Below are 129231 nucleotides of genomic sequence, written 5' to 3'. Positions count from 1 at the left end.
CAGAGATGCGAGTCGCCACCTGGTCATCAGAAGGGGGAAAGGAGAAGATTAATTGTGTGTCGTCTGCATAGCAATGATAGGAGAGACCATGTGAGGTTATGACAGAGCCAAGTGACTTGGTGTATAGCGAGAATAGGAGAGGGCCTAGAACAGAGCCCTGGGGGACACCAGTGGTGAGAGCGCGTGGTGAGGAGACAGATTCTCGCCACGCCACCTGGTAGGAGCGACCTGTCAGGTAGGACGCAATCCAAGCGTGGGCCGCGCCGGAGATGCCCAACTCGGAGAGGGTGGAGAGGAGGATCTGATGGTTCACAGTATCGAAGGCAGCCGATAGATCTAGAAGGATGAGAGCAGAGGAGAGAGAGTTAGCTTTAGCAGTGCGGAGCGCCTCCGTGATACAGAGGAGAGCAGTCTCAGTTGAATGACTAGTCTTGAAATCTGACTGATTTGGATCAAGAAGGTCATTCAGAGAGAGATAGCGGGAGAGCTGGCCAAGGACGGCACGTTCAAGAGTTTTGGAGAGAAAAAAAAGAAGGGATACTGGTCTGTAATTGTCCTCCTGGTTGTGACAGTCATGGAGCACACCAACGAAGACGAGTTCCGACCCGGTTTGATGCCGCAGTGCGAGTGATTCAGAGTTTACCTGCAAATTGTGGGCTAATTATCCATTAATAACTATACTAGACTATACATTAAATCAGGAAATTAATTGTGGGCTATGTGCTATAACTGAGTAGCCTATTTAGCAGCAACGTTAGCTTGTTTAGCCTATGTCTGCTCACTCTGTTGTATTTAGTCATTTAAAGCTCAGACACACCGTTAAGATTGTCAAACGTTTGCCTGCCGACAGCACTTAGCACCTCTGAAAAGTGTCGGCAGTCATTCTCTTTTGTGTTCACACCACAAAGACCTTGGAAGTCGTCAGCCACTCAGCCTTGTTAAAACACTCCAAACCAGAAGGAGGCAGTAGCATTGTTTTGGAATGCCAATCCGTGCGTGGTCCTTATGGTCTAGATTCCAAGCTATCTGCACAAATTGAACAATGAGACAGCTATTTCAACAGATGTATAAATGTGAAGCATCCGGTTGGCGTTTCCACTCACTACCAAATATGGTGATGAGAGGAAGACCAGTGGCCTGCAGTGGAGAAGATGGGTTGAGATTTTGGCTGACATTTTGTTATCTATGAAGTATTTGATCTCCATACAGTTTTCTGATTCCAAACCTAGAATCTGTAACAAACAGTGGACAGCATTTTGTAGATGTTACACTTTTTCAAAGTTTCAAAAAATGGCATTGTTTAGGTGTGCAAGGGCGAATTGCATTATTGCACGATAGGGGGATAGCTGCATCGCAATATGGTGACTGGAGTATGGGCTAGTGAGTGTGTTGAAAGGAAAGCTGTAGGTACACAGTATGTCGAAAGCGCTCTGCTATAGGTTAGACTGTTTACATTGAGCTGCATTTTTTTTCTTCTGTTCCTTTCATGCAACTACCATACTTTGAGCTACCGTACTGCGAGAGTTTGGACTTCCGTTTTTAAGCCAGAGGATGAGTCGTATTTCACAGTTTTTTTTTGTTGTTGTTATAAAACTGTTGATTGTTTGTAATTTTTTTAATCAAAAATATTGAAGATGACTGTACTGTTGCTTAATGCATATGCTTACTGTGACTGTCACCCTGATCAATCAATCAATTAAGCAAATTTATTTTAAAAGCCCTTTTTACATCAGCCAATGTCACAAAGTGTTGTACAGAAATCCAGCCTGAAACCCAGCCTAAAACCGCAAGCAAATGCAGATGTAGAAGCACGGTGGCTAGGAAAAACTCCCTAGAAAGGCCGGAACCTAGGAAGAAACCTAAAGAGGAACCAGGCTCTGAGGGGTGGCCAGTCCTCTTCTGGCTGTGCCGGGTGGAGATTATAACTGTAAGGGATTTCTTCCATTGACGGAGAGGCGGACCAAAGCGCAGCGTGGTTATTTAGATTCATGTTTTAATAAATCACTTCACATGAACAAACTAACAAAAACAAGAAACGTGCAAACCCAAACCAGCCCTATCTGGTGCAAAACACAGAGACAGGAACAATCACCCACAAACACACAGTGAAACCCAGGTTACCTAACTATGATTCTCAATCAGAGACAACTAATGACACCTGCCTCTGATTGAGAAACATACTAGGCCGAAACATAGAAATACCCAAATCATAGAAAAACAAACAGACTGCCCACCCCAACTCATGCCCTGACCATACTAAATAATGACAACACAAAGGAAATAAAGGTCAGAACGTGACAGTACCCCCCCCCCCCCCAAAGGTGCGGACTCCGGACGCAAAATCTTAACCTATAGGGGAGGGTCTGGGTGGGCGTCTGTCCGCGTTGGCAGCTGTGGCGCGGGACGCGGACCCCACTTCACCATTGTCTTAGTCCGCCTTATTGTCCGCCTCCGTGGCTTTCTAACCATGGCCACCTTTCTCAATGACCCCACTGGACAGAGGGGCAGCTCGGGACAGAGGGGCGGAAGCTCTGGACAGAGGGGCAGAAGCTCTGGACAGAGGGGCAGAAGCTCTGGACAGAGGGGCAGAAGCTCTGGACAGAGGGGCAGAAGCTCTGGACAGAGGGGCAGAAGCTCGGGACAGAGGGGCAGGGGCTCCGGCGCCTCTGGGCTGAAGGGCTCCGGCGCCTCTGGGCTGAGGGGCTCTGGCGCCTCTGGGCTGAGGGGCTCCGGCAGCAGCGTGCCTCTGGGCTGAGGGGCTCCGGCAGCAGCGCCGGACAGGCGGGAGACTCCGGCAGCAGCGCCGGACAGGCGGGAGACTCCGGCGGCAGCGCCGGACAGGCGGGACCACCTGCAGGGAGGAGACAGAGAGACAGCCTGGTGCGTGGGGCTTCCACAGGAACCACCAGGCTGGGGAGACCTTCAGGAGGCTTGGTGTTATGAGGCACCTGAAGGACCGGGCTGTGGGGGAGCACTGGAGCTCTGGTGCGCAACCTTGGCACCACTTCCCCAGGCTGGACAACTACTCAAGCCCGGACCCTCCAGAGTGCAGGCACAGGTTGAACCGGGCTGTGGGTAAGCACGGGAGATCTAGTGCTTACTACATGCACCTCTCCCTTAGGCTCCACTCCCACATTTGCCCGGCACGAGTGGAGCGCAGGCAGAGAACGCACTGCACCCTCCCAGCGCCCCGGAGACACAGCACGCAGAGCCGGCGCAGGATACCCTGGACCAAAACTGCGTACCGGCGACCAGACCCGCTGAGCAGGCACCATACGCCCTGGCTCGATGCACACACTCGCATGGCACTTTCGGGGGGCTGCCCTATTGCGCACCGGGCTATGGGCATGTACTGACGACACCGTGTGCTTAACCGCATAACACGGTGCCTGACCAGTAATGCGCTGCTTATAATAAGCACGAGGAGTGAGCTCAGGTCTGCTACCTGGCTTAGTACCACACCTCGTCTGCCCCCCTTCCCCCAAAAATTGGGGCTGCCTCTCGTACCTGTCGCACTGCCGTGCTGGCTTCGCCAACCTCATTCTCCTTTAACCTTCCTTGCACTGCTCCATCGAATCCCAGGCGGGCTCCGGCACTCTCCCTGGGTCGACCGCCCACCTGTCTATCTCCTCCCAAGTTGTGTAGTCCAGATTCTGCTCCCATGTCCCAAAATCCTGACGTTGCTGTTCCTTCTCCTGCTGCTGCTTTTGCTGCAGCTGCTGTTTACCACGCCGCTTGGTCCTGTTGTGGTGGGTGATTATGTAAGGGATTTCTTCCATTGACGGAGAGGCGGACCAAAGCGCAGCGTGGTTATTTAGATTCATGTTTTAATAAATCACTTCACATGAACAAACTAACAAAAACAAGAAACGTGCAAACCCAAACCAGCCCTATCTAGTGCAAAACACAGAGACAGGAACAATCACCCACAAACACACAGTGAAACCCAGGCTACCTAAGTATGATTCTCAATCAGAGACAACTAATGACACCTGCCTCTGATTTACTAGGCCGAAACATAGAAATACCCAAATCATAGAAAAACAAACAGACTGCCCACCCCAACTCATGCCCTGACCATACTAAATAATGACAAAACAAAGGAAATAAAGGTCAGAACGTGACAATAACAGAACATGGCCAAGATGTTCAAACGTTCATAGATGACCAGCAGGGTCAGATAATAATAATCTCAGTGGTTGTAGAGGGTGCAACAGGTCAGCACCTCGGGAGTAAATGTCAGTTGGCGTTTCATAGCCGATCATTCAGAATTAGAGAGAGAGTCCATAACAGCAGGTCCGGGACAAGGTAGCATGTCCAGTGAACAGGTCAGGGTTCCATAGCCACAGGCAGAACAGTTGAAACTGGAGCAGCAGCATGACAAGGTGGACTGGGGACTGCAACGAGTCATCAGGCCAGCTAGTCCTGAGGCATGGTCCTAGGGCTCAGAGAAGAGAGAGAGAGAGGGAGAAAGAGAGACAAAGAGAGAGAATTAGAAGTAGCATACTTAAATTCACACAGGACACCAGATAAGACAGAAGAAATACTACACATATAACAGACTGACCCTAGCCCCCCGACACACAAACTGTTGCAGCATCAATACTGGAGGCTGAGACAGGTGTCGGGAGACACTATGGCCCTGCCCGACGACAGGGCCAAATAGGCAGGATATAACCCCACCCACTTTGCCAAAGCACAGCCGCTACACCAGAGGGATATCTTCAACCACCAACCTACTACCCTGAGACAAGGCCGAGTATAGCCCACGAAGATCTCCCCCACAGCACGAACCCGAGGGGGGCGCCAACCCGGACAAGAAGATCTCAACCCACTCAAGTGAAGCAGCCCTCCCAGGGACGGCATGGAAGAGCACCAGTAAGCCAATGACTCAGCCCCCGTAATAGGGTTTGAGGCAGAGAATCCCAGTGGAGAGTGGGGAACCAGACAGGCAGAAACAGCAACAGCGGTTTGTCGCTCCAGTGCCTTTCCGTTCACCTTCACACCACTGGGTCAGACTACACTCAATCATAGGACCTACTGAAGAGACGGGTCTTCAATATAGACTTAAAGGTCGAAACTAAGTCTGCGTCTCACATATGGATAGGCAGACCATTCCATAAAACTGAGCTCTGTAGGAGAAAGCCCTGCCTCCAGCTGTTTGTTTAGAAATTCTAGCGACAGTAAGGTCTGCGTCTTGTGACCGTAGAGTACGTGTAGGTATGTACGGCAGGACCAAATTAGAAAGATGGGTAGGAGCAGGCCCATGTAATGCTTTGAATGTTAGCAATAAAACCTTGAAATCAGCCCTAGCCTTAACAGGAAGCCAGTCTAGAGAGGCTAGCACTGGAGTAATATGATCAAATTCTTTGGTTCTAGCCAAGACAGATAAGATCTAAACCAGACCAGAACTTGTCCGTGTAGACCAATTTGGGTTTCCACTCACTCCAAAAGAATGTGGTGATTGATGGTATCAAAAGCAGCACTAAGGTCTAGGAGCATGAGGACACATGCAGAGCCTTGGTCTGACGCCATTAAAAGGTCATTTTCCACCTTCACGAGTGCAGTCTCAGTGCTATGGTGGGGTGTAAAACCAGACTGAAGTGTTTCGTATACATTGTTTGTTGCCTTTCTGTTCCAATTTTCAGGATGCTTGCTTCAGGGTTTGGGTATTTTCTGTATACCAGGGAGCTAGTTTCTTATGACAAATGTTTTTTGTTTTTAGGAGTGTGACTGCATCTAGGGTATTACGCAATGTTAAATTTAGTTCCTCAGTTAGGTGGTTAACTGATTTTTGTATTCTGACTTCCTTGGGTTGGTGGAGTGAGTCTGAAAGGACATCTAGGAATCTTTGGGTTGTCTGAGAATTTATAGCATGGCTTTTGATGATCCTTGGTTGGGGTCTGAGCAGATTATTTGTTACGATTGCAAACATAATAAAATGGTGGTCCGAAAGTCCAGGATTATGAGAAAAACATTAAGATCCACAATATTTATTCCTCGGGACAAAATTAGGTCCAAAGTATGACTGTGGCAGTGAGTAGGTCTCGATACCAATTATTGGAGGACCAAAAAAAGCCGATACCGATTAATTGGCTGACAATACTTGAACTTAATATAATACGTAAATAAAAATCCATTTAGTCTCAAATAAATAATGAAACATGTTCAATTTGGTTTAAATAATGCAAAAACAAGGTGTTGGAGAAGAAAGTAAAAGTGCAATATGTGCCATGTAAAAAAGCTAATGTTTAAGTTCCTTGCTCAGAACACGAGAACATATGAAAGCTGGTGGTTCCTTTTAATATTCCCAGTTAAAAAGTTTTAGGTTGTAGTTATTATCGGACTATTTCTCTCCATACCATTTGTATTTCATATACCTTTGACTATTGGATATTCTTATAGACACTATAGTATTGCCAGCCTAATCTCGGGAGTTGATAGGCTTGAAGTCATAAACCGTGCTGTGTTTCAAGCATTGCGAAGAGCTGCTGGCAAACACAGGAAAGTGCTGTTTGAATGAATGCTTACGAGCCTGCTGCTGCCTATCAAATATCAAATCATAGACTTAATTATAATATAATAGACAGAAATACGAGCCTTGGGTCATTTAATGGCATATAAAATGGCATATAATAATTTAATATGGTCAAATCCGGAAACTATAATCTAGAAAACAAAACGTTTATTCTTTCAGTGAAATACGGAACCATTCCGTATTTTATAAAATGGGTGGCATCCAAAAGTCTAAATATTGCGGTTACATTGCACAACCTTCAATGTTATGTCATAATTATGCAAAATTCGGGCAAATTAATTACGGTCTTTGTTAGGAAGAAATGGTCTTCACACAGTTCGCAATGAGCCAGGTGGCCCAAACTGCTGCATATACCCTGACTCTGCTTGCACAGAAAGCAAGAGAAGTGACACAATTTCCCTAGTTAATATTGCCTGCTAACATGAATTTCTTTTAACTAAATATGCAGGTTTAAAAAATATATACTTGTGTATTGATTTTAAGAAAGGCATTGATGTTTATGGTTAGGTACATTGGTGACACGACGGTGCTTTTTTCGCGAATGCGCTTGTTAAATCATCACCCATTTGGCAAAGTAGGCTGTGATTCTATGATAAATTAACAAGCACCGCATTGATTATTTGAAACGCAGGACAAGCTAGTTAAACTAGTAACATCATCAACCATGAGTAGTTAACTAGTGATTATGTTAAGATTGATTGTTTTTTTATAAGAAAGGTTTAATGCTAGCTAGCAACTTACCTTGGCTCTTTGCTGCACTCGCGTAATAGGTGGTCAACCTGCCACGCAGTCTCCTTGTGGAGTGCAATGTAATCGGCCATAATCGGCATCCAAAAATGATGATTACGAAAACTTGAAATCGGCCCTAATTAATCGGCCATGCCAATTAATCGGTCGACCTCTAGACAAAACCCAGAGTCGATGATGGCTCCGAAAGCCTTTTGGAGTGGGTCTGTGGACATTTCCATGTGAATATTAAAGTCACCAAAAATGTGAATATTATCTGCCATGACTACAAGGTCCGATAGGAATTCAGGGAACTCCGTGAGGACCGCTGTATACGACCTGGGAGGCCTGTAAACAGTACCTATAAAAAGTGATTGAGAAGGCTGCATAGATTTCATGACTAGAAGCTCAAAAGAGGAAAACGCAGTCTCTTTCTTGGGGGGTAAATTGACATTTGCTATCGTAAATGTTAGCAACACCTCTGCCTTTGCGGGATGCGCGGGGGTTTTGGTCACTGGTGTAACCAGGAGGAGAGGCATCATTTAACACAGTAAATTCATCAGGCTTAACTTCTTATGGCTTGGGGGCAGTATTGCGTAGCTTGGATGAATATGGTGCCCAGAGTAAATTGCCTGCTACTCAGGCCCAGAAGTTAAGACATTTTTAGTAGATTTGGATAGAAAACACCCTGACGTTTCTAAAACTGTTTGAATGATGTCTGTGACTATAACAGAACTCATATGGCAGGCAAAAACCTGAGAAAAAATCCAACCAGAAAGGGGGAAATCTGAGGCTTGTCGGTTTTCACCTTTGCCTATCCAAGATACAGTGTAGATTTGGTCCGATTGCACTTCCTAAGGCTTCCACTAGATGCCATAGGTCTGTAGAACCTTGTTTGAGGCTTCTACTGTGAAGTGGGGGCGAATGAGAGCTGTTTCAACCAGAGGTCTGACTGAAGGCCATGAGCTGATCACACGCACGCCCGTGAGAGCGACCTGCGTTCCATTGCATTTCTAAAGACAAAGGAATTCTCCGGTTGGAACATTATTGAAGATTTATGTTTAAAACATCCTAAAGATTGATTCAAAACATCGTTTGACATGTTTCTACGGACTGTAGTGGAACTTTTTGACTTTTCGTCTGGACCTAGTGATCGCAACTCAAGAATTTGGATTTGTGAACTAAATGCGCGAACAAAAAGGAGGTATTTGGACATAAATGATGGACTTTATCAAACAAAACAAACATATCTGAGCGCTGTACTCAGGTTATTGCATGGGGTGCTTTTTCCGTAAAGTTTTTTTGAAATCTGACACAGCGGTTGCATTATTGAGAAGTGGATCTATAATTACATGTATAACCTTGTATTGTTATCCATGTTTCTTATGAGTATTTCTGTAAATTGATGTGGCTCTCTGCAAAATCACCGGATATTTTGGAAGCAAAACATTACTGAACATAACGCGCCAATGTAAACTGAGATTTGTGGATATAAATATTAACTTTATCGAACAAAACATACATGTATGTGTAACATGAAGTCCTATTTGTGTCATCTGATGAAGATCATCAAAGGTTAGTGATTAATTTTATCTCTATTTTTGATTCCTCTCTTTGGCTGTGTTTTTCTGGGACTAGGTGCTGACCTAACATAATCGTTTGGTGTGCTTTCGCTGTAAAGCCTTTTTGAAATCAGACACTGTGGTGGGATTAAAAACAAGTTTAAAATGGTGTAAAATACTTGTATGTTTGAGGAATTTTAATTATGAGATTTATGTTTGAATTTGGTACCATGCACTTTCACTGGCTGTTGTCATCGATCCCGTTAGCAGGATTTCAGCCGTACGAATTTCAGTCATGTTTCAGTCAGGCCAATCACATCAAGATTATGATCAGTGATTAGTTCATTAACTATAACTGCCTTGGAAGTGAGGGATCTAACATTAAGTAGCCCTATTTTGAGATGTGAGATATCACAATCTCTTTCAATAATGACAGGAATGGAGGAGGTCTTTATTCCAGTGTGATTGCTAAAATGAACACCGCCATGTTTAGTTTTGCCCAACCTAGATTGAGACAGACACTGTCTCAGTGGAGACAGCTGTGCTGACTACACTGACTCTGCTAGTGGCAGACTCCACTAAGCTGGCAGGGTGGCTAACAGCATGCTACCTGGCCTGCACCCAATCTCATTGTGGAGCTAGAGGAGTTAGAGCCCTGTCTATGTTCATAGATAAGATGAGAGCATCCCTCCAGCTAGGATGGAGTCCATCACTCCTCAGCAGGTCAGGCTTGGTCCTGTTTGTGGGTGAGTCCCAGAAAGAGGGCCAATTATCTACAAATGCTATCTTTTGGGAGGGGCAGAAAACAGTTTTCAACCAGCGATTGAGTTGTGAGACTCTGCTGTAGAGCTCATCACTCCCCCTAACTGGGAGGGGGCCAGAGACAATTACTCTATGCCGACGTCTTTCTAGCTGATTTACACGCTGAAGCTATGTTGCGCTTGGTGACCTCTGACTGTTTCAACCTAACATTGTTGGTGCCGACGTGGATAGCAATATCCCTATACAATCTACACTCGGCAGTTTTAGCCTTAGCCAGCACCATCTTCAGATTAGCCTTAACGTCGGTAGCCCTGCCCCCTGGTAAACAGTGTATGATTGCTGGATGATTATTTTTAAGTCTAACACTACGGGCAATGGAGTCGCCAATGACTAGGGTGTTCAATTTGTCTGAACTAATGGTGTGAGGCTTCGGCATCTCAGACCCCGTAACGGGTGGAGGAGAGACCAGAGAAGACTCAGACTCTGACTCGTTGCTTAATGAGGTTGAAAGTTTATGTCGGCTGAATGAGCGACACAGGTTGAACATTCCGTCAGCATTTCCTTCCAAAAGCCATGAGAAAATTGTCCGGCTGTGGGGACTGTGCGAGGGGATTTATACTACTATCTGTACTTATTGGTGGCACAGACGCTGTTTCGTCCTTTCCTACACTTAAATTACACTTGCCTAACAATTACTTCTGAAGTTAGGTTTGCAGCACGGCTATCCTCGCCATAAGGCGATCAATTTCTTCTGTAAATTACAGTACAGTGACTGCAATTAGAAGGCATAATGTTAATGTTACTACTTAGCTTCGGCTGGTGAAGGTCGTGTAGAACCATGTCCAGATAAAGCATCCGAGGTGAAAAAGTTGAATGAAAAAAGTTGAGCGGGGGAAAAATAAAAAATGGTAATTAAAAAGTAAAAACCGTAAAGTTGGCAGGAAGCAAAGAAACATTAGCAACAAACTGCACAGCAGCACGTAAACAAGTCGACAAGTTTTTGATATTGGCCGCTAGGTAGCTACGTCCCACGCTGTTGCCGGACAGTACTGCTTGTCAAGCGGGAGTAAAGGGATTAAATTATGTATGACATGGATCCCCAGATCTTCAAATAGTTCTACAGCTGGCCTCCCGGGTGGTGCAATGGTTAAGGGTGCTGTACTGCAGCGCCAGCTGTGCCACCAGAGACTCTGGGTTCGCACAATTGGCATAGCGTTGTCTGGGTTAGGGAGGGCTTGGCCGGTAGGGATATCCTTGTCTCATCGCGCACCAGCGACTCCTGTGGCGGGCCGGACGCAGTGCGCGCTAACCAAGGTTGCCAGGTGCACGGTGTTTCCTCTGACACATTGGTGCGGCTGGCTTCCGGGTTGGATGCACACTGTGTTAAGAAGCAGCGGCTTGGTTGGGTTGTGTATCCGCGGTCGCATGACTTTCAACCTTCGTCTCTCCCGAGCCCGTACGGGAGTTGTAGCGATGAGACAAGATAGTAGCTACCAACAATTGGATACCACGAAATTGGGGAGAAAAAGGGGGTAAAATAAAAAAAATAAAAAAATAGTTACACAGCTGCACCATCGAGAGCATCCTGACCGGTTGCATCACCACCTGGTGCCTCACCTGCTCGGTATCTGACTGTAAAGGCACTAGAGAGGGTAATGCGTACGGCCTAGTGCATCACTGGGACCAAGCTTCCTGACTTCCTGACATATACTTTGCGGTAGCAGAGGAAGGCCCAGAAAATTTGTCAGAGACTCCAGTCACCCAAGTCATACTGTTCTCTCTGCTACCACACGGCAAGCGGTACCGGAGCGCCAAGTCTCGGACCAAAAGGCTCCTTAACTTTGGGAAAGGTGGGGCGCTAGCACCATCTCGACAACATCCGGTGAAATGGCAGCGCGAAATTCAAAATACAAAAATCGTAATATTAAACTTTCATGAAAATACAAAAAAAAGCTAATCCAGTCGCTTTGTCAGATTTCAAAAAGGCTTTACGGCGAAAGCATACCATGCGATTATATGAGGACAGCTCCCCGCGTACAAAAGCATTAAAAACATTTTCCAAACCAGCACAGAGGCGTCAGAAAAGTGAGAAATAGCGATAAAATAAATCCCATACCTTTGAAGATCTTCCTCTGTTTGCAATCCCAAGGGTCCCAGCTACATGACAAATGTTTTTTTTTTTTTTTGATAAAGTCCTTCTTTATATCCCAAAAAAGTCACTTTAGTTGATGCGCTTGATTTAGTAATCCACCTGTTCCACTCATTCAAAATGCATACAAAGGAATCCCAAAAGTTACCAATAAACTTCATCCAAACAAGTCAAACAACGTTTCTAATCAATCCTTCGGTACCCTAATATGTAAATAAATTATTACATTTAAGAAGGAGAATAGTGTGTTCAATACCGGAGATAAAAACGAAGTGCACACCTTCGTCCACGTGCGCCACAAGACTACAGTCCAAATGAGAGCCACCTTGAAAAACTACTAATTCTAACTCATTTTTAAAAAACAAGCTTGAAACCCTTTCTAAAAACTGTTTACATCTAGTGGAAGCCAGAACTGCAATCTGGGAGGATTTCCTTTGAATTTCCCATAGACAAACATTTCAATGGGTGGTCACCTCAACCCAAAATAATTCAGGATGGATTCGGGTTTTTGCCTGCTATATCAGTTCTGTTATACTCACATACATCATTGTAACAGTTCTAGAAACCTCAGCGTGTTTCCTATCCAACACTACCAATTATATGCATATCCTAGCTTCTGGGCCTGAGTAACAGGCAGTTTACTTTGGGCACGTCCGAATACTGCCCCCTATCTGTTTTTAACAGCTTCTACCCCCAAGCCATAAGAAGTCTGAACAATTAATCAAATGGCCACCCAGACTATTTACATTGACCCCCCCCCCCCTTTGTTTTTACACTGCTGCTACTCGCTGTTTATTATCTATGCATAGTCACTTTACAAATTGCCTCGACTAACCTGTACCCCCAAACATTGACTCGGTACCGGTGTCCCCTGTATATAGCCTAGTTATTGTTATGTCGTTTTCTTGTGATACTTTTAGATTTTCTTGTATTTCTTAACTCTATTTCTTTAACTGCATTGTTAGTTAATGGCTTGTAAGCAAGCATAACATTTGATTTGATTTGACCATGCTTCAAAGCAAATCAAATCAAAGTTTATTTGTCACGTGCGCCAAACACAACAGGTGTAAACCTTACAGTGAAATACTTACTAACAGGCTCTATCCAATAGTGCAAAAAAGGTTATAGGGGAACAATAGGTAAGTAAAGAAATAAAAACAACAGTAAAAAGACAGTGAAAAATAACAGTAGTGAGGCTATAAAAGCAGCAAGGCTACATACAGGCACCGGTTAGTCGGGCTGATTGAGGTAGTATGTAGATGTACTGTAGATATGGTTAAAGTGACTATGCATATATGATGAACAGAGAGTAGCAGTAGCGTAAAAGAGGGGGTTGGCGGGTGGTGGGTGGCGGGTTGCGGGACACAATGCACAAACTTGACATTCAGGCCAAAACAAGCCTGAAATGTTGGTTTCATCAGACCAGAGAATCGTGTTTCTCAAGGTTTGAGAGTCTTTAGGTGTCTTTTGGCAAACTCCAAGCGTGCTGTCGTGCGCCTTTTACTGAGGAGTGGCTTCTGTCTGGCCACTCTACCATAAAGGCCTGATTGGTGGAGTGCTGCAGAGATGATTGTCCTTCTGGAAGGTTCTCCCATCTCCACGGAGGGAAGTCTATCAGAGTGACCGTCGGGTTCTTGGTCACTTCCCTGACCAAGGCCCTTCTCCCCCGATTGCTCAGTTTGGCCGGGAGGCCAGATCTAGGAAGAGTCTTGGTGGTTCAAAACTTCTTCTATTTAAGAATTACATTTTTTGGTACCCTTCCCCAGATCTGTGACTCCACACAATCCTGTCTCGGAGATGTACAAATTATTTCAATCTCATCGCTTGGTTTTTGCTGTGGGACCTTATAAACTCAGCAAAAAAAAGAACGAGCAGTATGGCTGGTGGCATTGTCAGGATGAGCCTGCAGAAAGGGTACCACATGAGGGAGGAGGATGTCTTCCCTGTAACGCACAGCATTGAGATTGCCTGCAATGACAACAAGCTCAGTCCGATGATGCTGTGACACACCGCCCCAGACCATGACGGACTCTCCACCTCCAAATCTATTCCTCTCCAGAGTACAGGCCTCGGTGTCACCCTCATTCCTTCGATTATAAACGCAAATCTGACCATCCCTGGTGAAACAAAACCGCGACTCATCAGTGAAGAGCACTTTTTGCAAAAAAAGTATTTCTGTCTGGTCCAGCGACGGTGGGTTTGTGCCCATAGGCGATGTTGTTGCCGGTGATGTCTGGTGAGGCCCTGCCTTACAACAGCCTACAGGCCCTCAGTCCACCCTCTCTCAGAGTATTGCGGACAGTCTGAGCGCTGATGGAGGGATCCTGGTGTAACTTGGGCAGTTGTTGTTGCCATTCTGTACCCGCAGGTGTGATGTTCGGATGTACCGATCATGTGCAGGTGTTGTTACACGTGGTCTGTCACTGCAATCTGCAGTCCTCATGCCTCCTTGCAGCATGCCTAAGCCACGTTCACGCAGATGAGCAGAGACCTTGGGCATCTTTATTTTGGTGTTTTTCAGAGTCAGTCAAAATATTATATTTATAATATTTTATACATTTGTATAAAATCAGCCACGCAAAACTGTCTTGAGTGACACCTTTCGACACACCCACTCGCCCATACTCCAGTTGCCATAGTGGGCTGCAGCTACCCATATTTGTATTGCACACACGCACCTCACTAAGTAAGTGTCCCCTAATGAAATATGCTAATAAATGCTAGAATGCACCAATAGGTTCTCACTAGCTCTTGCTTGGCTCTGCCCACCTCTGTCCACTATGATCCAAATGCTCCCATTGGGAACGACAGGCTCTGGTCTATCTAGTTATACAATTCTTTGCTATCTGCGATAATATTGCTATTTTATAGAAAGCCCTTGTTGATACTAATCACATTGCCACAGCTAGATAACTACCTATCAAGATGATGAAGAAACTATTTAACTCATAATCCCATACTGCCATGCCAGCCCATAGCCAAATGTTTAGCTATCTAGCTAACATTAGCATATTCGCTATCTAGCACAACATAGCTAGCTAGCGAAGGACAGAGCACGAACACAGGCAGCTGTTTAATTAATGGTCATCTAATTGTGATTTAATTCTATTGTCAATACTAGCTACAGTGGTTAGCTAGCTTGGAGGGAGTATTTAGTATTGTTTGTGCAATATATCCAATATAGCCTACATTGCATATGAAGCGTGACTATCTCATCCGTGGATTTAAGGTGAAAATGCCCTCTTGTCCTTTAAATAAGTATTCCTTTAAATATAAGTCATCTGACTTATTTGTTTCTGAATTGTTTTAATTAAAAAAATTGCCACCAGCTCCTGATATCAGGGCATAAAAACTACAATATGTCTCCTGAACTAGCCTAGTATGCTAGGCCCGAGCTGGTACATTCAATTGATTGGACATGATTTTGAAACGCACACACCTGTCTATATAAGGACACACAGTTGACAGTGCGTCTGAGCAAAAACCAAGCCATGAGGTCGAAGGAATTGTTCGTAGAGCTCTGAGACAGGATTGTTTCGAGGCACAGATCTGGGGAAGGTTACCAAAAATGTTCTGCAGCATTGAAGGTTCCCCAAGAACACAGTGGCCTCCATCATTCTTAAATGGAAGAAATTTGGAACCACCAAACTGAGCAATCCGGTGAGCAATCAGGGGAGAAGGGCCTTGGTCAAGGAGGTGACCAAAAACCTGATGGTAATTCTGACAGATATCCAGAGTTCATCTCCGTTGTTGGCTCTTATGTCACACTCAGTTGGATGTCATGCTGTTCTTGAAGAACCTTATCAATTATTACAACTGTTTTACCCTGTCTTAACCCCAAATACAGTTACAGTTGTATTAGGCTTCTCCATTGTTTATGTTTTTGTCGTCATATGAGTCTTTATAAACAGTGATTCAAAATATGTTTAAAACTATCATGTCAATCTCATGAACAGCCAGTCCTTGTATAGCTCTGTAGGCAGGCTATAGAAATGACAGGTTGTGTCTTTAGAGCTGAAGATCGGCAGATTAACACATTAAAGCATTGCATTTAAAAGTGAAGTCTATTTATATCTTCTGATGACATACATTTTTAATGTCAGTTGCAGCGAGCCTATAGTAATCGCTGCAAGTTGAGGGACTATCGGCTACAATGTAACAATAATTCTACGTATCATGTCAATCATCAAACTTCCTTACTCATCCTATTTTTTCCCTCCTATCCTTATTTGCTCTCCTATAGGTCCATATCAGCCGGCAGATGACATGCTGCTCATGTTTTATAGTTACTACAAGCAGGCTATGTTAGGGCCTTGTAACATTCCAAGACCCACAGGATACTGGAACACCGCAGGCAAAGCCAAATGGTAAATTATGTTTCTGGACTGGGTCGTGTTCATTAGCACTCACCGTAGCAAAGCATTTTTGCAACAGAAAACAAACATTTGTGTTTCTCATTGGACATGTTCGGATAGAGTAGAACCTCCCAGTTTCACTCCGCTTTGGACCTCTTCGGTTCTGTGGCTACTGAACATGACCCTGTTGAATGATGTTGTTGCAGCAATAGGTTATCAAATCAGCTGACAGTCAATTTGCCCCATGTTAGAAAAAAATATTGCATTTTTTAACATATAAAAGAAAAACAAGTAATTGCGAACGTTGTTGACTCATACGTATTTGACTACTAAGACAGGGGATATGCCAGCCTACAGCAAGAGCACTTCTGAAAGTACTGCTTGGCAAAGCAACCGCTTGAAAATGTGATTAAACAGCAGAAGAATGGCATAGCGAGGCAAAGACGAATGAAAAGTAAAAACATTGGTTGAGTTTTTGCCTCAAGGTAGTGGGCTGCATTCCTGCTGGACCTGACAGAGATCATAGCGACGCAGTCAGCATTTATTATGCTGCGGGCTGGAATGGGTGGTCAGACAGACAACTTTGGGATGAAAATGTGTTTTTGTCTCGCAGATCATTTGGAAATGGTCGTCTTTCTGCTTCGTATGCGTTAGCCTACCTATTGTATGAAAGTAAACTCTTTGTCGCATTTTTCACACACTATCAGCATTCCGCTGCTTCATTCAGTAGACTACAGATGTTGGATTTTAATTTGACCTCTTTTGTCTCAGGAGAAAAATAATCCTGTATCAGGAGGATTTGAAGAAATATTTAGATTCTCCAGGGGGGCAGCTGGAAGCAGTGTTTGTATACGATGCACACCGCAGTGGTGTAGGCAGTGCGGCCCGACTCCGAGCCTCATGAGTTCGTACCCCATTGCTGGGCAATATAGTGAGCCCAAAAGTTAGTTGCATTTATTTCAATGTTTTCAAGAAGTAAAATGAACAGTCTGATAATTTACACATCAAAGAAAAGTGTGTCCACTCAACTAAATAGTTTTTGGATGGGCTCAAATGCATAAACATTTTGACAGCTTTACAAAATGAAATATTGAAGCCACACAATACAGGCTTTCGATATGAACCTATGTGTTGTGATAATTGCGCTGTTTGCTCCATAATCTGCCACTATCATATATAAGCCTAAGGCCAAGACAATAAGAAGACAAAGTGGCAGAATACATTTAACCACACCTTTGTTTCATCACAAAACCAGAGAGCAACATCTGTCCTGTGAAATCCACAAAGCATATTGTATGTAACAAACAGTTACATGATCTATAGCATGGTCAAGCAAGTTAATGTTTCCGACATTTTTGGGTTACTCAACAACTATTGATTTAGAAATACCATTTCAACTTCAACATTTCAACATCATCAAATCACCTATGCTTAGTCTAATACAGTGATAACTAAAAGATACCAAAAACAATTTAGCCCAATCAACCTAAACTCTATATTATGTAGCTGTCCATTGTACTGATTTATATGTGTGTGTGTGTGTGTGTGTGTGTGTGTGTGTGTGTGTGTGTGTGTGTGTGTGTGTGTGTGTGTGTGTGTGTGTGTGTGTGTGTGTGTGTGTGTGTGTGTGTGTGTGTGTGTGTGTGTGTGTGTGTGTGTGTGTGTGTGTGTGTGTGTGTGTGTGTGTGTGTGTGTGTGTGTGTGTGTGTGTGTGTGTGTGTGTGTGTGTGTGTGTGTGTGTGTGTGTGTGTGTGTGTGTGTGTGTGTGTGCAAGTAGACAACGTTAACATTGGACACTTGGACAGGGGAATGTTCAGGATCATTGGACAGTGACAGTGATTTTGAGCACTTGAACAGTTGACTTTGAGTCTTGAACAATCCATTTAAGAAGGTCAACAAAGCAAGTGTGAATAGCGATAACAAAAACCATGGCTAAATATTGTACGTATCCATTTGATCCTGAACCTAATGGGAAACGGTCTATGACTCTGTCATACAGTACATGCTTTTTGTTTTTGATGTCATAGGCTACCTGCCTAAAACGCTTGCTCGCTAGCCTAACTTTCTTTAATGGATAACGATGAGTTGACTGTGCCATTAAACAGCTTGAAAATTCCAGAAAATTATGTCATGGCTTTAGAAGCTTCTGATAGGCTAATTGACATAATTTGAGTCAATTGTAGGTGTACCTGTGGATGTATTTCAAGGCCTACCTTCAAATTCAGTGCCTCTTTGCTTGACCGCATGGGAAAATCAAAAGAAATCAGCCAAAACCTCAGAAAAAAATTGTAGACCTCCACAAGTCTGGTTCATCATTGGGAGCAATTTCCAAACGCCTTAAGGTACCACATTCATCTGTACAAACAATAGTACGCAAGTATAAACACCATGGGACCACGCAGCCGTCATACCGCTCAGGAAGGAGACACTTTCTGTCTCCTAGAGATGAACGTAGTTTGGTGCGAAAAGTGCAAATCAATCCCAGAACAACAGCAAGGGACCTTGTGAAGATGCTGGAGGAAACGGGTACCAAAGTGTCTATATCTACAGTAAAACGAGTCCTATATCGACATAACCTGACAGGGCGCTCAGCAAGGAAGAAGCCACTGCTCCAGAACCGCCATAGAAAAGCCAGACTATGGTTTGCAGCTGCACATGGGGCTAAAGATCGTACTTTTTGGAGAAATGTCCTCTAGTCTGATGAAACAAAAATAGAACTGTTTGGCCATAAGGACCATCTTTATTTTTGGTGGGAAAAGGGAGAGGCTTTCATGTTGAAGAAGACCATCCCAACCGTGAAGCACGTGGGTGGCAGCATCATGTTGTCGGGGTGCTTTGCTGCAGGAGGGACTGGTGCACTTCACAAAATAGATGGCATCATGAGGAAAGAAAATTATGTGGATATATTGAAGCAACATCTCAAGACGTCAGGAAGTTAAAGCTTGGTCGCAAATGGGTCTTCCAAATGGACCTCAAGCATACTGCCAAAGATGTGGAAAAATGGCTTAAGGACAACAAAGTCAAGGTATTGGAGTGGCCATAACAAAGCCCTGACCTCAATCCTATAGAGAATCTGTGGGCAGAATTGAAAAAGTGTGTGCGAGCAAGGAGGCCTACAGACTTGACTCAGTTACACCAGCTCTGTCAGGAGGAATGGGACAAAATTCACCCAACTTATTGTGGGAAGCTTGTGGAAGGCTATCCCAAAAGTTTGACACAAGTTAAACAATTTAAAGGCAATACTACCAAATACTAATTGAGTGTATGTCAACTTCTGACCCACTGAGAATATGATGAAAGAAATAAAAGCTGCAATAAATAATTCTCTGTACTATTATTCTGACATTTAACATTCTGAAAATAAAGTGGTGATCCTAACTGACCTAAAACAGGGAATTTTTACTAGGATTAAATGTCAGGAATTGTGAAAAATTGAGTTTAAATGTATTTGGCTAAGTTTTATGTAAACTTCTGACTTCAACTGTACATATTGAACTTCAGCCCTCTCAGGCCAGGGGCACAATGTATTAATTTATGGTTGTATCAGAATCACCACTATAATCATTGGCCAGTACGGAGAATTAAGTAAAACCACAAGGTTAAATCCCTATCTCCATCCATGGCTAATTTAGAAGGGACGATTTTAGCTAGCTTTTTTATTTTTCCTTAGTTTGCCAGGTAAGTTGACTGGGAACACATTCTAATTTACAGCAACGACCTGGGGAATAGTTACAGGGGAGAGGAGGGAAAATGAATAAGCTTATTGGAAAGTGGGGATGATTTGGTTGGCCGTGATGGTATGAGGGCCAGATTGGGAATTTAGTCAGGACACCAGGGTTAACACCCTACTCTTATGATAAATGTCATGATATCTTTATGCTACATCTTTATGGACCACAGAGTGCCAGGATACCCTACACAGGGAAATGTCCACAATCACTGCCCTGGGGCATTTTGATATTTTTATTTGTAAAACTAGCTAGCCAGCGGAGGACAACGACACAAGAATTTTGTTCTGTTTGTTTGTTCTGACATTTAGCTTTTGATGTAACTGGTGTGAAGCCAAATCCAGACATACTTTTTTTTGGTGTACCAGGACCATTCACAGTTGAGCTCTCTCAGTTTAGCTCAGATTGGTGTAATTTTATTGTATTTTTTATCAAGGGGAGGCCACATGCTCGCTGGCTTCCCTTACATTCAATGCTACGGGTGGCAACAACGTTATACTCTGTTTGACCAGACAGCATCAGATAGATGGGCAACACATACTGAGACAGAGGGGCGCTGTTTTGCTCGTTTGGATGCTTTCTTGCGAACATTGCGAATTGAAGGAAAATGATTTGTTTTTTTTCTTGTTACATTTTTTGGGGGAAGCCTGGCTTCCCTTTGGTATTAAAGACCTTATACCTTTTAAAGGGTTAATAAATGATGTTATGATAAGGTCTCCTCTTCAGGGGACCACGGTGTGTGTGTGTTAACCTGTTTTGAGTGTTGTGACCTTCAGATACTATCACAAGGCATCTACATTCAGACTCCTCCTATCTGGATCCCACTGTGGTTATCTGGTTTTCTGAGAACACAAGGCTGCCACAGACCTGATGAAACTAGCCCCCTGTCAGAAGATGCTTACACTCGTTCACCTTGTTATGACCCTATACTTGTGATGAAAGGTCAGGTTTCGGTCAAACCCACTTCTGAGTTTTTACTTGCTGATAAGATGGTTGCTGCTGTTAGGGTGAGGTTAGATTTATTAAAATGTTGTTGCCAGGGAAAGTTACATAAGGGGAATTGGGGAGGCTATATGAGTTACAGGATGTCTTAGTTTCTCCCCAAGTTCTGCAAAATGTCTTTCATATACTGTTATATTGTACTCTGTACCAATTTCTGCCTACAAATTATATTACTAAATTAGTATTTTTCAATACTTAAACAAAGAGTCTGTGTTTCCTTTCCATTACTAAAGTATGTTTGATAATTATATAGACCTGATCATATGTTGAAGAAATTGACCAACAGTACTCATGAATCCACGCCACTGCTGATGTCATTAAACCATCAATACGAGTTAAAGTCACCCGCACAGCTGATCTCAATCGCAACCATTATTGGTCACCTCATTACTGCTCCCTAAAAGATGTCGGTGTTATCCTTAGACCTGCTTTCAAGATATGTTCACCCTCTGGTTGGTATTGTATAATCGAAACAACTTAGTCTTTTTTTTAAAGTGTAAGGGTGATTTATTTATTTGAGAAGCATTCCGGAACAATATAAATAGAGCTTTTAATTGTTTACCACGGCAAATCTACCGTGGTAATTTACCTGACACTTTGTATGAATGGGAACTAATGTTGGTGTAGGCTGCTGACTGTTATTACTTTATTTGTTTCCTATTGATGTTATCCAAAAGTGTCTGGTATGGTCATCTCTTATCAAGATCGGGTGTAAATATAAATGGACTGTCCTTATTTGAAAGGTGTAACTAAATCAAGTCCATCTGGAGGATTTAGTTATTTGTGCCAGAAGGGCGCAGGCCAGAATAAAACCGACACCGATATGGTAGGCCTATATCTGAAGGCAGCAGCCCTAACCGCTAGACCAACCCAGGTTACAATATATATATTTTTTTATATTATGTATTATATTATATTTTTTTACACTATGTCGTAGCCTAGTGGAGACCAATATCTATCTTGTGTTATGTAAAATGATGGTTGCATTTTTGAATGTTGCAGTAATAAGATCTAGGCCTAGGTTTAAGTGAGCGAGAGAGGAAATGATTTTGTTAGCATGCCCTGATCCCAATGACTCGACTGCCCCCGCATTTGAGAGAAAGAGAACTGCTCTTTTTAAGGGACTCACAAGGCTCATTTGATTTTCCTGGTGCAGCAGGAAAACTATCAATGACAAAAGAGTGATCAGATTAAGATTCAACATCTGTAGCACTCTTGAGTTGGGCGTGTGCAATCAAGTGCACCTACAGTATATCTGTGGTCTCATTTCAATAGAGTAGGCTATAGCCTGTGTGTAGGCCGGAGAAGCACAGTCGTTATATTTCCAAGGAAAATAACTTCTTAAATAAGATTAGGTTGTAGATAACTATATTGCCTATAAATAAATATTTTCTACACTGTAGAATAATTAGTGAGGACATTAAAACTATAAAATAACACATATGTAATCATGTAGTAACCAAAAACTGTTCAACAAATCAAAATATATTTTATATCTGAGATTCTTCAATCTAGCATAACATTTGCCTTGATGACAGCTTTGCACACTCTTGGCATTCTCTCAAATATCAAACCAACTTTGTTCTAAAACGCCTTAAGACGTCACGTCTCATCTTATGTGTCTGAACTGTGCTTTAGAAAGTAGCTCGATTTATCTTTCTTCATATAGGAATTGCATCTATTTCCCAATTGCCTGAAAAGCTGGCAATCAGCTACAGTCAGGCCTGATTTCTCATCATAATGAGATCTAAAAGTTCTATGGAGAGCCAATGATTTTTTTAAATGTTAATTGCAAGGTAGTTCGATTCGGCCAAAGATGGTGATAAATACTGACTTTGGTGCGGCCCAAAACGCATACCGTAAATTCTGGGCCCAAACTGTTGCTTCTCTCAGTCCGTGCCTCTCGCCTCCATAGCTAGCCTCGTTGAGAGTGAAGTAACGGTTTTACACAACTGCACATGTAGATGCAGCAGGTCAACATCTATCTTATACTGCCACCTATTGGTCGAGCGAAATAGTGCCATTTGTGTTTGTAGAATTTTAAACCTCGGAAACTATTTGGGATTGTGCTGTATTTGGTAGTCTGTACAAGTACAAAATTATCACGAATGCGTTTGATGGGGGCGTGTTTGTCTTTCAGTGAGATAAAAATAGATTAGAAAAGTTTTAGAGCAGATTCAGGGTCAGGCGTTTATTGGTATGAATCTTGTCTGAAGACAGAGCTGAGCGATTTCCACTAGATGGGCCTGCTGCAAAAGCAAGATACGCAAATATATCGTAAAAATGAATGAAAACAAAAATGTGGTTTTTGGTCTTAATTCAAGGTTAGGGTTAGCAGTGCGGTTAAGGTTGGGGTCAGGTTTAAAATCAGATTTTATGACTTTGTGGCTGTGCCAGCTAGTGACTATCCTGCAGAGCCTCCAGTACATGTGTCATTCCAATAAATGCCAAATTGCAACCTTTTTATCAGGGCTAGTGTCATGCCCCCAATAAGACCAAGTGAGACCACCATGGTCTACATTTTGTGTTAATTTTACGACTAGATCGTCTTCTCAGGCTAGACAAGAGGATGCCTCATCCCTAGCAAGAAATGTATGTGCTTGTGTCTAACTATTAATATAGTTCAAATATATATTTTTAAATCTAATATCTTAAAACATGTGCACATTTAACAGGAGGGGTTTAAAATGTGTAATTATAAACAAGAGAAGTGCATTGCCTTCTGTTGGCCTCCTTTGAATTCCATGCTGTCACAGTTACCAGCCCTTTCAAGCTTAACATCCTTATCATTTATCGCCCTCCAGGTTCCCTCGGAGAGTTCATCAATGAGCTTGATGCCTTGATAAGCTCCTTTCCTGAGGACGGCTCACCTCTCACAGTTCTGGGCGACTTTAACCTCCCCACGTCTACCTTTGACTCATTCCTCTCTGCCTCCTTCTTTCCACTCCTCTCCTCTTTTGACCTCACCCTCTCACCTTCCCCCCCTACTCACAAGGCAGGCAATACGCTCGACCTCATCTTTACTAGATGCTGTTCTTCCACTAACCTCATTGCAACTCCCCTCCAAGTCTCCGACCACTACCTTGTATCCTTTTCCCTCTCGCTCTCATCCAACACTTCCCACACTGCCCCTACTCGGATGGTATCGCGCCGTCCCAACCTTCGCTCTCTCTCCCCCGCTACTCTCTCCTCTTCCATCCTATCATCTCTTCCCTCTGCTCAAACCTTCTCCAACCTATCTCCTGATTCTGCCTCCTCCTCAACCCTCCTCTCCTCCCTTTCTGCATCCTTTGACTCTCTATGCCCCCTATCCTCCAGGCCGGCTCGGTCCTCCCCTCCCGCTCCGTGGCTCGACGACTCATTGCGAGCTCACAGAACAGGGCTCCGGGCAGCCGAGCGGAAATGGAGGAAAACTCGCCTCCCTGCGGACCTGGCATCCTTTCGCTCCCTCCTCTCTACATTTTCCTCTTCTGTCTCTGCTGCTAAAGCCACTTTCTACCACTCTAAATTCCAAGCTTCTGCCTCTAACCCTAGGAAGCTCTTTGCCACCTTCTCCTCCCTCCTGAATCCCCCCTCCTCCCTCTCTACAGATGACTTCGTCAACCATTTTGAAAAGAAGGTCGACGACATCCGATCCTCGTTTGCTAAGTCAAACGACACCGCTGGTTCTGCTCTCACTGCCCTACCCTGTGCTCTGACCTCTTTCTCCCTCTCTCTCCAGATGAAATCTCGCGTCTTGTGACGGCCGGCCGCCCAACAACCTGCCCGCTTGACCCTATCCCCTCCTCTCTTCTCCAGACCATTTCCGGAGACCTTCTCCCTTACCTCACCTCGCTCATCAACTCATCCCTGACCGCTGGCTACGTCCCTTCCGTCTTCAAGAGAGTGAGAGTTGCACCCCTTCTGAAAAAACCTACACTCGATCCCTCCGATGTCAACAACTACAGACCAGTATCCCTTCTTTCTTTTCTCTCCAAAACTCTTGAACGTGCCGTCCTTGGCCAGCTCTCCCGCTATCTCTCTCAGAATGACCTTCTTGATCCAAATCAGTCAGGTTTCAAGACTAGTCATTCAACTGAGACTGCTCTTCTCTGTATCACGGAGGCGCTCCGCACCGCTAAAGCTAACTCTCTCTCCTCTGCTCTCATAATTCTAGACCTATTGGCTGCCTTCGATACTGTGAACCATCAGATCCTCCTCTCCACCCTCTCCGAGTTGGGCATCTCCGGCGCGGCCCACGCTTGGATTGCGTCCTACCTGACAGGTCGCTCCTACCAGGTGGCGTGGCGAGAATCTGTCTCCTCACCACGCGCTCTCACCACTGGTGTCCCCCAGGGCTCTGTTCTAGGCCCTCTCCTATTCTCGCTATACACCAAGTCACTTGGCTCTGTCATAACCTCACATGGTCTCTCCTATCATTGCTATGCAGACGACACACAATTAATCTTCTCCTTTCCCCCTTCTGATGACCAGGTGGCGAATCGCATCTCTGCATGTCTGGCAGACATATCAGTGTGGATGACGGATCACCACCTCAAGCTGAACCTCGGCAAGACGGAGCTGCTCTTCCTCCCGGGGAAGGACTGCCCGTTCCATGATCTCGCCATCACGGTTGACAACTCCATTGTGTCCTCCTCCCAGAGCGCTAAGAACCTTGGCGTGATCCTGGACAACACCCTGTCGTTCTCAACTAACATCAAGGCGGTGGCCCGTTCCTGTAGGTTCATGCTCTACAACATCCGCAGAGTACGACCCTGCCTCACACAGGAAGCGGCGCAGGTCCTAATCCAGGCACTTGTCATCTCCCGTCTGGATTACTGCAACTCGCTGTTGGCTGGGCTCCCTGCCTGTGCCATTAAACCCCTACAACTCATCCAGAACGCCGCAGCCCGTCTGGTGTTCAACCTTCCCAAGTTCTCTCACGTCACCCCGCTCCTCCACTCTCTCCACTGGCTTCCAGTTGAAGCTCGCATCCGCTACAAGACCATGGTGCTTGCCTACGGAGCTGTGAGGGGAACGGCACCTCAGTACCTCCAGGCTCTGATCAGGCCCTACACCCAAACAAGGGCACTGCGTTCATCCACCTCTGGCCTGCTCGCCTCCCTACCACTGAGGAAGTACAGTTCCCGCTCAGCCCAGTCAAAACTGTTCGCTGCTCTGGCCCCCCAATGGTGGAACAAACTCCCTCACGACGCCAGGACAGCGGAGTCAATCACCACCTTCCGGAGACACCTGAAACCCCACCTCTTTAAGGAATACCTAGGATAGGATAAGTAATCCTTCTCATCCCCCCCCTTTAAGATTTAGATGCACTATTGTAAAGTAACTGTTCCACTGGATGTCATAAGGTGATTGCACCAATATGTAAGTCGCTCTGGATAAGAGCGTCTGCTAAATGACTTAAATGTAAATGTAAATATGTTTAATGTCAACACAGATGAGAGAAATGATAAGTTGTCTATTTGGTTTTCCAGAGTCCTTTTCACCTGTCCCCTATCACTGTGGTGTTTGCTACTGGCTGGCCTTTGTTCGCTCATTGGCTGGTTCAGATTTACCTACAACAAAAGAGGAGGTGAGTGTCCTATACTGTATGCCATCTGTGCCCTGTGAATTTTTTATATTTTTATTTAATCTTTATTTAACTAGGCAAGTCAATTAAGAACAAAATCTTATTTACAATGATGGCCTACACCCGGACGACGCTGGGCCAATTGTGCGCCGCCCTATGGGACTCCCAATCACAGCCAGTTGTGATACAGCTTGGAATCGAACCAGGGTGTCTGTAGCCACGTCTCAAGCACTGAGCTGCAGTGCCTTAGACCGCTGCGCCACTCGGCAGTCAGTGAATCAGTCATATGTAAATACAGTACCATCAAAAGTTTGGACACACCTAATAATTCAAGGGTTCTTCTTTATTTTTTACTATTTTCTACATTGTAGAATAATAATAATAGTGAAGACACCAAAACTATGAAATGACACATGGAATCATGTAGTAACCAACTTTTTTCTAAAACAAATCAAAACATATTTTATGTTTTAGATTTTTCAAAGTAGGCACCCTTTGCCTTGATGACAGCTTTGCACACTCTTGGCATTCTCTCAACCAACTTCATGAGGTTGTCACCTGAAATGCATTTCAATGAACAGGTGTGCTGTGTGTTGTGACAAGGTAGGGGTGGTATATAGAAGATAGCCATATTTGGTAAAAGACCAAGTACACATTATGGCAAGAACAGTTCAAATAAGCAAAAACAAACAACAGTCCATCATTACTTTAAGACATGAAGGTCTTTCAAGAAATTTCAAGAAGTTTCTTCAAGCGCAGTCACAAAAATCATTAAGCTCTATGATGAAACTGGATCTCATGAGGCCCGCCACAGGAAAGGAAGACCCAGAGTTACCTCTGCTGCAGAGGATAAGTTCATTAGAGTTACCAGCCTCAGAAATTGCAGCCCAAATAAATGCTTCACTGAGTTCAAGTAACAGACACATCTCAACATCAACTGAGGAGATTGTGTCGACCGGTGGAAATCTGTCCTTTGGTCTGATGAATCCAAATCTGATTTGGTTCCAACCGCCGTGTCTTTGTGAGTCGCAGAGTAGGTGAACGGATGATCGCTGCATGTGTGGTTCCCACTGTGAAGCGTGAAGGAGGTGTGATGGTGCTTTTCTCGTGACACTGTCAGTGATTTATTTGCTAAATGGCATATAATGGCATATATTATATTATTATATTATATTATATATTATTATTATATTATATATTATTTAGAATTCAAGGCACACTTAACCAGCATGGCTACCACAGCATTCGGCAAGCGATACGCCATCCCATCTGGTTTCCGCTAAGAAGGAGAGTGATGGAGTGCTGCATCAGATGACCTGGCCTCCACAATCACCCTACCTCTACCCAATTGAGATGGTTTGGGATGAGTTGGACCGTAGAGTAAAGGAAAAGCAGTCAACAAGTGCTCAGCATATGCTAGAACTCCTTCAAGACTGTTGGAAAAGCATTCCAGGTGAAGCTGGTTGAGAGAATGCCAAGAGTGTGCAAAGCTGTCATCAAGGCAAAGGGTGGCTACTTTGAAGATTCTGTAATATAATATATATTTTGATTTGTTTAACACTTTTTTTGGTTACTACATGATTTCATAGTTTGATGTCTTCACTATTATTCTACAATGTAGAAAATAGTAAAAAATAAAGAAAAACCCTTGAATGAGTACAGTAGCAGTGTCCAAATTTTTGACTGGTACTGTATACTGTAGCTAAGAAAGTAATACTAAGTGTATGTTGTGCAGTAAGTTTTTAGTAGCCCATGTGCCTTACCCTAATAATTTGGTCCCTTTCCCCCTCAGAACTTAGTCTACTGTTCTGACTTTGTGGTGCACATGTAGCCTATAGCCTGTTTTAGAGTAATGTAATTTAATATTGCAAGAGCTTTCTTTTGTCTGCTTATATTATATACCCCCATTATTTATCCTACGGTTCTGACTTGGGGTACAGGGAGAATACTGTAGAAACGACCTGTGTTCGGAATTCTGTCTGTACATTTCAAAAGTGCTGAACAAATAGTTATATTGACTACGTCCATCTTTGCTCGCTCATTAATGTATTAATAGAAATTACGGATTGCCTCTTATCCGCTCATCATTCCATAGTTTATACTTCTAAATGTTTATAGGCTTATTGCTTATATAGGTCTATCTCATTAGTATATTATTCATCATTTTAGGCTATGTTGGAATGATTTGATTGTTTTGCTTACTTTGTGTATTATAATTAGCTCATGTGCTTTTCTTGACAAGGAGGAGATACTACTATATAATGTTGTATTTAATTGAAATACTTTAGAATTTAATTCATTCGTATGGAGGTTCTGCCTCTCAATGGCCAATACATAGCATCAGCAATCCAGGGTTTATATGTTTTTACAGTCTGGTATACGTCATTGGTCATGACCCACACTTTATGATAAGATGCCTTAATTTGGGTGAACTATTCCTGAAGGGTTGTTTCTTTAAGCCTTGAGCCAGCGAATTTACTCCGGTTGTCAAAAAGAAAAATATCCGGTTGACCTTTAAAATGAGCAGCTTTCCTCTTGCGAACTTCACAAGCTAAATGGGTGGATCGCACATTGAACAGGAGTTTCAGTAACATTAGCTAAAGGAACACAGACAGAGAAACAAGGAGAATTCGGAAAGGAACGTTGAAACATATTTGTTGGCCTGTCTAAGAGCGACATTGGAAATGTTTTCCTTGTCAACAACAGTCCAACCACAGGTAAGAAAGTAGCTAGCGTTAATGTAATAGAGTAACTAGCTAGCCATTGACATTGAGTGTTGAATGTTTACCAGTTAACGTTAGCTAGCCATAGTTGTGCAAAGCTAACCTTATCTCTGTCAGTCGTTTCTTCTCATGAGATAGTTATTGAGCAGTTTGGAAGGGATATGTTGTCAATTTCACCAGGGCTTTAAAATATACTTTCACCGGCAAACGTTAACTAGCCTAGGCTAATGTGTCTGCCGCTGCAGCAAAGCAGAAATGCTAGAAACTCAGCACTGCTCTCTTCCTGGGTAATATCAACAATCTAGCTAGCACAGCTAGAAGTCAAAGTTGTATATACAAGCCAAGAGTTGCATACTTCTGCAGACCCAGAAACATAATCAACTTTTCAATTGTAGCTAGTTTATGCTATTATTGTAATACCAGGTGGATAGCTTGTTACATTGAGGTCAGTGGTCTGCAGAACAGTATCACGAGTTGTTATTTTGGTGCTGCTATTAATCTCTGGTGGACATATGAAACGGCGAGAATCTGTCAACGCTCACGACGTGTAATTATGAGCAGTAGTAGTTTGTGGTTTTTTTTTTCATTATTTGGACGAATCAGGATTTGGCAAAGGCGGTGCTTAAACTAGTGCGGTGGTTTCCAAGCCCTTGTGCAGACGATAGACGGATTCTTCAGCCCAAGGAGTTGACATATGACGCCTCCTTGCGGCCATGTTGTAAAACCACACAATCAATTATTTCGACCACATCTGAGAGGCTACCCCAAGGCTGCGTGCTAACGGTTCCTAAAACTAGTTGATTCATCACCACAGTCCATTTATGTGCTGTATTTGGTTGCTCTAACAAGGTAGAAAAGACAACGGGAAAATACGAGATAAGACTCAAGAACTGTCAGAAAAGCGAAGAAACCTTTTTGCCCGTCAAGACCTGAACCAACTGGTAAGTCCAATTTCGAGTTTCGCTGCTAACAAGGTGTTCACAACAAGACTATTAAAGTCAGCCAACATTAGCTAGCTAGATAGCTTGTATTCTCTCTTACATAGGCAGCGCGTGAGTTTCAAGTTTTTGGGACCCCCACCCCCCCATTTGTGACAAAGGCTTGATTGCATGCATTTATCATTGCATTTGCAGTCTGATGTAAGCCTACTATTCCTAATGTGATGAGTAGATTGGATAGTCATAATTTAGGCTATTAATGAGCGCGTAGGCCTATAGGCTATATCAGAGGAGTTTCTTTCCATTGCAAAAAATGTGTGTTTTGTTAAACTTTTCATGCAATTCCACTACACTGACTGGAAACATTAGCAGAATCAGAATAGGCGCTGTAAACGGATAAATAAAAACGACCTTGTCTTGAATGCAACCATGTAATCTTGGTATTTGAAAAGGGGTCATGGCTAGAAGGGAACCAGCAAATTAACTTTAAAACATATTTTTTTATGGCATTTTAGCTTACCCTTTTCCTAACCTTAACATACTATGACAAGTTAAATTTGACATTCATTTTACAAAAGCTGGATCCCTTCTAGCCATGACCATGAAAAAGGGGAGACACAAATTGTACAATATGACTACCATATAGAGTCGTGGCCAAAAGTTTTGAGAATGACACAAATATACATTTCCACAAAGTTTGCTGCTTCAGTGTCTTTAGATATTTTTGTCAGATGTTACTATGGAATACTGAGGTATAATTACAAGCATTTCATAAATGTCAAAGGCTTTTATTGACAATTACATGAAGTTGATGCAAAAAGTCAATATTTGCAGTGTTGACCATTCTTTTCAAGACCTCTGCAATCTGCTCTGGCATGCTGTCAATTAACTTCTGGGCCACATCCTGACTGATGGCAGCCCATTCTTGCATAATCAATGTTTGGAGTTTGTCAGAATTTGTGGGTTTTTGTTTGTCCACCCTCCTCTTGAGGATTAACCACAAGTTCCCAATGGGATTAAGGTCTGGGGAGTTTCCTGGCCATTGACCCAAAATAGTGTTGTTTTGTTCCCAGAGCCTCTTAGTTATCACTTTTGCCTTATGGCAATGTACTCCATCATGCTGGAAAATGAATTGTTCATCACCAAACTCAGAGGATGTGTTACCATTCTTTATTCATGGCAAAATTGTAAGTGAGCCCACTCCCTTGGCTGAGAAGCAACCCCACACATGAATGGTCTCAGGATGCTTTACTGTTGGAATGATACAGGACTGATGGTAGCGCTCACCTTGTCTTCTCCGGACATGGTTTTTTTCTGGATGCCCCAAACAATCGGAAAGGGGATTCAGAGAAAATTACTTTACCCCAGTCCTCAGCAGTCCAATCCTTTTGTACCTTTTGCAGAATATCAGTCTGTCCCTGATGCTTTTCCTGGAGAGAAGTGGCTTCTTTGCTGCCCTTCTTGACACCAGGCCATCCTCCAAAAGTCTTCGCCTCACTGCGTGCAGATGCACTCACACCTGCCTGCTGCCATTCCTGAGCAAGCTCTGTACTGGTGATGCCCGGATCCCGCAGCTGAATCAACTTTAGGAGACGGTCCTGGCGCTTGCTGGACTTTCTTGGGTGCCCTGAAGCCGCCTTCACAACAATTGAACCGCTCTCCTTGAAGTACGCGATGATGACTGCACTTATTTCCTTCCAGGTAACCATGGTTGACAGAGGAAGAACAATGATTCCAAGCACCATGCTCCTTTTGAAGCTTTCAGTCTGTTATTCGAACTCAATCAGCATGACAGAGTGATCTCCAGCCTTGTCCTCGTCAACACTCACACCTGTGTTAACGAGAGAATCACTGACATGATGTTAGCTGGTCCTTTTGTGGCAGGGCTGAAATGCAGTAGAAATGTTTTTGGGGGATTCAGTTCATTTGCATGGCAAATACAAACTGAGGTAGCAGACTTTGAATTAATATTTGTTTCATTCTCAAAACATTCAAAAAAAAAAGTGATAGTCTAACATCAGGTATGCTTTTTATTTGTTTTACTGTAGGTTCACCAGCTGATCTCTATCAAGACACCCATGTTGACTGGATTCAACTACGAAGATGAGCAATGCTGCAGCATCAGTTTCTCCTTTACTAATTTGTCCTTTTCCAGATATGAAAGGAGACATCCCTCAGTTACAGTGCATTTGGAAAGTATTCAGACCCCATTACTTTTTCCACATTTTGTTACATTACAGCCTTATTCTAACATGGATTTAAAAACATAAATCCTCATCAATACCCCATAATGACAAAGTGAAACAGGTTTGTTACAGGTTACAAATTGTATAAAAAATATCATTATTCAGAGCCTTTGCTATGAGACTTGAAATTGAGCTCAGGTGCATCCTGTTGCCATTGATCATCCTTGAGTTATTTCTGCAACTTGATTTGAGTCGACCTGTTGCATTATTTGGAAAGGCGCACACCTGTCTATATAAGGTCTCACAGTTGACAGTGCATGTCAGAGCAAAAACCAAGCCATGAGGTCGAAGGAATTGTCTGTAGAGCTCCGAGACAGGATTGTGTAGAGGCACAGGTCTGGTGAAAGATACCAAAAATTGTATGCAGCATTGAACAGTGGCCTCCATTATTCTTTAATGGAAGAGCTGGGCCCCCGGCCAAACTGGGCAATCGGGGAAGAAGGGCCTTGGTCAGGGAGGTGACCCAAGAACCCGATGGTCACTCTGACAGAGCTCCAGAATCCTCAGTGGAGATGGGAGAATCTTCTAGTAGGACAATCATCTTTGCAGCACTCCACCAATCAGGCCTTTATGGTAGAGTGGCCAGACTGAATCCACTCCTGAGTAAAAGGCACATGATAGCCTGCTTGGTTTTGCCATAAAAGCACTTAAAGGATTGACCATGAGAAACAAAATGCTCTTGTCTGATCAAACCAAGAATGAACTCTTTGGCCTGAATGCCAAGCGTCACGTCTGGAGTAAACATGACACCATCTCTACGGTGAGGCATGGTGGTGACAGCATCATGCTGTGGGGCTGTTTTTCAGCGACAGGGACTGGGAGAGGGAAAGATGAATGGAGCAAAGTACAGAGAGATCCTTGATGAGAACCTGCTCCAGAGCACTCAGGACCTCAGGCTGGGGTGATTGTTCACCTTCCAACAGGACAACGACCCTAAGCACACAGCCAGAAAAACGACCCTAAGCACACAGCCAGGACAATGACCCTAAGCACACAGCCAGGACAACGCAGTAGTGTCTTCGGGACAAGTCTCTGATTGTCTTTGTGGCCCAGCCAGAGCTCAGACTTGAACCCAATCTCAGGGAAGCACAAATACATGCTCGTCATCCTCACCAGGGTCTTGACCTGACTGCAGTTTGGCGTCATAACTGACTTCATTGGGCAAATGCTCACCTTCGATGGCCACTGGCACACTGGAGAAGTGTGCTCTTCATGAATGAATCCCGGTTTCAACCATAACGGGCAGACTGCATGTATGGCGTTGTGTGGGCTAGCGGTTTTCTGATGTCACCATGATGCCCTATGGTGGGGTTATGGCATAAACTACAGACAATGAACACACTTGCATTTTATCAATGGGAATTTGAAGGCACAGAGATACCTTTACGAGATCCTGAGGCCCATTGTCGTGCCATCTGCTGCCATCACCTCATGTTTCAGCATGATAATGCATGGCCCCATGTCGCAAGGATCTGTACACAATTCCTGGAAGCTGAAAATGTCCCAGTTCTTCCATGACCTGCATACTCACCAGACATGTCACCCATTAAGCAAGTGTGGGATGCTCTGGATCGACATGTACGACAACGTGTTCCAGTTCCCGCCAATATCCAGCATCTTCGCACAGCAATTGAAGAGTGGGACAACATTCCACAATCAACAGCTTGATCAACTCTATGCGAGGCAAATGGTCACACCAGATACTGACTGGTTTTCTTGTCCACACCCATACATAACTTTTGTTTTTAAGGTATCTGTGACCAACAGCTGCATATCTGTATTCCCAGTCATGTGAAATCCATAGATTAGGGCCTAATGAATTTATTTAAATTGACTGATTTCCTTATATGAACTGTAACTCATTAAATCTTTGAAATTGTTGCATTCATTTTTGTAAAGTGTAAATGCAATTGTGTTTTTAAAAGTTTTTGCCACGATTAAAAAAAGCTTTTTATAAAGAAGACCGGCTTCATCAGCACGACACACCACTTAGCAATGAGCTGGAGGCAGTATGTATTTTGAAAACATATAGCTACTTAACTAATTTTTTGAAACCTGAACGTTTTACTACATGTTTTACCTTGCTTTTAAAGTAGCCTAGGCAAAATCCGACCATATCAGGGAATGCAATTATTTTATAAAGATTCCCATATGCCATTGAAACCACTAGGCTATTTCTCTCATGTTCTATTGGTTTTCAACGTTCATTGTCCTGTAGCCAAATGCACACTTGCATGTTCCATACTGCCTAAATAGTGGTTTATCAACATTTTAAGCTTAAACGTTCTGAGCTGTTACGTCAGATTATGGGTAGCCTAGTGGTTAGAGCGTTGGACTAGTAATCGAAAGGTTGCAAGTTCGAATCCCCGAGCTAACAAGGTACAAATCTGTCGTTTTGCCCCTGGACAGGCAGTTAACCCACTGTTCCTCGGCCGTAATTGAAAATAAGAATTTGTTCTTAACTGACTTGCCTAGTAAAATAAAAATGATGTACCTTGGCCTACTGGTTGTATGAATTTGGGATCTATCGTCTCACAGCTGTCCCCAGAGTGTTTGGGCTGTCTCTCACGACAAGCTGACCGATTGACATAGGGAAAGCTTCCCCTAGCTTATGGACGCGGCGCCTAAGTAAATTGCCAAACTGATATAGCCTAATTTAACCTACAGTACTCCTGTCTATACATAAATAAAATAGGCTACTAAAGCATGATTTGGGCACAGGGGTTCTAATGATGGAAGCTAATGCTTCCCCTAGCCTTAAACAAAAATAAGCTGTGGATTGTTTTAAATCACATGGCCTACAGTCCGGAAGGAAAGGCAGCGCGCGCAGCAAATACTTAATAGATAATTGTTGAGTTGCGACTGTCCGTGAAAAGTAGAGGACCCGCCAGCCAGGCATATCGCAATATAATAAAATAAAATAAATTGTGGGAAATACGAAGCCAAAAACTTAAATACGAAGCTAACTCAACTTAATTGAGTGAACAGTAGGCCTATCTTATTGGCACCAGCGAGTGCGCACTGCGCATGTTCACTCTATCATTGTTAGGTCAGTGCCACTTAAGTTTGTTTTTAGACAATATTTTCCTTCTTTTAGGCCTATTATATGATATGTTTGTCAGTGTCAGCAGATTATGCTACCCTGTCATATTAAAAAAAGATTCTGCTCATGTCTACCAGTCATAAAGTGTAGTAGAATAGCTTGAAATGTATTTTTCCTGTGCGAAGAAAGAAGAAACGTATGTTATAGCCCAGGGCTATACGCGCTCAGTCATTCATTGAACAGACTTTTTTTTGCAAACAGTGAATGAGTTCTATTTTTAGCCTGGCTAAATGCAGTGGTTAAGTGCGCTGGTTAGCCGCGGGAAGTGCGCTGGAGGAGCGGATTTAATTTAAATACATTTTCCAAAGTTATAGAATTACTACGCTGTTCAGAAACAAATGAAATCATTCAGAATAGTCTACCAGGAGTATGCCTATAATTTATCCAGAGGACCAATGGCAACTTAAAATTAAAATTTAAAAAAAAAAGCCTAGCAGGCCTCCGGAGTGGTGCAGTGCTTGAGGCTTCGCTACAGACCCAGGTTCAATCCCAGGGAGTGTCACACCTGACCGGGAGACCCATGAAACGAAGTGCACAATTGGCCCAGCATTGTCTGGGTTAGGGGAGGGTTTGGCCGGAAGGGATTTCCTTGTCCTCGGTGCAGCTGCATTTCGGGTTAAGCAAGCAGTGTCAAGAAGCAGTGCAGCTGGTAGGGTCATATTTCGGGGGACTCATGGCTCTCGACCTTCCCCTCTCCCGAGTCTGTAGGGGAGTTGCAGCGATGGGACAAGATTGTAACTACTAATTTGATATCCTGAAATTGGGGAAAAAAGGGGGTAAAAGTACCAAAAAATTGCCCCACTGTGGATTGTGATTGTAGCCCAATCACAAGGCATATAGCCCGGGAAAGCTCGGCAAATCTGTCAGTGAACAGTATGCAGCCAGAACAAGCTTTTCGCAATATTTCAAATACAATTGCGGGAAAACACAGGTTGGAAAGCAATTGGCTCCTTATGAGAGATTACTCAAATCTGACTGTAGGCTACCGAAATATTTGATCACACCTAGGCTGATTCTCAGTGCCATTCTGAGGTATTAAGAAAATCTCCAGTCATAAAATGACTGAACACATTTCATGCAATTCTAAAAGGCCAAATTCTTCCCGGACCCAATAATAAAATAAACAAATAATCCCCAATGTGTGCAACTTCTAAGTGCCTCTAGGCCTACTTTTTGTTTCAGCATCTCCTGATTTACAATTTAAGCATTGCCTAAATTATGACGGTCCAATCTACTCAGCACATTACAAATAGTAAGCTATTTTGCATAAGTCTGCAAATGCAATGATGCATGGAATGCTTCATTATAAAAGTGAAATTTTATGGTGAAAAATGCTTCCCCAAACTTAACTCATGCACCGCCAACTATGCATAGACTAGTGATTTTGCTGTTCGTTACTCGTCTTGTTGGCTTAGGAAAAGTAAATGTGGACAGTTGGGTTGTGTCTACACTTGATACTTACATGCGACTTCTGCTACCAGAATCGAAGATTGCATTGAAAAGACCGGTCTAGACGCACAAAAGTCACTTTATGGTCTGATTGTGTTCAGATCTGGCTGACCACTTCAGGAGGTGGAACCTTTTGCAAGCCCTTTTGACATTACTGTATCTAGCTAGCATCAAAGCAGTAAGCTACTGCCATCAGTTATGTTTACAATATGTTATCTATTCCACTATAGAATGCATACTGGCATTTGAATATAGCACGGGAAAAGCCAATCCGGACAGTGTTAACATGGTAGACACATTTAAATGTAGGTGTAGAGGCATGACGCCTTCGGAATTCCATGATCAGAATATTAAAGCTGCATGAACTGTCAAGTCTAGACAAGGCCTTATTCTAACATCTTCACAGTGCGCAATAAGGACACGCATTAAAGCATTGTTGACTTGATGTTCGGTTAAGAATAATTACCATAATCTAAATGCGTTCATCCACCTCTGGCCTGCTCGCCTCCCTACCACTGAGGAAGTACAGCTCCCGCTCAGCCCAGTCAAAACTGTTCGCTGCTCTGGCCCCTCAATGGTGGAACAAACTCCCTCACGATGCCAGGACAGCGGAGTCAATCACCACCTTCCGGAGACACCTGAAACCCCACCTCTTTAAGGAATACCTAGGATAGGATAAGTAATCCCTCTCACCCCCCCTTTAAGATTTAGATGCACTATTGTAAAGTGACTGTTCCACTGGATGTCATAAGGTGAATGCACCAATTTGTAAGTCGCTCTGGATAAGAGCGTCTGCTAAATGACTTAAATGTAAATTTAATGTAAATGTGATTTGTCATTATGAGCACCATGGGTGTACGTTATGTTCTTATTTTTCAGAGTAAATAACTCGGACACTAGTTTAATTCTTCCCAAAGGGTCGTTACAACTGTAATTTAGACGATTTCACACAAGCACTGATATTTAACCCTTTCTCCTAGGCCGAGTCTCCTCCTCCAGTCTCGATCACTCCTTAGTGATATTTATTTAACATGTAATTCGATACACTCGAAAGCCAGAGATAGATACTAAATAAGCCTTTATTGACATTTAAAAACCACTTGTAATAAAGTTTAACATTTTATTGCAGTAAACTTACAATTTACACACTCTGAAAACAACTCATTCGTGTTACCTTCAGTGGTTTCACAGACCTTGTTCTGGATTAATCAGAAATTCCCCTCAACCTAGACAATCACAGACCTACCAGAACTGCTGACATGGATCATTTAGGATTTGAAAGATGGGCTCAAGCTACAAAGCTGTATGAGAAAAGACCAAATTAAAAACAAATGCATTGCTCTACTAACTCAGTGACAATTAGCCCGATTCAGAACATGGCAGATTGCACGACCCAAATGTCACTTTTGGTACAGTATTATTGCAATATGAAGGGAACTCACTCCAACCAAGGTGCATGAATTGAGGAGCAAACTAAAGTAAATTAATACAGCTATAAGCAAAAACATAGTAAAAAGGATGAATAAACAAATGTGAAATGTACAGTGGGATTGATGTACAATATGGGAAGATACAGTATCTCAATAGATATCCTCTAGGCTATACAGTGGCAAGAAAAAGTATGTGAACCCTTTGGAATTACCTGTATTTCTGCATACATTTGATCTATTAATTTAAGTCAAGACAAACACGGTGCTTAAACTAACACAAAATATTGCATTCAATATAGACGAGTATTGCATTCAACATTCAGTGTAGGTTGGAAAAAGTATGTGAACCCGTAGGCTAAAGACTTCAAAAGCTAACTGGAGTCCAATCAATGAGACGAGATTGGAGATGTTGGTTAGAGCTGCCCTATTAAAAATTAACCTCACAATTGGAGTTTTGCTATTCACAAGAATTGACTGATGTTAACCATAGCTTGAACAATAGAGCTCTCAAAAGATTAAGAATCATTGACTTGCATAAAGCTGGAATGGGTTACAAAAGTATCTCAGAGCCTTGATCATCAGTCCAAGGTAAGACAAATAGTCTATAAATGGAGAAAGTTCAGCACTTACTACTCTCCCTAGGAGTGTCAGTCCTGCAAAGATGACTGCAAGAGCACAGTGCAGAATACTCAATGAGGTTAAGAAGAATACTAGTGTCAGCTAAATACTTAGAAATCCCTGGAACATGCCAACAACTCTGCCGAGTCTACAATCCGTGAAACACTAAACTAAAATAGTGTTCATGGGTGGATACTATGGAAGAAGCCACTGCTGTCCAAAAAAAAACATTGCAACATGTCTGAAGTTAGCAAAAGAGCACTTGGATGTTCCACAGCGCTACTGGCTAAATATTCGGTTAACAGATTAAACCAAAGTTGAGTTGTTTGGACGGACGGAACATAACACTATGTGGAGAAAAAGGCACAACATACCAACATCAAACCTCATCCCAACTGTAAAGTAATGGTGGAGGGAGCATCATGGTTTGGGGCTGCTTTCCTGCCTCAGGGCCTGGACAGCTTGCGATCATTGATGGAAAAATGTATTCCCAAGTTGGACATTTTGACAGAGAATGTAAAGGCTATCTGTCTGCCAACAGAAGTTGGGTAATGCAAAAGGACAATGACCCAAAACAAGTAAATCAACAGAATTGTTTTAACAGAAAAAAATACACCCTGAACTCAAGAGCGGTTCACACCCAAGAATATTGCTGAACTAAACAGTTTTTTAAAGAGGAATGATCCATAATTCCTCCTGACCGTTGTGCAGGTCTGATCCACAACTACAGAAACCGTTTGGTCGAGGTTATTGCTGCCAAAGGAGTCAACCAGTTATTAAATCCAAGGGTTCACACTTTTCCCACCCTGCACTGTGAATGTTTACATGGTGTGTGAAAATAAAGTCATGATAAATTGTGTTTTAAGCAGTCTATTGTTGGATGAAGATCAGATCACATTTATGACCAATTTATGCAGAAATCCAGGTAATTCCAAAGGGTTCACATACTTTCTTGCCACTGTATAATGCAGTCGGTCAGTGGCAGAGTTTAAATTGACAGGTGGATACATAAAGGAATGCATTTATACTCGAATTTCAAATGGTCAAGAGTTCATGATATATAGCCCAATACATGTAGCCTACATAAACGTGTATAACATTTGTCCAGGGTCTGTGAAACCAAGTCATCCACAACTATAACATTTTTGTAATCAACCAGATTTTATGACAATGAACACATTAAATGTCAAAAGAAAATAATGATTAAAAACAGACTAAAATCTAAAAATATCTCACAAGCTGTCCTGTTTTAAATGTTACTCCACTGGTTATGTCAAAGTAGGCCTAGTGATCAGGACTCACAGTCAACAAAAAAAAAACTACTTAAGTCTAAACCATAAAATGATCTGAGGAGTAACATTGATAAGCAAACTACAAGGATTCAATTGGTGAACAAACCCCTCAAGTTGTGAAACTGTACATTTTAATGTAGAAATTTGAGAGATGTTGGGTTCAAATCAAATGCATTTGTCACACGCTTCATAAACAGGCGTAGACTAACAGTGAAATGCTTACTTGTGGGCCCTTCCCAACAATGCAGAGAAAGAATTGGAAGTTGCATGGTCCAGGTCAACAATAAGGCTAACCATTTTAACCCCATAAAGGTGAAGAATGCAATCAGACAAGCAAAAGTACATTATCTATATTCATAACTGAGATCACCCCAATATAAAACTGCATTATCAGATGAGCTCATATCAGCAATTATACTGGACCCCCCCCCCCCCCCCCCCAAAAAAAGGAAAAGAAAAAAACAGGGCAGCTATGAAGTGGGGAGTACTTGCTCTGGTCGGGCTGTCGCCAAACATCCTGCTTATGGCCCCAAGAAAGCTACTGCAGTCACTGGGGATAACTGGCTTCTTGGTGTCTTCTGTATATTCATCCGCTTTCCTCCATTCCCCTTTCTGGTTTCACTTTCCTCAGTTCACCTTTCCCGTTTCACTGTCCTCTTCGACTGGAGGAAATCCTTCCTCGCTTTTTTCGTTGGAGTTGCAGGATCGTTTGACTGGAGGTTCACTGTTGGCCTCATCTTGCTCTGCCTCGATCTTATCTTTGTTTGCTGCACTAGGGGGACGGCCCCTTTTCCGTGGGGGACCATCATAGATGGGGGGGTTGGGATTGGGGGGTTTCCGCAAGTGAGCACCCCTTTTGTCCTCAGACTTGCATGGGCGGCCTCTTCCTCTAGGCTCAGTGACTGGTGGGTCATTGCGGGGATGGATGCGTGGCCTTCCAAGTGGCTTCAACACTCTTGGCTGACTTTCCAGTTTCTTTCTCTCCTCTTCTTCCTCGGGTGTTAGGATCTTCTTTGGCCTACCCCTTTTTGATTTAACTTTAAAGGGCCGGCCACACTTCTTAGGGGTGGGGTCAACCACTTCACTGGGTTGGCCTGGCGACGGCTTGCCTATAACCTTCAGCATCTTGGGTTTTGTGAACACGGATCCTTTGGCCCTTCCCCTCTTAGGTGTTATGCAGCTAGCACCTAACCTGGAGGTTGATCCTTTTGGCTGATCTTTTTTAGGTGTTGTGGTGCTACTATTAGACAAGGCTCCACTTGGCCTACCTCTTCCCTTCTCGGTGACTGATCTTTTGGGCCTACCCCGTTCCCTCTTAGATGTTCTGGAGCTACCGTTGGATAAGGCTTGATCTGATTCAGAGACGAGTCGGTTTTTGGGGGGCCTACCCCTGCCTCTCTTAGGGGTTGTGTGGCTACCATTAGACAAAGCTTCATCTGACTTCTCTTCGCTGCCAGCCACATCCACCTGCACTTCTTCAGACTTGGTTGCCTCTTCCACCTGCACTTCTTCAGACTTGGTTGCCTCTTCCACCTCCATTTTAATCTCCTTTCCCTCTATTCTCTCAACCTGGCTCTTTTCAGATGGACCTGTGATCTTCAGGGGCGCAAAATACAGTCACATGGTTACTTAAAACAAATATTCTTCATGGCTCCCTCCATTGCTTTGAAAACCTAAATTCAACAGGTTGTATAATTAAGAGAAACAAAATGGTCAAGAATTGATAAAGCGAGCAGAAATTTACCCTAAATGTGTGATTTTGTTTAGGCCTATATTGTGTCAGTTAATTCCTGTTCCACCGCCGGACATAATTACTCCGTTTTATCGAGGGGAGCTAGTCAGGCATGTACACGTAATGCTGAATTTAGTGGCATGCAAATGGAAATTTATTGCAATATCACGTTTCCAGCCCAGAACCACGTTACCCTGATGAGACATGGGCCGAATTGACTTCAATAAAAACCGTAAGCGAAAAGAAAAGCCTACTTATTGCAACCACCGAACGAAAATAAATTGTTGAGATCAATGTAAAAGACACCAGTCATGAAATGGGCTAGGACTGCAGTGACGCTGATACAAACAATTGATATTAGTTATGACAATGTACATTTTTAAATGGCCACAAATACGTTTGCATGGCACGCGTGTTGGTATTTGTCCACTTTGTGTAATCCCACCCCACACAAGGACACTTTTTCCACAAGCAACAGCATGATGAGAAAATGATTATGGCAGAAGACGGGTTCTTCTAACGCACGTTTATCTTCAGTTAGCTAACGTTATCTAGCGCTACTGATATTAGCTAGCTACCAAGAAGTTAGTCTAATAACGATATTTGAACCCACATTACACAGCAAGCTCGTTCATAACGTCACTAACTAGCCACAACAGTGCCAACAACATTTTAGGCTAAACAAAGAAAAGCATACACGGCAATGATGATATGATATTCTAGCTAGCCAACTAGCTAGAGACGCATGCTGTTAGCCTTATTGCTAGTTGACGTCTAGTTGAATAAAAATACACGGTATTCATGCATTACCTTGGGGAGAAAACCTTATTATCACCACGATGGTTTCTATGTCGTTGTTTGTAGCTACTCCGTCTGAGAATAATAAGTAACAAATCTTTATCAGCGTCTCGTCAGCAACAATAATAAAACATTTCCGGTCACAGAATTTCGAAAATTTTCTAAATAAAGGTCCCCCACGTAATAGTACACTAGTGTCAATAACCTGTATTTGTTCATGATGTATTAATAATAATTGTCTAAACATTAATAATGATTCATGTGTCAATATTTAAGTTACATTTGCATAAATGTGGGTTTTTAAAACATGTTCCAAGGCCAAATAAATGCCCCCAATGGAAATCGCTGTATGAAATACATATTGGCGAATAGAGCAAATGTTATTCTATGTGCAGCAGTAAAAATGTTGTAGGGAATACTCAGTGGGATCTGTAGAATGTATATAAGGGGTCATTTCATAGTGCATTGAATAATACCGTGCTGCTGGCCTTTTAGTCCAACCATTGTACTTGTGCATGTGACAATAAAACTTGAAACCTAATTTGAAACCTAAGATGATCAATTTGATTAATTAACTTCATTGTGATATTTGTTATCAATAAAATGTGCTTTCTTGGGCCAACTTTACTTGCATCTCTCTTGACTTTTTGAATAAAAATATTGTGTGTTGTATTTTCTTCCAAAGTGTCCACCAGATGGAAGATTCTAAGATATGTCTTTTTAAATTCTAAAGTATTTTGGTATGACAATATATGTGTCCTATGACACAGTGCTATACTTGAACCGTATAGGGACCTTGTTACCCCATTTTAAGCTGTTTGACCACAGTAAAAGACCAGCGTTCTTCGCTTTTTGTTCAAACTCACCCTACTGAGCCTTTTTCACCCCACTTTAGCTGAGACCGGTAGTGGAGTCCAATACAGTGTATTGCATTGGGGACTATGGAGGCGGTGGAGTAAAAATCCAGCAACAGTCCGTACGACACCATCCCCTAAACATATTTGGTTGGTGGAGACCCTATTGAGTCTTGCACCTCACTTTAGCTGAGAGGTGTAGTAAACATTTTCCTCTACAGTCCAATATGTATTCCTTATACAGTGAACTGCATTGGCAGCTATGTCCTGTTGCATGGGTAAATAGTCACAAACTCTGAATGACCAAATGATTTGTATTTATTAGCAAGAGATGGCAAGACAACTTCTGGGCACAGCACATAGTGTTATGGTTTCACAGAGCTAGGATAAAACGCATGAGGCTTTAAGACACTAGTGACTAGGCCATATTATCATCCAGGAATACAACTCAAGCAAACTGGAAATAAATTATAACCGTGATAGGATCTGTAAGAACCAAGACACACATTTAAGCATAGCACCAGTCATACACATATCATAAAATTACATATTAAAAACAGCCATTTCTCATTGTGCTCCATTTTTTATAATATTATTTATCTTCTATAAAGTAGTCATTCTCTTTAGTTTAGTAGTTATCATTTTGTAACAATTTGAACATTATGCACCATGACTATGCAAAGCAGCAAAAAAATATCAATTTCGTATCATGCACATAGCGTTTTAACGCAGACCTTTATTTTGAAGGCACAACCGAAAGTCTTATTGTTGCTGCCAATAAATTAATCAAATCTTTGCAGCTGTATTTAAATGTGCAACTGCTTCCGGTCAACCAAGGTTCATTTAACTAAGGGTTCTGCTTTTGCAAAATTCTACTTTGTTCTTATTTTTCTTCTGTGGGCTATGATGGCGGTTGGCATAATTTTTTCTGCTCATCGTATTTACTATAGTATAGAATATACTGGCCATTGTTCAATTATATAATTTTACTCCATAATAATAACAAAAAACACCCAGAATGTATATTCACTCATAAATGCTTTCTGCTTCTCGTTCCTTGTTTACTTCCATCTTTCCTTGTTTCTTTACTTCCTTTTTATATAGTAAGATACAATACTTATGGAACAGCCTCACTTTGTTCATGACAGTGTTCGTGTTGTGTGGACAAAGGTTTAAATTGGTCTTGCCCATTTTGTAGTTTTATACTCAACAGGAATTAGTGTCTTTGAACGGATGTCATCCTGTTCTGTGTTTCCTGGCAGGTCACTGTCCCCCTGAGTCACCTGATCAACGCCCTCCACTACCTGAAGAGCTCAGTGGGAAGCAGCAGCAGTGCCACTGCTAAACCTCCGCAGAAACAGCATGCCTCAGAACAGGACTTGCATAGTAACGAGGTAAACACACACGTGACCTACAGATTATAGGCTTGCCAAGAACCAAGGCAAAGCAGCTTGCAAATACTGCTCTGTGTCAGTGGTCATGGGCAGCTTAGTATATATGGTGAAGGTGCTTTCTGTATCTACAAGTGTCCATGTATCTGTAACCTTATAAATGTGTGAATCTTTTTGATATGTAATATGATTTGTGGATTCAAATAAAGCATTTAATGTGTGTGTGTGTGTGTGTGTGTGTGTGTGTGTGTGTGTGTGTGTGTGTGTGTGTGTGTGTGTGTGTGTGTGTGTGTGTGTGTGTGTGTGTGTGTGTGTGTGTGTGTGTGTGTGTGTGTGTGTGTGTGTGTGTGTCCATCCCTGTTTGTGCTCGTATGCGTAGCCCACATGGAGCCTGAGGGACCTGGGCCTGTCTGACCTGGGCGTGCGGCAGCTGGACGAGATAGTGAGCGGTGTGTTACCTCGTCTGAGTCAACAGGGTGTGCCGACCTCATCCAGCCCCAGCCAAAAGGCCTGGAGGACCTCCCACCTGTCCTCACAGTCATTCTTTCACAACAAGCATGGTGAGGCTAAGGACATGCCTATTGATAATGAAGTCTATTGGAACTTTACTGCTGGTTGGTGATTATTACAAAAACATAAAGGTTATGTTTAGCACGAAGATAATCTTAGATGAATGCTGACCTTAATGTTACCCGTAGGGATGTGCATATTTTCCTTTCAAGACGATTCAATAAGTATCTAGATGCATGGGCTCAAATACGATACAGGAATGATATGTTTTAGAGAACGAATCAATGCATTTTCAGTTTGATAGGATGCACTAACATTTGTTGCATAAACACATTCATTTTCCATTCTAAATTAAAATCTGCGGCTGATTGAGCCTCTGAGCTGGGCCTCTGAGCTGGACCTGTGTGTGTGTGTGTGTGTGTGTGTGTGTGTGTGTGTGTGTGTGTGTGTGTGTGTGTGTGTGTGTGTGTGTGTGTGTGTGTGTGTGTGTGTGTGTGTGTGTGTGTGTGTGTGTGTGTGTGTGTGTGTGTGTGTGTGTGTGTGTGTGTGTAAATTATGTACCGTATGTCTACGATGTATGTAATATGTTGGCACCTGAGCTGAGCCATAAGGAAGATTAGGCATCTACCACCCCACTACCACTATCAGATTATGGGGGACAATGTAGCCTGTTTGGTTCTGACATCCCCATCACCCACTAATTCACTTATTTTGGGTGATTTAAGTGTTTCCACTAGTAATGTATCAATATTTATCGTTGACAAATTAGCTATGACATGAATATACAGTGGGGGGCAAAAGAGTATTTAGTCAGCCACCAATTGTGAAAGTTCTCCCACTTAAAAATATGAGAGAGGCCTGTAATTTTCATCATAGGTACAGACAAAATGAGAAAAAAAATCCAGAAAATCACAATGTGGGATTTTTTATGAATTTATTTGCAAATTATGGTGGATAATAAGTATTTGGTCACCTACAAACAAGCAAGATTTCTGGCTCACACAGACCTGTAACTTATTCTTTAAGAGGTTCCTCTGTCCTCCACTCATTACCTGTATTAATGGCACCTGTTTGAACTTGTTATCAATATAAAAGACACCTGTCCACAACCTCAAACAGTCACACTCCAAACTCCACTATGGCCAAGACCAAAGAGCTGTCAAAGAACACCAGAAACAAAATTGTAGACCTGCACCAGGCTGGGAAGACTGAATCTGCAATAGGTAAGCAGCTTGGTTTGAAGAAATCAACTGTGGGAGTAATTAATAGGAAATGGAAGACATACTTACAGACCACTGATAATCTCCCTCGATCTGGGGCTCCACGAAAGATCTCACCCCGTGGGGTCAAAATGATCACAAGAACGGTGAGCAAAAATCCCAGAACCACACGGGGGGGCCTAGTGAATGAACTGCAGAGAGTTGGGACCAAAGTAACAAAGTCTACCATCAGTAACACACTACGCCGCCAGGGACTCAAATCCTGCAGTGCCAGACGTGTCCCCCTGCTTAAGCCAGTACATGTCCAGGCCGGTCTGAAGTTTGATAGAGAGCATTTGGATGTTATCCAGAAGAAGATTGGGAGAATGTCTTATGGTCAGATGAAATATAACTTTTTGGCAAAAACTCAACTCGTCGTGTTTGGAGGACAAAGAATTCTGAGTTGCATCCAAAGAACACCATACCTACTGTGAAGCATGGGGGTGGAAACATCATGCTTTGGGGCTGTTTTTCTGCAAAGGGACCAGGTCGACTGATCCATGTAAAGGAAAGAATGAATGGGGCCATGTATCGTGAGATTTTGAGTGAAAACCTCCTTCCATCAGCAAGGGCATTGAAGATGAAACGTGGCTGGGTCTTTCAGCATGACAATGATCCCAAACACACTGCCCGGGCAACAAAGGAGTGGCTTCGTAAGAAGCATTTCAAGGTCCTGGAGTGGCCTAGCCAGTCTCCAGATCTCAACCCCATAGAAAATCTTTGGAGGGAGTTGAAAGTCCGTGTTGCCCAGCAACAGCCCCAAAGCATCACTGCTCTAGAGGAAATCTGCATGGAGGAATGGGCCAAAATACCAGCAACAGTGTGTGAAAACCTTGTGAAGACTTACAGAAAACGTTTGACCTCTGTCATTGCCAACAAAGGGTATATAACAAAGTATTGAGATAAACTTTTGTTATTGACCAAATACTTATTTTCCACCATAATTTGCAAATAAATTCATTAAAAATCATACAATGTGATTTTCTGAAATTTTTTTCCTCATTTTGTCTGTCATAGTTGAAGTTTAAGTATGATGAAAATTACAGGCCTCTCACATCTTTTTAAGTGGGAGAACTTGCACAATTGGTGGCTGACTAAATACTTTTTTGCCCCACTGTACACTTAGAGGCCAAGTTATTAGATACAACACTCCGTTCAAGATAATGGTTAGCTCGTACAGACAATGAGTCACGTGGCTGTGGCTTGCTATATAAAGCAGGCAGACAGGCATAGAGGCATTGAGTTACTGTTTGATTGCGAACGTTAGAATGGGCAAATTGAGTGACCCAAGAGACTGAACGTGGTATGATCGTCGGTCCCATGCTCGCCGGTTCCAGTATCACAGAAATGGCCGGCCTCCTGGGCTTTTCACGCATGAGAGTGTGTAGCGTTTCCCGAGAATGGAGCGACAAACAAAAAAACATCCAGTCAGCAGCAGTCTAGTGGGCGAAAAAAAAAGCTTGTTGATGAGAGATCGCAGGAGAATAGCAAGAATCGTGCAAGCTAACAGGTGGGCCACAAACGGGAATGTATAAAGAATGTAATTTGAGAAAAACATTTGAGTTAACCTCCAATTTGAATAGATTTTATGTCCGATGCATGCTACATTTGGATCGGTTTGGGGTCCGCGGACCGATGGACTTTATCTTAAACATTCAAATTGGGGACCGATGCATATCGGTGAATCATTACATCCCCAATTACCCTGTAATACAGTGGCTTGCGAAGGTATTCACCACCCTTGGCATTTTTCCTATTTTGTTGCCTTACAACCTGGAATTAAAATGTTATTTTGGGGCGTTGGTATAATTTGATTTACACAACATGTCTACCACAAATATTTTTTTATTGTGAAAACAAACAAGAAATAAGACATTATAAAACAGAACTTGAGCATGCATAACTATTCACCCCCCCAAAGTCAATACTTTGTAGAGCAACCTTTTGCAGCAATTACAGCTGCAAGTCTCTTGGGGTATGTCTCTATAAGCTTGGCACATCGAACCATTGGGATTTTTGCCCACTCTTCAAGGCAAAACTGCTCTAGTTCCTTCAAGTTGGATGGGTTCCGCTGGTGTACAGCAATCTTTAAGTCATACCACAGATTCCCAGTTGGATTAAGGTCTGGGCTTTGACTAGGTCATTCGAAGACATTTAAATGTTTCCCCTTAAACCACTCAAGTGTTTCTTTAACAGTATGGTTAGGGTCATTGTCCTGCTAGAAGGTGAACCACCGTCCCAGTCTCAAATCTCTGGAATACTGAAACAGGTTTCCCCTCAAGAATTTCCCTGTATTTAGCGCCATCCATCGTTCCTTCAATTTTGACCAGTTTCCCAGTCCCTGCCGATGGAAATACATCCTCACAGCATGATGCTGCCAGCACCATGCTTCACTGTGGGGATGGTATTCTCAGGTTGATGAGAGGTGTTTGATTTGCGCCAGACCATAGCGTTTTCCTTGATGGCCAAAAAGCTCAATTTTAGTCTTATCAGACCAGAGTACCTTCTTCCATATGTTTCGGGAGTCTCTCAAATGCCTTTTGGCGAACACCAAACGTGTTTGCTTATTTTCTTTCTTGAAGCAACGGTATTTTTTCTGGACATTCTTCCGTAAAGCCCAGCTCTGTGGAGTGTACGGCTTAAAGTGGTCCTATGGACAGATACTCCAATCTCCTGGTAGCGCTTTGCAGCTCCTTCAGGGTTATCTTTGGTCTCTTTGTTGCCTCTCTGATTAATGCCCTCCTTGCCCAGCCCTCTCTTGGCAGGTTTGTTTTGGTACCATATTCTTTCAATTTTTTAATAATGGATTTAATGGTGCTCCGTGGGATGTTCAAAGTTTCAGATATTTTTTTATAACCCAACCCTGATCTGTACTTCTCCACAACTTTGTCCCTGACCTGTTTGGAGAGCTCCTTGGTATTCATGGTGCCGCTTGATTAGTGGTGTTGCAGACTCTGGGGCCTTTCAGAACAGGTGTGTATATATACTGAGATCATGTTACAGATCATGTGACACTTAGATTGCACACAGATGGACTTTATTTAACTAATTATGTGACTTCTGAAGGTAATTGGTTGCACCAGATCTTATTTAGGGGCTTCATAGCAAAGGGGGTAAATACATATGCACGCACCACTTTTCTTTTTTTTCCTTCTTTTTTTAACTTCTTATGACTGGGGGCAGTATTAAGTAGCTTGGATGAATAAGGTGCCTAGAGTAAACTGCCTGCTACTTAGGCCCAGTTGCTAATATATGCATATTAGATTTGGTAGATTTGGATAGAAAACACTCTGAAGTTTCAGAGTGACATCTCTGATGTCTGTGAGTATAACAAAACTCATATGGCAGGCAAAAACCTGAGAAAAAAATACAACCAGGAAGTGGGAAATCTGACGTTTGTAGTTTTTCCACTCTTTGCCTATCGAAAATACAGTGTCTATGGGGTCAAATTGCACTTCCTAAGGCTTCCATTTACATTTACATTTAAGTCATTTAGCAGACGCTCTTATCCAGAGCGACTTCCACTAGATGTCAACAGTCTTTAGAACCTTGTTTGATGCTTCTACTGTGAAGGAGGGGGGGGATGGGAGCTGAATGAATCAGTGGTCTGGCAGAGTGGCATGAGCTGGTCACGCGTATTCACGTGAGATTTAGCTTGAGTTCCATTGCATTTATGAAGACGAAGGAATTTGCCGGTTGGAACATTATTGAAGATTTATGGTAAAAACAGCCTAAATATTGACTCTATACTTCTTTTGACATGTTTCTACGGACTGCAACGGAACTTTTTGACTTTTCGTCTGCTCGCGTGTAATGAATTTGGTTTACTGGGCTAAACGCGCGAACAAAAAGGAGGTATTTGGACATAAATTATGGATTTTATCGAACAAATCAAACATTTATTGTGAAACTGGGATTCCTGGGAGTGCATTCTGATGAAGGTCATCAAAGGTAAGTGAATATTTATAATGTTATTTCTGACTTCTGTTGATTCCACAACATGGCGGATATCTGTATGGCTTGATTTGTTGTCTGAGCGCTGTACTCAGATTATTGCATGGTGTGCCTTTTAATGTAAAGCTTTTTTGAAATCTGACACAGCGGTTGCATTAAGTAGAAGTGTATCTATAATTCCATGCATAATAGTTGTATCTTTTATCGATGTTTATTATGAGAATTTCTGTAAATTGATGTGGCTCTCTGCAAAATCACCGGAGGTTTTGGAACTACTAAACATAACGCGCCAATGTAAACTCAGATTTTTGTATATAAATATGAACTTTATCGAGCAAAACATACATGTATTGTGTAACATGAAGTCCTATGAGTGTCATCTGATGAAGATTATCAAAGGTTAGTGATTAATCTCTATTTCTGCTTTTTGACTCCTCTCTTTGGCTGGAAAAATGGCTGTGTTTTTCTGTGACTAGGTGCAGACCTAACGTTTGTGCTTTCGTCGTAAAGCATTTTTGAATCCGACACTGTGGTGGGATTAACTACAAGTTTATCTTTAAAATGTTGTAAAATACTTGTATGTTTGAGGAATTTTAATTATGAGATTTCTGTTGTTTTGAATTTGGCGCCCAGCTCTTTCACTGGCTATTGTCACATCAATCCCATTAGCGGGATTCAAGCCATAAGAATTAAACAAGTTCTTTTTTTCATTTCACTTCACCAATTTGGACTATTTTGTGTATGTCCATTACATGAAATCCACATAAAAATCCATTTAAATTACAGGTTGTTATGCAACAAAATAGGAAAAATGCCAAGGGGGATGAATTATTTTGCAAGGCACTGTAGTATATCTACTATAACCCGATTTAGCTGAGTTTAAATAGCATTTTGTGTTGTTGGGGCCCATATCAAAGGGTGTGTGTGTCGTTGCCTGCTTGTGATTGGAGCATAGAATACATCTTGTGATAATGAGGCAAAATTGGTGTGGAAGAGGTGAAAAAGTTGTTGCTACCAATACAGTGCCTTGCGAAAGTATTCGGCCACCTTGAACTTTGCGACCTTTTGCCACATTTCAGGCTTCAAACATAAAGATATAAACTGTATTTTTTTGTGAAGAATCAACAACAAGTGGGACACAATCATGAAGTGGAACGACATTTATTGGATATTTCAAACTTTTTTAACAATTCAAAAACTGAAAAATTGGGCGTGCAAAATTATTCAGCCCCCTTAAGTTAATACTTTGTAGCGCCACCTTTTGCTGCGATTACAGCTGTAAGTCGCTTGGGGTATGTCTCTATCAGTTTTGCACATCGAGAGACTGAAATTTTTTCCCATTCCTCCTTGCAAAACAGCTCGAGCTCAGTGAGGTTGGATGGAGATCATTTGTGAACAGCAGCTTTCAGTTCTTTCCACAGATTCTCGATTGGATTCAGGTCTGGACTTTGACTTGGCCATTCTAACACTTGAATATGTTTATTTTTGAACCATTCCATTGTAGATTTTGCTTTATGTTTTGGATCATTGTCTTGTTGGAAGACAAATCTCCATCCCAGTCTCAGGTCTTTTGCAGACTCCATCAGGTTTTCTTCCAGAATGGTCCTGTATTTGGCTCCATCCATCTTCCCATCAATTCTAACCATCTTCCCTGTCCCTGCTGAAGAAAAGCAGGCCCAAACCATGATGCTGCCACCACCATGTTTAACAGTGGGGATGGTGAGTTCAGGGTGATGAGCTGTGTTGCTTTTACGCCAAACAAAACGTTTTGCATTGTTGCCAAAAAGTTCATTTTTGGTTTCATCTGACCAGAGCACCTTCTTCCACATGTTTGGTGTGTCTCCCAGGTGGCTTGTGGCAAACTTTAAGCGACACTTTTTATGGATTTCTTTAAGAAATGGCTTTCTTCTTGCCACTCTTCCATAAAGGCCAGATTTGTGCAATATACGACTGATTGTTGTCCTATGGACAGAGTGTCCCACCTCAGCTGTAGATCTCTGCAGTTCATCCAGAGTGATCATGGGCCTCTTGGCTGCATCTCTGATCAGTCTTCTCCTTGTATGAGCTGAAAGTTTAGAGGGACGGACAGGTCTTGGTAGATTTGCCGTGGTCTGATACTCCTTACATTTCAATATTATCGCTTGCACAGTGTGCCTTGGGATGTTTAAAGCTTGGGAAATCTTTTGTATCCAAATCCGGCTTTAAACTTCTTCACAACAGTATCTCGGACCTGCCTGGTGTGTTCCTTGTTCTTCATGATGCTCTCTGCGCTTTTAACGGACCTCTGAGACTATCACAGTGCAGGTGCATTTATACAGAGACTTGATTACACACAGGTGGATAGTATTTATCATCATTAGTCATTTAGGTCAACATTGGATCATTCAGAGATCCTCACTGAACTTCTGGAGAGAGTTTGCTGCACTGAAAGTAAAGGGGCTGAATAATTTTGCACGTCCAATTTTTCAGTTTTTGAATTGTTAAAGTTTGAAATATCCAATAAATGTTGTTTCACTTCATGATTGTGTCCCACTTGTTGTTGATTCTTCACAAAAAAATACAGTTTTATATCTTTATGTTTGAAGCCTGAAATGTAGCAAAAGGTCGCAAAGTTCAAGGGGGCCGAATACTTTCGCAAGGCACTGTAAATAATTACTATCAACCTGGTACCGACAATCTGGATGGTAAATTGCTGAAGATGGTAGCAGAATACATTGCGAATCCTGGCTGCCACATCTTCAATTTAAGCCTAGAAGACAGTGTGTGCCCTCAGGCCTGGAGGGAGGCAAAGGTCATTCCGCTGCCCAAAAATGCAAAGCACCCTTTTTAATGGTTCCAACAGCCGATCAATCAGCCTGTTACCGATGCTTAGAAAACTTTTGGAAAAAGTTTGACAAAATACAATGTTATTTTACAGAAAACAAATTAACTGACTTTCAGCATGCTTATAGGGAAGGGCACTCCACATGCTCATCACTGACACAAATGACTGATGATTGGCTGAAAGCAATTGATAATAAGAAGGTTTTGCAGCTTTTGATAGCATTGATCATAACTTATTGCAGAAAAAAACACAGGCGTTATGGATTTACGTTATGGATTTACACTCTCTGCCTTATCATGGATTGAGAGTTTTATCTAATAGAACACAGAGGGTTTTCTTTCATGGAGGCCTCTCTCATGCAAATTCAGTTTAGTGTGGTGTACCGCAGGGAAGCTGGCTTGAGACATTATTGTTTTCTGTTTTTACTAATGACCATCCACTGACCTTGAATAAAGCCTGTGTGTCTATATATGCTGACGACTCAACTGTATACACGTCAGCTACGACAGTAAAATAAATAACTGACACCCTTAACATAGAGATCCAGTCAATTTTAGAATGGGTAACTAGCAATAGGCTGGCACTAAATAATGTCAAAAACTAAATACGTCATTTTTGGGACAAAAACTCATTCAACCCTAAACCTCATCTTGATCTATTACTGAATAATGTGGTGATTGAGTAAGTTGATTAGACTAAACTGCTGGGTGTAACCCTAGAAAGCAAGCTGTCATGGTCAAACATATAGACTCAATGGTTGTGCTAAAATTGGAATAGGTCTGTCCATGATAAGGCATTGCTCTGCTTTCTTGACATCTATATCAATCAAGCAAGTCCTACAGGCCATAGTTTTGTTGCACCTGGACTACTGCCCAGTTGTGTGGTCATGTGCGGCAAAGAAGGACAGGAAAATTGCAGTTGGTCCAGAACAGAGCAGCACGTATTGCACTTAGATGTACACGGAGGTTGAATGTCAGTGATATGCATGTCAATCTCTCCTGGCTTACTATCCTGACACTATTGGTCATTGTGCGTGGTGTTGATGTGTTAAATGTAGCAAACTGCTTGTTCAAGCATTTGGCACACAGTTCGGACAATCAGTTCTGCACAAGACATGCAACAAGAGGTCTCTTCACAGTCCCCAGGTCCAGAATAGAGGCTGGGAAACACACAGTATTAAATAGAGCCATGCCCATGACTACATGGAACTCTCTGCCACCCAAGGTAACTCAAGCTACCAAAAAAAAAACAGTTAAAGAAATGGATAAAAGAACACCTTCCGGCATGATGGGGACTGTGAAGGGGCACATTTTTATACTGAACAAAAATATAAACGCAAATGTGTTGGCCCTATGTTTCCTAAATTGTTTCATAAATTGAAATAAGATCCCAGAATTTATTCATATGCACAAAATGCTTGTTTCTCTCAAATTTTGTGCATAAATTTGTGACTGGTTTCAGGAAACTAGGCATATGTCACGCGTCACTACCTCACAGGACAGCCATTTGAACGTAAACTTTTAAAACTTGTATTATTTGATTTTTTGGGGGGCAGAAATGCCTTCTGGAACATGTAAACTTTCATGTGCCTTAGTAACAAACTTGTATGCCATCTGTAAATACAAATAAAATAGTTAAATTACTAGCCTAGTTGGTTTAGCCACGGAATAAGACAGGAACCTTCCCACTAGCCATGATTGGCTGAGGTAACGGCTGGGCTGGACATGCCGAGAGATGAGTTCGGATTGGTCTGCCATGTAGCACGCTTTCTGTCTGTAACATGAGCTGGTCAGTATGTGTAGGCAGGGGCGCAACTTTGGTTTTAGAGGTGGGGGGACATAATTATTATAACTATTGAAATATTTTGTCCTGTCGGATAAACACTCCAAACAGCCTACCCAGCCGCTCTGAGGTGTTTGCATGGTCCTAAAGCACATCATTGCCTCGTTTTGTATCACATTCCAATTATAAAACTGGTGGGAGCAAAAATGCAATTTAAGAATGTGGGGTGGACATGTCCCTCCAGTGAAAGTTGTGCCCCTGACATTGTCAGTTAAAGTATATGGTCATTATTTGAACTGGCTAACTAGCTAACTTAACATTAGCTAGCCAATAAGCTAAAAGCGAACCAAAACAAGTTGATTTTCATTTTTAAACGGGTGGGTTTATTGGTGTTATGCTATTTTGGACCACCAGAATGCTGATGTCATGCAGCCTGTAGTTTTTGTGTTTATACCTTTTCATAACGACAACGACAAGTTTGATGTCGGATGACAATATAATGTCACTGCGACAACTGTCAATTTGAGCCTTTAGACTTGAATTCTTTGGTTGTTTAGTACATGGCCTCACATGTGAATCCTTAGAGATGCGTGGGGCTAAGGCTTAAGAGGGTGTGAATGATGCTGAATGGGTGTAGACAAAGAAGAGCTCTCCAGTAGGTTTACCAAAATATTCAATGGCCATTTTCTCAAGTAAGGTTACAAGTTCCTCAACTGTAGTGTATATTATATACTATTTTGTAGCTCAAAGTCTATACTTTTATCCAGTGTTACAAAAAAAAATGTTGCTACATAAGACCTAATCTAGACGGTCGGTCACATTTGTTTATATCCCTGTTAGTGAGCATTTCTCCTTTGCCAAGATAATCAATCCACCTGACACATTTGGCATATCAAGAAGCTAATTAAACAGCATGATCATTACACATGTGCACCTTGTGCTGGGGACAATAAAAGGCCACTCTAAAATGTACAGTTTTGTCGCAAAACACAATGCCACAGATGTCGCATGTTTTGTGGGAGCGTGCAATTGGCATGCTGACCAGAGCTGTTGCCAGATAATTTCATGTTCATTTCTATACCATAAGCCGTCTACAGTACGTCCACCCAGCCTCACAACCGCAGACCATGTGTATCCATGCCAGTCTAGGATCTCCACATCCAGCTTTTTCACTTGCGGAATGGTCTGAGAATGGCCATCCGGACAGCTGATGAAACTGTGGGTTTGCACAACCGAAGAATTTCTGCCCAAACTGTAACCGCAGACCATGTGTATCCACGCCAGTCTAGGATCTCCACATCCAGCTCAGAAACTGTTTCAGGGAAGCTCATCTGCGTGCTCACTGGCACGCTGGAGAAGTGTGCTCTTCATAAATGAATCCCAGTGTCAACATTAACGGCCAGACGGCGTTGCGCAGGTGAGTGGTTTGCTGATGTCAACGTTGTGAACAGAGTGCCCCATGGTGGCGGTGGGGTTATTGTATGGACAGGCGTAATCTACGGACAACGAACACAATTGCATTTTATCTATGACAATTTGAATACACAGCGATACCGTGACAAGATCCTGAGGCTCATTGTTGTGCCATTCATCCGCCACCATTCCAATCAAATCAAACTTTATTGGTTACATACATATGGTTAGCAAATGTTAATGCGAGTGTAGTGAAATGCGTGTGCCTCTAGTTCTGACCTTGCAGTAATATCTAACAAGTAATCTAACAATTTCACAACAACTACCTTATACACACAAATGTAAAGGAATAAATAAGAATATGTACAGTTGAAGTGAGAAGTTTACATACACTTAGGTTGGAGTCATTAAAACTAGTTTTTCAACCACTCCACAAATTTCTTGTTAACAAAGTATAGTTTTGGCAAGTCGGTTAGGCATCTACTTTGTGCATGCCACAAGTAATGTTTCCAACAATTGTTTAAAGACAGATTATTTCACTTATAATTCACTGTATCACAATTCCAGTGGGTCAGAAGTTTATATACACTAAGTTGATTGTGCCTTTAAACAGCTTGGAAAATTCCAGAAGATTATGTCATGGCTTTAGAAGCTTTAGAAGCTATTTGATATCATTTGAGTCAACTGGCGGTGTACCTGTGGATATATTTCAAGGCCTACCTTCAAACACAATGCCTCTTTGCTTGACATCATGGGAAAATCAATAGAAATCAGCCAAGACTTCAGAAAAAAAGTTTTAGACCTCCACAAGTCTGGTTCATCCTTGGGAGCAATTCCCAAACGCCTGTACAAACAATAGTACGCAGGTATAAACACCATGGGAACACGCAGCTGCCATACCGCTCAGGAAGGTGCTGTCTGTGTGGGTGGATCATTTCAGTATGTCTGTGATGTGTACGCCGAGGAACTTAAAACTTTCCACCTTCTCCAATACTCTCCCGTCGAAGTGGATAAGGGGGTGCTCCCTCTGCTGTTTCCTGAAATCCAAGATCATCTCCTTTGTTTTGTTGACGTTGAGTGTGAGGTTATTTCCCAGACACCACTCTTCGAGGGCCCTCACCTCCTCCTTGTCGGCCGTCTCGTCGTTGTTGGTAATCAAGCAAAAATGTCCCAGTTCTTCCATGGCCTGCATACTGACCAGACATGTCATCCATTGAGCATGTTTGGGATGCTCTGGATTGATGTGTACGACAGTGTGTTCCAGTTGCCACCAATATTCAGAAAATTCACACAGCCATTGAAGAGGAGTGGGACAACATTCTGCAGGCCACAATCAATAGCCAGATCAACTCTATGCTGAGGAGATGTCACACTGTATGAGGCAAATAGCAGCCACATCAGATACGGACTAGTTTTCGGATCCACACCCCTATGTTTTTTAAGGTATCTGTGACCAACAGCTGCATATCTGTGTTCCCAGTCATGTGAAATCCATAGATTAGGGCCTAATTAATTTATTTCAATTTATTGATTTTCTTATATGAACTGTAACTCAGTGTGTGTATATATAAATTCTAATATAATTTGCATTGTGTTGTATTATGTAGTGTTTTATGTATATATTTTTGTGTGTGTGTTTTGTTTACTGTTTGGGCCCCCCGTAATTGGGGATCCTAATAAAATATAAAATACCAAAAATGCATGTTTTTGCATAGCACCGATTTGCTGTATTTTATGGAATTAATTGTGTATCGTTTATATGAACACGTTTATTTTAAAACAGAATCACAAATATGTGGTTATAAATGTAACTAAATCCTAAAAGGATTGTCTGAAGTGAAGAAGACCATTTGGGTTGAATATGTACATCCAACTCTCCTTATACTGTCTTTCTAGGGTTCTTTGGTGGCAAAATTGGCATTGACTCCCCTGTTTTCTGCAGACAGATCCCCTCACCTCTTCAATCCATTTTCACAGAGCTCCACTACTGGCCAGGTAACAGAAATTCATTCTATTCTATAATCTATTTAAGCTTAAAGTGCCCGATGCAGTTACTTGCTGACTGATAATATATGCTTAAATTACTTATTTTATTAATTTCCCAACGTTTTGTAAGTCAGAGCACAAAAGACTAGCCATTCTAGGCTTCTGTTTAATAAACATATCTCTGGCTTCATCCACTGGTCATCTGCGTCATTACATCACATTTTTTCTCCTCTTTGCCACCTCACGTCAAGGGGGCGGTCCTTAGAAAAGCTGCTCTTCCGGTCCAAACCTCCCGATTCCTATTCATAGCTGTATGATAAAGAATGCGACCTACACACTCAAACTGAAAAGTAAATAAGTAATTTTGTGTGGAAGTCAAAAAGTGTATATATATATATATATATATACATATATATATATATATTTTTTTTTATGTCGGAGACAGACAAGCACATCAGTAGAACCAAGAAAAAAGTTAAATGTTCAGACTGCACCTCCCCTTGTCGATAAGGTGGACACACACTGTTTAAATGGCCAAAATGTTGATTTAGACTTTCACAAATTTCACACATTTTGACTATCACTTATGTCATGATATTTTTCTAGATGTCCCTAAAACTAGACATATAAAGCAGCATATATATCAACTAGTGGACCGATTTTTAAAAAACAAATATTGAGAGGATGGTCAGGGGGGGAACTTAATTATGAATAATTTGTAGACTCCAAGAAGCACAAACAGATACAACATTTGACTAAGCATAATCATTTCAAATCTTTCATACATTTTGTGTATCATCACATACTGTATATCTCTCTATTATATGTGGGAATACTTTAGGACAGATTTCCAAAATTGAAATCACTTGGAGCTGATTTGCTGGTGTTTTTACAGTCTTATGTCCAACAATCCAAATAATAATAAAACAGTTCCATTTGTTTTTCTCAGAAAACTTTGGGGGCCAAATAAAATCACTCGCAGGGCAATTTTTGTTTACAAATGATTTCAATTAAAAAATGTTAATAATAAAATAATAATAATAATTTTATATAGATATCTGCCAGTTAGTTGGGGAAGGCTTGTTAATTCACATTTCATGAATTCACTATGATGTCATCATATTCAGCCTGGTCTCATAGATTAATGTAACATAGTAAATGTAAATCCTGGACACTGAAATTAGTAGGATATCTTATGGTTACTTTGGTGGGCTCCTGAGTGGCACAGCGGTCTAAGGCACTGCACCTCTGTGTTAGAGGCATTACTACAGACCCTGGTTCGATTCCAGGCTGTATCACATCCGCATGTGATTGGGAGTCCCATAGGGCAGCTCACAATTGGCCCAGCATCGTCCGGGTTAGGGTTTGGCCAGGGTAGGCTGTCATTGTAAATAAGTATTTGTTCTTAACTGACTTTCCTAGTTAAATAAATAAAAACATAATGATAAGACAGATGGTTACTTAATGCAAAGTAGTTTGGTTGATCAGGGTTGGTGGGTGGACATATAATGGATGGACAACTTTAGCATTTTGGCTAATTAGAAACTTTTCCACTACTTACTACCTTTTTGCTACTTTGCAACTACTTAGCTACTTTGAAATGACTTAGCATGTTAGCTAACCCTTCCCCTAACCTGAACCCTTTTAGCTAACCCTACCCCTATCTGCAACCCTTTTAACCTAACTCCTAAGCTTAACCTTAACACTAACCCCTAGTCTAGCTAACGTTAGCCAGCTAGCTAGAATTCATAAGATATCATATGTTTTGCAAATTCATAACATATTGTATATTTTTCAAATTTGTAACATTGTACGTTTTGCAAATTCGTAACACACTGTGTAATACGAATTGTAATTCGTAACATCTCATACTATATCATATCTTATGAATTCTTTATTGGGGGGGCAGGTAGCCTGGTTGTCAGAGCGTTGGACTTGTAAACGAAAGGTTGCAAAATCAAATCCCCGAGCTGACAAGGTAAAAATATGTCGTTCTGCCCCTGAACAAGGCGGTTAACCACTGTTCCTAGGCAGTTATTGAAAATAAGAATTTGTTCTTAACTGACTTGCCTAGTTAAATAAAGGTACAATTAAAAATGCATAATGGGTGATGGACATCCACAAATTAATACATACCATACAAAATGCTCTGAGACCAGGTTGTCATATTTGTATTTGATTGATTATACTTTTATTATGTACTAGATATGGTTTGAAAAGTTTTTTTTTCCTCAGACATAAATAAACAATTCCAGGTGAAAGCCAAAGTTCATAGCTTTCAGGGGGGGAACACTATGACATTATTCAAAATATTCCCTTCTTTCTAGATTGATGAACACAGCTATAGCAAAACAGTGCAAAACATCTGTCAGCTCAATAGTCTATTCTATTGTATTGCAATTAAGTGACTAATAAATACTGAGCAAAAGTCACAGCTTAGGACTCCTGTAAATGCAATTCAATGTCAACAGTGGCAAGCTTGTGAGAACAGATAGAACCCTGCATGGGAGCCTATTCTACTCCTTGCTATTGGAATATTTTAGAGGAATAGTTCATGCAATGAAATGTTGGAGGGCAGGATGTTTTTTATATTGTTTTACAATCACTCTCCCATGTAAGTGAACGCCTGAAGTGCATTCAAATTTACCAAACATCTTATAAATGTGTAGTTTGATTTTCTATATGTTAAACATATGTGTGCCCTTGTTTCCAGTGTGGGTCCAAACCCGAGGCTTTAAAACTCTAAGGAAACACAAGCGACTGCAGGCAGGCTTTGAGCGTCCCATGGAACCAGATGGCTTTACCTCATCTTTTATGAAGGTGAGACCTGGGTTTGTCTGTACTCTGTCACTCTATGGAAAGAGTATGTCACACCATACCAAAATGTGTTAAAATGTTTTACAACAGAAAACAAAAACAAGCATTTCCTCATTAGACAAGGAAGGATCGTACCTTCCAGTTTTGCAGCCTGGATGCATTGTAAACATCTATGACTCTGTTGTCTCATGGAGGGCCTCCTGACGCGTGATAAGGGGATGGAGGTGGAATCCTTGGACAAGCTCCTGAAGAGCAAGAACATTCCAGATGGGCAGCAAGATTCTTTTAAGACTGGGTTTGCCGAGGGATTCCTAAAATCCCAAGCGCTGACACAGCGCAAACAAGGCAAGTGTATACACACACACACACACAACGCTACAGAACACCACACTACACAATAAGACCAGGGCCATGCACACTGAGACACAACATAGCTAAACATTTTGAGATGGAATACCAAAACGCAGTTCTCAGTGGACAAGCTCTGGTAGTATCTCCTTCATTTCACAACATTGTCTCTTGTTTCTTTCCTTCTAAATATGAACTAGGTCTGCGTTGCCTCCCATAATGTTGGCTGTTAGCGGATTCAGAAAATGAAAGTCTACTCTCCTTGCAGTGAGCATTAAATTACCAAGGTTTCAGCCCGCAGGCCTCGAAGGCCTGCATTGATAATGAAATGCTCACTGCAGCAAGAGATAAGTGTTGTCGACTTACATTTTTCTTGAAAGCGGATTGAAACACACATTCTCTCCCCTTCTCTGCAGATTCTCTGAGGAGGACGAGGTTTATACTGCTGGTCCTGCTGCTGGTGGGACTCTACGGCCTTTCCAAGACCCCCTTCCTATCGGGTAAAGGCTCCTTTTTCATTTTATCCATATGCATCTCTCTAATCAAGCTCAAACACCTTCACTCTGGCATGCAGCTTGGTGTGTACTTTTTAAAGGAAAACTCCACCCAAAAACACAGGGATGATATATTTTAAAAGTTACATATCTTGAAACTTGATTGCAGACAAGCAAAATATTTTGGGCCTTTGTCAACAATGGACGAATGAAACAAATACCAAAAGTTTTGGGGTGGAATTTTACTTTAAAGCCACAATCTGGAGTTTGTGTTTTAGCCCAACTGCACTTCTCACTGCAGAGGGATGAGCCTGGAGAAGTGTAACCACTGTCAACTTCATATGCAGTCCATGAGAGTGAGATGATGGTTTATGACGCGGTATATTGTCTGTTTAAAGTTCCATTCTTCATAAATAAATGGGCAGCCTATATAATGTATCTAAATGGCAATTGAACAGTCTCCCAGATTGAGCCTTAACTTTTTGCTGATGCATTCAAATTTGCTGTGCATTCTTTTTGTGCATCAATTCTGATGATGAGAAATCGAGAACTTGATGTTGTGATATTGACGCTAATTGTTTTCATCGCTTTACTTTACTGAATGCTTTTAAAAAAACAGTGATTTGTTGGGGAAAAAACTAACCTTAACTAAGAATGTGTTTGCATCCGAGCAGTGTGATTTCGAACCTTAATCTAACCATTCTGGACAGTGCGATTCCGAACCACATCAGGCCTGGATTCGGTGGACCCTGTCCAGATGAAGAACGTGACATTTGAGCACGTCAAGGGGGTGGAGGAGGCCAAGAACGAGCTGCAGGAGGTGGTGGAGTTCCTCCGGAGCCCAGAGAAGTTCACCGTCCTCGGAGGGAGACTGCCGAAAGGTGCAGCAGACCACTGAGCTGTTTTATAATAAGAATATATTCCATTTAGCAGACTCTTTTATCCAAAGCAACTTAGTTAGTCATCCTTGAATACATGTTATGGTCTTTACTTGATCAGGATTGTGTTCTTTAGGCACCAAACAAGAAAAACATTTACAGAAAGGACTACCTGGATTTGTTCAATAAGAAACGCTCACATTTGTTTTCTGTTGCAAAATATTTTGGAAAAAATTGTTCTGTGTCCTAATGAACAAGACCCAGGTTTAGACTGATTGAACAATGCTGAATTCAAGAAGTTGCTTAGGCAGGCAGCCAGGCACACTATCTTCCTCTGATGGAAGATGAAAATGAAGAGGTAGGGTTTCAGGGGCTAACACATAAACCACATGCATATGACACATACAGTACCAGTCAAAAGCTTTGACACGCCTACTCATTCATGGGTTTTCTTTATTTTTGACTATTTTCTACATTGTAGAATAATAGTGAAGACATCAAAACTATGAAATAACACATATGGAATCATGTAGTAACCTGGACTAAAAAGCATGTTTAATGGAGAATCCCCATTGAAAGCATTGAAAGTGCAGAGTTAGATTTTCTATATATTTACATATGACTGATTCACAGGGCACGGATGACATACTACAGTATAGGACACTCACCTCCTCTTTTGTTGTAGGTAAATCTGAACCAGCCAATGAGCGAACAAAGGCCAGCCAGTAGCAAACACCACAGTGATAGGGGACAGGTGAAAAGGACTCTGGAAAACCAAAAAGACAACTTATAATTTCTCTCATCCGTGTTGACATTACATTAAAGAGTAGCCAACAGAACGCAATGCACTTATCTTGTTTATCATTACACATTTTCAACCCCTCCTCTTAAATGTGTACATGTTTCAAGATATTAGATTAAAATCAACTATTTGAACTATTATTAATAATAGTTAGACAGAAGCACATACAGTTCTTGCTAGGGAGGAGGCGTCATCCTGTCTAGCCTGAGAAAGTGATCTTGTCTGAGAATGAGCACCCAGAATTTAGACCATCAAAACTATGAAATAACACATATGGAATCATGTAGTAACCACAACATTGTTAAACAAATCAAAATATATTTCATATTTGAGATTCTTCAAAGTAGGCACCCTTTGCCTTGATGACTACTTTGCACACTCTTTGCATTCTCAACCAGTTTAACCAGGTAGTCACCTGGAATACATTTCAATTAACATGTGTGCCTTGTTAAAAGTTAATTTATGGAATTTCCTTCAGTGAGTCCCCGTTTGAGCCAATCAGTTTAGTTTTGACAAGGTAGGAGTGGTATACAGAAGATAGCCCTATTTGGTAAAAGTCCATATTGTGTCAAGAACAGCTCAAATAAGCAAAGATAAACGACAGTCCATCATTAGTTTAAGACATGAGGGACAGTCAATCCGGGAAAATTTCAAGAACTTTTAAAGTTTCTTTAAGTGCAGTTGCAAAAACCATAAAGCGCTATGATGAAACTGGCTCTCATGAGGACCGCCACAGGAAAGGAAGACCCAGATTTACCTCTGCTGCAGAGGATAAGTTCATTAGAGTTACCAGCCCAAATAAATGCTTCACAGAGTTCAAGTAACAGACACATTTAATCAACTGTTCAGAGGAGACTGCGTGAATCAGGCCTTCATGGTTGAATTGCTGCAAAGAAACCACTACTAAAGGACACCAATAAGAAGAAGAGACTTGCTTGGGCCAAGAAACATGAGCAATGGACGTTAGATGGTGGAAATTTGTCCTTTGGTCTCAGTCCAAATTTGAGATTTTTGGTTCCAACCGCTGTGTCTTTGTGAGATGCAGAGTAGGTGAACGGATGATCTCTGCATATGTGGTTCCCACTGTGAAGCATGGAGGAGGAGGTGTGATGGTGTGTGGGTGCTTTGCTGGTGACACTCGATGATTTATTTAGAATTCAAGTCACACTTAACCAGCATGGCTACCACAACATTCTCCAGCGATACGCCATCCCATCTGGATTGTGCTTAGTGGGACTATAATTTGTTTTTCAACAGGACAATGACCCACCACACCTCCAGGCTGTGTAAGGGCTATTTGACCAAGAAGGAGAGTGATGGAGTGCTGCATCAGATGACTTGACCGCCATTCTCCCAACCTCAAACCAATTGGGATGAGTTGGACTGCAGAGTGAAGGAAAAGCAGCCAACAAGTGCTGAGCATATGTGGGAACTCCTTCAAGATAGTTGGAAAAGCATTCCAGGTGAAGCTGGTTGAGAGAATGCCAAGAGTGTGCAAAGCTGTCATCAAGCCAAGGGTGGCTACTTTGAAGAATCTAAAATATATTTTGATCTTTTTGGTTACTACATAATGGCATATGTGTTATTTCATAGCTCTGATGTCTTCACTATTATTCCACAATGTAGAAAATAGTCAAAATAAAGAACAACCCTTGAATGAGTAGTTCTGTCCAAACTTTTGACTGGTACTGTACATACATACATACGTGCGTGCCTACGTACATACATACATACATACATACATACATACATACATACATACATACATACATACATACATACATACATACATACATACATACATACATACATACATACATACATACATACATACATACATACATACATACATACAGTGCGGAGAACAAGTACAGTGCCTTGCGAAAGTATTCGGCCCCCTTGAACTTTGCGACCTTTTGCCACATTTCAGGCTTCAAACATAAAGATATAAAACTGTATTTTTTTGTGAAGAATCAACAACAAGTGGGACACAATCAAGAAGTGGAACGACATTTATTGGATATTTTAAACTTTTTTAAGAAATCAAAAACTGAACAATTGGGCGTGCAAAATTACTTTCGCAAGGCACTGTATTTGATACACTGGCAATTTTGCAGGTTTTCCTACTTACAATGCATGTATAGCTCTGTAATTTTTATCATAGGTACACTTCAACTGTGAGAGGCGGAATCTAAAACAAAAATCCAGAAAATCACATTGTATGATTTTTAAGTAATTAATTCGCATTTTATTGCATGACATAAGTATTTGATCACCTACCAACCAGTAAGAATTCCGGCTCTCACAGACCTGTTAGTTTTTCTTTAAGAAGCCTTCCTGTTCTCCACTCATTACCTGTATTAACTGCACCTGTTTGAACTCGTTACCTGTATAAAAGACACCTGTCAACACACTCAATCAAACAGACTCCAACCTCTCCACAATGGCCAAGACCAGAGAGCTGTGTAAGGACATCAGGGATAAAATTGTAGACCTGCACAAGGATGGGTTGGACTACAGGACAATAGGCAAGCAGCTTGGTGAGAAGGCAACAACTGTTGGTGCAATTATTAGAAAATGGAAGAAGTTCAAGATGACGGTCAATCACCCTCGGTCTGGGGCTCCATGCAAGATCTCACCTCGTGGGGCATCAATGATCATGAGGAAGGTGAGGGATCAGCCCAGAACTACACAGCAGGACCTGGTCAATGACCTGAAGAGAGCTGGGACCACAGTCTCAAAGAAAACCATTAGTAACACACTACGCCGTCATGGATTAAAATCATGCAGCGCACGCAAGGTCCCCCTGCTCAAGCCAGCGCATGTCCAGGCCCGTCTGAAGTTTTCCAATGACCATCTGGATGATCCAGAGAAGGAATGGGAGGTCATGTGGTCTGATGAGACAAAAATAGAGCTTTTTGGTCTAAACTCCACTCGCCATGTTTGGAGGAAGCAGAAGGATGAGAGCAACCCCAAGAACACCATCCCAAACGTGAAGGTTGAAACATCATTCTTTGGGGATGCTTTTCTGCTAAGGGGACAGGACGACTGCACCGTGTTGAGGGGAGGGTGGATGGGGCCATGTTTTGCGAGATCTTGGCCAACAACCTCCTTCCCTCAGTAAGAGCATTGAAGATGGGTCGTGGCTGGGTCTTCCAGCATGACAACGACCCGAAACACACAGCCAGGGCAACTAAGGAGTGGCTCCGTAAGAAGCATCTCAAGGTCCTGGAGTGGCCTAGCCAGTCTCCAGACCTGAACCCAATAGAAAATCTTTGGAGGGAGCTGAAAGTCTGTATTGCCCAGCAACAGCCTCGAAACCTGAAGGGTCTGAAGAAGGTCTGTATGGAGGAGTGGGCCAAAATCCCTGCTGCAGTGTGCGCAAACCTGGTCAAGAACTTCAGGAAATGTATGATCTCTGTAATTGCAAACAAAGGTTTCTGTACCAAATATTAAGTTCTGCTTTTCTGATGTATCCAATACTTATGTCATGCAATAAAATGCAAATTAATTACTTAGAAATCATACAATGTGATTTTCTGGATTTTGTTATAGATTCTGCCTCTCACAGTTGAGTAGGAAAACCTGCAAAATCTGTAGTGTACCAAATATATGTTCTCTCCACTGTACGTAAATGCATACATACATACACACACACACTCATCAAATGCTGCTGCTACTCTGTTATTTATTCTTACTCTTATCTATTCTGATGGCTAGTCACTTTATCTCACAGCTAGTTACATATCTTATTGTTTACTTCCACATTGGATTTCAGTCTTTTATGCAGTAATACAATATGAATAATTTATAGTTGTTTATAGCTTGTGCACTCTCTCTCTCTCTCTCTCTGTAGGGATCTTGCTGGTTGGCCCCCCTGGCACTGGGAAGACTCTGTTGGCCAGAGCCGTAGCTGGAGAGGCCGACGTCCCCTTCTATTACGCCACCGGTTCGGAATTTGATGAGATGTTTGTGGGGGTTGGAGCCAGTCGCATCAGGAACCTTTTCAGTGAGTCCCATCTCATCTTCAAGTCTCACCCTATTCCTGGCTTCAACCCTGAACCTAATAATGTACTTTTCCCAGTTAACTTAAGGCTGTTGTGAATTTTCGCAGCTTTTTGTTAAAAATCGCGCAACATTTCAGCGCCCTGCTACTCATGCCAGGAATATAGTATATGCATATGATTAGTATGTGTGGATAGAAAACACTCAGACGTTTCTAAAAACTGGTTAAATCACGGCTGTGACTATAACAGAACGTATGTTTCATCGAAAAGTGCAGGAAAATCTGATCACTGAAAATGGAAAAAAATATCCATGCGCCACTTCAACAAATTTTAAAGGTGACCCAGATTAAATGAGGCTGAGGTTGCAATACCTACAGCTTCCACACGATGTCAACAGTCTTGTCATTTGCCTACGATTTGTTTCTTGGTCAAAAACAAGAAGAGGCAACCCATTTCTTCAGGTATCCGACCGGATATTTTGGTTGAGATTTCCCCGGACATTATTTCCAGACGGACAGCTAAAGAATATACTTCGCCTCGTGATCAATTTGATCACTTATTAACGTTTACTAATACCTAAAGTTGCATTACAAAAGTATTTCGAAGTGTCTTGTGAAAGTTTATCGTCGACTTTTTTAATTTAAAAAAATGACATTACGTTAGAAAACGCTATTTTTTTCGTTGTTCACACAGTCTTCATAGATCGATATCTAGGCTATAAATGGACCGATTTAATTGGAAAAAAGACCCAATAGTGATTATGAGACATCTAGGAGTGCCAACGAAGAAGATGGTCAAAGGTAATGAATGTTTTATATTTTATTTCTGCGGTTTGTGTAGCGCCGACTATGCTAATTATTTTGTTTACGTCCCCTGCGGGTCTTTTGGGGTGTTACATGCTATCAGATAATAGCTTCTCATGTTTTTGCCGAAAAGCATTTTACAAATCTGACTTGGTGGATAGATTCACAACGAGTGTAGCTTTAATTCACTACCTTGAATGTGTATTTTTAATGACAGTTTGAGTTTTATCAAAAACTATGAAACTCCGCTGAGTGGTGTTCCTGCCAGTGAACTGTATTCTGCTACATCCTTAAGAAGTTCAATTAAAAAAAATACCCAAACTGGTTGCGAAAATGTTTACAAGCTAGATGATATTGTGTCATAATTGATCAACCATACGTTTGAGACCCTGCCCTAGACAACCCAATCTCTCTATACATTACTTGTCTGCAGGGGAAGCTAAAGCCAACGCCCCATGCGTGATCTTCATTGATGAGTTGGACAGCGTCGGAGGGAAGAGAATCGAGTCTCCCATGCACCCTTACTCCAGACAGACCATCAACCAGCTACTGGCTGAGATGGACGGGTATGTTTTCAATGTGTTCTTCTGGGTTGTGTTCAATGACATTATACACTACCATTCAAAGTTTGGGGTCACTTAGAAATGTCCTTGTTTTTGAAAGAAAAGCACTTTTTTTTGTCCATTAAAATAACATCAAATTGATCAGAAATACAGTGTAGACATGTTAATGTTGTAAATGACTATTGTAGCTGGAAACGGCAGATTTAAAAAATATTTACGTATGCGTAAAGAGGCCCATTATCAGCAACCATCACTCTTGTGTTCCAATGGCACGTTGTGTTAGCTAATCCAAGTTTATCATTTTAAAAGGCTAATTGATCATTAAAACCCTTTTGCAATTATTTTGGCACAGCTGAAAACTGTTGTCCTGATTTAAAAGAAGCAATAACACTTGCCTTCGTTACACTAGTTCAGTATCTGGAGCATCACTATTTGTGGGTTCGATTACAGGCTAAAAATCACCAGAAACAAAGACCTTTCTTCTGTAACTCGTAAGTCTATTCTTGTTATGCGAAATGAAGGCTATTCCATGCGAGAAATTGCGAAGAAACTGAAGATCTCCTACAATGCTGTGTACTACTCCCTTTACAGAACAGTGCAAACTGGCTCTAACCAGAATAGAAAGAGGGGTGGGAGGCCCCGGTGCACAACTGAGCAAGAGGACAAGTACATTAGACTGTCTAGTTGGAGAAACAGACGCCTCACACGTCCTCACCTGGCTTCATTAACTAGTACCCATAAAAAATCTGCTGTTTCCAGCTACAATAGTCAATGTCTACACTGTATTTCTGATCAATTTGATGTTATTTTAATGGACAAAAAAATAGCTTTTCTTTCAAAAACAAGGAAATTAATAAGTGACCCCAAAATGTTGTGTGTGTGTATATCTCTAAAACGGAGTGAAATAGAGATCTTCTAACTGAATTTGTCCAATAAGAACACAGATTCTTTGTTGCAAAATGTATTGCACTGTTGTGCCATACTGAACACTACCGTGGTGTAGCACCGCTGTTACTTTCTGTGGGGAGAAACCTGACTTCCCTTAACCTTGTCAAGTTTGTCGCCCGCAGGTTCAAACCAAATGAAGGGGTCATCATCATCGGGGCGACAAACTTCCCTGAGGCTTTGGATAAGTATGTTAAGCTTTGTTCAACTCATAATATTACACAATCACAGGGCCTGTGTTGTATTAGTTTACATAAGTACAGAATGGCTTGCCATGTTAAGACAAACTTAGGCTCTCCCTCCTAAACTGTCGCCCCCTCTCTAGCGCTCTGATTAGGCCGGGACGTTTTGACATGCAGGTCACTGTCTCCAAACCAGACGTGAAAGGACGCACAGAAATCCTCAACTGGTATTTAAGGAAGATCAAAGTAGACCCTGGTACATGAGCAACATACATTTTTTATTTATTGAACCTTTATTTGAGTAGGCAAATCAGTTAAGAACAAATTCTTATTTACAATGAAGGCCTACACCGACCAAACCCTGACGGCGCTGGGCCAATTGGGCGCCGCCCTATTGGACTCCCAATCACGACCAGACGTGATACAGCCTGGAATCAAACCAGGGACTGTAGTAACGCCCCTTGCACTGAGATGCAGTGCCATAGACCGCTGCACCACTTGGGAGCAAATATATATATATATACATATGTGTGATCTGTGTTGGCCATAGCTTGAGTCTATTGCTAATGAGCACCTGCTTCACACAAGTGAATCTGCTTGGCTAAATGCTAATAGATACTGTAAATGCAAATAGACTATGGCTATATGAGAATCTGTAGTGGTAACATGCTAATAGATGATATTATTGTTTTGTGCTCCCGAGTGGCGCAGCGGTCTAAGGCACTGCATCTCAGTGCTAGAGGCGTCACTACAAACCCAGGTTTAATTCCAGGCTGTATCACAACCGGACGTGATTGGGAGTCCCATAGAGCGGCGCACAATTGGCCCAGCATCGTTAGGGTTTGGCCAGGGTAGGCCGTCATTGTAAATAAGAATTTATTCTTAACTGGCTTGCCTAGTTAAATTAAAAAACTAAAAATAGACTATGGCTACTTGCAAATGGCTACATTTTTAAATAGACTACGGTGACATGCCATTTGGATACATGCTAATAGAATATGGCTACAAGCTAAAGGCTACCAACTAAAAGACAATGGTTATAAAATAATCTGCACTGGCAACATGCTAAATAGACTATGGCTACATGCTAATAGATTGCTATATGAGAATCTGCAGTGGTAACATGCTAGTAAGTCACACTGTAGTTGACCTAGCTTAGCTGTCACTGTTCCTGCTAACGACCTGGCTTCCTCATGCAGACATCGAGGCTGGGATCATCGCCAGGGGCACAGTGGGCTTCTCCGGGGCCGACCTGGAGAACCTGGTGAACCAGGCAGCTCTGAAAGCGGCGGTGGATGGCAAAAACATGGTGACCCTCAAAGAGCTAGAGTTTGCCAAGGACAAGATCCTCATGGGTGAGCACTGCTGTAGGAATAGGGAGAAAATAGAAATATACCCCCTTAATCACAAATCTGCCCTTACCCCTAGGCACTTGTTTAGATCTGAGAGGATTAGATAAGTGTAATCTATATGGTGGTAGCCCGTCTTAGGCCAAGTGGAATTTGCACCGTATTGCCTACACCTTACATGGAACCAAAACCGTCTGCGCGCAAGCGCCATCGTTCATAAATGTATTTTGTCCCCCCACACCAAACGCGATCACGACACACAGGTTAAAATATCAAAACAAACTCTGAACCAATTACATTAATTTGGGGACAGGTCAAAAAACATGAAACCTTATGGCAATTTAGCTAGCTTGTACTTGCTAACTAATTTGTCCTCTTTAGCTAGCTTGCTAATTTGTCCTGGGATATAAACATTGAGTTGTTATTTTACCTGAAATGCACAAGGTCCTCTACTCCGATTAATCCACACATAAAACAGTCAACCAAATCGTTTCTAGACATCTCTCCTCCTTCTAGGCTTTTTCTTCTCGACTTTATATTGCGATTGGCAAATTTCATAAATGAGGTGCATTACCGCCACCGACCTCGTTCGTCTTTCAGTCACACACCTTTGTATAACCAATGAGGAGATGGCACGTCGGTACCTGCTTCTATAAACTAATGAGATGGGAGAGGCAGGACTTGCAGCTCAATCTGTGTTGGAAATAGAACTGACTTCTATTTTTTCCCTTGGCAACACAGACGCTCGTTGGCACACTCGTGCAGTGTGGGTGCAATAATTGAATAACATAGATTTCTACATTTATTTTGCAAAACTCGCGCATGTGACACGAGCGGTGTAGTCAGCCAGTTGGCCTCGGAAACCCAGGCTTCTCAGAGGAAGGTCCGAAATTGTTTTCAAAAGTCTTCAACCACCCAAGCCATAGACTCACTCTGCTACTGTCCGGCAAATGGTACCGGATCATCGGTTCTCGGACCAGCAGGCTCTGAAACAGCATCTAACTCCATGCCAAAAGACTGATAAATAGCCATAATACTGCTAAATAGTTGATTAAATGGTTACACTGACTATTTACGTTGACCCTATCTTGCACAGACTCTATGCACATTCACAAGACTATACAGTTGAAGTTGGAAGTTTACATACACCTTAGCCAAATACATTTAAACCCTGTTTTTTTTTATTTATTTATTTTTTTACACAATTCCTGACATTTAATCCAAGTAAAAATTCCTTGTTTTAGGTCAGTTAGGATCAACACTTTATTTTAAGAAGGTGAAATGTCAGAATAATATTACAGAGAATAATTTATTTCAAGCTATTATTTCTTTCATCACATTCCCAAGTAACAAGTTTACATGCACTCAATTAGTATTTGGTAGCATTGCCTTTAAATTCTTTAACTTGGGTCAAACGTTTTGAGTAGCCTTCCACAATAAGTTGGGTGAATTTTGTCCCATTCCTCCTGACAGAGCTGGTGTAACCGAGTCAGGTTTGAGGCCTCCTTGCTCGTACACACTTTTTCAGTTCTGTCCACAAATTTTCAATAGAATTGAGGTCAGGGCTTTGTGATGGCCATTCCAATACCTTGACTTTGTTGTCCTTAAGCCATTTTGCCACATCAGAAATACCTTATTTACATAAGTATTCAGACCCTTTGCTATCAGACTCGAAATTGAGCTCAGGTGCATCCTGTTTCCATTGCTCATCCTTGATGTTTCTACCACTTGATTTGGAAACGCACACACCTGTCTATATAAGGTGCCACAGTTGACAGTGCATGTCAGAACAAAAACCAAGCCATGAGATCGAAGGAATTGTCTGTAGAGCTCCAAGACAGGATTGTGTCGAGGCACAGATCTGGGGAAGGGTACATAAAACATGTCTGCAGCATTGAAGATCCAAGAACACAGTGGCCTCCATCATTCTTAAATGAAATAAGTTTGGAACCACCAAGACTCTTCCTAAAGCTGGCCACTTTAGGAAATTGAGGGAGAAGGGCCTTGGTCAGGGAGGTGACCAAGAACCTGATGGTCACTCTGACAGAGCACCAAAGTTCCTCTGTGGAGGAGGGAGCATCTTCCAGAAAGACAACCATCTCTGCAGCACTCCACCAATCAGGCTTTTATGGTAGAGTGGCCAGACGGAAGCCACTCCCAGTAAAAGGCACATGACAGTCCGCTTGGAGTTTGTCAAAAAGCACCGAAAGACTCTCAGACCATGAAAAACAAGTTTCTCTGGTCTGATGAAACCAAGATTGAACTCTTTGGCTTGAATGCCAAGTGTCACGTCTGGAGGAAACCCTGCACCATCCCTACGGTAAAGCGTGGTGGTGGCAGCATCATGCTGTGGGGGTGTTTTTCAGCAGCTGGTAGACATGTCAGGATCATGGGAAAGATGAACGGAGCAAAATACAGAGAGATCCTTGATGAAAACCTGCATCAGAGCGCTCAGGACCTCAGACTAGGGCAAAGGTTCACCTTCCAACAGGACAACGACCCTAAGCACACAGCCAAGATGATGCAGGAGTGGCTTCGGGACAAGTCTCTGAATATCCTTGAGTGGCCCAGCTAGAGCCCGGACTTGAACCTGATCAAACATCTCTGGAGAGATCTGAAAATAGCTGTGCAGCGACGCTACCCATCCAACCTGACAAACCTTGCGAGGATCTGCAGAGAAACTCCCCAAGTACAGGTGTGCCGAGCTTGTAGCATTATACCCAAGAAGACTCTGCTGTTACCGCTGCCAAGGGTTCTTCAACAAAGTACTTAGTATTTTAGAATAAGGCTGCAGCGTAACAAAATGTGGAAGAAGTCAAGGGGTCCGAATACTTTCCGAATGCACTGTATATGTGTCCAAAATCTACATACTTTATATCTCTTTTAGTCGTCCTAAGTTTACACTGAAAACATTTTTTCCATCCCATTTATTGTTATTTATTATTATTATTTTTACTGTTTGGACATAGGCCCCCGAAAAAACACTTAGGCGACCGGTCAAATAATTTTCTATGTAGAAACAACCCTGTAAGATGCAAAATGAATTCCGCATAGCCTATTAAAAGCGAGACACGGACCAAAGAAGAAAAAAAGTCAACAGAAGGAAATGCCGCTCCTAATTGGAAACAGCATTTCTACTTAGAGCCAATCAAATGTGAGCGCTGGATGCCACTGACTCTGACCACTCCCATTCAAAATATAAATCCAAACCTGAATTGTGCCCAGACTTCCAATAGTTGAGTGAACGAGATGGGACTACATACACCTATACAATCCTCTCGGACCTTCCTATGGGTTTATTTGGCATTCAGGGACCGAATGGCTTCGATCAGGAATTCAAGTGATTTATCTCTATCCATCTCTTCCCTCCCACAGGTCCAGAGAGGAGGAGTGTGGAAATTGACAAGAAGAACAAGGAGATCACAGCGTACCATGAGTCTGGTCACGCTATCGTGGCGTACTACACCAAGGACGCCATGCCCATCAATAAGGCCACCATCATGCCCAGAGGTCCTTCCTTGGGTCATGTAAGTAAGACTGGAAATAGGGAAATTGAAATATATAGGAAACAAGATGGGTAGTGAACATAACATGGTTAGACTAATTTTATACTGGTTTCTTATATGAAGGCTATGACACAGAAATAAACCACATTTTTTTCAGGAATCTGTTCTGCTGAGCATGCCAATATAATAATGCTTAATTCCCCCTGGGTTTATGTCTTGCAAATGAAATCATCATTTTTTATGTTTTTAGATTCGTCAAATTGAAGTGGTTGGTTTCGTTCGCTGCCGGGCCTCACTCCTCTTCCCCCACTGTCCATCCTAGGTGTCTATGCTCCCGGAGGATGACCGCTGGAGCGAGACGCGTGCTCAGTTGCTGGCCCAGATGGATGTCAGCATGGGAGGCCGCGTGGCAGAGGAAATCATATTTGGCAATGAGTTCATTACCACGGGTATGCAGGGGGATGTAGAGTTGGAGCAGGAGGGCAATTAGAGTACAGAGTTACAGTATCCACCTAGCACAGTACTGTAGAACAATAAGAATTTTCCAGAAAACGGGATGGTGCATCCCGGTGTCGTGCTATGCCGGATTAAGTGATATGACATGCTATTCTATAAAATACTTTTTCCGTAATTAATATCACCTCATTGAGCTAATCATGTAAATGTAATTAACTAGAGAGTCAGGCACCACAAAATAATATTTATAGAGCTGTTATCTTCCGTATAAACTCTTAAAGACCTAGTAATATTTTACATCAATAGCAGTCAATATTAATCGTCACCTTAATTCAGTCTCATCTGAAAGTTGTAAATTCTTAGTTATTTGCACGAACCCTGGCTAACAATTTGAATCAGCAATACAACATTTTGTTTAATAATTTTTTTACTAAATACCTAACTAATCACACAGAATTACACATACACATAATTAAATCATAACTTGATTACAAATTACGTCATAAAGGAAAACGTCCTTAGCGGGTGGAACAGATATGACTGCTTGTTACACAAAAGAAAAGGGGCTGGGTTGAGTGAAGGAGCGGGAAGACTGAGGAACACAGGGAAGAAGCTGTGCTATCGTAAATGCAGTATCTTATGCATTCTAAATGACTTCTCATTTGGAAAAGGAAAATGCAAGAAATATTTACTCTGAGCTGCGCTTCGGTAGGTTGGTGGTAGATGGAAGGCCGTGTTGCCAAGCCGAGTCCTTTGAAGAATGTCTCTGGTTGTCAATTGGATACGTTGTAGTAACATCGTTGTCTTTTCCTTCCTAACCTGCGTTTGCAGGTGCGGTTGCTAACTCAACGGCTAGGAGGTATCACTTCTGTTGTGAATAAGAGTTCTATGTTCATACCATTCGCAACCAAAACTCACGCTGATGTTGGCTTCGTTCTGTAGTTATTATCTGAACCATTCTGACATAGGACCGTCGTCCTACATCCCGGAACAGGAAGTTCTATTGTCGTCAAGGCTTTATATAGGAAGGGAGAACAGGGGTGTTTCATAGTTGCCTTTGTCTCTTCACGTGGGTGGGCCACTGAGTGAGCAGCCCTATCTTATGAAAACCCACATCTCCCATTTTAGAAGCTAAAATCACATTTCATCCCATCACAAATAATGTCATATTCAAACATTTAAATTGAACAACAATTCCATGTGAATCCGATAACTCTGATTTGTCATCTTATCATTGATGAGAATGTCTCCGATGACAACCGAACTGACATATTCATTAAGTACCACCGCACATGTTCAATTGTTCGGATTACCAGTATATAGTTAATTTCCCCCCACCTTCTGATGTTCCCAGAATCTCTATGTTAACCAAGGGTTTTGCAAATGTAACCTCAGTAGGGTAGGGGTAATCCTGGCATCCAAATGTAACTTAAATAACATTCAAGTTTTTGTGATTGATGATATGGTCATATAGCTGACATTTTTATCCAAAGTGACTTACAGAATTGTGGAACATTGACAGTGACACATATGTTTTCAGTATATGTGACCCATGCAGGAATCAAACCCAGGGCTTACTGTTGCAAGCACCATGCTGACTCACTGAGCCATTGGTATCTTTTATCCCGTTAATAATCTTCCAAGAGTCCAAGACTAAACAAGATATATGAAATACATGTTCATCTTGTTTTTTTTAGGGGCATCAAGTGACTTTGATGCTGCCACCAAAATTGCAAGAATGATGGTGACCAGATTTGGAATGTGTGAGAGGGTAAGTTATGTTTGTTCGGGAAAGAGGAAATGAATTAATGTCTTATACTGCATGAGCAAAGGCCTGCTGTTTGTGTTGTATGCCTGTCAATACTTACTACCTACAGTGCCTTGTGAAAGTATTCGGCCCCCTTGAACTTTGCGACCTTTTGGCACATTTCAGGCTTCAAACATAAAGATATAAAATTGTATTTTTTTTTAGAAGAATCAACAACAAGTGGGACACAATCATGAAGTGGAATGGCATTTATTGGATATTTGTATAACTTTTTTAACAAATCAAAAACTGAAAGATTGGGCGTGCAAAATTATTCAGCCCCCTTAAATTAATACTTTGTAGCACCACCTTTTGCTGCAATTACAGCTGTAAGTCGCTTGGGGTATGTCTCTATCAGTTTTGCACATCGAGAGACTTGCAAAACAGCTCGAGCTCAGTGAGGTTGGATGGAGAGCATTTGTGAACAGCAGTTTTCAGTTATTTCCACAGATTCTCGATTGGATTCAGGTCTGGACTTTGACTTGGCCATTCTAACACCTGGATATGTTTATTCTTGAACCATTCCATTGTAGATTTTGCTTTATGTTTTGGATCATTGTCTTGTTGGAAGACAAATCTCCGTCCCAGTCTCAGGTCTTTTGCAGACTCCATCAGGTTTTCTTCCAGAATGGTCCTGTATTTGGCTCCATCCATCTTCCCATCAATTTTAACCATCTTCCCTGTCCCTGCTGAAGAAAAGCAGGCCCAAACCATGATGCTGCCACCACCATGTTTGACAGTGGGGGTGGTGTGTTTAGGGTGATGAGCTGTGTTGCTTTTACGCCAAACATAACATTTAGCATTGTTGCCAAAAAGTTCAATTTTGGTTTCATCTGACCAGAGCACCTTCTTCCACATGTTTGGTGTGTCTCCCAGGTGGCTTGTGGCAAACTTTAAACGACACTTTTTATGGATATCTTTAAGAAATGGCTTTCTTCTTGCCACTCTTCCATAAAGGCCAGATTTGTGCAATATACGACTGATTGTTGTCCTATGGACAGAGTCTCCCACCTCAGCTGTAGATCTCTGCAGTTCATCCAGAGTGATCATGAGCCTCTTGGCTGCATCTCTGATCAGTATTCTCCTTGCATGAGTTGAAAGTTTAGAGGGACGGCCAGGTCTTGGTAGATTTGCAGTGGTCTGATACTCCTTCCATTTCAATATTATCGCTTGCACAGTGCTCCTTGGGATGTTTAAAGCTTGGGAAATCTTTTTGTATCCAAATCCGGCTTTAAACTTCTTCACAACAGTATCTCGGACCTGCCTGGTGTGTTCCTTGTTCTTCATTATGCTATCTGCACTTTTAACGGACCTCTGAGACTATCACAGTGCAGGTGCATTTACACGGAGAGTTGATTACACACAGGTGGATTGTATTTATCATCATTAGTCATTTAGGTCAACATTGGATCATTCAGAGATCCTCACTGAACTTCTGGAGAGAGTTTGTTGCACTGAAAGTAAAGGGGCTGAATAATTTTGCACGCCCAATTTTTCAGTTTTTGATTTGTTAAAAAAGTTTGAAATATCCAATAAATGTCGTTCCACTTCATGATTGTGTCCCACTTGTTGTTGATTTTTCTCAAAAAAATACAATTTTATATCTTTATGTTTGAAGCCTGAAATGTGGCAAAAGGTCGCAAAGTTCAAGGGGGCCGAATACTTTCGCAAGGCACTGTAGTGTGGAACCTTCACAAAGATCTATCTCTGTTTCTCAATGAGCTTCATTGGCATAAATGGTAACCACCCTGTGTTGCAGCACTACATACAATGCATTCGGAAAGTATTCAGACCCCTTCCCCTTTTCCACATTTTGTGGAATGTCCTTAAATGTCCTTATAAATCTACACATAATAACCCATAATGACAAAGTGAAAACACGTTTTTAGAAATGTTTGCAAATGTATATTTTTTAAAATTAAAAATACCTTATTTACATAAGTATTTAGACCCTTTGCTATGAGACTCAAAATTGAGATCAGGTGCATCCGGTTTCCATTAATCATCCTTGAGATGTTTGTACAACTTCATTGGAGTCCATCTGTGGTAAATTCAATTGATTGGACATGATTTGGAAAGGCACACACCAGTCTGTATAAGGTCCCCCAGTTGACAGTTCGTGTCAGATCAAAAACCAAGCCACGAGGTCGAAGGAATTATCCGTAGCCCCCCGAGACAGAATTGTGTCGAGGCACAGATCTGGGGAAGGGTACAGAAAACATGTCTGCAGCATTGAAGGTCCCCAAGAGCACAGTGGCTTCCATCATTCTTAAATGGAATATGCTTAGAACCACCAAAAGCTGGCCTCCTGGCCAAACCGAGCAATTGGGGGAGAGCACACAGATAAGACAATACAGATGTGCCAAGCTTGTTGCACCATACCCAAGAAGATTCGAGGCTGTAATCGCTGCAAAAGGTGCTTCAACTAAGTACTGAGTAAAGGGTCTGAACTTATGTATGTGATATTTCTGTTTTTTAATTTATACATTTGCAAAAATGTCTAAACCTGTTCTTGCTTTGTCATTGTGAGGTATTGTGTGTAGGTTGATTGGGGGGGGGACTATTTGATTCATTTTAGAATAAGGCTGTAACGTAACAAAATGTGGAAAAAGTCAAGGGGTCTGAATACTTTCCAAATGCACTGTATATATTGTGACATATCTTTCTCTTTTTTTTTTTTTTACCCCCTTTTCGTGGTATCCAATTGTTAGTAATTACTATCTTGTCTCATCGCTACAACTCCCGTACACGGGAGTCGTACTCGGGGCTCGGGAGAAAGCCATGCGTCCTCCGAAACACAACCCGCGGAAGCCAGCCGCACCAATGTGTTGGAGGAAACACCGTGCACCTGGCTATCTTGGTTGGTTGGGCGCGAACCCAGAGTCTCTGGTGGCACAGCTAGCACTGCGATGCAGTGCCCTAGACCACTGCGCCACCCAGGAGGCCAGCATATCTTTCTCACTCACTCACTCACTCACACACACTCTCTCTCACCTGTGTTGTAGCTGGGTGTCATGACCTATGCCGACCAAACGAAACAGAGCCCGGAGACACAGGCTGCCATCGAACATGAAGTCAGGATACTTTTAAAGGTAAGTTTCCACATACATCGTCCTTCCAAGGCCCTGATTTGGTGCTCTTTGGCTTGTGGTTGCATCACCGCCTGGTATGGCAACTGCTCGGCATCTGACCGCAAGGCGCTGCAGAGGGTAGTGCGTACGGCCCAGTACATCACTGGGGCCAAGCTTCCTACTGTCCAGGACCTCTATACCAGGCGGTGTCAGAAGGCCCTAAAAATTGTCAAAGACTCCAGCCACCGTAGTCATAGACTGTTTTCTCTGCTACCCCACAGCAAGTGCTGCTGGAGCGTCGAGTCGTCAAATGTATTTTTAGCTGTCCCATGAGTGTTTGCGAACTATCAGACAGATCAGTGCAGACAGCTGATGTGAGACAATGCCCCTAGCTGTGTCAAAATAATTTCCTGACTTTTCTGGTGGTTTGTGTGGTCCTCCAGGATTCGTACGAGCGGGCCAGGGCGCTCCTCAAGTCTCACGCCAAGGAGCACAAGAACCTGGCCACCGCCCTGCTGCAGTACGAGACGCTGGATGCCAAAGAGATCAAGATGGTACTGGAGGGCAAGGCCCTAGAGGTCAGATGAGACTTCAAGGGTGGAGGCGTCACTCTGTTTATTGGGGTGTTCGGGATGGGGTGGGGAGTGGAGACAAAATATGGCTGTGGATTAGGGTAGTGGAGCGTAGGAACTGTTGGGACTGGCTTTTTGGAAGGTGTTGGAATGAAAATCAAGGTTTCAAGATAGGATAATTTTTTATGTAAAATATGCACGCTACCTACGCACACAGTCTTATCTTCCTGTTAATGTCTGGATAGTTGTTAGGATCCTTATTGTCGATAAAAAGGGGATTTCCCTTCAAATTGGTAGGGGCAATCAGCAGTTGCTGCATCCATTTTGGGATTTATAAATTAATGATATGTACCCATTTGATTCTTGAAGAATATAACTTGTAAATGCCTCATGACTTTAGTTCAACTGTCGTACCCCATCAGAACCCAAAATATAACCTTGTATTACGTCAATGTTTGTAAACAAACTAAATGTAAACAAACACTGTAAAGCCTAAAAATTGCCAGATTTACACATTTAGTTTTTAGTTTGAATGTATCCCATTGTCATATGACCTATTTTTCAATGTACCCTGTTGTGTGTGTGTGTGCACATGTGTATATGTGTGTTGAATGTTTTATGGCTAGTAAGTCCAAGTCCAGTGAGTCCATGCCCTGGCTCCTCAGAATTGTCTCTACCTGAGAATGTCAATCATGTATTTGTAATAAGGAATCTGATTCCCCCTAAATAGTCGAACAACTTTTCCCAGGTTTACCAATATTCCCAGGTTTGTCTGAGCCGTGTGTGCTAGGTGCCGTTTCGAAGATGGCATTTTGGGAATGTACATGCACCCGGAGTAGGGACTCTTTTGGACTTGAGCCACAATTCAAATGTGTCTTAGCACTTTGGTCAGTCTGAACACTTACTCTATGTATTTACGTTATCAAATATGTCAATGCTGTGTGTGTATATATAGATGGGAGTGCTGCTGTGCTTTGAAATTATGCTTTTATTCACTTCATACTCAACGTTGGCAAATTAAGCTGCGACAGGCCATTGGATTCTGTTTTTTGATCAGATTAGGTCATCTATTTACTATGAAATACCTTACAGTTATCTGGTTTCTAGGTCTAAACAATTGTAACAGTTAAACCTAAGAGACCCTACAACTCCTCATATCCTGGTTCACTCCCCACTACTGCCGTGTACTCTCTATTCACAGCTGTCTCACTAGCATTGCTTGAGTAGATCTGTGAATCTGTTTTTTTACATTTCCTCACTTTGAATGGTTTTAAGCACAGTAGCTCAGAACCTCACAGTGTAAGCAAGGACCGTCATACTAATTTGCTGATGTGTAGGCCTATAAGGAAAACGGTCAAATGCATCTGTAGACAATCGACTCAATCGCTTCAAGAATGCAGTATCTCCAGCTTTGGTGAGAATGAACAGTTTTTACAGAATGCTTTAGGCAAGAATATTGAACTCCTTTTGAAATAATGTTGAGTTGGAAGCGTTAAGATTGTGATACGATGGAGGTTGAAAGCCATACCTTTTAGGATGTAATGTTCTTTTAGAGGCAAAGTTTATTACAATGTCTTGCAAAAGTATTCATACTCCTTGGTTTACTTCACGTTTTAAATTGTAATTTTGTCAACAATCTACACTAAATAGTAAAATGTCAAGTGGAAGAATATATATTTTTTAAGATAGAAATTAAATAAGTAAAATGTACACATTGAGTATACAAAACATTAAGGACACCGGCTCTTTCCATGACAGACTGACCAGGTGAATCCAGGTGAAAGATATGATCCCTTATTGATGTCAGTTGTTATATCCACTTCAGTCAGTGTAGATGAAGTGGAGGAGACCGGTTAGAGAAGGATTTATAAGCATGTGTGCTATTCAGAGGGTGAATTGGCAAGACAAAATATTTCCGTTGAACAGGGTATGGTAGTAGGTGCCAGGCACACTGGTTTGTGTCAAGAACTGCACCACTGCTGGGTTTTTACACTCAACAGTTTCCCGTGCGTACCAAGAATGGTCCACCACCCAAAGGACATCCAGCTAACTTGACACAACTGTTGGAAGCATTTGAGCCAACATTGGCCAGCATCGCCGTGGAACGCTTTCGACACCTTGTAGAGTCCATGCCCCGACGAATTTACATTGTTCAATTCGTACGGGGGGTTGGGACAACTCAATATTAGGAAGGTGTCCTTAATTACATTTACATTTAAGTCATTTAGCAGGCGCTCTTATCCAGAGCGACTTACAAATTGGTGCATTCACCTTATGACATCCAGTGGAACAGCCACTTTACAATAGTGCATCTAAATCTTTTAGGGGGGGGGGGTGAGAAGGATTACTTTAACCTATCCTAGGTATTCCTTAAAGAGGTGGGGTTTCAGGTGTCTCCGGAAGGTGGTGATTGACTCCGCTGTCCTGGCGTCGTGAGGGAGTTTGTTCCACCATTGGGGGGCCAGAGCAGCGAACAGTTTTGACTGGGCTGAGCGGGAACTGTACTTCCTCAGTGGTAGGGAGGCGAGCAGGCCAGAGGTGGATGAATGCAGTGCCCTTGTTTGGGTGTAGGGCCTGATCAGAGCCTGGAGGTACTGAGGTGCCGTTCCCCTCACAGCTCCGTAGGCAAGCACCATTAATCATTTGTACACTCGGTGTATGTTAGAAACACATTTGGCAGTGACTACAGCTGTGAGCCTTCTTGGGTAAGTCTCTAAGAGCTTTACACATCTGGATTGTGCAATATTAGCCAATTATTATTTTTATAATTCTTAAAGCTCTGTCAAGATGTTGGGACTCATGGCTAGACAAAAATGTTAGTCTTGCCATAGATTTTAAATCAGATTTAATTCAAAACTGTAACTTGGCCACTCAGGTACATTCCCTGTCTTCTTGGTAGGCAACTAGATTTGTGTTGTAGGTTATTTTCCTGCTTTAATGGTGAATTCTTCTCCCAGTGACTGCTGTAAAGCAGACTGAAGCAGGTTTTCCTCTAGGATTTTACCTGTGCTTAGCACCATCCCATTTCTTTTTATCCTGAAAAAACGATTTGCCGACGTCAAGCTTACCCATACCATGATGCAGCCACCACCACGCTGGAAAATAAGAAGGCAGTTAACTCAGCGATGTGTTGGATTTGCCCCGAACATAAGGCTTTGCAGTTAGGCCAAAAAGTGTGTTCCTTTGCCGTTTTTTTTTCTTTTCAGTCATACTTTATTCTGTATATTTGTATTCTTCTTTTGACTCTGTCGTTTAAGTCATTATGTCGTCATTACAATGTTGCTGATCCATCCTCAGTTTTCTCCCATCACAGCCATTGAACTCTGTAACTGTTTTAAAATCACCAATTATCTCGGCTCAGGATATGACCCAGATGCAGACAAAGGAGACGGAAGGTACAATACACAGAGTAGTTTATTAATCCACAGGAGGCAGGCAAAGGACAGAGATATTCAATGTCTGATTTGTTATTGTTACCTATCTTCCAATCGCTGCCCTTCTTTATGAAGCTTTCAAAAAGCTCCCTGGTCTTTGAAGTTGAATCTGTTGCTTGAAATTCAATACTTGACTTAGGGACCTTACAGATGTTGTATGTATCGGGTACAGCGGAAGGGTTAGTCATCCAAAAATCTGGTCAACTCTTATTATTTCACACAGTGAGTCCATGTAACTTTATTATGTGATTTGTTAAGCCACATTTTACTCCTGAACTAATTGAGGCTGAATACTGATGCAATGAATATATTTTTGTTCTCATTTTTATTTATCTTAAAAATAAATAAACACACACACATATATATATATGTGTGTGTGTTTATTATATATTATATATATATATATATATATATATAATCTTCCACTTTGACATTACAGAGTAGATTGTTAGGCAACAATTCCAATTTATTTTATACCCCCCCCCAAAAAATGTGAAGAAATCAGAGGGGTCTTAACTTTTGCAAGGCACTGTACCTACTGTGTACCCATTCCCAAGTGTATAACCAGTATCATTATGTGTAGGCCAATACGTACATTTGAGTTTCTTGCCAAAGTAACACATTTTGAGCTCTCAATGATATGACAGACGGAGGAATTTTTTGTGCAGCTCAAATAAATAAATGAACAGAAATGTAATAAACTAAACCCTACTATAATATTAACTGTGGTTTGTGGTTGGTTATCTGTTTGATTTACACAACTTTCCTGACATCAGAATTATGCATGTTCAACTTCAGTGTAGTTGCTACATGCTCAAAAAAATGAATTCTGAACGTTGATACATAACCAGCTAACGGTTTGAGTAAAACGACAGCACCCAAGGTAAGTCGGAAATCAGCAAAACTAGATTTAAAAAAAAACTTTATATTAAAATAAAATTTCTGAAAATGAGCATAACTTTAACTAAATGTCCCAATGTACTAGCCAGTGCAAACATTTGCACCGGTGTAAATAAACTGATAGAATCCGAATTTTAGGTAACGTAGTCTCTGTATTTTTAATACAGTATGCCCAATATTTTTTGTTCTAATGTTTATTTGGATAGTGAAGCAAAAACATTTAATTTGGCTCTACAGTATACTCCAGCATTATGGATTTGGAATCACATTTTTTATATTAGGCAGAATATCACCTTTGACTCAAATGACACAGTTCATTATTTACATTTAATTTATATTGGATAATAACAACACGATTTATACACAAGGTGTAATCCATTCTGAGAGACTCCCAGCAGCCTTGTTTAGTGAATTTATCATACTTCCCTCAGAGCACAGATACACACTCCCCAAGTTTAAAATGAACAGGTCTATACTGTCTTTCACTACAGATGCTACCATCGTTGTCAATAACCTGTAGTAGCAATGTGTGCCGTCTACATATAGCTGTAAAAACTGTTGTTTTTTGGTCATGTGTTCATGTTTTTATTACTTGCTGCAAAATTAATTGCCCCTAGGGGACAATAATATACCCCTCTACTATTCTTATAATAATAATAATAATATATATAATATAATAATATATGCCATTTAGCAGACGCTTTTATCCAAAGCGACTTACAGTCATGTGTGCATACATTCTACGTATGGGTGGTCCCGGGGATCGAACCCACTACCCTGGCGTTACAAGCGCCATGCTCTACCAACTGAGCTACAGAATGTTGATATATTGATTGATATAGTTGATATATTTAAAATGGCAGTTAAGTGGTGTTTGTTTCCGAAACAAAAAACTTTTTAAAGAGAATCTTGTTATTTTTTCACTTAGTTGGAGCTACTACCGGCAACTTATTTTGGAGATATATACATGTGAAGTCGGAAGTTTACATACACCTTAACCAAATACATTAAACTCTGATTTTCACAATTCCTGACATTTAAGCTGAGTAAAAATTCCCTTTTTTAGGTCAGAATAATAGTAGAGAGTATGATTAATTTATTTCAGCTATTATTTATTTCATCACATTCCCATTGGGTCAGAAATGTACTACACTCAATTAGTATTTGGGAGCATTGCCTTTACATTGTTTAACTTGGGTCAAATGTTTCGGGTAGCCTTCCACCACCTTCCCACAATAATTTTGGCCCATTCTTCCTGACAGAGCTGGTGTAAATATGTCAGGTTTGTAGGCCTCCTTGCTCGCACATGCTTTTTAATTTCTGCCCACAAATGTTCTATAGGATTGAGGTCTGGGCTTTGTGGTGGCCACTCCAATAACTTAACTTTGTTGTCCTGAAGACATTTTGCCACAACTTTGGAAGTATGCTTGGGGTCATGGTTAATTTGGAAGACCCATTTGCAACCAAGCTTTAACTTCCTGCCTGATGACTTGAGATGTCACGATGCCATCTATTTTGTGAAGTGCACCAGTCCCTCCTGCAGCAAAGCACCCCGACAACATGATGCTGCCACCCCCCTGCTTCACGGTTGGGATGGTGTTCTTCGGCTTGCAAGACTCCCTCTTTTTCCTCCAAACATAACGATGATCATTATGGCCAAACAGTCCTGTTTTTGTTTCATCAGACCAGAGGACATTTCTCCAAAAAGTACAATCTGTCCCCATGTGCAGTTGCAAACTGTAGTCTGGCTTTTTTTTCTGGTGGTTTTGGAATAGTCCTTGCTGAGCAGCCTTTCAGGTTATGTCAATATAGGACTCGTTTTACTGTGGATATAGATACTTTTGTACCTGTTTCCTCCTGCATCTTCACAAGGTCCTTTGCTGTTGTTCTGGGATTGATTTGCACTTTTCTCACCAGAGTACGTTCATCTCTAGGAGACAGAATGAGTCTCCTTCCTGAGAGGTATGACGGCTGCGTGGTCCCATGGTGTTTATACTTGGGTACTATTGTTTGTACAGATGAACGTGGTACCTTCAGGCATTTGGAAATTGCGCCCAAGGATGAACTAGACTTGTGGAGGTCTATAATTGTTTTCTGAGGTCTTGGCTGATATCTTTTGATTTCCCCATGATGTCAAGCAAAGAGGCACTGAGTTTGAAGGTAGGCCTTGAAATACATCCACAGGTACACCTCCAATTGACTCAAATGATGTAACAGTTTTCTTGAGTCGAAGGAGAGGCGGACCAAAACGTAGCGTGGTTATTATTCATGGTTCTTTAATAAAGAAACTATACATGAATAGACTAACAAAACCAGAAATGTGAAAAACCAAAACTGCCCTATCTGGTGGAAACACGGATACAAGAACAATCACCCACAAAACCCAACACCAAACAGGCTACCTAAATATGGTTCCCAATCAGAGACAATGACTAACACCTGCCTCTGATTGAGAACCATATCAGGACAAACACAGAAACAGACAAACTAGACACACAACATAGGATGCCCACTCAGATCACACCCTGACCAAACAAAACATAGAAACATACAAAGCAAACTATGGTCAGGGTGTGACAAATGATGTCAGTTAGCCTATCAGAAGCTTTTAAATGACATCATTTTCTGGAATTTGCCAAACAGCACTGTCAGCACTGACCCACTGGAATTGTGAAATAATCTGTATGTAAACAATTGTTGGAAAAATTCCATGCGTCATGCACAAAGTAGATGTCCTAACCGACTTGCCAAAACTATAGTTTGCTAACAATACATTTGTGGAGTGGTTGAAAAACTAGTTTTAATGATTCCAACCTAAGTGTATGTAAACTTCCGACATCAACTGTAGTTAATGCAAGGTATTTGTATAATGTAGACTACACATGCAGAACGTGCATGCTAGACATACAATAACTTCCCAGAGGAGTTAGGAGTTATCAAGACAATAACAATGAGGATATATAAACTACTTCAATCAGATCACAAGGGGATCTCCCTTATTAACCAGTTGTAATTGTGGTACTTCATTATTAACCATACATCGTTGTTGAACCTGGTCATGACACAGTAACTGACAGATGCAATTCTATTGCCTTTTGGATAGGCTTGAGTGTCTTGTAAAGGAAAATCAGTCCTCTGTCTGACAGGATAGACAATCTGTGTTATACCAACTACCACCCGATGGGAGCTGTTATCTAAATAGTACATGTTTGAGAGCCACTTTCATGTTGGGCTGATCTGTGAACTGGCAGCACATTCCCAGGTAGGAGAGGAATATTTCCTGACAGACTGCATGTAAGTCTGTGAGGAAACATTCAGATCACAATGTGTCTTTTGATTGTCTACACGTGTCGCTAAAGCTGTTTAAAGGCACAGTCAACTTAGTGTATGTAAACTTCTGACCCACTGGAATTGTGATAGAGTGAATTATAAGTGAAATAATCTGTCTGTAAACAATTGTTGGAAACATGACTTGTGTCATGCACAAGGTAGATGTCCTAACCGACTAAAATATATACAAATTCATAGGTCTTTGTGAACTCTTGAAAAATTTAAATATGACAATTTAATTCACACATTAACATTAATTTTGTTTATTCACGTTGTCATCTGTCTTCACACCTCCCCTGGCATCAGTGACTTTAGGACTTCCATGAGAACACCTCTTCTTAGAGATTGCCACAGATATGGTATGTGTGAACCTTGTGATAGCCCACAGATTGTCTGCCTCCCAGACAATGTAATAAATTGTCATTCAGTCATCATACTGGGCTTTGCATGCCAGCCAGTCACCTTCTCTCATTCTTACACTACAGCCGTCATTCATGGAAAACAAATGAAAAATCAAAGGGCCTATGCAGAGCATCAACTTTTTGTTGTTGCTGTTTTTACCGATGCCTGGAAAACACAACCAGATTATAATCGAATCAACGATATTTAAATGATAGGAGTGCACCCTTGTGTCTCTCTAACTGAACAGTGCAATAAAATATATCAAAATTCATAGCCCTTTACAAACTCTTGAACAATCCAAACACGGCAATTTTATTCACACAGTAAAATTAATTTAACAAAAATTAATAAGCAGGCCTTTCGAATCGACCTGGCCGGGGTATCCTGGAAGGATATTGATCTCATCCCGTCAGTCGAGGATGCCTGGATATTTTTAAAAAATGCCTTCCTAACCATCTTAAATAAACATGAGAAATTTAGAACCAGGAACAGATATAGCCCTTGGTTCTCCCCAGACCTGACTGCCCTTAACCAACACAAAAACCTCCTATGGCGTTCTGCATTAGCATCGGACAGCCCCTGTGATATGCAGCTGTTCAGGGAAGCTAGAAACCATTATACACAGGCAGTTAGAAAAGCCAAGGCTAGCTTTTTCAAGCAGAAATTTGCTTCCTGCAACACTAACTCAAAAAAGTTCTGGGACACTGTAAAGTCCATAGAGAATAAGAACACCTCCTCCCAGCTGCCCACTGCACTGAAGATAGGAAACACTGTCACCACTGATAAATCCACCATAATTGAGAATTTCAAGAAGCATTTTTCTACGGCTGGCCATGCTTTCCACCTGGCTACTCCTACCCCGGTCAACAGCACTGCACCCCCAACAGCAACTCGACCAAGCCTTCCCCATTTCTCCTTCTCCCAAATCCGTTCAGCAGATGTTCTGAAAGAGCTGCAAAATCTGGACCCCTACAAATCAGCCGGGCTAGACAATCTGGACCCTTTCTTTCTAAAATTATCTGCCGAAATTGTTGCCACCCCTATTACTAGCCTGTTCAACCTCTCTTTCGTGTCGTCTGAGATTCCCAAAGATTAGAAAGCAGCTGCGGTCATCCCCATCTTCAAAGGGGGGGACACTCTTTACCCAAACTGCTACAGACCTATATCTATCCTTCCATGCCTTTCTAAGGTCTTCGAAAGCCAAGTCAACAAACAGATTACCGACCATTTCGAATCTCACCATACCTTCTCTGCTATGCAATCTGGTTTCAGAGCTGGTCATGGGTGCACCTCAGCCACGCTCAAGGTCCTAAACGATATCTTAACCGCCATCGATAAGAAACATTACTGTGCAGCCGTATTCATTGATCTGGCCAAGGCTTTCGACTCTGTCAATCACCACATCCTCATCGGCAGACTCGACAGCCTTGGTTTCTCAAATGATTGCCTCGCCTGGTTCACCAACTACTTCTCTGATAGAGTTCAGTGTGTCAAATCGGAGGGTCTGCTGTCCGGACCTCTGGCAGTCTCTATGGGGGTGCCACAGGGTTCAATTCTTGGACCAACTCTCTTCTCTGTATACATCAATGAGGTCGCTCTTGCTGCTGGTGAGTCTCTGATCCACCTCTACGCAGACGACACCATTCTGTATACTTCTGGCCCTTTTTTGGACACTGTGTTAACAACCCTCCAGGCAAGCTTCAATGCCATACAACTCTCCTTCCGTGGCCTCCAATTGCTCTTAAATACAAGTAAAACTAAATGCATGCTCTTCAACCGATCGCTACCTGCACCTACCCGCCTGTCCAACATCACTACTCTGGACGGCTCTGACTTAGAATACGTGGACAACTACAAATACTTGGGTGTCTGGTTAGACTGTAAACTCTCCTTCCAGACCCATATCAAACATCTCCAATCCAAAGTTAAATCTAGAATTGGCTTCGTATTTCGCAACAAAGCATCCTTCACTCATGCTGTCAAACATACCCTTGTAAAACTGACCATCCTAACAATCCTCGACTTTGGCGATGTCATTTACAAAATAGCCTCCAATACCCTACTCAACAAATTGGATGCAGTCTATCACAGTGCAATCCGTTTTGTCACCAAAGCCCCATATACTACCCACCATTGCGACCTGTACACTCTCGTTGGCTGGCCCTCGCTTCATACTCGTCGCCAAACCCACTGGCTCCATGTCATCTACAAGACCCTGCTAGGTAAAGTCCCCCCTTATCTCAGCTCGCTGGTCACCATAGCATCTCCCACCTGTAGCACAGGCTCCAGCAGGTATATCTCTCTAGTCACCCCCAAAACCAATTCTTTCTTTGGCCGCCTCTCCTTCCAGTTCTCTGCTGCCAATGACTGGAACGAACTACAAAAATCTCTGAAACTGGAAACACTTATCTCCCTCACTAGCTTTAAGCACCAACTGTCAGAGCAGCTCACAGATTACTGCACCTGTACATAGCCCACCTATAATTTAGCCCAAACAACTACCTCTTTCCCAACTGTATTTTATTTATTTTGCTCCTTTGCACCCCATTATTTGTATTTCTACTTTGCACCCCATTATTTGTATTTCTACTTCTTCCATTGCAAAACTACCATTCCTGTCATGTTTTGTCTTAGATTGTCTTGTCATTTTGCTTTTCCCTCTGTTCATTTTCCCCCTGCTGGTCTTTTTAGGTTCGTTCCCCTTTTTCTCTCTCCCTTCCTCTCTCTCTTCTCTCTATCGTTCCGTTCCTGCTCCCAGCTGTTCCTATTCCCCTAATCAATCATTTAGTCTTCCCACACCTGTTCCCGATCCTTTTCCCTGATTAGAGTCCCTATTTCTCTCCTTGTTTTCCGTTCCTGCCCTGTCGGATCCTTGTCTATTGTTCACCGTGCTGTGTCTATGTATCGCCCTGTCGTGTCGTGTTTCCCTCAGATGCTGCGTGGTGAGCAGGTGTCTGAGTCTGCTACGTTCAAGTGCCTTCCCGAGGCAACCTGCAGTTCTTGATCAAGTCTCCAGTCTGTTCTCGTCATTACGAGTAGAATTATGCCTTTTGATTGTAAAGTTACTTTACTGGATTAAAGACTCTGTTTTCGCCAAGTCGCTTTTGGGTCCTCATTCACCTGCATAACAGAAGGATCCGACCAAAGAATGGACCCAGCGACTACAGATGCTCGTAACACTGCCGTCGAGATCCAAGGAGCCATGCTCGGCAGACACGAGCAGGAATTGTCTGCTGCTCGCCATGCCGTGGAGAACCTGGCCGCTCAGGTTTCCGACCTCTCTGGACAGTTCCAGAGTCTTCGTCTCGTGCCACCTGTTACTTCCTGGCCTGCCGAGCCTCCGGAACCTAGGGTTAATAACCCACCTTGCTACTCCGGGCAGCCCACGGAGTGCCGCTCCTTTCTCACCCAGTGTGATATTGTGTTCTCTCTCCAACCCAACACATACTCTAGCGAGAGAGCTCGGGTTGCTTACGTCATTTCACTCCTTACTGGCCGGGCTCGAGAGTGGGGCACAGCTATCTGGGAGGCAAGGGCTGATTGTTCTAACAATTACCAGAACTTTAAAGAGGAGATGATTCGGGTTTTTGACCGTTCAGTTTTTGGTAGGGAGGCTTCTAGGGCCCTGGCTTCCCTATGCCAAGGTGATCGATCCATAACGGATTACTCTATAGAGTTTCGCACTCTTGCTGCCTCTAGTGACTGGAACGAGCCGGCGCTGCTCGCTCGTTTTCAGGAAGGACTCCACGCAGTGGTCAAAGATGAGATTCTCTCTCGGGAGGTTCCTTCCAGTGTGGACTCTTTGATTGCTCTCGCCATCCGCATAGAACGACGGGTAGATCTTCGTCACCAAGCTCGTGGAAGAGAGCTCGCGTCAACGGTGTTTCCCTGCTCCGCATCGCAACCATCTCCCTCCTCTGGCTCAGAGACTGAGCCCATGCAGCTGGGAGGTATTCACATCTCGACCAAGGAGAGGGAACGGAGGATCACCAACCGCCTGTGCCTCTATTGCGGATTTGATGGACATTTTGTCAATTCATGTCCAGTAAAAGGCCAGAGCTCATCAGTAAGCGGAGGGCTACTGGTGAGCGCTACTACTCAGGTCTCTTCATCTAGATCCTGTACTACTATGTCGGTCCATCTACGCTGGACCGGTTCGGGTGCTACATGCAGTGCCTTGATTGACTCTGGGGCTGAGGGTTGTTTCATGGACGAAGCATGGGCTCGGAAACATGACATTCCTTTCAGACAGTTAGACAAGCCTACGCCCATGTTTGCCTTAGATGGTAGTCATCTTCCCAGTATCAGATTTGAGACACTACCTTTAACTCTCACAGTATCTGGTAACCACAGTGAGACTATTTCTTTTTTGATTTTTCGTTCACCTTTTACACCTGTTGTTTTGGGTCATCCCTGGCTAGTATGTCATAATCCTTCTATTAATTGGTCTAGTAATTCTATCCTATCCTGGAACGTTTCTTGTCATGTGAAGTGTTTAATGTCTGCCATCCCTCCCATTTCTTCTGTCCCCACTTCTCAGGAGGAACCTGGCGATTTGACAGGAGTGCCGGAGGAATATCATGATCTGCGCACGGTCTTCAGTCGGTCCCGAGCCAACTCCCTTCCTCCTCACCGGTCGTATGATTGTAGTATTGATCTCCTTCCGGGGACCACTCCTCCTCGGGGTAGACTATACTCTCTGTCGGCTCCCGAACGTAAGGCTCTCGAGGATTATTTATCTGTGTCTCTTGACGCCGGTACCATAGTGCCTTCTTCCTCTCCGGCCGGGCGGGGTTCTTTTTGTTAAGAAGAAGGACGGTACTCTGCGCCCCTGCGTGGATTATCGAGGGCTGAATGACATAACGGTTAAGAATCGTTATCCGCTTCCCCTTATGTCATCAGCCTTCGAGATTCTGCAGGGAGCCAGGTGCTTTACTAAGTTGGACCTTCGTAACGCTTACCATCTCGTGCGCATCAGAGAGGGGGACGAGTGGAAAACGGCGTTTAACACTCCGTTAGGGCATTTTGAGTACCGGGTTCTGCCGTTTGGTCTCGCCAATGCGCCAGCTGTTTTTCAGGCATTAGTTAATGATGTTCTGAGAGACATGCTGAACATCTTTGTTTTTGTCTATCTTGACGATATCCTGATTTTTTCACCGTCACTCGAGATTCATGTTCAGCACGTTCGACGTGTTCTACAGCGCCTTTTAGAGAATTGTCTCTACGTGAAGGCTGAGAAGTGCTCTTTCATGTCTCCTCCGTTACTTTTCTCGGTTCCGTTATTTCCGCTGAAGGCATTCAGATGGATTCCGCTAAGGTCCAAGCTGTCAGTGATTGGCCCGTTCCAAGGTCACGTGTCGAGTTGCAGCGCTTTTTAGGTTTCGCTAATTTCTATCGGCGTTTCATTCGTAATTTCGGTCAAGTTGCTGCCCCTCTCACAGCTCTTACTTCTGTCAAGACGTGTTTTAAGTGGTCCGGTTCCGCCCAGGAGCTTTTGATCTTCTAAAAGAACGTTTTACGTCCGCTCCTATCCTCGTTACTCCTGACGTCACTAGACAATTCATTGTCGAGGTTGACGCTTCAGAGGTAGGCGTGGGAGCCATTCTATCCCAGCGCTTCCAGTCTGACGATAAGGTTCATCCTTGCGCTTATTTTTCTCATCGCCTGTCGCCATCTGAGCGCAACTATGATGTGGGTAACCGCGAACTGCTCGCCATCCGCTTAGCCCTAGGCGAATGGCGACAGTGGTTGGAGGGGGCGACCGTTCCTTTTGTCGTTTGGACAGACCATAAGAACCTTGAGTACATCCGTTCTGCCAAACGACTTAATGCCCGTCAAGCTCGTTGGGCGTTGTTTTTCGCTCGTTTCGAGTTTGTGATTTCTTACCGTCCGGGTAGCAAAAACACCAAGCCTGATGCCTTATCCCGTCTGTTTAGTTCTTCTGTGGCTTCTACTGATCCCGAGGGGATTCTTCCTTATGGGCGTGTTGTCGGGTTGACAGTCTGGGGAATTGAAAGACAGGTTAAGCAAGCACTCACGCACACTGCGTCGCCGCGCGCTTGTCCTAGTAACCTCCTTTTCGTTCCTGTTTCCACTCGTCTGGCTGTTCTTCAGTGGGCTCACTCTGCCAAGTTAGCTGGTCATCCCGGTGTTCGAGGCACTCTTGCGTCTATTCGCCAGCGCTTTTGGTGGCCGACTCAGGAGCGTGACACGCGCCGTTTCGTGGCTGCTTGTTCGGACTGCGCGCAGACTAAGTCGGGTAACTCTCCTCCTGCCGGTCGTCTCAGACCGCTCCCCATTCCTTCTCGACCATGGTCTCACATCGCCCTAGACTTCATTACCGGTCTGCCTTTGTCTGCGGGGAAGACTGTGATTCTTACGGTTGTCGATAGGTTCTCTAAGGCGGCACATTTCATTCCCCTCGCTAAACTTCCTTCCGCTAAGGAGACGGCACAAATCATCATCGAGAATGTGTTCAGAATTCATGGCCTCCCGTTAGACGCCGTTTCAGACAGAGGCCCGCAATTCACGTCACAGTTTTGGAGGGAGTTCTGTCGTTTGATTGGTGCGTCCGTCAGTCTCCCGGGTTTCATCCCCAGTCTAACGGTCAAGCAGAGAGGGCCAATCAGACGATTGGTCGCATACTACGCAGCCTTTCTTTCAGAAACCCTGCGTCTTGGGCCGAACAGCTCCCCTGGGCAGAATACGCTCACAACTCGCTTCCTTCGTCTGCTACCGGGTTATCTCCGTTTCAGAGTAGTCTGGGTTACCAGCCTCCTCTGTTCTCATCCCAGCTTGCCGAGTCCAGCGTTCCCTCCGCTCAAGCGTTTGTCCAACGTTGTGAGCGCACCTGAGGAGGGTGAGGTCTGCACTTTGCCGTTACAGGGCACAGACTGTGAGAGCCGCCAATAAACGCAGGATTAAGAGTCCAAGGTATTGTTGCGGCCAGAGAGTGTGGCTTTCCACTCGCAACCTTCCTCTTACGACAGCTTCTCGTAAGTTGACTCCGCGGTTCATTGGTCCGTTCCGTGTCTCCCAGGTCGTCAATCCTGTCGCTGTGCGACTGCTTCTTCCGCGACATCTTCGTCGCGTCCATCCTGTCTTCCATGTCTCCTGTGTCAAGCCCTTTCTTCGCACCCCGTTCGTCTTCCCTCCCCCTCCCGTCCTTGTCGAGAGCGCACCTATTTACAAGGTACGTAGGATCATGGACATGCGTTCTCGGGGACGGGGTCACCAATACTTAGTGGATTGGGAGGGTTACGGTCCTGAGGAGAGGAGTTGGGTTCCGTCTCGGGACGTGCTGGACCGTTCACTTATTGATGATTTCCTCCGTTGCCGCCAGGATTCCTCCTCGAGTGCGCCAGGAGGCGCTCGGTGAGTGGGGGTACTGTCATGTTTTGTCTTAGATTGTCTTGTCATTTTGCTTTTCCCTCTGTTCATTTTCCCCCTGCTGGTCTTTTAGGTTCGTTCCCCTTTTTCTCTCTCCCTTCCTCTCTCTCTTCTCTCTATCGTTCCGTTCCTGCTCCCAGCTGTTCCTATTCCCCTAATCAATCATTTAGTCTTCCCACACCTGTTCCCGATCCTTTTCCCTGATTAGAGTCCCTATTTCTCTCCTTGTTTTCCGTTCCTGCCCTGTCGGATCCTTGTCTATTGTTCACCGTGCTGTGTCTATGTATCGCCCTGTCGTGTCGTGTTTCCCTCAGATGCTGCGTGGTGAGCAGGTGTCTGAGTCTGCTACGTTCAAGTGCCTTCCCGAGGCAACCTGCAGTTCTTGATCAAGTCTCCAGTCTGTTCTCGTCATTACGAGTAGAATTATGCCTTTTGATTGTAAAGTTACTTTACTGGATTAAAGACTCTGTTTTCGCCAAGTCGCTTTTGGGTCCTCATTCACCTGCATAACAATTCCAGTGTTTTACTTGCTATATTGTATTTACTTTGCCACCATGGCCTTTTTTGCCTTTACCTCCCTTCTCACCTCATTTGCTCACATTGTATATAGACTTGTTTATACTGTATTATTGACTGTATGTTTGTTTTACTCCATGTGTAACTCTGTGTCGTTGTATCTGTCGAACTGCTTTGCTTTATCTTGGCCAGGTCGCAATTGTAAATGAGAACTTGTTCTCAACTTGCCTACCTGGTTAAATAAAGGTGAAACAAACAAAAAAAATGTAATCTTTACACCTCTCCTCAGGACTTCCATGGGAACGCCAGCCAGTGATGAGTATTATCACCGTTTCATCCTCCACTAAAGCAGTCATTTATGGAAAACAAATGAAAAATCAAAGAGCCTGTCATGTCAAATAGTGTCCCCCTGCAAAAAAAGTTTTTTGGGTTCCCAGGACTGCCGAAACATTGCAAAGAATAATATCCAAAGATGTTTTGGGATTTAAATTGCTAGCTAACGTTACTTGTTTGCTTACATCAGCTAGCTAGCCATATAGTTTTGTTTAGCCAACATTAGCTAGCGAGCTAATTGTTTTTGTAGTTTTCAGTTTGTATATAACGTTAGCTGCACTTCAATGGCATGCCTTGAGGAGATGTTATTTTATCTTTCCAACCAGGTGAAGTACTATGAAGGCACCATGCATCAACAACAGTTTTCCATCTAGGAAGTTGATAGTTATACATGTAGTTATATGTCTGTCATTTTGAGGTATCTAGCTATAAGTTAACACTGATTATTCAAATGGATAGGTCTAAGCAATTATGGTCATTCCAACTGCCCTTAACTAGGTATCTTTGCTAGACAGACACACAGATAAAGAGAGAGGGGGAAGAGGGAGAAATAAAGGGTGAGAGTGAAAGAGAGAGGTGGGAAAAGCGTGAAAGACCGAGAGACATGGAGGAGAGAAACATAGAAAGTAATTCGTGCAAAATTACGTAGACTTGAGTATTTCAACAACTCTTGTCTTCAAACTTGTCAGGCAATCACATGTACCTACGGGGGAAGGATTGTCAGCCACACAGGAGGGTGATTTTCACTGAGGAGAAGGAGACCATGCTGACCATGCCGAGATGCATGTTGGCCATTTCAGAGTGAAGCACATGATTGCCAAAATCAACATACACTTCTTTTGGCATTGGATTGTCAAGGATATGGACAGCTGGGCAAGTGAAATAACAGTTTGTTTATCGATCACATTCTGAAATTATTATGATTTCAATGAATGTCATATCAGAGAGAAAACTATGTTTCAATTTGTCACATTGTGCTTGAAGGTGAATACCTGTCTAGCCTGATGGCGACCTATTATTTTACCAGGTGGGTGGAGGCAATACCCATTAAAGTCTGTAAATTAAGATAATGTGCTTAACTCTAAATTCCCGTCTGTAAACCCAAATGAAAAGGGTGCTTGGAACCAAAAATGTATTTTCTTTTGTATGATACCCATCAATGACCAGACAGACTGGCGAGGCTACCTCCAAGGCGATGATGGACATCTTCAACACCCAAGGTTCTCGTACACAACAGCATCGTCCAGGCCTCCAGAGTACTCACTCTATCGCCTGCTGTACGGACGGGAGTCGCAGTTGTTTACTGAGGTAAACAATGGAATTATACATAAAATTATTGCCTATACTGTAGTATAAAAAAATGTGTGATTGACTTAGTGTTTTTACATTGCTATTTTTGTATAACGTACATTGAGATCACTGATACTCCACCTGGTGTGGTGGAAGTTGTCAAACCAGATCAGAACGCCTTCGAGGACCACCTTCAGGCACGGACTGAGAAGGATGTGGAGGTTTTTGACCAGGTCAAAATTATTGTCTGCTGTTTATTTTCTGGCCTTACAAGAGATGTATAAGAGATGTATTTGTAATAGCATGAAATAAAATTGCATTTATTTATTTTATCAATCAAGGTGAGACTGAACATGGACAAGGCTCTTGAGAAAAAGGAGAGCCACCCGAGGAGAATCAATTGGCTTGGAAGAAAGGAAAATGATACCTGGGAAAGCTTGATGCTCTTTTGCTCCTCGCTGGGGTCACCATCCGTTTAAGGTGACTATAAAATCTCAGATGATTACTATTTGTATTTGCTGCCTCATGGTGGGTGGCATCACCATGCTGTCAGCAGTACCAACACTGGCCCAGTGGTTTCTCCAAATAGTCAATCTCAAGGCTAACCACTGGGTCACATTAAGTAACCGCCACTTCCAGGTAGGTACTGTTAAGGTGAAGGACCATCCCCTACCAACCCCACTGACATTAACAATTTGACGGGTATCCTTTCTTTTCTGTCTTCCCATTAACATTATTTCATGTCGAATCAAACATTTAAATTGAATCATTCAATAACTGTATTTTTACATACCTGATAATCCATTAACCTGTGTGTTTGCTTGTTTACATCTGTCTCCTATCCGGTTCCCTTTACTCTGCTCCTGTTCTCCAGGACCTAGGGGTTCTGCCTAACACCCAGACCTGGATCCACCTGATGTCCTCCATTACCAACCACCCTCCAACTTTTCATTACATCAGCTACTGTTATTGTCATGTTGTCAATATCTGCTAAGAAAGAGCAAGACAAATATCATACTGGCCACATAATGTGAGCTGCACAGATTAGCTAAAAACACTAGCACTGTAAACCCTCAGAACAAAGAGGGCAGCAGCGCCTGGACTTTGCAGTTTCCCTCTTCGAGTCCACCTTCCAAGACTGACTACATGTTGAAAACAAGTGACAGGCTTCCAACCTTGCAGCACCCAAGCGACAAACTCCCATCCGCGCAGCACCCAAGTGACAACCTTACATCGGCAGAGCACCCACCTCCTCTATATTCCACACACCAGAATTCAGTATTTCAGTCTTTCATTGCCATGTGAGTGAGTGTACAAGAAAATCAGAAAGTAAGTTGACACACATGTACCAACAATATATATTTTTAATGTATTTAAATCTAAAATATTGCTGGATTGGTTTTCACAGATGTTTCATAAGGTGTTCGTTATTGTAAATTGTTACATATCCCTTGATGGTATTTGTTCAACATTATGAATTGTTGTATCATAAGATATTCAACCACAAGGGTGTACTAATGAGCTAGGCTCCCAACATTGAAGGTCCTCAAGAACAGTGGCCTCCTTCATTCTTAAATTTAAGAAGTTTTGAACCACCAAGACTCTTCCTAGAGCTGGCCGCCCGGCCAAACTGAGCAATCGAGGGCGAAGGGCCTTGGTCAGGGAGGTGACCAAGAACCCGATAGTCACTCTGACAGAGATCCAGAGTTCCTCTGTGGGAATGGGAAAACGTTCCAGAAGGACAACCAAAAAATGGTGTATTGTGGGTATTAATCCAATTTAATCCATTTTAGAATAAGGCTGTAATGTAACAAAATGTGGAAAAAGTCAAGGGGTCTGAATACTTTCTGAATGCACTGACTGATATAGTTCCAGTCCTCTAGGGCTGCACTGTCTCTGTTTTTTGTCCTTGGCTAATAGGTGAATCAGAGACTGAGTTATAGAGGTGTTTGAGATCTCCCTAGCCAATCATTGACATTAAATGATCAACTACACCCTTTTTACACTACTGGGCCAAACGGAGACAAGTCGAGCACTACTGGGCTGGCCAGGTTACAGATCCACCATAGTTGCTGGAACCGTACTAGAAACAACAATTAAAAAAATAAAACATCTGAGCCAGGACAGTTTGGTTTGGGTAGGCTTTACAGTGTAAGTCCGGTAAAAGAGTGAGGAAGAAACATGGATTGGAGTTGTGCAACTGTGATAAAGGGCCCGTAAAGAGAACTAGGCCTAATCTTTTCGCTTCAATACTGACCATTAAGACATACAAATGTCAGTTAGTGTTTCAGTCTCTCACACACACTGCTGATAGGCAGTGGACTGAAATAGGTGCCCGTTCTCATATTGGGTGCCGGTAGAAAATGTGAGGTTTCGGAACTCAGTTCCGGTGTGAAGTCAAGCACTGCTGATGGGACGATTTTCCTAATCCTATTTATGGCCTGGCCCTGGTCCTAAAATAACCCTAGGTTCTATACCCTTTTCGGTGGTGACAAGGAACCAGAGGTACAGTATTTCTATAGGCAGGGTCACTGCATTGGATATAAAAGCAACCGGTTCATCAGTTCTGACAGAAACACATTTGGTGGGATTCTAGACGTTGTACTCATGTTTACCCTTGAGCTAGGCCCCTAAAATTGCTCCAGGGGCACCGCAATGTGGTTGACCGTGGCTTCCAAACCCTTGGGGTGTTTATGTGTGTGTTTCTGTGGAGGTTGGGCTAGGGCAGGGTAGCCAATTCGGGCTCTGGAGAGTTGCAAGGTGTACAGATTTTTGTTGAGGTTGGTGGGCCAGGGGTTGATTTTGGGATGGGAATCCCTATTTCTCTGTGTCACTTCTGCCATAAACACACAAATGCACACTTACTGATGTAAATAATGTGTATGTTCTCTCTCTCTATCTTTCCCTGGTTGTTGTTGTTGATTCAGGTTGACATATGTGTCAGATGGAGGCCCTGTGCATCTCCACCTAGAGATGCACCTTCAAATCAAATGTATTTGTCACATACACATGGTTAGCAGATGTTAATGCGAGTGTAGCGAAATGGTTGTGCTTCTAGTTCCGACAATGCAGTAATAACCAACGCGTAATCTAACATAACAATTCCAAAACTACTACCTTATACACACAAGTGTAAAGGGATAAAGAATATGTACGTAAAGATATATGAATGAATGATGGTACAGAACGGCATAGGCAAGATGCAGTAGATGGTATCGAGTACAGTATATACATATGAGATGAGTAATGTAGGGTATGTAAACAAAGTGGCATAGATTAAAGTGGCTAGTGATACGTGTATTACATAAAGATGCAGTAGATGATATAGAGTACAGTATATACATATACATATGAGATGAGTAATGTAGGGTATTGAAACAAAGTGGCATAGATTAAAGTGGCTAGTGATACGTGTATTACATAAAGATGCAGTAGATGATATAGAGTACAGTATATACATATACATATGAGATGAGTAATGTAGGGTATGTAAACATTACATTAAGTAGCATTGTTTAAAGTGGCTAGTGATATATTTTACATCCATTCCCATTATTAAAGTGGCTGGAGTTGAGTCAGTGTGTTGGCAGCAGCCACTCAATGTTAGTGGTGGCTGTTTAACAGTCTGATGGCCTTGAGAGGCTGTTTTTCAGTCTCTCGGTCCCTGCTATGATGCACCTGTACGGACCTCGCCTTCTGGATGATAGCGGGGTGAACAGGCAGTGGCTCGGGTGGTTCTTGTCCTTGATGATCTTTATGGCCTTCCTGTGACATCGGGTGGTGCAGGTGTCCTGGAGGGCAGGTAGTTTGCCCCCGGTGATGCGTTGTGCAGACCTCACTACCCTCTGGAGAGCCTTACGGTTGTGGGCGGAGCAGTTGCCGTACCAGGCGGTGATACAGCCTGACAGGATGCTCTCGATTGTGCATCTGTAGAAGTTTGTGTGCTTTTGGTGACAAGCCGAATTTCTTCAGCCTCCTGAGGTTGAAGAGGCGCTGCTGCGCCTTCTTCACGATGCTGTCTGTGTGGGTGGACCTATTCAGTTTGTCTGTGATGTGTACGCCGAGGAACTTAACTTACTACCCTCTCCACTACTGTCCCATTGATGTGGATAGAGGGGTGCTCCCTCTGCTGTTTCCTGAAGTCCACAATCATCTCCTTAGTTTTGTTGACGTTGAGTGTGAGGTTATTTTCCTGACACCACACTCCGAGGGCCCTCACCTCCTCCCTGTAGGCCGTCTCGTCGTTGTTGGTAATCAAGCCTACCACTGTAGTGTCGTCCGCAAACTTGATGATTGAGCTGGAGGTGTGCATGGCCACGCAGTCGTGGAGACGCACCTTCACCACATGGGACAGGTAGGCTGAGAATAATGTACAATGTAGGGAGTACAGTAGATGTACACTTTGCATGTACTGTACAGCAGTGGTGGGCAGTCTCACCCTGCAAGGGCTGGTTTATGATTGCAGTATTTAGTAGTGTTCCAGCACAGGCAATACCCAGACTACGGTTAGTTGAGTAGTAGAATCAAGTGTGCTACTGCTTGGCTGGAAAAAAAAGCCTGCACTCACACAGGCCCTTGTTGATCACCAGGACTGAATAATTACAGTATGCGTGTACCTGTTGATATCCCACCCCACACCTCCCTCTTTCTTTTTCTACATCTCTCTTACACACACACATGAAAACGGGAGTTCCCTTTCACAACTTCATCAGCTGGCAGGAGCTGAGCGCAGCAGAACTGATGAGGTCCTGGAACAACTGCACCATGATGGGTCGGTCTGGGGTCATACAGTAGTTTAGCAGACCCTAGCTCTAATTATGATAATACAGTTGAGTGGCCTCTATCTTTGGACTTTGATTATTAGTAATGATAACAATGAATAGACTTTCTTTGATTTTGCTAACCCAAACAAAATGTGCTAAATGTGTTGTAACTACCAAAGCTAATAACATTACGTTAAAACATTGATTTGTATTTGCTGTTGTTTGTACTTCATGTCCAGAAATAAGTGCTTCCAGGTGGCAAGCCTATTTTAATTAAGATTGAAATTAAATCTATTTGAATCCCACTTTGTAACACAATAAAATGTGAAGAAATGCAAGGGCTCTAAATACTTATGCAAGGCACTGTATATCTCGTAACGTATGAATTGTGTGTGTATCTTTAAGCTTTATTTATGATAAGGACGGTGGCACACACTCCAGGGAAATTCACATATTTTGTATTTTATTTATTTTTAAGTCTAAATCTTAACCAAACAGAAGCCAGATCCCAGCAATTTCGCTATTGTCAAGCACTCTACTCCAAATCCGTATCTTTAAAACAATAGTATGTGTTAAGATTGTCAACATGTCAGTGTGTGTTACCATGTTAATTATTCATTTTCACAAGGTTTAGCTTAATCTTAGTCTACTACACACAGTTTTGTCAATCCTATTGATTCATCATTGTTTCTTCTGAAATTCCTCAGGCACGCTGCAAAACAGTAAAGAGGGAATATGAGCAAATTATGAAAGAGAACGTTATTGGACAATGTTGCAGATGAAAACAACCTTTTTAGTTAACATCTGGTGCCATGTATATTAAAATATATAGTAGTATACTGTATAATATAATATATGCAATTTAGCAGATGTTTTTATCCAAAGCAACTTAAAGTCATGCATGCATACATTAAGTATGGGTGGTCCCAGGAATCAAACCCACTATCCTGGCGTAGCAAGCGCCATGATCTACCATTGGAGTCCCTGTCAAATACATTTGTACCTCATCTCTATACAATTACAGATTTAGTCCATGCCATGGACTACTCTAATGCCAGTTGAATTACTGTGTATCAGGGTAAGGTCATTGCATTTCAATTAGGTCAATCAAGGAAGTAAACTGAAATTACAATTCACATTTTTTCTAATAGAGAAGCAATGAATGTTTGTTTACTTACTGTGTGTGTGCTGGAGTGAATTCCTCTGCTTTCTGCCTTTCTCCATCCTCCCCAAAGTACTGAACACTGGTGAGTCACATGATACAGGTCACATGACTCACATGATGCCCCCGTCAAGAATGTAGTCAGTCATAAGTGAGAAATCAGTGTAGAAAAAGCCACACAATGGCAGTTAGAATCCAAAAAGAAGAAGAAGAAGTTTCTATCACATATGGTCTATTTGTTCTCCCCTCCTCTCCCTTATATCTAGTTACAGCGATAAATTATTCAATGTTTATTATTATAGTGTCATGTAATACCTATTTATTCGTACATGATCTCCTCTTCACCCTTCTGCTTCACCAGTCACCACTTTGCCTTGACAGATCCCTCTATCTTTGGAGAATTGATCCCTATTATGTCTGTTGTGAGTATCTCATCAATACATCATCATCCCCACATCTTGGAATGAGTCTGTTATCTTTATGGGATTAAGGTAGCTTTGTTTTGTCTGTGTAATCAGCCATGCTAGGTCAGTGGAGCTTCAGGTTATTTTGTGTGTGTATTACCTTTTGTGTGTAAAACTGCTTAATTCTAAGCATAAGCCATTTATTGTGTGTTTATATATACAGGCGAAGATGGAGAGGAAAAAAATAATACATCTATAACTGAGGCTTGAATGCAAAATAAAGATGCTTATTTGGACATCATGGGGCCCAAAGAATTATAGTGTAAGACAGTGCATAAATAAAAGATCTCAGGCCATCCTCAGTGTAAATGGTCAGCACACACACCTGGCTTCTATTTCAAGAACAATCAGATTTGTCAAGCAAGAAAATACAATCGAAAAATCTATAAATCAGTACCTAGTACAATCGAATGTATGATATAGATTATATACAAAAGCTTACAGAAAAATGGCTTTTTCATATAGCATGTGAACATTTCGCCAGAATAAATAACATAGGATCGTAAAAGAGTAGGGAGCCTAGAGAGACCACTATGTATATACACACAGGTAATATAAACATGCACTAACTGACTGATACATAAGATGAATGTGGATAGGAGGTGATAATTTGAAGCAGTATAATAGCAATTGATATGTTTGTTACAACGTGGGCATTTGGACATTGGTTTATGGACTCAAGGTAAATATTTAACTGATAAAGACACACTGTGATATTATCTTAGCTGTTGTTGTTAAGCAAAGTATGTGTTTCAATGAACACTTATATCTTCTGCATTGATCACTGGTTGATAGAACCCTTAAAGTGACAGTTCACCCCAAAATCAAAGTTAGTTATACTATTGGATTGCGTCAATTCCATGCCATTTATTTGGGTTTTATGGGTGTTATGTGGGGCTCTACAACAGACAGCTTTCAGTTTAAGTTTAGGCATTTTTTAAATGATTTTTTAAACCCTTATTTTACCAGGTAAGTTGACTGAGAACACAGCAGCAACCTGGGGAATAGTTACAACGGAGAGGGGGGTGGGGGTGAATGAGCCATTGGAAGCTGGGGAAGATTAGGTGGTACAGTGGCTTTCAAAAGTATTCACCCCCTTGGCATTTTTCCTATTTAGTTGCCTTACAACCTGGAATTTAAACAATTTTTTTTGGGGGGGGGTGGCGTTTGTATCATTTGATCTACACAACATACATACCACTTTGAAGATGCAAAATATGTTTCATTGTGAAACAAACAAAAAATAAGATAACTTGAGCGTGCATAACTATTCACCCCCCCCCAAATTCAATACTTTGTAGAGCCACTTTTTGCAGCAATTACAATTGCAAGTGTCGCTATAAGCTTGGCACATCTAGCCACTGGGATTTTTCCTCATTCTTCAAGGCAAAACTGCTCCAGCTCTTTCAAGTTGGATGGGTTCCGCTGGTGTACAGCAATCTTTAAATCATACCACAGATTCACAGTTGGATTGAGGTCTGGGTTTTGACTAGGCCATTCCAAGACATTTACATGTTTCCCCTTAAACCACTCAAGTGTTGCTTTAGCAGTATGCTTAGGGTCATTGTTCTGCTGGAAGGTGAACCCCCATCCCAGTCTCAAATCTCTGGAAGACTGAAACAGGTTTTCCTCAAGAATGGCCCTGTATTTAGCTCCATCCATCATTCCTTTAATTCTGACCAGTGTCCCAGCCCCTGCCGATGAAAAACATCCCCACAACATGATGCTGCCACCGCCATGCTTCACCGGGGGGGATGGTGTTCTCGGGGTGATGGGAGGTGTTGAGTTTGCGCCAGACATAGTGTTGCCCTTGATGACCAAAACTCTCAATTTCAGTCACATCTGGCCAGAGTACCCTTTTCCATATGTTTGGGGAGTCTCCCACATGTCTTTTGTCGAACACCAAATGTGTTTGCTTATTTCTTTCTTTAAGCAATGGCTTTTTTCTGGACACTCTTCCATAAAGCCCAGCACTGCAGAGAGTACGGCTTAAAGTGGTCCTATGGACAGATACTCCAATCTCCGCTGTGGAGCTTTGCAGCTCCTTCAGGGTTATCTTTGGTCTCTTTGTTGCCTCTGATTATTCCCTCCTTGCCCAGCCCTCTCTTGGCAGGTTTGTTGTGGTGCCTTATTCTTTCTATTTTTTTATATTGGATTTAATGGTGCTCCGTGGGATGTTCGAAGTTTCTGATATTTTTTTATAACCCAACCCTGATCTGTACTTTTCCACACCTTTGTTCCTAACCTGTTTGGAGAGCTCCTTGGTCTTCATGGTGCCGCTTACTTGGTGGTGCCCTTTGCTTATTCGTGTTGCAGACTCTGGGGCCTTTCTGAACAGGTGTATATATACTAAGATCATGCGACAGATCATGTGACACTTAGATTGCACACAGATTGACTTTATTTAACTAATTATGTGACTGAAGCGAATTGGTTGCACCAGATCTCATTTGGGAGCTTCATAGCAAAGGGGGTGAATACATATGCACTTTTCTGTTTAGAGTTTTTTTTAAACAAGTTATTTTTTTCATTTCACTTCACCAATTTGGACTATTTTGTGTATGTCCATTACATGAAATACAAATAAATGTCCATTTAAATTACAGGTTGTAAATGCAACAAAATAGGAAAAACACCAAGGGGGATGAATAATTTTGCAAGGCACTGTACTTATCAACCATCAGTGAGATGGATGTTCTATACAGAGGCCTTCCATTCTTGGTGCTGTTGCACCTTATTGAAGCCTTATGTTGTAAATTCTAGCTTTCAGCTTGCTTGTGTATACGGTTGTATACCACAGTTGAAATTCTGTGTTACACTGTTGGGTAATTATATTCTGTTGCATCCTGTGGTGGATACAAAGATGTCCCAGGGACTCATCTGAACTAAGTTAAATGATGAGTTATCCAACTCTTTGGACTCTTTGGTACAGCCTCTCCCATAGGTCGTTTGGTGACCCTTTACGAAAACGAAAGAGAACATTGGGTTGCGGATGTAACCTTGGTTCTCTGAGTAGAGTAACGGGTCGCCAAGCTTTCATCTCATTCCACCACCTCCTTGGAGTTTGAGTGAAGTAATGCCACACCACCTTTAATAGTGACAGGTCATGTGGGTACACTAAGGGTGTGGCGTGACTGTAAACATGTTTGATATTAAGCATCTCAATCACATCACGTTCCCGTAGGTCTTTTGGCAGTCCGTGGATTGCCATTGCAATGGACAGATGAATTGTGAACAAATGAACTGTATTCTTGCTATCATTTTGCTGGTATGAGAAAGAGGGGAAACTAATTGGGCACAAAGAGAAGGGCTCTGCAGACTACGAAAGGATTGTGTGTGATGTGGAATACTCATACACTGTACTGCTCTCTGTACTAATTTCTTGCATCAATACACACAGTTCTCACACTATCTTCTTGCATAATCTCCCCCTACACAGAAGAACCCACTTGCCATCTCCCAGTCTTTCTCACACACGCACACACCACCTATTCTAACACTTATTCACAGTTTCTCATTTCTCTACCTTTGCACTTCCTCTCTCTCACTCTCTTGCTCACTCACTCAGTCACTCACACACTCTCTCTCTCTCTCTCTCTCTCTCTCCCTATCTCTCTCTCTCTCTTGCTCTCTATCCTTTCTCTCTCACACACATGCACACTCACAGAGAGAGAGAGAAAGAGAGAGAGAGAGAGAGAGGTCCTGTTTGCCTGTGGGCTTGGCAGTGGGCTGATTTCACAAGGGAAATGTGTTCGAATGAGATAGAGACGGGCCTGGCCTATGAATCAACACACTTTGTGCTCACACCAATCAGACTATGGCAAAACATATTTATTGTGTGTGATACATTTGCTTAAGTGTGTAGTGCGTGTATTTCTAACAGACCTAGTGTGTCTGTCATTTTGATATAAAAAATGTGTGGGTGTGTATGTGTGTGTATGTTTGTGATTGTGTGGGTATGTGTGTTGTATTGTACAGACTCTTAGAAAAAAAACATTACTTATAGAATCAAAAAGGGTTCTATATCACTTTCTTCATGTATGGAACCCCAAAAAGTTATATATAGAACTCTTTTATAGAGTTCTTTAAAACTCAGTCAATATTCACATCATAAGAAGGAATTACCCTTGACCATGACCACAAATTTGGGAAAATAAACATTCTTTCCCATTGAACCTATTGTAAAAGAGCCAACTTCGTTGTCGATTTTTAGTTATACAGAAATAACAAAACAATGCCTGAAAAGCTACGGTGTTGTTCAATGTACATGTAACCAAGTCCAAAACCCTATGGTTCTCAATGATCCCACGTAGGAAAAAAGAGCCTGTGAGTAGAGCCCTGTGGCAGGCTATTCGGTGTGGGAGAGTGGGAAATGAGGGGACCTGGTGTCCAAATAGCTACTGTATGGAAAATATTTCATCACAGGTATGACATATAACTTGTTTAGTAAAGTCGTAACTTCACTCACTACTTGTAACTGTATAGTCTGTTTGTTTGTGTTTGTCTTGGCTGGCTTAATGTTCCGGTCGGTACTAGCACTCACTCGCTCATGTGGTTGCTAGCACCGTCATGAAAAGGAGCATGAGTATGACGTTTTTCTAGGTAGTGAGAACGCTCGGAAGCAGGCAATGTTGAAAAGTAATCTTTAGACATTTTGTACTTTTCTTAAATGTAGTTTTGTAATTGACTATGGGGTAACCTAGGTAACCAAAGGTTACAGGCAGCTAGCTTTCTATCTAATACCGACTTGGACTATCCAAGGTTTATTCTTCACTGAACCAAAATTGGTTCCATATAGAATCCTGTATGGTGTCATTTATGAAGTCTACACCTGTTGTATTCAGCTCATGTGACAAATAACTTTTTTATTTTATTATTTTGTATTTTTTTTACCTTTATTTTAGTTAAGAACAAAATCTTATTTTCAATGACGGCCTAGGAACAGTGGGTTAACTGCCTGTTCAGGGGCAGAACGACAGATTCGTACCTTGTCAGCTCAGGGATTTGAACTTGCAACCTTTCAGTTACTAGTCCAACGCTCTAACCACTAGGCTACCCTGCCACCCCATGATTTGATTTGATGTCCCATGTCAATCTTTGTACCTATTCTGTCTGTCTGAGTATGGGTTGTTGCCTGGCTTGTTCCTGAGAAGAAGAAGAACATCTCCAGAAGTAAGCATGAGTTCATTTGCCAAAATGAAGACAAAATGCCCTGCAGACACATCACATTTGGGAAGTACTCAGACCGCTTGACCTTTTCCACATTTTGTTACATTACAGCCTTATTCTAAAATCGATTAAATTAAATTTTTCTTCATCAATCTACACACAATACCCAATAATGACAAAGCGAAAACTGGTTTTTAGAAATGTTTACAAATTTATATAATTCTGACTCCATACTGAAATACTGAAATAAAAGTAATAATTAGCTAATTGCCAATGTCACGATGGGTCTTTAGCTCTATTTGGCATATTTCATAATATAAAACAACATTTATTTATAAGAGTTAGCTAGCTAGCTTGTAAAGTGTCTCATTAAGTAGGCTAGCTAACTCACAAACGGTGCTCAAATTCTAAATAAACCTTATCTAGCCTATGTCACACCCTGACCATAGTTTGCTTTGTATGTTTCTATGTTTTGTTTGGTCAGGGTGTGATCTGAGTGGGTTTTCTATGTTGGATGTCTAGTTTGCCTGTTTCTATCTTTGGGCCTGATATGGTTCTCAATAAGAGGCAGGTGTTAGTCATTGTCTCTGATTGGGAACCATATTTAGGTAGCCTGTTTTGTGTTGGGTTTTGTGGGTGGTTGTCTCCTGTGTCAGTGTTTGTACCACACGGGACTGTTTCGGGTTTTCACGTTTCTTGTTTTGTAGTTTATTCATGTATAGTTTCATTATTAAAGAACCATGAATTATAACCACGCTGCATTTTGGTCCGCCTCTCCTTCCCAGGAAGAATCCCGTTACAGCCTAGCTATAGTTTATCAGACTTTGGCTTCATATATTTGAATCAAATAATCAATTTTGCTTACCTTAATAAATTGAAGGTAAGCAAAAGTATGTGCTTATTGGTACACTATTTGCAAGTTCAACCATCGTCCTGCATCGTCATGCAGGAATGGCAGTTGTTTTTTTAATCAGAATGGCAGTTGTTTTTTTAATCAGAATGGCAGTTCAATTTTGAATGGCTCAAAGAGTTTTATATATACAAAGAGTTTTTATCTAAAAGTGTAAGATTTTAATAAACACATTATTTCCTTTTGTTTCTAGCTAGCATTTAGCTTGCAACAGCCAAGTTTGTAATGAAGCTTGCTGTTTGCCACTCCAACCTCGGAGTTAACTGTAATTTCAGAGTTTGATGTGACTGGGTTTGTTTTTATTAGCTATTGTTAAAATCTACATTACACTCTGGGTTAGGGATAGAACCCTCAAGGTTCTATGCCTTCACCGGGTACATACTGTATATAGAACCTTTTTTAGCAAAGGGTTATTTAATGATTGTCCAATGAACTGAAAGGTTATACATAGAACACCAAAGAGTGTATAGTATGAACAAGTTCTGGTGGAACTGCAACAAATTCATTCTGACAGCAGGAACTGAATGGATTTCAACCTCCACTCCAGCCCCTCCCACGGTCCTATCTATCCACCGAACACTAAATCAATGGCTGTTATATAACTCTCTCTCTTTCTCTCTCTCTCACACACACACACATACACAAACTGTGCTCTGTCATTGTGCATCAATGCGTGCGTGGGTGTTGTGTGTGGGGCTTTAGGTGATTATTTCTATAGCTTTACTTCACTCTCCCTCGGGTCCACAAATCCTATGTTTTGAGGAAATTCTGTATTCTCTCTTTCTATCATCTTTCTCTCCCTCTTGCTCAGTTTGCTGGAATTGCATTTCAGTGATGCTGTACCTCCATGGCAACCACAATTGTTAAAAGCCCAAAATATCTGTTGAGCTAATTATATCATGGGTGGGTCTAATCTTGAATGCTGATTGGTTAAAACCGCATTCCAGCCTGTGTCTATTCCACAAGTTACCACCGACCTAAATCTATTATGTTAAAATACCTATTTACTCAGTTCCATCTGACTGTGCAATCCACTGTCTCATCAGCCCAGCCAAGCAATTTATAAACTTGATTTACAATTTAAACAATGCAGTTAAGAAAAAATAAGTGTTAAGGAAAAAATAGATAAATAAAAAATAACAGTAACATATAACTAAAGAGCAGCAGTAACATAATAGCGAGGCTATATACAGGAGGTACAGGTACAGAGTTAATGTGTGGGGGCACCGGTTAGTCAAGGTAATTGAGGTAATATGTACATGTAGGTAGAGTTAAAGTGACTATGCATAGATAATAAACAGAGAATAGCAGCAGCATAAGAGAGGGGGGGGGGGGTGCAATGCAAATAGTCTAGGTAGCCATTTGATTAGCTGTTCAGGAGTCTTATGGCTTGGGGGTAGAAGCTGTTAAGAGGTCTTTTGGACCTAGACTTGGTGCTCCGGTACTGCTTGCCGTGTGGTAACAGAGAGAACAGTCTGTGACTAGAACATTATCCCAGAAATCGGCCATGGAAAGCGTGATCCCACAGTCACCTGGAACAACTGATGCTCTCATTCATGTTTCAGTGTTACTTGCCTCGAAGCGAGCTTAGAAGTAATTTAGCTCGTGTGGTAGGCTCGTGTCACTGGGCAGCTCATGGCTGTGCTTCCCTTTGTAGTCTGCAATAGTTTGCAAGCCTTGCCACATCCAACGAGCATCGGAGACAGTGTAGTACGATTCAATCTTAGACCTGTATTGACACTTTGCCTGTTTGATGGTTCGTCTGAGGGAAAAGCGGGATTTCTAAGAAGCTTCCAGGTTAGAGTCCTGTTACTTGAAAGTGGCAGCTCTCAGTGCGGATGTTGCCAGTAATCCATGGCTTCTGGTTGGAGTATGTACGTACAGTCACTGTGGGGATGATGTCATAGATGCATTTACTGATGAAGACAGTGACTGATGTGATGTACTACTCAATGCCATCAGAAGAATCACGAAACGAATTTCAGTGCTGCGAATTTCTGTGCTAGCAAAACAGTCCTGTAGCTTAGCATCTGCTTCATCTGACCACTTTTTTATTGACCGAGTCACTGGTGCGTCCTGCTTTAGTTTTTGCTTGTAAGCAGGAATCAGCAGGATAGAATTATGATCAGATTTTCCAAATGGAGGGCGAAGAATAGCTTTGTACTCATCTCTGTGTGTGGAGTAAAGGTGGTCTAGAGTTTTTTTTCCCTCTGATTGCACATTTAACATGCTGGTAGAAATTAGATAAAACTGATTTAAGTTTCCATGCATTAAAGTCACCGGCCACTAGGAGTGCCGCCTCTGGATTTTTAATTTGACCTTTATTTAACCAGGCAAGTCAGTTAAGAACATATTCTTATTTTCAATGACGGCCTGGGAACAGTGGGTTAACTGCCTGTTCAGGGGCAGAACGACAGATTTGTACCTTGTCAGCTCGGGGGTTTGAACTCACAACCTTCCGGTTGCTAGTCCAACGCTCTAACCACTAGGCTACGCTGCCACGGATGAGTGTCTTCCTGTTTGCTTATGGCCGTAAACAGCTCATTGAGTGTGGTCTTCGTGCCAGCATCTGTTTGTGGTGGTAAATAGACAGCTACGAAGAATATAGATGAAAACTCTCTTGGTAAAATAGTTTGGTCTAACGCTTATCATGAGGTACTCTACCTCAGGAGAGCAAAACCTTGAGACTTCCTTAGATTACGTGCACCAGCTGTTGTTAACAAATATACATAGACAATCGTCCCTGTTCTATCCTGCCAAAAAAATATGAAACCCGCCAGCTGTATGTTATTCATGTCGTCATTCAACCACGACTCTGTGAAACATAAGTCATTACAGTTTTTAATGTCCCGTTGGTAGGATATATGTGCTCATAGTTTGTCTATTTTATTTTCCAGTGATTGTACGTTGGCTAATAGTATCGATGGTAAAGGCAGATTACCCACTCGCCATCGGATCCTTACAAGGCATCCAGATCTACACTACCGTTCAAAAGTTTGGGGTCACATAGAAATGTCCTTGTTTTTGTACATTAAAATAACATCAAATTGATCAGAGTTGCCTCTTCACTGTTGATGTTGAGACCGAAGTAAGAATCTAAATAAACTCAGCAAAAAAATAAACGTCCCTTCTTCAGGACCCTGTCTTTCAAAGATCATTCATAAAAATCCAAATAACTTCACAGATCTTCATTGTAAAGGGTTTAAACACTGTTTCCCATGCTTGTTCAATGAACTATAAACAATGAATGAACATGCACCTGTGGAACAGTCGTTAAGACAACAATTGCTCACAGACTGTAGGCAACTAAGCTCAAGTTATGAAAGCTTAGGACACTAAAGAGGCATTTCTACTGACTCTTAAAAACACCAAAGGAAAGATGCCCAGGGTCCCTGCTCATCTGCATGAATGTGCCTTAGGCATGCTGCAAGGAGGCATGAGGACTGCCGATGTGGCCAGGGCAATAAATTGCAATGTCCGTACTGTGATACCCCTAAGACAGCGCTACAGGGAGACAGGATGGACAGCTGATCGTCCTCACAGTGGCAGACCACGTGTAACAACACCTGCACAGGATTGGTGCATCCAAACATCACAACTGCAGGTAAGGGACAGGATGGCAACAACAACTGCCCGAGTTACACCAGGAACGAACAATCCCTCCATGAGTGATCAGACTGTCCGCAACAGGCTAAGAGAGGCTGAACTGATGGCTTGTGGGCCTGTTGTAAGGCAGGTCCTCACCAGACATCACCGGCAACAGTGTTGCCTATGGGCACAACCCCATCGTCACTGACCAGACAGGACTGGCAAAAAGTGCTCTTCACTGACAAGTCGCAGTTTTGTCTCACCAGGGGTGATGGTCGGATTAACGTTTATCGTTGAAGGAATGAGCGCTACACCGAGGCCTGTACTCTGGAGCGGGATCGATTTGGAGGTGGAGGGTTTGTCATGGTCTGGGGTGGTGTGTCACAGCATCATCGGACTGAGGTTGTTGTCATTGCAGGCAATCTCAACTCTGTACGTTACAGGGAAGACATCCTCCTCCCTCCAGCATAACAATGCCACCAACCATACTGCTCGTTCTGTGAGTGATTTCCTACAAGACAGAAATGGCAGTGTTCTGCCATGACCAGCGAAGAGCCCGGATCTCAATCCCATTGAGCAGGTCTGGGACCTGTTGGATCAGAGGGTGAGGGCGAGGACCATTCCCCCCAGAAATGTCCGGGAACTTTATCTCTCAGTTGTTGAATCTTGTTGTTCATACAAATATTTACACATGTTAAGTTTCCTGAAAATAAACGCAGTTGACAGTGAGAGGACGTTTCTTTTTTCCCGAGTTTATTAGCTAGATATTAGGGCTATAGTTTAAATATTTACCTGACAAAGTGCAATAAAAAAAAACTAACAGATTATGAAATGGCAGATCAGTCTGTTCCTCCATGCCATGCTCTGTTGTCCCCACACATGCAACACTCCACTATTTCAAAGGCCTAGGGCTACGTTTTTAGACAATAAAATAATTCTCCCTGGGCTACAACACCAGTGCAATGAGAAATATATTATTGTTATCAAGTGAATACACACTTACTGTCTACTACGCTGTAAACTGCAGTGATGTAGGCTAGTTTGATTAACTGCTAGAACTTCCTGTTTTGTTTCATGCCGAAATAACTGCATACAGCCTAGTCTTGATTTTGCAACCATCTGGATAAGTTTGGGTCTATTCTCGACAGTTTAGAAGGTCCATAAAGGTACATTAGCAGGCCACTCATATGGTGTATTTAGTCAGTATGTAGCCTATTGGTGTTAAGATTGATCTTCCATCCTATCATCTCTTCCCTCCGCTCAAACCTTCTCCCACCTATCTCCTGATTCTGCCTCCTCAACCCTCCTCTCCTCCCTCTCTGCATCCCTTGACTCTCTATGTCCCCTATCCTCCAGGCCGGCTCGGTCCTCCCCTCCCGCTCCGTGGCTCGATGACTCATTGCGAGCTCACAGAACAGGGCTCCGGGCAGCCGAGCGGAAATGGAGGAAAACTCGCCTCCCTGCGGACCTGGCATCCTTTCACTCCCTCCTCTCTACATTTTCCTCCTCTGTCTCTGCTGCTAAAGCCACTTTCTACCACGCTAAATTCCAAGCATCTGCCTCTAACCCTAGGAAGCTCTTTGCCACCTTCTCCTCCCTCCTGAATCCTCCTCCCCCCCCCCTCCTCCCTCTCTGCAGATGACTTCGTCAACCATTTTGAAAAGAAGGTCGACGACATCCGATCCTCATTTGCTAAGTCAAACGACACCGCTGGTTCTGCTCACACTGCCCTACCCTGTGCTCTGACCTCTTTCTCCCCTCTCTCTCCAGATGAAATCTCGCGTCTTGTGACGGCCGGCCGCCCAACAACCTGCCCGCTTGACCCTATCCCCTCCTCTCTTCTCCAGACCATTTCCGGAGACCTTCTCCCTTACCTCACCTCGCTCATCAACTCATCCCTGACCGCTGGCTACGTCCCTTCCGTCTTCAAGAGAGCGAGAGTTGCACCCCTTCTGAAAAAACCTACACTCGATCCCTCCGATGTCAACAATTACAGACCAGTATCCCTTCTTTCTTTTCTCTCCAAAACTCTTGAACGTGCCGTCCTTGGCCAGCTCTCCCGCTATCTCTCTCTGAATGACCTTCTTGATCCAAATCAGTCAGGTTTCAAGACTAGTCATTCAACTGAGACTGCTCTCCTCTGTATCACGGAGGCGCTCCGCACTGCTAAAGCTAACTCTCTCTCCTCTGCTCTCATCCTTCTAGATCTATCGGCTGCCTTCGATACTGTGAACCATCAGATCCTCCTCTCCACCCTCTCCGAGTTGGGCATCTCCGGCGCGGCCCACGCTTGGATTGCGTCCTACCTGACAGGTCGCTCCTACCAGGTGGCGTGGCGAGAATCTGTCTCCTCACCACTCGCTCTCACCACTGGTGTCCCCCAGGGCTCTGTTCTTGGCCCTCTCCTATTCTCGCTATACACCAAGTCACTTGGCTCTGTCATAATATTATATTATAACCTCACATGGTCTCTCTTATCATTGCTATGCAGACGACACACAATTAATCTTCTCCTTTCCCCCTTCTGATGCCCAGGTGGCGAATCACATCTCTGCATGTCTGGCAGACATACCAGTGTGGATGACGGATCACTACCTCAAGCTGAACCTCGGCAAGACGGAGCTGCTCTTCCTCCCGGGGAAGGACTGCCCGTTCCATGATCTCGCCATCACGGTTGACAACTCCATTGTGTCCTCCTCCCAGAGCGCCAAGAACCTTGGCGTGATCCTGGACAACACCCTGTCGTTCTCAACCAACATCAAGGCGGTGGCCCGTTCCTGTAGGTTCATGCTCTACAACATCCGCAGAGTACGACCCTGCCTCACACAGGAAGCGGCGCAGGTCCTAATCCAGGCACTTGTCATCTCCCGTCTGGATTACTGCAACTCGCTGTTGGCTGGGCTCCCTGCCTGTGCCATTAAACCCCTTCAACTCATCCAGAACGCCGCAGCCCGTCTGGTGTTCAACCTTCCCAAGTTCTCTCACGTCACCCCGCTCCTCCGTTCTCTCCACTGGCTTCCAGTTGAAGCTCGCATCCGCTACAAGACCATGGTGCTTGCCTACGGAGCTGTGAGGGGAACGGCACCTCAGTACCTCCAGGCTCTGATCAGGCCCTACACCCAAACAAGGGCACTGCGTTCATCCACCTCTGGCCTGCTCGCCTCCCTACCACTGAGGAAGTACAGCTCCCGCTCAGCCCAGTTAAAACTGTTCGCTGCCCTGGCCCCCCAATGGTGGAACAAACTCCCTCACGACGCAAGGACAGCGGAGTCAATCACCACCTTCCGGAGACACCTGAAACCCCACCTCTTTAAGGAATACCTAGGATAGGATAAGTAATCCCTCTCACCCCCCCCCCTTAAGTTTTAGATGCACTATTGTAAAGTGACTGTTCCACTGGATGTCATAAGGTGAATGCACCAATTTGTAAGTCGCTCTGGATAAGAGCGTCTGCTAAATGACTTAAATGTAAATGTAAATGTAAGATAGGCCTACTATAGAAACATATGGGCTTCTCCTTTCCAACTCCCCACCCGTTCTTTATGCTGTAGTCTATTTTACTTTCAGGAAGCAAGATCAATCGTGCTGTCTCACCTAATAGGCTATTAGTAAAGAAAATAAGTTGAAATAAGTGTCCTACAAGCTTTTGTAGTTTGGCTTTCCCTGGGACTACACAAGATTGATTAGGAATAGCCGAGGCAGCAGAAAGGCCAGGTGCATAATTGTGCAACAGAACAACGAGGACAAACTCAAGATATAGTTAGAAGCGTACGCATATTACCCTATAATTCCTCAACTAAATTTTGGGATTATTACCGCAGTGAATATATCCAGTCAATTTACACAGTGAAAGAAACAAATGTGATCAGATAGTCTAACGAAATCATAGGTAGCCTACTGTGAGCTCCCGAGTTTGCGCTCCCAGACCCCGGGCACACTACTCGAAAAGCTACCTACCCTATTGATTTCGTTTTTTAGGGACAAGGAATGTATCCTTCCTAGGCTACAACAACACAATATAAGGAATAATGTCATTATTTTTTTCAAGTAAGTACAAAACTCTAGGTTCGCAAAGCAAATAAAGTTGAATGGATACTTAATGTTTGTGTGTGTGTATGTGTGTGTGTCAGTTCAATAAAGTAAATTCAATAAAGTTGAATGAATAGTCAGTGGATGTGTGTGCGCGGGGGGGGGGGCTCCTAACAACACTGGTTGTGACACACTTCAGTATTATTTTATTTTAATTGCAAATTCAGCATGAATCTTTCTGAATTTGAAATAAGTGGGTAACTTTGATTAAATAACACTGGAAAGAATGTGTTGTCTCTTATGGTTACCAGACACACACACACACACACACACACACACACACACACACACACACACACACACACACACACACACACACACACACACACACACACACACACACACACACACACACACACACACACACACACACACACACACACACACACACACACACACACACACCAGAGAGCAGGTTGATGCTCATTGTCAGCACAACTCACACATATTTTTTCCATGTAGTCTGACTGAATAGGCTCCATGATAGGTGTGCTAGGCTACCACAGTCGGAATTCATAAATAGCATATTACTGTATGGAAAGCATAGGCCTATTGTCAACACCATAATCTCTAGATATTTCCAGTTTGCATCTTATTTGTTAGGTACCCCATATTATCAAATTTTCTCAGGTCATGATAAATGGATAAATCCAGCGTTATTATAGCGTTTTGTTTAGTGTCTTGGCTATCTAGGCTTCTCTGTCCAAGCCGCTCTTTTATCATGACTATTTTACTGTAGCCGCAGCGCTTTGAGTAGCGGAGCGAGGCTTCCGCTAGTGGCAGAAAACGTCACAGATTTTTCAACAGAAAAAATCAACAAGAGCATCATTGCTTCACTGTGCCGCCCATTCCATTCCAACAATTGACCCAACCACATACCGCCTACATCCCTGATTTCGCCTCATACCATTGCCCGGTGTTCCTCGTATTTGTAAAGAAAAAGGCATCCCAAAATTTCCACAATGGCAAGTAATGAAGACAAACCGGCGGCGAAAGAGGATGAGAATGCTGGAAACTGGAAAGATTCTATCTTCAACCCAAGGACCGGAGAGTTTTGTGGGCGCACAGCGAAGAGCTGGGGTAAGAAAACCTGGACCGGGGCTGGGGCATAGCCCACTGTCTGAAACCATTTTTATTTGATTTGTATTAATATAATTGCTGGCTATTCGATTTGTGATGTGCATATTGTCACAGCCTAATATCGGATAGTAATATTATATTATATCCACCCATTCATTCATAGTCTATCATTGCGAGGCAGTGGTGGCCTGATAGTGTGACAATGAATCTATTTCTGTCTCGTTGGTTTTGAAGCATCATATTGTCAGCCTCATGATGTGTGTGTGCGCGCGCATACGTGTGTGCATGGTGCGTGTGTGTGACACTTTGTACATTTCAGCACTGATTAGCTCAAGACAGATGAATAGGACAAGCCCACTTTTAAGCATAATAATTAGAAACCAAAATCAGTGTATTTCCATTGAGACCACAAATAGACATATAGTCTACAACTCAAATACACGGTGTATGATATATAAGGTGAGCTATACCTTGTCTAGGCCTTCTTCGGTAACCCCCCAAATTGGAATTATAAACTATATGCAAATTATATTCATTCAGATTAGATCATACATTAAATGAATGTGCCCTTTTCACAACAAATTGATCAGAAATCATCAATATCTGCCCTGTAGTGTATCGTACTACATCAGTAGTATGCACAAAAAAACCCTGCAGCGTGTGCTTGTGTGTGTGCACGTGTATGTGCATGTGAATCCTCTGGAACAGACCAGTTTATGGCTAACAACCAGCTAGCATGATTATGTAAAGACCTTGATGTTAAAACCTTCACTGGTGTTACTAGTGAGATATACCACTGACACACACAGATCATATGAAAGTATTCACATTTATGGAATTTAAATCATCAATTTATAGCAGTAATCTATGGTTACTTTGAAGATGGTGAGCAAGCTCGGCTAAATCTATGCGAGCTAGCAGCTAGCAGTAAGACCCTGTGTGGTGCTGCGCAGTGGGATGCTCCTCTCCTCTCTCACTCTGTCCCAACATCTCCTCCCTCTATGGCTGCATGGCTTCCCACATTAGCATGCTTGTCAAGGTCAAATGGGTTTCCCCCTTGATCAAGATGCAGGTGCATGATGGGAATGTGTTGGAGGAGAGTGGTGGGAGGGGGAGGTAGAACAGGGCAGGCAAATATTTTGGAAATCCTCCATTCTCTGCTGGCTATATGAGAGGTGTAGGCTGGAGGCCTGTAGTGTGTGGTGAACAACCTGATTGTCTGTTTGCATGGTAGTCCCAGTTCTTATGTTATAGCCCAGGTTGTTCAATGGATTCATATGAATTGCTTACATCCATTGTAACATGATATGGTCTCTACAATAGACATTAATATGCATTAACATGCAGTTATGCAGGATTTGAATTATGTACCAATTCTTGGGGATGGGCTGGATCGAAATACACTGAGTATACCAAACATTAGGACTACTATACCCTGTTCAAAGGCCCTTACATCTTTTGTCTTGCCCATCACCCTCTGAATGGCACACATACACAATCCATGTCTCAATTGTCTCAAGGCTTAAAAATCCTTCCTTAACCTGTCTCCTCCCCTTCATCTACACAGATTGAAGTGGATTTAACAAGTGACATCAATAAGGAATCATAGTTTTCCCCTGGATTCACCTGGTCTATCTATGTCATGGGAAGATGTTTTGTATAGTCAGTGTATATTTCTAAAGCTTTATGGGTTGCCCAATGCCCAGCACCGAGCACTCATGGGCAGCCCTGTCATTTGATGAGGCTTCAGACATGGACCTCTCAGTCAAAATGCTAGGCTGTTCTGTCATCTTTGATCATTCGGCCTATCATCATAAGAAAACAAAATGCATACCTTTGCTCAACAAAATGTTGAGGCTGGAAATTGGTCCTTATCTCTCCTTTCCTACTTATCCAGTTATTTACATGGAAAGCTGTCCTTATTGAAACGTCTACATTTACATGGATGAATGATCTAAATACACATTGATATGCTACTATGGCAGAGGCAGTTCACCAAACGACCCTCGTCTGATCAGGTGTGTAGACCTTAGCTCGGAGGGATAACATAGTCTGGAATCGTGCTAATCTCTCTCTCGATTGATCTCTCGCTTTCTCTCTACAGGCCTCATTCTCCTGTTCTACCTGGTGTTCTATGCGTTCCTGGCTGGAATGTTCGTCCTCACCATTTGGGTCATGCTGCTAACACTGGACGACTATGTGCCAAAGTACCGCGACCGGGTGCCACACCCAGGTGAGTAGCACCACAGGGAGATGATTTATTCAATCAATCATCCAACCAACCGAATAAATCAACTAATCAGTCAATTGGGTGAGATTCGGCAGATTATTTATTATTGGGTATTTTATTTGCGTACAAGGACATTCTGAGGGAAAACGGAACTGAAATATCCAAGAGTTGTTGTATTTTGTTGATTTTGAGCACACGCTTTGTCGGTTAGCACGGATAGTTAGCATTTTTCAATCCTGAGAATCCTGTGGACTACGATTGGTCAATATTGTTATGAATGTGTTATGTATTGGTTATGAATGTGTTATGTATTGGTTATGAATGTGTTATGTATGGGTTATGAATGTGTTATGTATTGTTATGAATGTGTTATGTATGGGTTATGAATGTGTTATGTATTGTTATGAATGTGTTATGAAGCCCTAATGTAGGTATCCTTTAAATTAAGGGTTACTGTTTGTTTCTGGGTTTACCACACAACATTGGTGACCCTGATTTATTTGTCAGTAGATTTAACTATGTTTTACCAGGTATTTTTGATGAAGGTAGTCGTGATCTCATACTCTACTCTCTCTGTTTCTTAGGGTTGGTCATCCGGCCCAAGCAATTGGACATGCTGTTTAACAGATCTCAACCTCTCCAGTTTGCCCAGTATGTCCAGACCTTAGAGTCTTTCCTGCAACGTTAGTATGGTTTTTGTTGTCTCCTTGCCAAATCTGTGCCCTTCTCTCTCTCTCTCTCTCTCTCTCTCTCTCTCTCTCTCTCTCTCTCTTCTCTCTTTGTACTTTTCAATCATGCTTTATTGGCATATCTATGAAATACAATGTTGCATTATGGGTCATTCCAAAAAATGAGTGCCTTTTGAGCCCCTTTGACATTTTAAGTAGAACTTCTGCACACATTTTGAAAACTTAATAAACTTAATCAATTCAATAATATGAATAAAGACGATAAAGTGCCCAAATGGAGCATTTTGACATCCTCTAGGAAGATTTTAACCCACTTAACCCCATCATTTCTTCAACTTTTCACCATCATTGTAAAGCCTTAATTATTTTGTTGCTTTGACAAAGTCATTTCTGAAGATTATTATTTCTTTAATGTGATTAGGGATTCATTTCAAGGACAAAAACAACAATCTGTCCCTCATTTTATGGTCTTCCCTGTTACGTGACCTCACATTTTAATATGGTGAAACTATTCCTTTTTAAATATTTTTTTCAAAAGAAACATTAAACATTAAAATAGTCAAACCGTTGTGCAAAAGCAGCTGGTTACTGTTGCCCATAGATAGACACAGGCCCTAAATGTTTTCACAATGAACTTTTTTTTGTTACGCTTGCATTCAATTGCCCATCCCGCACAACAAGCTACTGAATATTTCCACACTATGAGGTTGGAATGATCCTGTGAAATTGATGATGATAATGCCCTTTTTGTGTAAGACCTGTTTGAAAAGACTGCCTGAAATTACTGTTTTAGCGGAATGGAGTGGACATCACCAGATGGTAAATTAGTTCATAAACTCAGCAAAAAAAGAAACATCCCCTTTTCAGGTTATTGAAATGTAACATCCAATAACAATCTTGCCCGATCATTCAAAATTCACCAGACCTCCAAGGGAGGTGTGACATTGATGTGATTTTGGAGGTATGGCAACACGAGACTAATAGACCAATAATAAAAAGTCATACAAGTCTGTCATTATCGTTTTTTTCTCAGATTATAATGACACGGAGCAGGAGAGGAATGTGGCGTGCGCGGCGGGGGGCTACTTTGAGCAGGAGGGCGAGGTGGGCGAGCAGAGGAAGGTTTGTCAGTTCAAGAGGAGCGATCTGAGCCTCTGCTCCGGCCTGTCCGACTCCACGTTCGGTTACACCGAGGGGAGACCCTGTATCCTCCTCAAAATGAATAGGGTACCTCCTCCTTTCCCTCTTCTCTTTGGATACATATTTGTGTCCCAATTCTCTCTCTTTCCAAAGTGTGTACTCGCATACTCCCCGTCATCTAAAAACATTGGATTGGTTTAAGCATTGGCTTCCACCACCTTTCAATCCATGACAGGGAAGTGCACATTTTGGGAAAATGGTAGATAATTGGGATGAAGCCAATACTCACCAGATGCATGTCATTGACTTACACTCGGCTCCTGATGAAGTGCACATTGGATAAGTGCAGACCCAATTAAATCCAGGGCAGTGCTGTGTAGTTCACCAGTCCCAATTCAAATACACATTCACAAGAGCCTTGCATGTATCAGTAGACGACATTAGCCAATAGTGGATTTCTCTCCTCCTCAATCTAGTTATTTCCATTTGCTTCTCTTTGTTACCATTCTCTATTATTAAGTTTTGCTGTCCTTTTCACCCTGTCTTATATATGTTTCTATCCCATTGGATAGCTCAGAGTAGACCACATTGATGGTAATGATTTAAATCAGCCGATTGTGTGACTGCGGCTCTCTGATTCGTTGATTGGTTAATTGGTGTTCCATTCACAGATCATTGGGCTGAAGCCGCGTGGAGATCCCTATGTCAACTGCACAGCAAAGGTAAATGTCATCATGATCTCAGTATGTGTGTTTTTGTCTGTGTTTGAAGATAGTCATACACTCTGGTTACCTTTATATCATTTTTGTTATTTATTGTTTATGTTGATATTTGTGTCTTCTTTTTTCCTGATTTGGTTTGATTTTGTTTTTCTGCATTGTTCCAGTTGAAGGTTTAGGGTAAGCTTAGTGATGTGGAAGTGTATATGTTTATACAGTATGCAAGTTACTACCTCGTGGAAATAACTTGCATTGTACTAGCAACTTACAGGGTTGTTTTGTTGTCTCCCCCCTTTGTAAGTGCTCTATTGTGTTATCTGCTTGATTTTCGAGTTGCTTTTGCTTCTTGTGGTCCTGTTTGATGCACCATACCAACATTATAATAGGAACCTTTTAGAACCTACCAGTGTTATTATACGAACTGGCCATTGACTCTGACCTCTCATGGAGCCCAGAAAGAGTAGGCGTTGCTTAATGTAAAAGCGAATGGTTTTACATTACAGTGAACGCAGCTTTAGGAATATATCAAAATCTTAGATAATATATTATTCTTACATACTCATATGAACTTGTGTAGATCTGAAAAATATTTGATAGGTGTGCGCAATATGGCAAAATTGACACACAACCTAGAGGGCTATTAACCGGAGGAGAAAGTAAGCCGGTCCGGTACAGAGTACCAGGCAAATTAAATAGTGCAGGTACAGTGTACTGGTTAAATACGAGCCTATCACAATAATGAATACAAAGATGACACGAAAACTGTAGGTTATTACACAATAATTTATCATTACCACTTGTCAGCCACACTCCAAAATGTCCTGTGGTTCGACATGAACACTAACATTTTGCGAAAGCATAGATGACTGGCCAGGACCGAGATGCGCACAGACAGCAGTTGGACGCATCAATCAATTCTGGCTTCAAGTGTGCCTAATGTAATGACAATTGTTGAACGTGATTAGCCTACCCTTTTCAGTGTTTTAATAGATGCTGGTTTTTTTTAGGCAAGTGGACGAACATGTAGCCTACTTAAAAAAAATAGTAATTGTTTGACAATCAGATGAAAACATCATGATTGGTTGTCTTCTTGCCCTATTAAAAGGTAAATACATTTTGACAGTTAAATGACATGTCTGTACTCTTAGGCTCATTAAAAAAATGTGTGCATGCGCTACATAGGAGATCCCATTCCGGGAATAAATAAATCTACTTTCACCGCTGCATTTTATCTACTGATGCAAGGATTTGGAAGACCATTGGATGGACCTATGGTTCATTCAGCTGTTCTATCCAACCCTTTCAGATCTATATGAAGTCCCAACAGTAGACATGGGATAGGATATACATACTCTTGCTCTTTTATCATTTTTCTGTGTTGACTATTATTCTTTCTCTTCCTCCTTTGCCTCTTCAGAGGGACACCCCCATACAGATGCAGTACTTCCCTAGTGAGGGGCGGTTCGATAAAATGTATTTCCCTTACTACGGCAATAAGCTTCATGTAAGTTTGCGTGAAAGGTCAAAGTTTATCCATTTCTTTATCCATTTCTTTTGTCTTGTTGTACTGGTTGGTGCTATATCGGAAAGCATTATTATACAATGATGCAATAATTTGGAAGACCGTTGGATGAGCAACAACAGTCTTTGTTGGTCAATTATAATTTGTTCCCTTCCACTCCTTTGCCCCTCTTGTCTTTACTGTAGGAGAGGTATGTGCAGCCCCTGGTTGCGGTTAAGCTGTTGCTGAACAAGGACGACTACAACACAGAGCTGACCATCGAATGCCGGATCGAAGGATCTGACTTGCGCAACAATGACGATCGAGACAAGTTCCTGGGCCGTGTCACCTTCGAATCACAGTCAAAGAGTAGGGAGTAGCGAGGAGGAGGATAGTGTGGAGAAATGTGGTTCTGACCTTCCCCGGACGATTCCTATTAGAATACAAATGGGCCGAATTCCAAACCAATCCCTCCACCGTTGCTCCATATCCTAGGCGAGGGACATTCAAATCTGGTATTATTCATACTGCCTCGGTAGTTCATCGATTGGCCAGATAGTCTACTCATCTGGTGTTACAGGTTAGTCTCTGGTTAGGTGTGATAGGGAAAGCTTAAAAAACAGCAGTGCTGTGAACCCCGAATCCTGGATTTGAATAACTTGTTTTTAGGTTCTTGTTGACACGATCTTGTACTTCTGATAGTGTTGGATATGTGTAAGCATAGTAAGAGTGCTAGATAGAGCAATTATCATATAATAGAGGATACCATGCCTTTTAGATCTACAGTACATCACACTCAAAACGGGTCTAGAATAGTGCCTCGTGGTAGGGGGTGAGAGATCGGTTTGGGATTAGATCAAAGAAGGATAGGGCAGTGATGTCATCCATTTTTAACTACTGTATCTCCTGGAAAAAAACGGTAAACCTGCCGAATTCAACGGAACATCTAGTTCCCTTGTTTGCTTCTATGTTTACTATAATATGGCATCATCTTTTTCCTATCCTTCATCATCTCATTCTAGCAGGAGTCTTTCACGATTTACCAACCTAACGGCCATCATTCCCTTCTATTAGTCGGCTTTTGTTGTCTGACCCAGTGCTCTAGTATTGATCTAGGAGCTTATTTTCTATTCCCAATGGTTTAGATTGAAGATTAAATGTGGTAAACTGAACCTAGATCCTTGCTTAGTGCTATGGGTTGGATCAACAGTCAGGAGTAAGCCTCAATCTGTATTTCACTTTCATTCATCCACTGCCAATACAATCATGTTTACAGTTGACCCTCTCACCAACAATTATTCCTCAAAATCACATAGGGACAACTAAATCATAAGGTCAAAGACAGTTGAACACTGTCAAACCGAGATGACCTCAACAATTAAGTGTCTTTGAGGACCCTTTTCCTCTTGGGACCACATTTTGAACTTCGTCATATTATAATAGGGAACTGTAGATAAGTATGTGTGGTGTAGTCTGAACACAACCCAGTCTTGTGCCGTCTGTCTGTCCCGGCTGCATGTCTATGTGTCTGTTTACTTTACCCCTATACCTCGCCACTGTAATAGCCATTGTGTGGTGAGCGTTCGGATGCAAAATGGCTGCTGTGCAACGCCCAGGTGGGTGTTATACATTGAGGGGAGTTATCCTACCACACGTACACACACACATACACACCACATCACTTACGCACGCACACACCACCCCAACACACAATGTAAAGCGCTTGGAGACCTATGAAGAAAGCGCTGTGTAAATGAAATCCATTGTGTCTATGTACTATATATCCTTGTATGTATATGTACCTATCTTTGGGTCTGAATGCTTGTCTGTCTATATATTCTCTCTCCTACACTCTACCGTCTGTGTCTGTCTTTCTCAATGTATATATTTAATGGATTCACACTGTATTTTTTTTCTGTCACAGAACAATGTCTGAGCACTGTAAAGAAATAATTTAAAGAAATATTTACAGGATATGATCATATTCAAAGCTATGTTTATACAGTCTGAAATGGAACCTACATCTTGAAAGAACAACTTCATATGCAGGATGCCTTAAGACCTGTGCAACAATTATGGATTAAAAGGTGATTTGGGAGGGGGAAAAAAATCAAACCTGTGGTCCTCTTAATTAAGTGTGGTTATTTATTGATTGTCCAGATGCAAGTAACATGTGATATTCTACTTTTACCACAAGAGGGCAGCAGCATTAAGACAGAAATCGGTCGACTGAAGATTCCTTCCTTGCTTGCTGGAAGGAATCTTGCGATGGTGCTACCCAGTGGTGATATTTAGCATAGTAGTAACCTAATGGTTTGCTCTCATGCGATAATTGTGTTTAATCACCCATTTTCACAAGTAGTGGATCGTATGCATCAGCTTCAATTAAAGGAGCTTGGTTGGCAATTAGATAATTACTTTGATTACCATAAGTAATTTACCTTAAACTGATATAGAGGAATACATTAATTGAAGGGGCTTGCTTGCCGAGAGAAGTATAATGTTTCTTGCTTGCTATTGATTCCAGTCATCGTGACACTGTTTGTAAGGATATTGGAGCAAACTAATATGTTCAGAACCTTACACATTCACTTGCTAGCTTTATTGGCTACATGTTTAGCCAAGGTATTACACTACTTGTATAGTAGGCCTATGTTCAAAGGCTGATGCAAGAATGTGACTACAACATAGACCATCAGGAAAAATAGGATATTGGTTTGGGGATAAGTACATTTCAATCTTGGAGGATAATGTCATGATCAGAAAAGCTTGAATTTCTAATCAATCAGGAAAATCCCTGCGACAGGCAATAGCGATACAATGTTGAACTCTAGGATCCA

At 42.3% G+C, this 129231-nt stretch overlaps 3 protein-coding genes and 1 long non-coding RNA gene across 5 annotated transcripts; 3 read left to right on the top strand and 1 right to left on the bottom strand.

Annotated features, from left to right (window-relative positions):
• The first annotated feature begins 28810 nt into the window (after window positions 1-28810).
• LOC124009154 (ATP-dependent zinc metalloprotease YME1L1-like) lies at window positions 28811-83294 on the top strand. 2 transcript variants are annotated; one of them, XM_046320679.1, is made up of 18 exons: window positions 28811-29108; window positions 44837-44968; window positions 45345-45525; window positions 58604-58702; window positions 61407-61513; window positions 61705-61855; window positions 62275-62358; window positions 63084-63233; window positions 67889-68041; window positions 69276-69408; window positions 70476-70538; window positions 70676-70788; window positions 71732-71887; window positions 75257-75408; window positions 75710-75836; window positions 77541-77614; window positions 80656-80742; window positions 81165-83294. In XM_046320679.1, exons 1-18 carry the CDS (start codon window positions 29076-29078, stop codon window positions 81306-81308), a joined length of 2139 nt encoding a protein of 712 aa, XP_046176635.1. In that variant the 5' UTR covers window positions 28811-29075; the 3' UTR covers window positions 81309-83294. The 2 variants fall into 2 exon arrangements, with proteins under 2 accessions (XP_046176635.1, XP_046176634.1); XM_046320678.1 differs by having other exon boundaries at window positions 28812-29108; window positions 63063-63233.
• Window positions 40613-42872, bottom strand: LOC124009155 (serine/arginine repetitive matrix protein 2-like). The gene is made up of 2 exons (XM_046320680.1): window positions 42733-42872; window positions 40613-41786 (listed from the first exon to the last, which is right to left on the bottom strand). Exon 2 carries the CDS (start codon window positions 41727-41729, stop codon window positions 40818-40820), a length of 912 nt encoding a protein of 303 aa, XP_046176636.1. The 5' UTR covers window positions 41730-41786; window positions 42733-42872; the 3' UTR covers window positions 40613-40817.
• A 15472-nt stretch (window positions 83295-98766) lies between the features above and the next one.
• On the top strand, window positions 98767-100892 carry LOC124009314. The gene is made up of 3 exons (XR_006834274.1): window positions 98767-98905; window positions 99229-99367; window positions 99762-100892. It is a non-coding gene; the product is annotated as an uncharacterized LOC124009314 (long non-coding RNA).
• Window positions 100893-119869: 18977 nt separating this feature from the next.
• Window positions 119870-128506, top strand: LOC124010017 (sodium/potassium-transporting ATPase subunit beta-3-like). Its single transcript, XM_046322319.1, has 7 exons — window positions 119870-120112; window positions 122217-122345; window positions 122927-123025; window positions 124065-124258; window positions 124843-124893; window positions 126308-126394; window positions 126598-128506. The coding sequence occupies exons 1-7, from the start codon at window positions 119995-119997 to the stop codon at window positions 126769-126771; spliced, it is 852 nt and encodes a 283-aa protein (XP_046178275.1). The 5' UTR covers window positions 119870-119994; the 3' UTR covers window positions 126772-128506.
• Window positions 128507-129231: the final 725 nt, after the last annotated feature.

Source organism: Oncorhynchus gorbuscha, linkage group LG22 (assembly GCF_021184085.1).
Source record: "Oncorhynchus gorbuscha isolate QuinsamMale2020 ecotype Even-year linkage group LG22, OgorEven_v1.0, whole genome shotgun sequence".
Classification (NCBI taxonomy): Eukaryota; Metazoa; Chordata; class Actinopteri; order Salmoniformes; family Salmonidae; genus Oncorhynchus; species Oncorhynchus gorbuscha.
The sequence above is the reverse complement of the archived record's forward strand: the minus strand, read 5'-3'. Positions and strand labels throughout refer to the sequence as shown.

What these genes read in the sequence shown, in the direction of transcription:
- LOC124010017 (XM_046322319.1), top strand. Translation starts at nt 119,995, where the DNA reads ATGGCAAGTAATGAAGACAAACCGGCGGCGAAAGAGGATGAGAATGCT. An exon ending in GCGCACAGCGAAGAGCTGGG is followed by an intron (nt 120,113 to 122,216) that starts GTAAGAAAACCT and finishes TTCTCTCTACAG; the next exon opens with GCCTCATTCTCCTGTTCTAC. An exon ending in CTTAGAGTCTTTCCTGCAAC is followed by an intron (nt 123,026 to 124,064) that starts GTTAGTATGGTT and finishes TTTTTTTCTCAG; the next exon opens with ATTATAATGACACGGAGCAG.
- LOC124009155 (XM_046320680.1), bottom strand. Translation starts at nt 41,729, where the DNA reads ATGGAGGTGGAAGAGGCAACCAAGTCTGAAGAAGTGCAGGTGGAAGAG.
- LOC124009154 (XM_046320678.1), top strand. Translation starts at nt 29,076, where the DNA reads ATGTTTTCCTTGTCAACAACAGTCCAACCACAG. An exon ending in TTACCTCATCTTTTATGAAG is followed by an intron (nt 61,514 to 61,704) that starts GTGAGACCTGGG and finishes TGTCTCATGGAG; the next exon opens with GGCCTCCTGACGCGTGATAA. An exon ending in CGGAGGGAGACTGCCGAAAG is followed by an intron (nt 63,234 to 67,888) that starts GTGCAGCAGACC and finishes CTCTCTCTGTAG; the next exon opens with GGATCTTGCTGGTTGGCCCC.